The sequence below is a fragment of the Numida meleagris genome, chromosome 5 (genome assembly GCF_002078875.1).
Source record: "Numida meleagris isolate 19003 breed g44 Domestic line chromosome 5, NumMel1.0, whole genome shotgun sequence".
NCBI classification, from domain to species: domain Eukaryota; kingdom Metazoa; phylum Chordata; class Aves; order Galliformes; family Numididae; genus Numida; species Numida meleagris.
Window position 1 is genome coordinate 22,558,136 of NC_034413.1, and position 122,722 is coordinate 22,680,857.

Sequence of the window (122,722 nt, forward strand, 5' to 3'; positions counted from 1 at the left end):
AACAATATACTTAATTCAGTGGGAAAAATAACAATGAAAAGCAGCCGTTACTCCAACAGAGTCTGTGAATGAATTGCATTGTTTCAGATGAGAGACTATGCCAAGATACTTCCAAGCAGGTCACCCAATCTACGCATACTGAAGCCAGGCTTCACAGTGTTCAGATGGGAAATGATGCACTGGTGGTAGAGAAGTGAAAAAGAGTATTCTGCTAGATACGGTAGAAAGGAGTTGGGTTTCGGGACAGCAGCTTAGGATTTTTGATTCTGGCCTGTGGGATGAAATAAACTGGGCTCAACTACTGTTGCCTACAATGCAAAAGAGCAGAGGAGGAAAGGCAGACAACTCTATCTTATCTGCGACATGGTTAGAAACAGGTTTTTCCTCTTTGCAACCTCTCCCAATCAGAAAAGGGCTGTACGGAGATCCAGGGAAAACTGCAACACAGATAAATGTCACACTTACCAAGAACACTTACCATGCACCACCTGCGTTTGATACATGGAGTTCTTGACTCCATGCGCATTTCACTCTGATTCCTTTCTGAACTACATTTTTACTCAGTTTGTTATTTGAATTTAACAGAATAATCACAGAATGACACTTCAAAGAAAAAAGGCTTAGTTACAGATCCTCATGCTGATGAATAATGTCTTCAGATGTTGAAAAGGGCAGCAAGATGGGGTGGATTACAAGTGATTTTAGCACAACTCTCCAGCAAACATATATTTATATACACGCAGGACAGTTTTGCTCTGGTTTCTGTAGAAAACAGCAACTTCAGTCACTTTTATTGTAGTCTGGAAGCTTCCTATGGAAAAGAAGGGCAATGATGCAATTCAGACCACTAGTGACAACTTCCTCCATTTTGTTGGTTCTGCTGCTGCACTGCCTCTGAGCCTCACTCAGCCTCAAGCTGAGCTTTCGAAGATCCATTAGAAATTGCTGCAGAATAATTACCGCAGCACTTGGCTCCAGATCCGACTTGGAAAGTGCTAAGTCATCAGCTCTATGAGCCATAAATTGCCAGTTCTGGTCAGTCTCAGTGAAAAAAAATATGAAAGCCACAGCTTATTTGCTGACATCCAATCCAGTTAAGACAAAACCACATAATGAAAACATTGTGTAATAATCTCTCCAGTGGTTTGTCGTGCCTTTAATACAAATGGCAACAGGGACAAGGGTGGCTCTGAGACCAAGCAATGCTCACCCTGGACATGTTGGCAATGGTCTAATCCTGGCCTGAAAACCAGGGAAGACTCATAGTCAGACTTTTTAATATTAACTCAAAGATAATTGCCAACACTTTCCTTTTTGGAGCTCAATTCTCCCTTTCTTTGTACTTGACTACAAGGAAAAAGTAACAGTTAGACACAGGATTAACGGTCCAAGAGGTAAACACACTTAGAAAAAATATTTCGTTTATGAATTGCCATTGAACATTTTCCAATTTGCACATGTACTCTAAGTAATTTCTGCAATCAGTTTTTGGTCTAAGGATTCTGTGAACAATTTACTTTTTTTAATCCTAGCATTGCAAAGCTCTTGATAGATAGCCCATGTGAGCTATTTCCATTAGACTGACTGAAACCAGGCTCTTTTTACAAATAGTTGTAGTTTAGAGTTCAGTGTTTGCCTCTTTTAAACACTTCACTTTTATTTGTCTAAGATTAGTTGTTTCATAAACATTCTTCACCACAGATTTCTTTAAACCATTTTGCTAAAATACTCTGTTAAAGGTACTGGTCGCAGAAAAAAATAACTCTATCTTTTCTTCCACCTGAAAGTGTATTTTGACACTTGTAAAGACTCCAGTCCTGCTGCACTCCAGTGCCTCAGGATCCTATCCAGAGAATGTTTCTATGGGGAAAAAGATATACTGGTGCTCCTATACTACCTAGAGCAGGGACTGCGGAGGCCATACAGCCCCCTCAGGATGACCCAGAACTGATTCTGATCTTGATCAGAACTTGGACTCATCAGAGAACACAACCACAAACTACACTGCATTTCCACTAGAAAAACCTCTTTTTTCTGAGAAGGACAACAATATTTTATGGATTGATCCTTGCCAAGAAACACCACTTGCCTTTGTGCGTGTGTGTGTGTGTCGAAAAAACGTAACCACATAGAGTACCAACAGTAATTTACCAGTAGGCTGGTGTGATATTTCAAAAATCACAGGCTAACAGGAAATGTATAATTCAAATACTAAACAGGGATCCATCCAGATTAAAATCTTGGGTCAAAATAATCAAAACTGAAGTGGCTAAAACATCCAGATTTTTATGCCAAATTTTTGCTCTCCATACTTTAAAGTTGGGTCAAGTCTGTCAAACACAGGCTATCATTACATACATGCAATATGTATAAATACTTGAATGGAACAAAAGGAGGAGCGAGGAATGTTCTTCAACATGCTCTACAAATCTGATGACAAGATATAATAAGGCAAAGATGCTGCAGGCCTCTGGCTGGCAGCTGCTCAGAGCAGAAAACAAAACCTGGACCAAGCCACAACACTCTAGGAAAGGGAGATGCTTCACAAGGGGTGTTCAAACACCCCATGCATTGAGCAGGGAGCTGCTCTGTGAAACCTAGATCCTGAGGATTGGCGGTGGTGAGAGGATGGGGTCAAAGCTGCACCTCCATTCACTGGAAGGCTGGAGGATCACAGTTGGGAAGGGTCTGTAGGAAGGAATGGACAAACAAGCATTTACAATGGCAGTTTGACAGACAACTGATCTGAGCAGTGTATTTAAGGATTATTCCAGGCACAACTCTTTATTTTACTCTTTGACACTTTGTTTAGTTTCTGAATCCCCATGGTACTAAGGTAGGATGTACTTTGGCACACCATGAAAAGTCCCAAATTATTGTGAAAGATTTACTAAGATAACTTTCTGTAAAAATACACATGAGTCTGTACAAGTACCCCATTTACTTCTAACTTTGAAGGTAAAAAATGGCAAATGTTTTAACTAGCTAAATATTTATAATAGCTTCTCTCATGCATGCAATGCATGAAACCTTCCAACTACTTTAACAAGCTAGAAATAGCGAAACATTCAAAGCTGAAAGAGCCATATTTGGGGTGAAAAACTGAAATTGTTTAAAAACACCACCATCAGTGAGAAGACAAATGACATATTTTAATGTATGCGCTATTTTCAGTTAAGACTGTAAGGATTATAGCTAGAATTTGGCCAGGATATTACACTTGCAGAAGAAAAGAGCTGCCCGTAATGCAAGTAAACAAGCAATAGGAGTTCTCCAAAGAAAGAAATTTGTATCTATGTCCAACCCAGAGTCTGAGCTCCAGAGTGACCCATCTGCAAGGTTTTTGGTGTTCCATCCTAAAGCACCCTGAGTTTTCTTTTGATGGAATAACCCTCTATTGTCCAAAATTATACACAAGATGCCCAAAGCATGCAATGTAATTGAATTAATTTGTCTTACCAGGTTCTCATAATATGGATTGTCTGTCTTTACTGTCATTTTTTTCTAATTCAATACAAGCAGCAGTGCTCAGTTTATCACATGGATTTCTTCCTTAGCACTGCAGCTCTCTGACTGCCATAATCCTGTAGGCAAAGAGTCAGGACAACAGTGATGCCAACAGGTGAAAGTCCCAGGTTCTTTTCAGCACATCCCTGCATTTTCTGCAGATATAAGCCATCTTTGTGAGAAGTCATTATGCTGGCAGAAACAGCCAACATATATATATTCTAGAGATGTTATAGGTGTCACTGTAGTCAGTTGACAGTGGATGACAGAAAAGCCTAGCTCTGAAGGCTCAGTCTCAGTCTTCATTGTTTTGGGTACTGTTCAAAAATCAATTCCCACTTTCTCCCTTATCACAGAATGCTGTTTTCTTTACTGGGAAAGACCAAAGCAGTTCACACATGCTCTGCAATCAATACGTCTCTCTTTAGAGGCAAAACACTGGGTAGACAGACAGACAGCTAATTGCCCTACATTCTTGAAAATTTGAACTAAATATATTATATGTAAATTCCATTAGCCAATTTTCTGCAGCATAGCTACTGGAAATTGTTATGAGTTTCTGCAAGATGCAAACTTTTATTCCCTACAAAGCAGAAACTGCACTGTGGCACTTCTGTTCTTTGTTTACTCCTGCTTTTAAAGCCTGTCTGTCAAATGCAGTATTTCTCTTCTCTGAAATTTCATGACAGATGGTGGGTGCAGAATGATAGTAAGGCATTTTCAGAAGTGATAAAAACGCACTTGACCATTCTCACAAGCTCCCAAAGAACTCAAGCTCAGGGCAGGGAGGAAAGCAGAGGGAAGGGCTGCTTCGCATGTGTCTCTTGGCTGCTGGGACTCATTTGGGGTACATCCATGTATCCATGTACAACACTAGGACCAACACTTAACACTTATTTTATGTGTTAGTTGCAATTTTGGCAGCTCCAGACCACTCCCTTTCACCTGGTAGACACACTATCTGGAAGTCATCATGTGAACTTTTTCCTCCATGTTCACATTCTACACATTTGTCTGTTTGGGCTGCACAGGGGCTACAGATGAGGTAACAGCCTCTTTCTACAAGATGCTATATAAATTATATCTCAAAAGATATAACCTGCATTTAACAAAACTGGCAAAGAATAATAAATTGTATTATTTTTTACCCAAGTGATAAGAGAGAATAGTAACTACTTAGAATGCATGTACAAGATCTAGATAGCCTGGGAAAGAGATACATTAAGGAAAATAAAGATAATGTACACAACTTGGGAAAAAAATTTCAAGTTGGCAAAAATTTATGCCAGTTCTATAATGATTGTAATACTTTCCTCTCTTCCATTCAAGTATACTAGGATTTTCATGGCCTATCTACCAGACTGACCTACCTAGGATTCTACAAGAAATGGGAGACAACCTTCTCCAGACATGCTGCTAATAGCTTTATCATCACTTCCTTCCTTATTTCTGCATATTTCAACACCACTGTGAACTGAATGCAGCCTCTGCTTTGAATACAAATATATCAGTTACATTGAGAGGAAACAGTTTTTCTGTTTCCTGCTGGCCAAGGTATGCTACTGCCCTTCCAACAGTCACGATACACATCAAAAGCTTCAAAAATGGTATAAAAACTATCTGGCAGACAGGAGAAAATCTCCCATTATACAAATATGCTATACAAGCACAGCTATACATGAGAATTTTTTTAGAAGCAGATACCTGACATCCCACGTGATATTTATCTTAAGCTGTAGTGAAGCTTCAGATTTACTTGTTCATATGTGTCTCAGTACAATCGCTGAACCTCACTCGGTTAAAATAGAAAGGCAGTCACCGTGCCAAAAGGAGATGTCTTGTGAACTGCACTCAGATGGGAGTCTCATTTTATGCATCTTACACAAAGCATTCCGAAAAGCAGCGCATTAACACAAAACACAAACGATAACTGAACAGGATACAAAGAGACTGTTCTCACAAATGTCTCATCAATAAACATAATAAAAGACTTGCGTCAAGAAACAGGACTCCATCTACCAGCGCACACAAACCCTAGTAAATAATGAAAACATAAATAGCAGAGCAATAAGGAAGACAAGCAGGGAGTACAAATGATATCACTGAAACAAAAAGCAGCAAGGTTACTGGTGAAAATTGAGAGTATTTTCTTCTAGGGGAGTTGCGAATACCTTTCTGCTACAAGAGAGATTAGTACCAAGGTGAAGGGTAAAATGCATGGATTCATTCCTTTCTTGAGACACAGACTGTTTGCAAAGAGCCACTTGGGAAAAATAAGTTGAATTTATGTTCAGTGGAAGTAATTGCACATCTTAAATTGTGTCAGTGTGCTCATCAGAATTCAAGGAGCTTTTGTTTATGCAGCGTAACTCACTTCAAAACACCTCTGTTCTTGAATGAGTGTATCCATACTGCCCATTTTGGTTTGAGCAATCAGTGTTAAATTCACATGACTAGATCAACAATCTGAAGTGCCTCCATACAGACAGGCACTGAATGAGAAAAGAGAAAGGAGGTGTACCAAAAAAGAAAACAACAACAACAACAAAAGAGTAAGATAAGACTATAAAGCTCATTTTATGTTGTGCTGCAGGCAAGGTTTACCCTAAGGACATCAGTTAAGCACAAATGCAGTAGAGGACGATTCTTCAATTCATTCAACAAATGCACAGCTCACATTTGCATAAAAAAGCTAAAATACATGTGAAAAAAGAAAGCATTAAGAAACTGAGTTAAAGATAAAAATTGGAATCTATTTCTGCAGTGTTCCTCAAGCACACGCATTTTCTTTAATTAGAAGCAAGCATCCATATAAGAAATGCAGCCATGTAACTTATAATAACCGAAGCATAAGCATAATCAGTTCTGATGGAAACTCCAGATTACACGCTCTCATCTTGACCTTGGCATCAACGTGTTTCTCTCTAGCTGTAATTGATGCCCACATATTAGGAGAGCAATGACTTTGTAGGGAACGTCAGTAACTGTAGGCATTCTCACATCCTTGGTGCTGACGAGCGTCACAGGTCAAGGCTGCACTTAAGGCTATGAGACATCAGCAGCTGGGCAGTCAGCACCTCTTTCCTAGAGGCAAAGGATTGTGCACAGAAGTTCCATGCGGGCACCTCATTTTCAAGCAGTGAAAATGGCACTGTAATGTTGATTTTTTTCTGAATAAATCTTCCTTTTTCCACTTTAGAAAAGGCCCTGCAGTTTGTTCACATGTCAGAGTGCTATCAGCCCAACTGGCTGCAGAAGATGACGTTTCAGAAGGCTGTGCAAGCAAAGTGCACTTAGCTGGCAGCTGATGCTACCCTGCACTGCTGTGAAGCGAGTTTGCCCTTCTGTATCCTACAGGGTGCTGCAGACAGACTAGAGAGATGGATAGAAAGGGAGAAAACCATCTATAATGCACCTTGAGAAAGTTGGGAAGGTCTGTGCTGGAAACAGGGGCCACTTCAGATTGGCTTATCAGACTGCCAAAAGAGCAAGCAAATGCTTTGTAGGCACTCACATGCAAGCCTTAATAAACAAAGCAAACAAACAAAAAATAGAGAACTCCATTAATGTTTTATGTTTTATCTTCCAGAAGGTCAAGCCCAAACAACATGTAAAAGGGTCAGCCTTGGTGGAAGTCCATCTTTAGCAGCCATTCTAGGCCATGGTCTTTCAGAAAGCAGAGTAGTCATGACAGCTGAGAATAAAATAAATAAATGAAGCTGCATTTTTTTTACTGCACAATATTTCCCTAGTGCTGGCTTTTCAGAGGTGCTCAGGACTCCCTTTTGTCATTAATGAAAAGGGTGGCATATTGCTGCTTAGTACTTGATGGAAATCAAGGCTGTAATTTCACTATATTTCAGCTCTCCTGAAAAACTAGGGCTACCCAAGAGGCTGCATAACAATGACTAATCCTCTGGTATGAAACAGTGTTAGATTAGAACAAACTCCATTAAACTAAACACTAATGTGGTCCAGACCTCTATCCTTTAAATTTCTCTCTTGGCTCTACAAGCTTACAGAAGGAAATGCAACCAGCCAAACATGAAACCGAGCAACTGTTAGAGGGGATTTATGTCCATCTCTGGCCTTCATCACCTTAAAACTGACTGACTCTTCCTCCAACTCTGGCTGGTGTGCACAGCAATATCCATTACGTGGACTGGTATAAACTCAGCTTTGCTTCAAAAAGGGCCAAACTGATTTTCAACAGTCTGAACAATGCTAACAAGTAGCAACAAGCTTTGCCTTTGGGCTGCATTCAGTGCCACTAGAGCTCAAAGTCCTTACTGGAAGACCAGAAGAAATAGGAACAGAATGATGCAAGAAGAAAACCAGAGAAATGCTGATTGTGAGATCCTGAAACATTATTTCCTGAACTAATTATTTGTCTCAGTGAGTACAATGAAATTTGCACTCCTTACATAGTATTTCATAGTACACTTCTGTTCAGCTACATACCTACACTGACATACCTCACCCCTCTAAGGCATCATTTAGAGTACCACACTATTCCTTTACAAATTATCCAATTTCTTAAAAAATGGTCTCCATTTCTTTGCATCTCAGATTTCTACTTGTAGAAGAGGACAAAGATGTTGAGCTGCATAAAAAGGACTCCTCTTCTGGGACAGAGCACAGGAGCCAAAGGCACTGAAAAACCAGCACATGGCCAGCCCCAGCCATCAAACCTGGCAGAGCCTCTTGCAGACCACGTCACTGCTCAGGGGTTTGTTTTTGCCTTTTCCCTCCGGATAGCAGCAACTAACCACTCACTGACCCTCCTGCCCTGCTCTCTTTCTGTATTCCTAGGCTTTATCCAGCTGTAAAATCGAGGTTATCAAACAGTTTTACTGTATGTCTGTGGTGTCAAAGCAACTGTGAGGAGGGAAGGTTAGCAAAGGGGGACCCAGAGCCTCTGGCAGGGTGAGGAGTGATAAGCAAGAAACCCAGCCAGCGTCTCAGTCCCTGAAAAAACAGCAACTCAAAACATCCAGGGAAAACACACAGCAGGCAGTGCTGGACCACAGCCACGCTTCGCCTCGTGCCAGAGCAGGGCTGTGTTCCTCGTGCCCTTTGATGGTAGGGGCTAGCACTGGAAACAGGGCACAGTTCACATCAAAACCTGTACTCAGAGGTGTCTGTAACCTGAATAAAGAAATTTAGAAGCAAAAGGTCACGGCTCAATGCATAGAGCGCGGAAAGAAAGCCATGTAGCAACTTCTAGTTAGGCACTGGGATAATCTGCGTATGCTGCATACAAGACAGCAACACATGGCAGAGCAGTTAGCTGACAAGTTAATGACTGTACTGCTTACATCAGTACCTAAACAAAAAGTGCAAATCTCTATTTTTTCCAAGTAAAAGAAACAAGTTGATAATTCTGGAAACCGGAATCCAAAAATGAGCATCTGTCAAGGGAAAAAATAAGGTTATCATTGAATTCCAGACCTTTTAAATTTAAAGCTCGAAGTCAACATAACAGGGCATTGGTATTTCTCAAATGCCCGCATCTTAGAGAGCTTTCTCTATATATTTGTATGAATGTATCTTAGAGGATTGTAGAGAGCTTTGAATAAGTCCTAAAAGGAAAATGCTACTCAGGCTGCATATATGTTTCCATAACGAGACGTGTTGAATCCGTGAAGGCTTATACAACAGTGACTTCTGCTGTGAAAGCCTTGTCAAACAAGCATATAGGTTATTAAGGTTAAAGCTTCCTGGTATTGCTCTGATTACTCAAAATACTTAATATGCTTTAAATAGAACTTAACAATATGATTCTGGCAGGAGTGTTCATAACATGAAAAGCCTCGGTTCCTGTTCTTGTGCCTACAGCAAGGAGAAAAGTACCTTACTGTAGGGGGAAAAGAATAGAGGTGCCAAACAAAACAAGAATAATAAAACCATCCTTTATCAGGAAATTCTGAATGCTTCATTTTAAACACAGGTGGGTTAGAGAGGACTTCTGTCTGATTCCATCACACTTTACTGAGCTGAAAGCAAAGGCAGTTTTTAGGGAACTTAATAATGCATTTTAATTCTCTGAACGCTTCAGGGTATTTGCTTCCACATTTAACACTCCTTGCCTCTAAGGAAACAAACAAAATCCCATAGAATACAATGGAGTAATAACCACTGGAGTTTTTAAGAAGTCATTGTGGTGTTGTTTTTATTATTATTAAAAAATATATACACCAAGTGGTTTCAAGAAAGAGCTTACCTATGAGAAAAGAGCCAATGAACCCTCACAAATCCTACTACAGTTATATTCTGGAAAACGATTATTAAACAAGAAAAACCATCAGTTGCCCATAAATTACAGTTAAATGCCCATTGGAAAGTATTCATTTAACAACTAAACAAAAGAACCGCCTGCAGCCCACTGTGCTTATAGCCAGTTCTCTTGCTCATGTATTTTGAATAGCAGGAAAATAACTCTGTGCAGGCTGAGTGCATGGAGCTAGTCAGCACAAACCATCACAAAGGCTTTCCATTTTAAGTCATACCTTTTATAAGTATGACTTGACACCGAGCCAGTCAGCTTGATTCTCTCTCGTGCTTTTTGCATACTTTAGAGACTAGATTATTACTGTCCAGTCTCAACTAAAGGTCTATGGCCATACAAGGCTTAGTATGCCTTTGTTAATTCAGAGTGATTGTTACAAAGTAGCCCATATTAGGTGGTAAGAATTAACACACAAGCAATGCTACATTTACAAACAAGAAATACACAATGTTTTTCAATCTCTTCAGAACCCTCATTACTGTAGCCCTGATTAGCTGTGTATTACAGACTGCTGCATACACTATTTTGAGATTCCAGTGGTTTGTTTTTTATGCCGTGTGTGAAAGCTGTTGACAGAGTCATCACTAAGGTTGCAAATTCTCACCAGTTGCTAACATGTTCTGTCTTAAGCAAGGAATTTTCACAGAATGCACATTTTTTATTAAATCTAAATGTGACTGTCTGGTTTCATTTTGGATTATTAAAATTCTTCATGATTTGCAAAAAAAAAAAAAAAAAAAAACCACCAAAAAAATCCAACAATGAAAAACCAAGAGAAGACTGTTGTCATGCTTGTGACCTTGCAGATGACAGTTTAAAAGTCTGCCCCTCATCTTAGGAGAAAAAATACAAATGGCTGTAAAAAGAAGTGTTGTAACTATAAAAATAAATAGAATGTCAGACATGATGCTCGATGTGTCAGTCTGCACAAAGGGAGAGCTTTTCAAATTTGAAAATAAGATTTTATAAAAATGCAAGTCACCTCCCATGTATTATTTTTTCTGTTGAAGGAATACTTCTAGAAGTCTTTTTTCAGCTCTTGTATTTTTGGTGCTGGCTATATTAACACACTGGGAAAAGTAAGGTTTAGTCACACACACCAGATTTATTTTTTCGTAATCAACACATTCTGTCTACTACACAGACTAAATATCCCCAAACAAAACTTTTAATGATGAGTAATTATAAGGTATAGCCCAATTTTTGAATAGCTGGCTTGAGACAGCTTTTATATTGCGTCTGGCTTCTATCCCTGCCAACAGTGAAAAGCTGCAAGGCCTTTCCAGATGTTGCAAGTCCAGACGCTCCCAAATCACCAGCCAATACATTAGGTTGGGAAAAAAAAAAAAAAAAAAAAAAAAAAGAATTTTTGTTGGGAAGAGATCAAGAAAACTGAAAATGAGAAATTTAAATTTTTCTGTGAGAAAAGAATATTTTCCTGCAAAGAACACATACTGTGAAATAGATGAAATAGAACAAGTCATACCACTGCTGAAGTCAAATGCCTAACAAATCAAATGTTCCATTTTGAGCATCTTCAAAAATTTCATTTACATTTTCGAAATAGAACTTTTAGACTCAAAATAGCTTTTTAAGGTAGCTGCAGCAAAAAATCAAACACAAGGCTGAGAACCAGAATGCTGTATGTGTACATAATCCATCAGCCTCATCCTGAACAGTCGGGCAGTTTTCTGCTTCACTTTGACCACGAAACTATCAATCAACCACTTACCTCTCTGAAGTACCACTGATTTCCAGGAATTATACTTGTTGTCTACTATATTTGCAGAGTTAAAAAAAAAAAAAGGAGCATCCTTCATATATTCTAGCGGGAATCCCACAGGGGACAGGTTAGCTGACCTAACTTATACTTTTCCTGAGGTAAGGACACAGAACCACAACTTCGCAGCATCAAGCAGGCCAATTCAATGCATTATGTCAGAACACTTACTTAAACAAATACATCTGACAAGTAGCAGAAGGCAAAGGAAAGATGAGATAAATCCTCTAAACAGATTTGGTTTGCATCTGGTATCCCTGAGAAGTTGCCTCTGGATTAAAGACCTCCTTTAAGAATTCAACAGCAAAGTAACAGTCTGTTCCAAAGCTCAAGGTAAGACTGCGGCAGAGCTAGAAACTGTCTGTAAACAAAGCTTTCCTTGCTCCAATAAATTTCATTGCCTTGAGCCAGCAGCTCTGCTCCTTTAACAGTGTTGACTTTAATGCCTGGAAAGCAGCATTTCCATTTGTTCATGGGGTAGTAAACCTGTTATTCCATTCAACTTCGAAAAAGTGAAGAGATGAGCTAGCAGAAATTAAGAACCTATAAGGGACTTCAAGGTAAGCTTGCTTAGCTTAATAAACAAAAGCTGAAAGTGCTTGGCATCACTCTGAGGCTGAGAAATTAAACTAGAACAAGGACAAATAAGTATTAAGGTGCCACTGATGCATTTAGTTTGGACACCGGATTTCTTAACCTAAGGGAGTTTGAAAGTCTCACTACAAACTACTGAAAGAAAGAAAGAAAATGCCTTTCAGACTCTGATTTAATTGTTCACAAAGGGATTTCTGCTTCTGAGTGGACCTCACTGCAAGTAAGAGAACTAAAAAGGATCTTAAGAGCCCCCAACTTCTAACATCCAGCAATGGTTTGTTGTACTTTCTTTCCATCATATTGTGTACTACTGATTAAATCTGCAAAAGCGTTATCGTACAGAGGGATCACAATAAAAATTGGGCTTTAGCACAAGACCAGGATGGGAAAGAAATAAGATATGCAATTCTAGTGAATTCTAACATTTCATACCTCTTCTTATAAACTGTCCTCTTGTAACTTCAGTAGCAACTTAAATTATACCAAAAAGGTCAAAATTAGAATAACAACAGTTCATTTCTCCTGATGGTTGAGCACTATTTGTGAATCTCTAATTTGTAGCAAGCCATTTCAGCTATACTTCCGCACACCTTAATAGCACTGCTTTACTACAGAACAAGAACAGTGTAGAAGGAAATCCAAATTAATTCAAAACTTGCAGCTTCTGTAAGCCACCAGAGGTGACAAAATCCTAAGGCAGGTGCGTGGAGTTTCTCAAGTTGTCTTCTGTTGCTTACCAAGTCATTTCTCTTAAGAACATAGTGCTGACACTGGTGGAAACATAAGACATCACTTTCATGCTTGGAAGCCTTGCTAAAACATTATCCAAAATTGCAGGCTGCTGAATACTGAAGTGAATCAGCCACTGCTGTTCACAAGATCACAAACAGTGAGTATAATAAGTGCCTAGAACCAAATCAGTAATTAATACACAACCACAGAGCATGCTTTATGAAACAGACTTTACATAATGCCCTCAAATACTTTAGCATTAGATAAAACGGTGAGGAAGAGAGAGATTATGTTACATCAGCAGTGGAAAAAAAAAATCTGAGTTTAAATAAGCAAGTAGAGGAGCACTGCTAAAAGTGAAGCATGAAACATGGAAACGGTGCAAATGGAAAGGCTGCGCTGCATGGGAGACACACTTACATACTAACAGGAGAGAGACTAAAGCAAAGGTGAATACTCGTCCAGTCATAAAGGAGAGGTCTGGTTTTTGATTTACCCATAACAGTGTTCTCTGATAAACCAGACGTTCATTCCTATTCTGAGAAAAATTTCAAGGAGCACTTGCCAAAGTTATCTGGCTACATACACACACAGCAGTGAACAAATAAAGGATAAATACAGCAGCAATTACCAGTCAGAAATCTCATTTTACCAGCATTCTACTCTACTCAGTGCTCTCCTGGGAAGAGGAAAACTTTCTCATCAAAGTAACAAGGTTTTCCCTCAAACAAAAAATATCTGCATGCTCTTCTGAAGCACCAAGTGGCCTCAAGAAGGGCTTAGACAGCCAAGGAACAGCATGAAGCCCTGGAAGGCACAGAACTGCTGTCGTGTCCTTTAAATTATCCAAGCACACTGAAGCCAGGACTCAAAACATCTTGCTAGAGTTAGCTCACGCAAAAACTGAAGCATTAGGAAGTATCACATGGAGGAGTACAGCCGTGGATTGAAGCCAGTGCAGTCCATGCTTCCGAATTCAAGTGCCTCCTGGAGTCCAAATTCTGTGGCTCTGAGGGAAACTCTGCTATGTAAGGCGGGGGCAGAGGGGAGAAGACATGCAATGGATCTTACAACTTCATTTGAGTTATTCTGTAGCTGTAAAGTACTCATTCTGGCCCAAACTACATAGTAGAACCCTGAAAAATGTATTCTAAATAATTGAAAAGCGAATCAGTCACAGCAGGTCTCAAAAGATCAAACCATAATTGCAGCTGTTAAAGACACATTTTTTTACTGCAGCATAAGACAGAGAACAAAAGCTGCGGTATTCACTTCACATTTGTAGCCAGAAGCTGTGCAGGATCACACAGTTCAGCCAACCTGAGATACAAGCAATACACATTTGTAACTATGGGACCAACCTTAAGGGTTGCTGATGACTTGCAGTGTGTATCACCATTCTGGAATTCTGCACCATGTATTAGAGTTTTTCAGAAACTATACTACTTATTTTTGCATCACAAGCCTACCCGTTACTAAAACAACATAAGCAATTGCTAGCACTTTCAAAACACATCTTCACAGTGGAAAACAACTTTTTCTCTCACATGTGAGCCTGTAACTTACCTCGGCATCACCAATTCCACTGGAATCATCCTCTCAAACCTTTGGAAGTAACTGTCATCACAGAACTACAATATTCAAAATCATATTTAGAGCCCTTGCCCTTCTTAGAATGAAACAAGAGATTTCCAGTCTATCATCGCTTGTACTACCTAAACATCAGGCAAACTTCAAACTGAAACACTGAGGTTTGTCACAGGTTCACTATAAATACTGCCTTAACTGGGTTAACCACTGAAATGATTTGAAGAAAGTAATTTTACCACTTGTAGACAAATTTGGTTTATTAAGTTATGATGATTTTGATCAGTGTTAGTTCTGATGAGAGAAGATGAATCTGCAGCAAGATTAGAAGCAAAAGTTGTGGGAAAAGTGTTACTTTCTCTGCAGAGTAAAGTCACCATTTCAAGAAAGCTGACTGTCCCCAGCCTTCAGAGAAGGAGCATGGGGAAGATTACATAAGAAATGTCACTCACATTTGCACTGAAAAGACTTCAAAAGAAAAAAGACATTGCAAATAAGAGTCAAGTATTATCAGAGATATTTTAAAGTGTTCAGCACTGAACAACTTGGTTTCAATCTTATAGAATTCATACTTTTTGTTAAAAAATGCAGTACATACCTGGATTAAGTTCAGAGTTCATTGTACTTGTTTTCAGAACTTTTAAGAGATCTTTTGGAAGACGGGAAGGACTCACAATATTACAAAAGGCCAGTGCTGACATTTAGGAAGTGGGTTTTTTTGTTTTTGTTTTGGTGTTGTTTTTTATTTGCTTACCGGTGGTAGTATTCTAGTCCTTAGAGATTCCCTCTACACAGTGAATGACTGAAGGAAACAGTCATAAATCAAGACACAGTATCTCTGAGAATGTTCACCGCAACTGATGTTATTTCAAGATGCCAGACACAGAAAATAACTTACTCAACACACACAGAACTTAATGTTCTGGCAATAAAACACAGCAATGACAGATAATTCATCATAACGTGAAATGACCAGGCTACAAAGTATAAAGAAATTGGTGATTTGATTTTTAAAACAATGTGTAGATCTCTGTCTCTTTCCCTTCTACATTTTTTGGGGGAAATCTTTCATTTTAAAAAAGTTGTTTACATTAAAAAAAATCATCTGGAATTTCACACTTTACACATAGGAAAAAACCCACAAAACTTATTGCTCCTTTAAGAGGTGTGTGTTGTTAAGCAAAATTAATCACAAACTCATAACTGGATGAGATCCACTAAAATCAAAGAACCTTAAAAGTACCTTTCTTGCTGTTCTTAAACTAACTTACCATATGAAATGAATATAAAATATAAAAAAAATTCAAAACATTTTCAGTACTGAAAGAGCTACAAAATAACTTCCAGAATTTAAAATAGTTTGGTTTTTTTTATTTGCAATATGCTTTTTATGCATATTGTATCTAAAAAAAAAAACCCCAAAATCTAGACAGCATTTAAATTTCACCTTGCTAGGCTAACCTATAATTATTTATTAAGTAACTAACAAACAACCATTCTTAGGAAAGCTTGTAGGGAACTGTTGGTTAAAACAGTGCAGAACAATCCCAGTTTAAGCTAGTATGTTTACACCTATGTGACAGAATCCTCCATTCAGCCGGTTTTGGATTCAGGCTGTGCTAGTAAAAGCGCCTCTTTGAATACTTAAAGGAAAAGAATGTAACTTGAAGAGTTAAACATTTGCTATCAAATGTCCATCAGAAATGTACTTTTTTAGAGAAAAACACAGACATTTTCTAAGCAAATGACAGAGACCTAAGGCCGACAGACAAAAAATAAACCAAAACACCTCTTTTTAAAAGCAACCAAATGATTAAAAAAAACCCCAAACCTTATGCTGACACGTAACAAAATTTTCAGGAAGAGACCAAGCACCATTTATGTACTGCTGAGTTCCTGCTGTGGGCCTGGGACCTTCACAAGACATTCCACAACATGGAAGTCTGCCTTGCTGGACATTTCTATTTTTCACAGCAATCTCTTCAGTTTCCAAAGCAGTGCACATTTTTTCCAGTGTCAGAGTGTTTTAAAATAAACCGTCTATTGTGAAATGGAAGTGAAATCTTAGAGATAATATGCAGCTTCAAACATAACTCTGGAAAAGATCAGAAGATCAGAAGACCACAAATACATCCATCTGAGATGCATCTAGGAAAGCTGATCAAGACCGTTTAGCACAATGACTGGCATCTGCTGAAAAGGATCATGAAACAAATTTATCAGACACTGAAAAAGAACCCATGTCTGATGTAGAAGGGTTGGCAGCTGCTGGACTGTAAGTCTGTGTCTAGCAAACCCTTGCCCTACAATTCAGGTCATTGCAAACACAATGCAAAGGCTTGTAAGCACATAGATAAATACTTGTTGATATATTAACAACAGATCATACAGGTGAGATGCAGTATCTTCAGCCATCTTATGTCACAGTTTAGCTGTGGGAAATTAAGTAAAAAAGTTACAAGCAGAAGGGGGACATGTTGCAGATTTTCTCCTCTAACTACATTACCTTTAAAGCATTGTCAAAACAGTCACAGAGCTATATTCTTATTTAAACACCTGGATAAAGTTATTACTTTGAAAACAACAATCAAATCTAGGTCCACCATGTAGTATTATAAAATCAAATAGTGTGTCATGGAACTCAATTGGAGATAAAGGAATCTGACTCATGTTTAACCAAGCCTTCAACTCTACTTCCTTGTGATCAGTAGGCATGCATGGCATAGCTTTTACTGACAGATCTGCCAAAACCTGCCTATCCTCATTTAATTTGTCCTCTATTTGAAGGTGGTGCCATGGTTGTTTTGCTGGTGTTTTTTTGTTGTTCTTTTTTTTGGGAGGGAGTGTTGTTACTTTTTCGTTTGTTTCCTGAAGAAATGCAGATAAGGTGCATGTCTCGTCCTACAACCGAAGGCTATTTGTAGGTATTTGGGTTGCTGACCATCTTCCAGTTTTGCCTGCTCAAGTTGACCATTTAGCATTTGAGAATAAACCAACTGATGAAGCAGAAAAATTAATATACAGCAATAACTTTCCTAAACTTTAAGATAATTCAATTAACAGAACAGGTTGATCTATCTGAAGCATAAAAACTGACATACGAAATTCTACATACCTTTGAACTATTAATAAACATTTTGACCTTCCAGATTTTACATGAACTTTAGGTAGGAATTCTTAGGGATACAGTCTTGAAAATAACAGTGATAGATTTATTCTCCCATTAAATCCTGCATTTGCAGGAAACAAATAGGAAACAAAATTTCTGTATGAAATCTTTACATACCACTTGGCCACAGAAAGTTAAAAATACGATAACTTAAAATCTCCTTTCTTGCCTCCAGCATTTTTTTTTTTTTAAGTCTTTGGCATTTACGTACACAAGGCTGGGCAAAAACACAAAACCAAAATTTGTTTCTCTCAAGATGGACACTTGAACTCATATACAACTTTAGGCAAAAAATAAAGTGTATTTTGAGATTCAACTAAACAGTCAGGAAGAATGTTTACAAGCATCTTTTACACAGAATTCAAGTTATAGAAATTGACCTTTATTTAGTAATCAGTTTCTTTAACTTTTTTTTGATACAAAGTGACATTTTTATTTTAGTACAGAAAAATCATGTCAGAACAGTACCTGTCTGTTTCAGTTGTACCACTGAAGTCTACTCTGACCTCAAACTTTAAAAAACAAAGAAACAAAAATGAAGTAAATGAAAAATAACTGCTGTCCCTCACCATGACAAATACATGCATACCACCTTCTTTTTTTAATTTATATATATACAGTATTATAACAGTATGGTATAACAGTAAATAAAATAATACTGTATATATATTGTACTTATTACAGTTCAAAAATACTCTCTCTATATAGTATGTAACTATATATAGTACTTTGAACTATAAAACAGCATCTGTAAAATGGAATTTAAATTTAGGACCAAATCCTTCTTTGAAGACCTGTGCAAGAAGAATCCCTTTTTTACTTAAACAAGCTGCAAACAAACAAAACTGTAGGTTGTAGTGTAAAACTAGAAACCTCTACATAATGAAATGTTAGGAACAACAACTGAAAAGCAGTTCTACTCAAATTATATTTTAAAAACAATTAAAATACAGTACCCAAAAAGCATGGCACAAGAGACAGAAGAGACAGGTACAAAACCTGTGTTAGGAACACAGAGTCAGAAGTGCAAAAAACCAAAAAGGGAACTGATACAATGGAGTTTGGTACAATAAGTAAGTAAGTATTGCAACCAAAACTAGATGATCACTTACTTTTTACAGTGAAAACATTAACAATTCAGTACCTTTCTAAAGGCTTTTAATCGAAGCCCTAAGCCTGTGGCTGCTCTTAAATAAAAAACAATCTATGTGAATGCTACACACTGAAATACAAAGCTTCAGAATTACCCTGCAAAATTGCACCAACGTAAGCTTTCCATATTTACAGTATCTGAAAGTGACAGAACACAGCATGCTAGGCCTAGCTCATGACTCTTGCCCACCAGTATTTTATCCAGGCCCAACAACCAAAAATTGGTATTTCTCAACACACGTTAAGCTTGGATTGTTCAGTTATATTATGACGTTTAAACAGCAGATTCATGCATTAGACAAGAAACAGTATCTTTGACAGACAAGTGTTGACATAATACAAACAGTGGTCTGCCCTGTAGAGGAGTGTACTTCCTTCGGAACTTACTCCCAAGACGTACCGATAAAATCCCGCATTATCTGGCTGTCGAGTCAATGTGCTCAGAAATGGTAACAACTGTAGGTAAGAGTCACATGCATAAACCATTCACTCATATTCAGAATTTCACTCTGTTTTGGAGAGTTACCTCATTACGTGAAAGGACACAGAGTTATAAAACAAAACAAAACAGAAAAAAAAACAACAAAAAAAGACATTCAAGTAAACAGCAACAACCAAATACTTTGAAAAGGTTTTTGTAAACTTGTCATTCTACAGGGTTTTGCAGCATTGCTAAATTCATTATTTATGGACAAGTACACACAGGTTGTACCCCACGTGCCAACCTGTCACATGTACACGTACAGTGGAAGAGACAAGTGATCTATCCTTCCCGAATGCCTCGTTGGTTCTTCTGGTGCTCAGTGTTATCGTTCCCGTTCATGAAACAGAAATCACATACTTACATCTTTATAAAGACAGAAACGGACAGAGTCCATTGAATAGAAAGTTAGTTGGTTATTTACGCCTGCAAAGCAGTTTCACAGCAAAAATAAATCTACAGTGGGCCAGCTGGGATCCACAGGACTTTGTTTTGTTCTTGATCAACAGTTGTCATAATCTGAGTGCAAATGCTTGAAAGGGCTCCTCCCTGGACAATGCCTAGAGAAAAAGATTTCCCCCACCCAAAAAAAAAAATTAGGCTGAAAGAAAGTTATGACTAAGTACAAAGAGCAGTCTTGGGCATTTTTACAGTGTTTATCAACAGATCAGAATTAATTTACTCAATTCAATATTTTCCAGATGCATGAGTATTAAAACAGGGAGAAGAATAAACAGAGCAAGGAGGTCAAATGTCAATACACAGTCTCTTCTGCTAGCTGTTAAAACAGCCCAGGGAAGCAGGAGAATTAATGGCTATAATCAGGTAAGACAACTGTTTTGTTAGTCTTCCACGTACTATTTTCAGAGGCATCAGGTAGCAGTTTAAGTCTAAAAATGGTCAGAACATACTATGTAATAACCCTTCTCTGTTCAGCATGTGGTGCTACAAGTTTTGAATTTATGTGGTCATATACGTAGAGACTATAGCTGTAGCAACTAGACACTATTTGCAAATATTAGAAACACATTATGAGGCAGCTTACAGAAAGCAGAGCTAAATAAAACAGCTGTGATTGCTACCTCAACTCTTACTGACAATTATGTTCAAAGAACACAAGACCAACAGCAAGCAACTCCCTGAAGACTGACTCAAGAAGTAAACAAAGGACACCTTGCATTCTACCCTTGCTAAAGATACCAGTTATAAGAAGTAAAATGCCAATACTGACACAGGAGGGGAAAATGTGGAACCCTTAAGACTTAAAAAGTGAGGAACTTCATGACTTGAGAAATACATCAGTAAAACATCTGGCCTAACACTAATGCTGGAAGCATACAGACGTCTACAAAGCTTGAGGTGTCATTTCCAGTTTTGAGAAGACAGAATTTAATCTTATGTTAAGAAAAAATAATTGACTCTGCAGTATACACTGCAGGTATTGATGTCATATGATTTTGGATACAGAATGCAGCAAAACAGCCTATGAAAGGTGATGAATGGCATTTAGGAACAACTTAGATTACAAACTGTGCTTATAATTTGGTACAGAAAACAAAGCCAACTCAAATAATTCATTAGTAAAAAAAAAAAGCCAGCACTTAAAGTAATCACAGAGTTTAGGTTGGAGAGTATCTCACATAGCTTCGTGAGGAAGCTACTATACCCAATATGCTTAACTACAGCCTTATCTTATGCACCAAGTTATGATCTCAACAAGCCTACACATCAGTGCAGTTTGAACAGCAATCCTATCTGACTACCAGCATCTGGAAGAGCCAATGACAGCTGGAGCCCGCTATATTTGGCACTAACAGAGGGAGGCCCTTCCCACAGGCCATGTGAGAAGGCACATGAAGCACCTTGTTTAAGTGAGTCCACTTTCACAAGCAGGGTAAAATTAAAACACAACAAATAGCTTAACAATTAGCAGAAGATGATGTGTGATATCATTTAGATTAATATTTGTCTTACCATTATATATCAGGCAACTGACTGTTGAGTATGTGCAACTTCTCTCAGGATACACCATGATAGCTCTGTATTAAATGCATCCTCCCACCTTCCACTCCCCTGCACTTGGCAGGTATATTTCAAAATACTTCTGTAAGAATCCCATTATTTTGAGGGTGTGAGGTTGGGTTCTGTTTGGTTTGGGGGCTGTTGTTTTGTTTATTTTTTTCTTCTTTTTAAGTTGTGTTGCCACTCACATTAAAGATGGATAGGATTTCACCCTTACTCTTTTGAATGCATGTAGAACCACAGGGAAACATGCTCTGAAATAAGCACAGGCAATCTTTGAACACAGCAGCATTTCCCTGGTAAACAAAGTATTAGCTTCAATCCAAGATTCGAGTTATACATATTAAAGTGTTAAAAAGGCCTCTTAAGTTGAATTATTTCAAATCACAATGCACTTTTTGTTCATTAGTTTGTTTTTCTTTTAACACAACTACAGAGCAAATTATTCCTCATATGCAGTAAAACTAACAGCAGTGTCATCTGCCACTATCAAATTATCTTCACTGTACTTCTGGTAGCCTTGGCTTGTAATAAAATATTCTCACAATCTCCTTCAAATGCAAAATTCATAATTTCCTAAACTCAAAACATGTAAAAGCAAAGGATAGCACTTATCTTGAGATTTTTTTCTTCCTGTAAAATGAAACACCAGAGCATGAGGTTGCCAAATGTGGAAGTAGAATGAAAAAAAAAGCAACCAATCTTTTGAATCAAACAAGGTATTTCAAATTACAGCGTAAAGTGAATAAATTGCTGCTGCGTTCCTAGTGAAATGTTGATTAGATACTAACCTGTAAAGTATTTGCTGTACTCTTGTTCTATTTTTTGAGCTGTCTCAAACTGTTCTTTGGAATGTTTTTGTGTAACTTTGTCCCTCAGGAAGATTGGGTCTTTTTGCTCTCTGAAAAAGAAAAAAAAAAAAGAGAATAAAGAGAAAGATTTTTTTTTAAGTTCACTTGAAATACATAATTGCCTTTAGTTTGGTGAACATAAGAAACTAATTAATTTGCAACCATAATGCTGTGCACAGACTGCCATCTACTGTGGTTCAGCAGTATCAACATAGGCATGAGAATCATTTCTGTTCTATGAATTTTTATTTGCTATAAGAGCAAGAGTCTTCCTTACATCTCAGAAACTGGGTACAAGCTGAAGGAGAAAGAATGCTAGTGTACCCTACACAGAGTTAGACCACAGTGCCGCTCATTTAAAGGACCTAAAATACCAAGCACTGTGCAAATCAAAAATAAGAGAATACTCTTCTAGTTTATATCTATTTCTCTGTCACCTTATATAAGACACATTGATGAGGTCACTGTTATATAAACTGTTATGAATAAAATAAGAAAAAAAAATATGGAGAATTGGTAAAAATCTTCATTTAGACCAAAGCTTGTAGCACTCTCCTCTGAATCAGGCTTCAGTTTCCCAGTAGGGGATTCTGTTTAAAAGAGGGCAAAGTTTATAATCAACTAGTAAGCTCATATAGATACGTATTGGATGCAATATAGCCATAGTTTCTTACAGAAGTGAGAAATGAAGCACAATTTTATAAATTAAAATAATCACAACTCAGGTAGCATCAGTGCTGTGAGGGATTCTGAAATTATGCAATCTGGAGGTGGGGAGGAAAAAAAAACATACACAGCTTAAGAAAAAAAACATATTGCTGTCCAGAACAGTCCAGTTCATCTTACTCGATAGCTGTTAGAAAGCTTTCCTTCCTGTCACTGAAAAGAAAAAAAATAGCTTCAATGCTCACTATTCAGTTTTCAAACAGGCTCAAGATACCAGGACATGACACTTCCATTTATCATTCAGTGTATGATCCTATAATAATAACAAAATACACCACATAACTTTAGGTCTTGCTTATATTTGAAACTGGTGATACTTATCTCCTTTATTGAACAGTCCTCATATTTACCTAAAGATCAAGAATATTAGTCTTCAACTTTCAAAATGAAGACAGCCAAAGTAAAGCAAAACTGTTTCTTAATACTTATGTAGGGAGATTACATCACTTTTCCCACCTCTGTCAAAAGGAACAAACGCTTCCTAAAATATCAGGGGAAAGACTGGGGTTTCTAACTCCCATATCCTGTTCCTGCCTATACTTGAGAAAGAAATTCCCAATTACTTAAAGAGCGCTGCCTGACAAGACCACAGTACACTCACTCTATGACAAAGGGTGACTTCCATTGCTGTTTCTACTGGAGAATGAAGGTGGTAAAGTCAAGGTTAAGGATCAATTGTCCAAAATGTAGGAGAGGAAACTGTCAGTGCATCCTCACACTTGTCCCCAATGAGAAAAGGAAACTCTTCATTTAATACGCAATATTATCATGACTCACACTCATATCTATCTTACAGTTTACTGCAGCAGTGTGACTGAGGACCTGAATACCTCCCTGAGTACACACAGTTTGGTACATGTTGCTTGATTTCTTTGAATGATTCACTTAATTGTCATGCAATCAAAATAAAGTCAAGACCATGTGCTTCACAGGTGGCTTTTGTGAGGATTAATTTCTGCATTTGATATACATTTAAGATTAACAGTATGAAAGAAATTAACAAAGACACAAACGAATTTTAAGTTAAAATAAACATCACTGAATTACATCCCTAACAAACTTACTTGATTTGTTTGGCATTTTTGTAGCGAATAAAAATTACAATAGGGTAGATATGAACACTGTGGAGCCGTTCAATGGCATGAGGAGCGATGTCAAGCAGACAATGACAATCCTAAGATTAAATGTAAATGAAAAACACTCATTCAGTTAAAGAGTCCAAGCATATATATGACTGCATTAAATTGAACTGTTTAAAAAAAAAAAAAAAAAAAAACAACTAAGCTGTCATTTTATAGGGAGGCGAAACCTATGGATTCTAAAAAAAATTATTTCACTTTACATAACAATACTGCAAAAGAACATGAACATTCCCAGTCTCTACAAAGATGGGCTTATATGAAACTATCTTTAAGCAGTTATACATAACGACTTAATTTTATTTTCTTCAGCGGCCTGGGGAACAATTCACCGGACAATGCCAAGACAAAATTTCCACTTTCCCTGCTCTTTAGTATGACTATATAATGCACATTTTACCAAGAACTACAGCATTAATAGTGACTCACCTTTTCTGTTATCTCCTTTATTGAAGCAACAGTTGTCACATCAAAATGTCCACTCCTCCGTTTATAATCTATGAATAGGCAATCCTTCACACCTCTCTCAATGGCTTGTTGGGAAGCTTTCATAACCTCTGTTACATGGCATCAGAAGAGAGTCACTGCTCATTTTTTAGGCACAGGCTAAGACTAACAGACAGGCTAACAAGACTAACAGAGCAGTCTGTAAACCAAGATTCTTGCTGTTTTCTACCTTTGTGCTACCATTTAATTCACATACAGATGTTACCATCTAAGGCAGAAGATATTAGTTATATTCCCATACTTACCAAGAGGACATCTGCAAAATTTTCCTGGAGATTCTTTGACCAACATGTCTTTCACAGCATCAAGTAATGGTCCTAGAATAAGCACAGGTCTAGGAGAGGTACAGTCCACTTTCTGTACACGCTGATATGCCAGACTTGCAGAATCTACACACACAAAAGAATTATAAAAGTAGACATTATTCTCCCGGCATTCTTCAGACAATGTGGTAACTGTAATCGTGAAAACAACTTAATATCTGCTTTTCAGCAGAGAAGGGTCTTGAGAAATACAAAAATGCTCACTAACAATTATTGCAATTTTCCCAACCTGACAGCTTAAAAAAGACATTTTTTTAAAATAATTGAACCTCACATTTCCTTCTTTCACAACACATTTTTTTTTAATTAGACATAATCTAGCTTACTATTTAATACAGATATTTTTTTTTGCTACTATAAGAAGTGTACATTTGTCATTTATATGAATACCATCCAGAAAGGTAGACTATTTTTTAAATGTATTGCAGCAGTCATTTGAAAACAAAAAGATATCCTCTTGAATATAACAAAGGTACTTGCCATCCAAGAATGGAATTGAGTCTGTACTGATTGTATCAAGAGCCAGCAAATCCTTGCCATCTTTGGAACCACTTCGTTTGTGTTTATGCTTTCTCCTGAAGAATGACCTTCGTGCTGCTGCTGACAATGTCTTGGAAGAGCTGTTTTCATCTTTAGTCTCAGACATGCTGTGTCTCCTATAGAATTCCTGATCCATCCTATAGCAGAACAGAGTAAGTGGTTGGTATTTAGACATATCTTTTATTATTATTATTATTATTGACAATCAATACCACTGCTGCATCTGGAACACCCTGGAAATAACAGTCTCGAGCCTTAGTGTGAGCAGGAAATGGATCAGAAACATACGTTAACAATAATCAAATAATAAGCATCGGAAAATTCATCCTATCATCATTTCTTCATGATTCTTTTATTATAAATAGAGCACAGCAGATGACTGACTATTCTGACAATCAGGGCAAATTTTTTCCAGGCACAAAGAGCAGCATGCACCTACCAGCCCCACATACAACTGAAGAACCCATTCTTTCTGTGATGCCACATGTTATAGTAATCCTTACAAATGATCTGTTATCAATCCAAAAGAACATGCAGTTTTATTTACATATGCACAAATACTCTGGCCACATAACATATGTAAAATGTTGGTTTTACTATGCATCTTCTAGTACTAAGTTTATCAACGACATGTGTGTTCATATGTGTATAGAGAACTTTCACACATTCCACATCATGCCATTGTTCCCATGATCAGGATGAATTATGAGTTAAAACATGGAAAAAAGATTATTAGAAGAAAATATAAAGGAAAGCAGGGAGATGAACAAACAAAATATATAACTGAGTAATAATTCATGTGATTTTGGTAACAAATTGAAAATGTTAATTCCTGCATTCCCCTGAACTGTTCTACCAACATTACGCAATTGCGGTTGATGCAGTCTTATATTAACACCTCTGTTCACAGAAAAATAAAAACACTGGTACTTAGTGGCATTAAAACTGAGTTGGGAGAGAAATGTATTTAAATACATCACCCATAAAATGGCATCTGAGAATTAATATCTCCTAGAACTGAGAGAAGCAAACAAGTCTTACATCACATATCATGAGCCAGACACTTTTAAAGACCAAAGTAAGTAACATGTATGGTTATCACTCACATATATTTACTGGGAATCTGTCCTCTTTCCAGCTTCTGAGCATTCTCATCTAGCTGCCAAGCCATCCAACAACCGAAGTTTCCTTGTGGTAAAGTATCATCAACATACAAAATGTCATCCTTCTTAAAGCTTAAGTCCTGTTCCACCTCTGCCAGACGGTCATAAAGTGCTCTGGAAGGGAAGACATAAATACACTCTTCAGCTGATCCCCATCAACTCAAACACAGAACAGGTTTACTTTGAAAAAAATGGAATGGATTAGAGCACAGAAGTTTACAATGAAACATGCAGACTTAATATGTTACAGATTGTGTACTCGCTGTCAAGATACTAGCTGGGATATATTAGTAACTTTTAATTTCTAAAATGTGGTGAAATGGATGCACAATCTCTCTCGTGATAGCCAGCACATTATCCTAACTGCTTTACTTTGTCATTACCAGTCATGCTAAAATACCTGATAAAGAATCCATCTCCAGGAAGCTCTTTTATCCTATTAAATTCTTCAATTCTGTATTGAGTCTTTATTTTGATATTTTCTCCAGGTTTCAACATTTCGAGGTAAGCTTCCTCAGCTGTTTTAGTTCGCATATCAATGGATCCATACTACAAAAACACAAAACCTCTAAGCGTGATACAAATCTTAACCGACAACAGAATTAGGTGAGCTTCAAAAACATGCAAAGTGAGTCTGTTTTTCATAATGGAAGACTCTACATACAAGTGAATCTTGCCACTTAACTATAGCAGTTCGTACCTTAAAATGTCTAGCAGGGGTTGCTGTAGAAAACAAAATACAAACTGAATGCAGCAGGCATACACCATGAGAGACAGCTTACACTTCTTTTAAATAGTATTGAAAGTTAAGCTGAGAACTGTAGAATTCAAGCGGGAATTAATTTAATATTTTTAGGGGAAACAGGTTGCCTGAGGGAAGTCAGAAACACAATTTCAAAGCAAGATCTACATCTGAATACTAGAGGCACAACAGGAGAATCTCAGCACTCAGAGAGTATTAATGTTCAGCTGTATCTGAAAAGCTCATAAAAAAATACACAGCATCTTAACAGTCCTGCAAGTAGAGAAATATTCTCGTGTCAAATAAAGATAGTAGAATCAAAGACATTTCACAATTTCCCCCCAAAGACTCATTAGAATTTCACTGTGTTAAGTTCAATATTGTTCTGTTTCACAGTACGTTCCAAATTCCCAACTTTGTTGCTCATATAGCAATTGCATTCAAGGTTTTCCATTTAGATGAGAACAGTTATTTCTAATTCCAAGTAGAATACATTAGTCCTTCGAACTCATGCAACCTATGCTCTCAGTGGTAGTCCTCTAGGTCTGCATCATCAGATCTTCATATGTTTCAGCCAAAATAAAGGTTACGTATCATTCTCACAGTTCTCGTGTCAGACTCACAAAACATCTCCCATTGCAAGACAGCAAGATTCTTTGTACAACTCCCTCTGTGTACCATCCTAGACATTTTGTCTGCATGCATTAAAGTTTTGTTAACTTACCTCAAGTATCATGTCACCCAAAACTAGGCCATCAGGTCCTTTTGCTGGACTATCATCATCTACATCTGATACAAATATTCCATACAGATTTCCACCACATATTTGGATCCCAAGATCCACTTGGGATTTTTTAACAACAACAGTTCTTGGTTCAGGGGTCCTTTTGTTTGTGTCCACAGGGCCCCTTTTGATATGAAGAAATAATATATACTTCAATTTAAAAGCTTGCATGAAATCTGTACAATCAACTAGCCACCTGAACAATATATGAGGGCTGTTCTGAAAGTAATGCCTCCTACTTTATTATGTTGGTCCACGACAGAGGCAGACGTTGGTGGTCTGGCAGCAGAGGTTGAACCTTCTCACAATATTCTGTTACATTCTGTTTCTGTGAAACAGATGCCAGCAAAGGGGCACTCTGACAAAATGGCACCTGACATGGAAATGCGAATGAAGCAAAGGTGTGGAATTGAATTCCTCCATGCAGAAAAAAAGTTCCACCTACTGACATTCTTTGATGCTTGGTGAACGTTTATGGAGATGAAACAGAGGATGTGAGCACAGTGAGGTGGTGGGTGGTGTGTTTCAGCAGTGGTGACAGTGACGTGAAAGACAAGTCACGTTCCAGGCAGCCATGCAGATTTTTATGAGTATGGCATGCAGACTCTTGCTCATCACTAGCAAAAATGCAGAGCTAATGTTGGTGACTGTGTAGAAAAACACTGTTTTGTAGCAGACAATTTGCTCTATTGAATGATTTTATTGTGCTCTTTGTATTTGTTGTAGCTTCCATGGAAATAAATAGCAAGCATTACTTTCAAAGCAACCTATGCATACTTATTTAATTATTATTTAAAATAGGTTACCTACAGATATGTGAGACAAACTTCATGTTACTTACAGATCCTCTTAACCAGTCTCATCTTACAATTCCTCTACTCCTTGCTGATTCAATCTTTCAAATCCAGACTGAAATCATGCACTTCTACCTTGGGCCCAGTTACTTTGTCTGCTAACTTATTTCAACCAGGCCACAACATGTACAAAACTACTTTTTACATCTATTCTGACAATATTTATTTTCCTCATTAAGGCAAAAATTGTTCACTACCTTAAGGAATTTCGGGGACTTGTGGTTGGTGTGGTTTGTTTTGATGGGGGTGTCATTGTTCCTTCATCCTGTTCACTCACAGTATCGATTATGGAATGATTGTCAGGAGTTGCAGCTCCACTGCCTTGAGGGGTGGAATGATTACTGACAGGTTCTAGGCGAGAACTAATAGGAAAAAAAGAATGAAAGGCTAGTGGCTAGTGTTTTACCAACATCAAATATTTTCAATGCAAACACAAAGTTTTTAATATGTCAAATAACCTACATTCTCCATAAGCCTAAGAGAAAAACAAAGCTCAAACGTGAGATGTGATCATGTATCAAAATGAGGTAGATAATTTCACTAAATCATGCACTTTGTCTATCTAATTTTGGGAAACTTCCCAAACTTCTCAACTATTAAAAAAAAAAAAGGTTTGAAGTACCAGAATCTCCTAATCCTGAGAAGTCATTTTAAATTTTGGTTTAATTAATTATACTGAAATAAGAAAGAAAAATGTGTTATTTTGAAGTCTACCCATCCTTACCTTGATCGTGAATGATTGCCAAGCTGATACATGTGTGGGTTATACTGAGCCAAAATAGTAATGGTGTCACACTGTTGTCCAATGATTAATCGAGCCTGCTGCTCTGTAGCATTTCTCAAATTTATTCCATTAAACTACAGAACAAACAAACAAAAAGATGTCAAGTTTTCAAATGGAAACTAGCAAAATCATTCTTTCAGTCTCCTAATCAGTTCAATATTTAAATTCTGACTTATTTCAATGGGAGTAAATAAGAGGATGGAAGCGCTGCAATGATTCTCAGCGTTTGAACTCCTTGGAAGGAATCACTAATTTCATTATTAGGTATCCCAAGCATGAGTTAAAGATCCTTTTACTACTGAAAGACATAAATATTCTGTGCTGTTACGATTTGCTATGACTGATTACATGCAAGTTGGTTCAGATTGTTGATCGGAAAAAACTCTGGACTTAAAAATAAGTTTATATCCATAATCCATTCATGTCCATTTTCAGTCATCCACACACTGTGCTTCAACAAACACATGCATAAACACATACACAAAGCAACTCTGAACTTATAAAATCATCCTCCATATATCTATTTAGTGCTTCATGCCAGAATGTTAATGCAGCTAACCTAACTCCTGAGTATTTTTTAAACCAGCTATCCCAGGTATGGATATAGCCAAATAATATCAGCACAAAACTCAGTACAATCTGCATGAGTACTTACTCACCTTATCATGAAGAGCATTACTTTGGGACTATGTTGTTTTAAGTACCTAAACTAGCTAGTTTAAAATCTACGTGTATCTCCGTAAGATGCAAAGCAGACCTACCATCAAGACATTTTATAATAATGCCTGACAAACAGCCACTAACAATCACGCTTACTGGACTATCACAATACAGAATGACTGCTATTTCTCACAACACACAAGCTTTCACAAGATATTCTTTTGAGAAAGGTAGTTATTTCTGGATTCACATGAACAGATTAAAAGACATAAGAATAGTAAGCAAACAATTACCTCTAGTAACTGATCACCGTACTCAAGGCCAGCTTGATGTGCAATGCTCCCACCTGTTACTTTAGAGACAAATATTCCACCATTTTCTCCGCTCACAATGGAAATTCCTAATGGCTCAGAACCCTTCTGCACTTTAACATGACGTGGCTCTTCCATGTACGGCCTTTTAGAGGAGAAGGTTAAAACTGATTTGGACAAAATTGCACTTAAACCATAATAAAGTCAGATTTATATGAAATACTTCATGGCTGTCTAAGTCGCAATAAAAAAACAGCTACTTAAAAAAAATTACTGTCAACTGCTGTAAATGCATTCCTTTAACACCATGCAATGTATAGTGGCAGAATTAAATGTATACCGATTACACAATTGCTATAACGCGTTATAGTAAATACGAATTACAAATAGTATAGTGGGGAAGTTGGTAGGAAATAAACTTCCAGATCCATATTATATAAAAGTAATTTAGCTACTGTATATAATATGCAATTTACAAACCATATTCAAGAAAGGTATGTGACTATTATAAATGCTGGGAGTCTTTACTGTCCATGAAAATAAATATCATAAACGATGAGGCAATAAACCAAAGAAAAACAATGCACAATATCAGATTTCATATTTGTATGCAGGGAAACATAAATTAGTAATGAAAATTAAGCAGTTGCAAACTCAAGCCATTAAGACAGCAGTTTGCATGGTATCATTACAATTACCATGCAAATTCTCCTCAGGGCAATTATCCAAACGTAAAATAGCACAAAGTGCGCAATACTGCTTGCGAAGGACAACCTTATATCAGGCCAACCTCAAACTCCTTAGTGATGAGAACCTAGGCCTAGGAGCCACAGGGATTCTCAGAAAAGACCTATTACGGAACAGATATCTGAAAGATGGAGAAGATTTGAGAAGAAAAGAACACTTAGAAAAAGACACACAGTAATATAACACCAGTAAGTATAGCAAGAGAATGGATCATACGAAAGAAAACCCTGACATGTTCCCCTTTCCTCCCTCCACAGTTGGGATGTATTCACCCGTATAAACAGGGCTCATTCCTCCATGGTGTGTATAAACCAACAGGAGCATCCTGAAAATTGGTGGTTCATGTTATGATGAACTCAACAGTCTACACAGCAAAAGGCATCACCATGTGTTCAGAAAGGAACAGATTGGAACAGCAGTGTATTTAGGTCCCACTGTCAGTGACTGCAGGTCTTGGCAGCCCTTCTAGTACACAATTTTAATAGCATCATACTACTTATGATATGCATTAATTGGAATGTCTTCTTTCCTAACACTTGATTATACCAATTAGACATGCCCTAAGCAGTGCAGACTGATTCAACTAAAATCCTGCTGTTCAGAGATCAGATGAGTTAAATGAAGTTAACTGCTACTAACGTATGTGACAAATGAAGGGTGCCTTTGGAAACAGTAGGATTTGGGGCACATGTAAGGGGAGGGAAGAGGACACAAATTCATAAATTATGCTTAACATTATAGTCTTTGAAGGTAAGCATCTGGTAGCCTACTGCAGCAAGGACATAGTAACTTGTCAGCTTATTACTGTATAAAAGAAAAACTTTCAAAAAAGAATGCAACTCTGAGACATGATAATCTTACCACATCAACATCACTGTTAGAGGTAATACCCTTGGAGTTTGTCTATCAATGCAGTGAAGATAACAGCTATGAGTTATCCTGTGCGTTATCAAACACACAAGGCTAAAATCACTGACTTTGTTAGTGTTATATACCAAACATTTCTTACTACCAGCAAACTTGAACCAAAGCTGCCTCTCTGCTCTTTTTTCCTTTTTTAAATACATATAGCTTATCTGAATCGTGCTAACACCCAGAAAACTGGCACTTATAAACTACTTTTTAAACTCATTATGAATATGTAAATTATGATGTAATGTGAAGCCTTTTACTTAAAATCACAATGTGATTACTAATTGTACTAATGTACTGATTACATACTAATGGGCCAAAATAAAATTTCTAAAGGTCTAATAGCTCATTAAATACTAACATTACATCTTTGTCATCTACCATATCTTTATGCTTCCATCTACGACATGAATTTTTCATTTGTTTTGGATTGGAATGAGTAAGAATCAAACCCATACAAATTGCACAGGATTGTATCTTAAACTTCCAGTAAATACAAAATGAAAGGCAACTAGTAATGCATATAGTAGGGAAACAAGAATAAAGTAAAACAGAATGGTAGCACCAAAATGGTATCTTACTTGGTAAGCAGTGTTTTTAAAATCAAATGAAGCACACTCTTCTACAGTATTCAGACTGCCTGCCAGAATCACTAAATGCTGCTTAGAAAAAAGTTGTAATTGATCACATTTCTTTTCATTTAAATTGGTTTTCCTAAAAAAAAAAAAATGAACAGACCAGAAACACTTTTTTTTTTTTTCCATCTGTATTATATGATATGGGGAAAGGCCAAGCAAATTGCTTATATTTTGTGGGGAGGACAGGTGACAGAAAAAAACAAATAGCCATTTAAAGATGCTATCTAGGCATCATCCCACATCTGTTTAGGATACATTTAATTTAAAAGTATCTATTTTAATAACAGTTTTTGTATTTTTGGGGGTGTTTCTTTTTCCTGAACAAAATAACATTATTTTTTGACTGAGGGAGTCATCCAGACCACTACTTATACCTGGTGCACCAAGAATAAAAGGGTTGGAGCCTGACTGTACTTTGATCTTCAGATCAATATTAATAAAAATTGTTAATTCCCAGAAATTAGAATTTGCATTTTGTACTCACAGAGTAAGTGATAAGTGATAAGGGTATCAAAAAACTAGTTTTTGCCACTGAACGCTATACATAATCATTAGTCATATGAAAAAGATAATGAATTCTGTCTTGGAATTTGCAATTGACAAGTAGAAGAACATTTATATGAGAAAACAGAGTATAAAAGTCAAAAAGAAGTATAAAAGAAAGAAAACCCACAAAGATCTCTTCCATTCCCTTTCAAAGTAGCACTGTACACAGTATATAGTGTCACTGCAATAACTTAGTTACAGATTCTTTAAACTACACAAAAAAACATTTAATATAACATTTTATGAATAGCTTTTTATTACTACCAGCAAACTTGGAATACAGAATATCCTTATTCTTTCATTCATGTTCTTGTAGTCAGTCCTTTTACACAAGTCAGGCAATACAAAAGAGTCCTGAAGTCCACATAAATGTAATCTATTCCAACACATCATAGATCTCTTACACTGCCTGGAGGACATTTGATTGTTTCAGTGTAAATAAAAGCCTGAATCAGATTTGTTTCTTATTGTCCAATGTTTTGAGTTCACACAAACTGTTTTATATATTCAGACTAGCCAGATAATGATGTCTGAGACTGATACCATACGCAACAAATCTTGAATCCATTCATAATGAGATGAAAAGTCATTAACACACAAATTTCATGATCCTAAGAAAACAATAATATCAGGTTCAAACTGTGCTAGCAGCTATGCATATACTTAATGCTATTGCTAGTAGTGGTCCAGGTATAGCCAAAGGGATCACAGTTATAGTATAAAATAGATTCTGGACATATGGATATATTCTCGCACAGTAATCTTCTCATTTTTACGTATCTGGCTGAACTGAATCAAGGCACGGTAGTTAGAGCACATACTGTACAATACTAAGGCAGTTGATATTTAACTATCAAATATTACTAGATATTTTGTTTTTCTAGAGTACAGAACAAGCCTATAATAAATAAGCATCTGAGGTAGCTCAAGTGAATATATTTCAATTTTGACTCAATTTGGCGTGGCCATTAATTTAACATGAAAAAAAGGAAATCTTTATGAAGTTCCTTATATTTCTGAACTCAAGACTTAGGTTTAAAGAAGAAATTTACACAAAGATCTCTATGTACTTTGTAAAGAAAATAAAAACATTAAGTAACAGGAACTCAGATGCATCTCTGTGCCTTCATATTCATCATTTATATCAACTGTTCACATTCCTTCTAGTCTAATAAACGTACAAGATCTCCTTGGACACAGTCCTATAAAAAGCAAATAACATGGGGACCTTACCTATCTTTTCTACGTTCTCCAGCAGATACTGGGCTAATGGAAATTCTAGGTAAAGTAGAAAGAGAGTTCTGAGATTGGCTGCTGGCAAAGGAAGATGTTTCCAAGTTAAGAGGTGACTGTGGAGGAGTTATCAAGCTGGGACTGCTACATTCAGAGTGCGACAATGAGCCTACAAAACCAAATCAAAACAAAAACACAACAATCAGTTAGGTTTTAGTGTCCTGCATTTGTCATACTTCAGAGATCTACACAGATATATGGAATGATACCACAAATATCTGACCAAACCATTTGCTAGCAATCTGGTAGAGCTAAGGGATACCATCTTCTAACTCAGGTTACTAAATTTAGACTTTGCAAACTCACTGCCCTTAGTGTCTATATAGTAAATATGTCCTTGAGGCAAAAAGTAAATTTTGTAACATTCATAAAATTATTGTATTTAGATTTTTGAGCAACTTCATGCAGTAACTGGCAAGGCTTTCAACTGGAAATAGTGAAAATATTACAAATAAAATTACCTCTGTCAGAGCCCATGACGGACCTTGGATATCTTGGTGTTAAAGGGATCTTAATCCGTTCTGTTCTGTACTGCAAGTTACTTGAAGAACCTATTTTGACAACAACAAAATTATAACTTGCCAAATTTTGAAGGAATAACATGACAAAAAATACATTTATGCTTTACTTTTTCAGTAAGCAGTAAAATGGGCTCAATTTCTGTAGAAGCACTAATGATTACACTCATACATACTGCATCTATCATACTTCTGGTAAATAGTTACACTGTAAGTACAAACAACACAGTGCAGAAATACAGTGTATTCGTACAGTTTGTTCTTGATTGAAAAATATTTAAAATATTTTTGACACAACTGCAGTTTAACTGAAGTCTGAGCAAGAAACTAACACTTGAGGTTACTAAGAATCCATGGGACTTGACAAAAGGTATTTAAAATATTCTTATTATATTCTGCTTAGATGAAGACGTTATTCCTAGGCACTTTCCAAACTGCTGTGACTTTTTGTTGTTGTTGTAGCTACAAAGCTGCCATGCTATATTCAAATGCAATTGTAATCACTGACGGAACTCAAGAATACATGCATGCACAAAAAGAAAAGTAGTACGTAATTTAAAGTGAAAGAAATTCTACAATGTTAAAATGTTTAAACAAAGCACACGTTTCTTTGGTACTATTACGATACACATAAATGTCTTAAATGTCAATCAAGTAAATATAATTATAACTTATTTCCAACAAGATGATTTACAGCAGGTCATTACTTTTTTTGTTCTGCATGTTCTTTTCTTTTTCTCTCTTCACCTCAATGAACCTCAAAAATAATTTGGCTGGATCTCCCATCTTTATGAGGATACTTCCAAATAGTAATAGGATTGAAAGGAGAATTTTGCATCACTCACAAATAATACTTTAAAGAGACTGTAAAGAACAAATTAAACAAGGCTACTTCCAGGGAACACCAATGGACATAAAACTAGAATATTGAAGTGAAAGAAACCCAGGAAGCCTTTTAGGCTTTGCAAGCTTTGGCAATTCCATAAATCATGAAATTAAGGAATTTTCCATTTATTATTATTCTCCTTTATACAAGAGCCTCACACGAAATAAATCAGAAAAGCTAGTTACCAAGTCTTGCACTGGATGGCAATGAATTTGAGCCATGAGATGCTCTTGTACGTGGATTTTCAGAGTATTCATTGGAGTGTTTATGACTCAGGTCCAAACTCAAGCGACCTTGGTGCTGGGCACTACATCAAAGGAAAAAACAGGGCAATAATCAGAACTGGGCAAAGCATCTCAGCAAACAGTAAATTGGCCAACAGACAACTTTGATTATCTTTATCCTGCATAAAATGAATTCTCCCCTCCTTCCCACTTCCTAACTGCCCCATCATTTTACTAACTAAGGCAACTCAGAGGAAAGAGAGCCTATTGTGCTTTAAAAAAAGTGGAAAGACAATTTATTTTGTTCAGGAAGATTTAAAAAAAAACATTACAAAGTAGTTGATTAAAAAAAGTAACTTCTTTTTCAGCATTAGTCAGCAGAAGTGGAGGGAAATACAAACCACCAGTTTCTTGAAGACATGAAAGCAACTGGCAAATCATGGTAATAAGAAGTTTGAGTCAAACAGCACAACAGTGTTTCACTCCACACTGTATAAACCAGCTACTTGAAGCAATTTCATCCTAACATGAACAAAAACTTAAGGTGATATAAAGTTCAAAACACCTGGGATGCAGATGCTGATGGCATATTTGGCTGGCAACTGATGGGCAATTGTTGGTGTGTACTCTGTGGCTCCATGCAGTATAGATGGGATTTCGCATGACCGCAGTTACTGCAGGGCAAGGTGCTAAGCTTCTTGGTACAGTACCTGTTTAAGATGATAGAAATACATTCTTACCAATATTACTAGCATATAAATTAAAGGTAACAAGTATATTTAAATAGAAATCTTATTCGTCACCCCAATGCACAGGCTACACCTTGTTCACCACTAAGACATTCAAACTTCCTGTGCACCACAGAATCAGATGAAACAAATCCTTCAGATGGGAGCTGTTCGGTTTCCTTGATGATTCTTAAACAGATTTTATTTCTTTACAGTCCCAGAAACTGGAAAGATCATGTTCAGATTACAACAGAACAGGAAAATATGTTTCCTATTTCATATTTGTCTTGCGCTTATCCTGACTGATAGGGACAGATTCCTTGTGGCATGCCAAGAAAGTAAATGAGTTCTTACCTAATCCCAGGGTAGATATTTAGAATATAGTAGTGTAACTGAGCTTACTTCTGGAATAAAGTATTTAACGGGGAAATTTTACAGTTAGTATTCAGGATCTCAGAAAAGAAGTCCATGCTAGACATCTCTGTGACTTGAGCAAAAAGAGACACTTGCCATCCACGTTACCCACCTGATGACACGCCTCCAGTATATAATGCAGAAGATACAAAGCCATCACTATGCCTAGCAGAACGTTTCGGTGAATATGGTGCCCATTCCTGTAGCTCTGGAGATAGGTGTTCCTCACTAGCTGGAGTATATTTCTGCACCGACAAAACCAGAAAATTCAATTAAAGGCAGTTGGAGATACAGAAGTAAAATATGCTCAAACTCCACAGGCAGTAAGGAACTTCAAACTTATAGATAGATACTAGAATAGATACTAGAATCTATTCTAGAATATGCTTGCCACCACTTAACATAACAGTCCTTGTAACATCTTTACTTCATCTTCCACTGATATTATTCTGTTCTACCCCTTCTTCCTCCACCCTGTTGCTACTAGTAGTTTGTAAGTTTTTTAGGCCAATGTTTGAAACTTATCTGATATATTTTCCATCAGAACAGTACACCTTAGTTATATTTCTAGTTCAAAATATTGCTTTCACAGGACATTTAAAGCTTAGATCTCATTCTGTTACTTTAGCCACTACTGCAAGCGTTGCCAAATGAGAGCTGGCTAATAAGCCACAAAGTATTTTCCTCTAAGCCTGCCTTTTGAGATACATGTGGAGCAACATCTCCAACGTAACAATTCAGGTTGTGGAGCCATCGTAATTTCTGTTCTGTATGTAATAAACAGACACTGGTGTGTCAGCCACTCTCCCCAGCTTTGTACCATCAGCAAACTTGCTGAGGGTGCATTCTATACCTTCACCCAGGCCATCGATGAAGATGTTGAAGACCAGACCCAAACCTAATGTAGTTTAGTACACAAAGACCATTTCATAGAAGTCATTTTCAGAGTGAATGGTGTCCACTCTGAGGCACAATACCACCACTGTTCTCTAGTCACCCACTTTAAAGTTAAAGCTCTAATTATTTTCTTGGAGACTGGAGAGAAACTAGGTGACTGGAAAAAAAAAAAAAAAAAAACATACAACTCAGACTTAATTTAACCCTAGAGATGGAAATTGTGGTTACCTCAAGTAACCTTAAAAAAAATTATGAATTTTTAAATCCATAATATAATTTTATTCTTCTCCATAGACTAATAACTATATGATTATTCTGCCGTGACAAGGTACAGGGCAGGAAAGGTAAAGAAAATGACATACTAAGTCATTCTGATGTTGATTAGATGCAAGGAAAAATAACTCTTTAAAACCTGAGATTTCAGGTGGCAAATACAGGTAATATTTTTTTCAAACTGAACAAACCTGAGACGGTGGACCTGAAACTACATTACTGATTATGACACCTCATATAATGTGGTCAGCTAAATAGGCTAGTCATCCTAGACCACACAGAATTTTTTCTTCACTTTCTCTGGTAGGATGTTACCCAAAATCTCCACAGTTAAATGTATTAAAACAAATGACAGTTCTACTTTGAACAATGATGTTAATTCATATTGTCATAAACAGACCATCTTTATAGTGCAATGTGTCTAATGCCCTGTCAATTTCAGATTACATTCGCAGTTATGTAGACACATAAAAAGACTTATAAAAAACACCACTATGAATGGTACACCTTCCTCCCCTAATGTGTAGAGTAAGTCAATGTGATTTCTGTAAAGAAGCCCTAACAGAGCTCCTTCTTACAGGAAAGAGCCCTAATCCTCCATCAGAAAGCACTGAAAGTCAAAATGTGGTTACAAAACAGAATCCTATCATTCCTGAGCCAGGAGTAGCTTCTGAAGGGACTTGGATTTTGAGAATGGGCTTTGTTTCTCCTGTTAGGATATGTAGTTGGTACACAAAAATATGCTTCTGAAAATACACATATTGAAGCAAAAAACAAATTTTCATAGTAAAATTCTACCTGAAGTCCAGGATTAGGAATGGGCATAGGGGTCATTTTATGTCTCAGAGCAGGAGCAGATTTTGGCCTTGGTCTTTTTATCTCTGGCTCTTCAACCCTTTGAAAGCCAATGTCATCTTCACAGGATTTCCTTGAGGAGAGATGAGTACAGTCAATTCCCTCCTCACGATAATAATTCCCAGCATTCCTGCTGCGCCCCTTGAGAGTAGCAGAGTCTTGTTTAAGTGCCAAGGAAACTGGAGCTTGGGCAGTGGCTGGGCTGGTAGGTGGTGATCCAGTTGTTACTGTAGACTCTGATGCAGAGCTTGCCTGCTGTTTATGTTTAAATTTGATAGAGTCACTTCTCTTCGGAGGAGTTGGAGGAGTTGAAGCCACTTCAGCTTTTGATGGCTGAGGTGAATGGCCTGTCACCTGATTTGGAGAAAGGTACTCCAGCTTAGGAGGAGTTGGTGGCCTTTTGAAAGTATCAGGGTCAAAGATAGACTTCCTTTGTTTTGGCTTTTTGTATACAGAAAACTTTTCTGTTTCTGCTGCTGAGATATTAACCATGACTTTTGGCCAGGTACCACCACTATGCTTAGCACCATGTCCTTTGTCAAATCCAGTCTCAACCATCATGCAGTCAGTTTCTGTAGGTTCATAAGGCAGTCTCCTGTTGTCCAAGTCAACAACTCCGTAGCCTCGGTCCCCATATGTCTCTGGGTTGAAAGAGCTGAGACTATGTTCTGAATTACTGTGGCAACTGTGCACTGTGTTCCTGTGAGAATCTACTCGTAATGTGTTATTAGGGAAGGGTTTGTGATCACAAAATGAACGACTGCCCTGATCACTCTGGTCCTTCTTGACATCCATGACGTCTGGATTGAAAATATCAGTCTGTGTTGAGCTGTTGAGTTTCAGATTTCTTTTGTTTTGGGCTTGTATCTCTGACGCGTGAACCCTACAGTTTGATATTTTTTCTGAATCCTTCAGATTTTCAAATATATTTTGACCACTCCAAGATGAACTCTGAGGAAAAACCTAAAAAAAAAACCACAACAAAATTTTTAGAAAACAACAACAGAAATCCACCCCATAATAACCTCATTACGTTTGATTTCTATTTGATTTCTGTTTAGCATGAAGCATACTCTAGTCTCCTTTATTGACCTCAACCTGAAAGTAGACCTACATACGCATGGATACATTTGGGAAAAAATTGATAAAAATCTTGCAGATTCAAAGCAAAAGACAGATAAAATGAAGCCACATTTTTCTCTGAAACATTTTCAGAACAATTCCAAAAGAGCAACACTGCATGGTGGCAGAAGCACTGAACAAACAGCAAATGGAGCTCCATTCTACTTCTACCTCGGTTCAATGATACTAGTAATCATCTTTCATTGCCCGTTGCCTCTCAAACATTTCATCTTTCTTAGTTTCTTAAAAACTCAAGCTCTCAGAAGCTGGAATTATCACTGACTAAACCTATGTGACAGGTCCAGTGTAACAGGATTCTAACCCAAACAATATTTTTATAACACTAAGTCTGAAAAAGAACTAGTACTTATCCCTGATGATAGAGTTCAGTTTTCTGTGCAACTCCATCCTGGCTAAGAGTAAACTAAAGTCAGGAAGCAATTTATCTTTCATGAACAAAACTGCTGCAGCTCTGAAGCAGGAAGCAGTAAGAAAGAAGCAATTGTGCTGACAGTCATTTTGTGTGACCAGTGAACAAATGGGAAAAAAAATAAGAGCAATAAATAAATTTTATTTCCTACCAGAAGCCTCAATAACCTTTGGAAATAACTATTTAGTGTACCAACAGTGAAACATATCTAGATGGTCTTCCTATTAGCAGAGACTTTCCCATGGTGGTATATTCATTTTTAATACACTCTTTCCGTAACAACTAAGATGAGTCTGTTAAAGAAAATTCTGCAAGTTTAGCTTTTCCTACTCACCTTCAACAATGACAGGGTAAGAGAATCCCTGCAGTTTCGTAACAAAGCTTCACATTCATTAAGTGATTTATTATCTAGTGCAATCCCATTGATCTACATGAAAAAAAAAAAAACAAAAAAAAAACCACAACGAAGATCCATAAAATGAAAGCAGCAGATGGGGAGCACCTAAACGTACCATCACTCAGAGAGGGAAAACATGGTTTTATGTGTCATGTATAACTGAAGTCAGGTTGACCTTATCATGCATTTACCTGCTCTCCACTAGAAGCCTAGTCTCCTATATATCTTTCATCCCTTGTAAAGATACAATTTAATAACACTTGTTTGATTACATTAGACTTTATGCACTTGTACTTCCATAGTAATCACATTTTGCTTCACAGGAGCTCATAAATCAAAAATAAATAAATAAATAAAAACAAATCAGAAGAATATATTCAAGAATATATTCAGACTTACAGCAATTATTCTATCTCCCACAGTAAGGGAACCCTCTTTGGCAGCTGGGCTTCCAGGCACAACAGCAGCAACAAATACTCCATTTTCTAGGCTCACCCCACTGTCTGAAATTCACAAAATAAACACGAATTTACCCTGCAATTCAAACATCTTGCTCAATTAACCACAAACCCAACCTGCATGCAGGATAAAGAAATATAACTATCAAACCAAATGAGTTTCTCAATTTCTGTTAATCCTTCCAAAGAAAGGAGAAAACATGAAAATAGGGATTTTGGGTATCCCAGAATTTCATGTGATCATACAGAGTAGGACTGACTGATGGGTTTAGCTAAGTAGAACTAAGTATGAAAATAAAACTCAGTATATTTATGGAAAAAACTATCATCAATATGATCATTCTCAATTTGATGAAAACAACTCGTGAAAATCCCTATCTACTAGGTAGTAATAGTTGAAGTGAGCTTTAAATAGAAGCTCAGAACATGTACCTTAATTTCAAGACACTGCTGGATGGACAAATGAGTACCATTTACATCCAGCCTTTATATTCATTACCTTTATGCCCAGAAACATTGATGTGAAGTGGTGTTATCACTCGTCCACCCAAGGACTTCCTTCTTCGAACCACCATGTTAATAACCCCTCCTCCATTTAGAACAGCTTTTATAACTTGCTTTTTATCCTTATTAGTAAGATCCACATCATTTATCTTCAGCAACCAATCATTTACTCTGGCAGATAAATACAAATTGGGAGGCCATTGTTATAAGAATGCTTTGCTCCATGTAGCACATACATAATATTCAGGAAAGGGGATACAATGGAATTGATATCTTACCATGCTAATCCTCAATTATCTAAATATTTTAAGTACTGGTCTTGTCAGTGCCATTTCCTAATCAATATTAATAAGGTGGACATGACCAATGGTAAAAAAAAAGAAGTTCAAGAAGAGTCAAAACTGAAAAATTCATAATATGCTCAATATTTAGTTTACGATTAATAAAAGACATACCTTCCAAAGTAAAACCCTACCTTAATCGACCATCCACAATACTTCCTTTGTCTACTTTGGTAACAAAGATCCCACAGTCTCCAGGGAGGTATGGTTCATTCACACCTTCTGCCACATCAAAACCAAGTGCTTTCAAGTCCATATCATCCTAATAAATATTATTAAAAAGTGACTCAACAGCACTGTCAATTACACTGTGCCTCTGCCTATTAACAAGAGGCTTTGCTTCAAGCTTGTACTATGTCCTTATAGTTACAGGGTATCTATTACATGTAAATTGTTATATTTTGTACTTCAATTAGTTAGGCATTCAATTAGGCATTAGACTGTGGGGCATGAGGACAATCGTTCTCTCTCAGATTAAAACTAAGATAATGCATTAAAGGAACTTCACAGAAAAACATGTAAGAAAGCAAGTTCAGACATGCAAAAGGTGTTTTAAGGCATGATGCTGGACGTGTTGAGAGAACAAGGACATGTTTCCCTAGAACAGGCATCACTTGAGGAAGAAAGCAATTACAAAGGTAAGAAAACAGCATTTTATCTCAGCAATATATCCAGAAAAAAATGAGCTTCGATATGGGTAGAGACTAGAAGTGAGAGCAAAATTTTTAACATAATGTGAAACTGATTATAAACATAGATTAGAGGCGATATTCTACCAGCCCTGACCCTAAACAGGTAATCCTCAATGTGAAATGTTATAACTATCTTTGACAAATCAATCACTGAACTGAACTGGGAAATATTAATTTAATATTTTCTTAGGTAAATGGGTAGGTCACTGGAAAAAAAAAAAAGGTTAAAATATACTACAACCAAGCGATAAATTGCTATTTGCAATGTTAAATAATACCTTAAAAATTAGGAAATTCTACTTCAAATCAACTGGACAAAAAATATACTAAAATCCTTAAGATTCCTATGGTAGTTCTATGTAAGAAGTTCATATGGAAGCGAGCAGAGCTGCTGGAAAATAAAGATGGAGCAGAGATCATAGTATCACTGTGCTATCTCAGAGCTAAGTGAATATTATTTCTCCCATTTTTGAGCTGAGTGATTATGTAGAACACTGGTGTAAGCAGACAGGTCATGCTGAAGCAAAAATAAAAGGATTTAGACTTATTCAGTTCCACAATCTCCATCCAGGAATTCAAATGCTGGTAGGTCAGGAAGGATTTCCTCATATATCTTATCAAGGTTGACACAATATTATTACTATAATTTGATGTCTAGAAGCTATTGTAAGTGAAACAGCCTGGAAGATTGTGTGAATGTTCTACAGGGTCAAAAATGACCACTAGCAAACAATGAGCTGAATCTGTCAAAATTTTTAATAGAAAAGGATACACAACTTGAATAAAGAGCAGTGAAATATAAGCTCAATGAAATAATAAGCTCAGTCAAATAGAAGCTCAATATAAGCTACAATGAGAAAAAATAAAATTAAACGGTACTATTAGGATAATAAAATGATGTAGAAGTTTTCCTGACAGCGTAGCAGATTAGCATTCTTTCATCCCAGAAGTCTAAACAGAAGGGCAATGCTGCACTGATCAGAAACAAATATTTGTATTAAAATTTCTAACTGCCTTATCTGAGCAGGAAGAGGAGAAATAGTTTCATGTTAGTGCTTAACTATTCTATGCACAGATAATAAATGATGTTGCCTTTTACAGTAGATGCCAGTATTCCCACTGCATCTTAAGTTCATGCCATATTACTGCCATTTTTGTGATAAATCACCAATTTTAAGAATACAATATTTAACTTCACAAAACGGAGATCTATACTTATATTTAGTGTGAAAAAAGACAAAGTTTGTAGGTTAACAACTTGTGTTTGTCAACTTATTTCAACTAGATGTTACTAGAAATGTGTCTGGCTCCTATCACAATAGAGAAATAAAAAAAGCATTTTTTTGTCAAATACAGCATCAAGATATTATAGTGGACTTCAAAACTAATCAAAATACAAAATAATGCAGTTAGTGTCTTTGACTTACTCTGTCTTTTTCAAATTCTACTACTTCTGTTTCCCATTCCAGAGAATCTGTGTCTATGGCTGAGTCATGGGAACTATGGGCCATCAATTGACGGAATCTGGCCTCCTTTTCCAACTGATTCTCCATCTTCTCTCTAAGGAAATAAAATACTTATATACACAGACAAGCCTTTTAAACAAACTGATTCTTAACATTTTGATTGTGAGATGTTTTCTAACTAAAAAAAATCTAAGCTGTGCCAGAAAGCTGCCCTCTGCATCCGTTTTTTCCAATACCCTTTAGCTACTACTGAACACTTCCATTTTCTATACATCATGCTAACCTACTCTTACTTCTTTGTTGTTTGCATTGCTTTTATATGGCTGTCATGTACAACTAGAATTCCAACATGACTCTTCCAAGATGCATCTAATTTACCCTCAGATGAACTGCAACAGTATGCTTACAAGCGTGCACCATACCAAAAGCAAAATCTCTTCAGCAAATCATTGAGACGACATATAATGCATTTTTTTGTATTCATAAACTAATGTGATTACAGTTGAGAGGAAATAAACTGCAATTAATCCAACTTCAGTAAAAGTGTTCATTTATCTCCACAGTAAAAAGCTTAAAATCTTTGTCTCATTAATAAGATACAATAGTTAAAAATGTGGGACTTAGCATCTCATATTTCCACAGAAATAAAAACAGTTCTACTGACGTATTGCTCACTCAAAGACACAGCTAATGAAACAAAGTTTTTAACACAAAGATTCCACAGTTTAATATTTTCTGCAGCATACTTCAGTTCCTTCAGTTCACGCACGGCATCATTTTTCTGCTTCCTCATGTCATCCAGATTGCGAAGAGCTTCAGCCAAGTCACTCACAGCGCGGTCTCTCTCCCTCCGTAAGTTGTCACACAGAGTCCTTTAAAAGAAAAGAAAGTAGTTTCACAAGATCTCAGAAAAAAATTATGAGGTAGAAGAAATTACATACTCTAGGCTTTAAGGAAAAGTTTGTCAGGATAACTGAAGCTTTCTTCACCTCTCACAGAACTTTATTTCTACTGATCTTCCTTAGAACAGAAAAAAAATTCCAGTGAAAGTATTTTCCCTCAGCTACTTACATGTGCCTAGTAACACAGTAGGTGTTTGACATTTTTGTCAAATGTCCCCACAGGTAAAGAAATATTTGAAATACTATAGCTATAGCAGAGTAAAGTATATCAGGACTAAAACAAGCCATCATTTGCTGTTCTTATGTAGCAGTGCTGATAGGCTCTTCGGTATTTACTTAAGAGACATGTTACGGTGATAAAAGTACAAACAAAACAAAATGTCTGGTAACATGTCCTCAACTTCAAAACAAACAAATCCGCTGATAGTTAATGCAGAAGTTCCAGCAAGTTGAAAAATGTGCTAGCAAAATCCACTAAATCCTAGAATTTCATTAACTGCACACAAGGTGTTACAAAGATCAGTCATGTACCAGCTAACATTTATTTACCGTATACTTTCTCTTTCTGCAACAATCTTATCCCGCTCTTGAAAAGCCCAATCTCTCCTGCACTTGGCGACTTCTGCTTCCTGGACAGCTTCCTTCAGTTCTTGCGACATAGCCTCATATTGTTTCCGAAGCATTTCAATTTCTTTGTTTGCTCTTTCAATGTCAAGGGTAGCAGAATCTTGTATCTAGGAATTAAGAAACACAGGTAAGGATTTTAGGCACAACTTTTAGGTATGTACTCACATATTTATTGGGACGACAATATCCACAAATAAGAATCTCACTTCAAAATAACATCAAGGAACATCTTGTATTTCAGAGACAACATTCCATGCTTCTATCCTGTTCTGCTTAGTACACAAAATCCTTCAAGAATATATAAGGAATTTGATACACTATTATGAGCAACTATAATACAGATTTCCTGTACTGACGTCTGTTATTTACCCTGGGACTACTCTCGCTCTCTCCCTCCCCTACTTCTATAGAGAGAGATATAGATATATAGGCTTTATACTAAGAATGTGTACAGATTAAAACATTTACAATCATATTTCATTTAACTTCCTTTAATAAGTACTAAAATCAACTAACATTTTGAACAGGTCCGGCAGGTAATAAATTGCCAAGAAACCTGCTGGGTTACAACATTTTATTTCCTTTACTTATTATTTTTTTTTATTTAAAAAAGCAAAACCAAAACCAAAACCAAAACAAAACAAAAAAAGCCCTGAAACTTAACATGAAGTGTGACTGTATTTTCTTTTTTGCCAATACAAAGTTCCATCGCTATTTCTTAAAGAAGGTACATGCACTTATACAAAGATGTTCCACAGTGACTCCAGGCAAAAGGAAAGGACACCCCCTGTTCCGGGATCTTTATCAAGTCTCATGAAAATAACTGATCTTTAGTAGCTAAGAAGGAAAAGCCATCAGTGAAGAACTTCAGTACCTGACGGGCTTGATAGTATTCCCTTAGTAGATGGTCCCTCTGGATGATAGCTTCTGTTCTCTCTTTCCTGGCAACATCTCTTTCTTCCTTCACTGTCTCTATATCCTTGCAAGCCTGATCAAGTTCCTTCTGGGCCTCAGCTTTGTCCTTCACTTCATGACAGTATTTTTCCAGCAACTCATTCCTCTCACAAATTGCTCGATCTCTTTCCACTAAAGCTGAGTTTAGCTCCTAAAACAAGATCCATTGTTTGCAACAGTTTAAGTACAGAAGGAATTAGTTCAACTTTCAGTTGGATACACACTAACACCTTAAAATCCTAGAGAGTTTGCAACAAGCATTCTGAAAAAAGGGAGCAGAATAGGACTGCACTCACGTGACATACAAGTAAGTATTAGCAAAGAATATTAGGTGTGGTATTACTGGTTTCAAAACATCACCAGCATGTCTAGCAAACTGATACTACGGAACACAGAAGATATACATTAAGTGTGTCTCATGACTGACTTGGAGTACAGTTTCTTGGTTCAACTGTTGAGGACTAGAAACAAAAAATAGTTATTTTCATGTGTTTCTATAATGAGTGAGGCATTGAAACAGCTGAATTTCAGACTTTTATGTGGTCCAACTTTCTAGGAACATTCAGCAAGAGCTACAAAGAAGTACTTCTACATACAGACACTCTTTCTAGCTGGAAAGCATTTATATTTTGATTAAAAAAAATTATCAAAGATAGCTGATATCTGAAAAGCAAAGGCAGAAAAGGGTCCAATACTTTAAGACAGAAAGGCAAGAAAGGCATCATGTCGCGTTCTCTTCTACTTTACTCCGTGATTTTCATGGAATAAAAATGAGTATTTAAAGCAGAGAAGACAATTATTACGTAATTGTTTTTGTATTATGACATCTAATTAAGGCTATTCAAGTTGTTAAAACAGTACTGAAATTGTTTTTAAGCAGGTAATTTTGTGCTAGAGCAGCAGGTAAGTAGTAGAATTAATGGCTCAGCTTGTAAACTTTGAACACATCAGTGAATCTAAATTAACAAAGCACTCAAGTTTGGTTTTGGGGTTTTTTGTTGTGTTGTTTGTTTGTATGTTTTTGACTTAACATTAAGTAAAAGCTTCAGTTGCTCAGTAAATGAAGAGAGAAATTCCCAACCCATCTGGTCACACAAACAAATTTCAGTAATGGAAGTAACATTTTGAACAGTGTAACTATAGTGCATACAAGTATGTGTGTTAAACTCACACAAAAATATTAAGTCTTTTCTAGCATGCAGCAGAGAGGAAAACCACCACAGTATCAAGACAGAAAACCCTTAACTGAAGAAGAACCTACGGTACTTGAAAATGATTGGAAAAAAAGCCCAGAACATACTGCCATCGTTTACTCCAGTATGCTTGGTATAAACCATGTGAAGAAGAGTAGATGTTGCCCACCTCCCAGTGGTCAGTAGTAAAATTTCACTTCTGTCTTTACCTGTGACAACTGCACAAAACTACAACATGTCAGCATAAGTCATCTGCCATTTAGCACTTATCAGAACAGATACTGCTTTGAAAAATTATAGTGCTTTGATTTTAATAAAATTCTAAAATGGTAAATAAGTCTTGTCTTTGAAGCAAGTTCTTGCATTTGAAGACAGTACGATAACCTCATACAGGATAAAACACAACAGTTCCATTAAACAGAAGTGAAGGCTGACTGCCTATGCCTTAAATCACCACATTCTAAAGGATTTGGGGGAGCTAAAGATTATGCCAAATGAAGAACACAATTTGGAGTGAGGGGTGATGATGCTGGATTCTATAACGTCTGAGCTCTAGTTTTGAATTTAGATACTAGGAAACTGACTGACTTCATCAGTAACTGCTCACAATGAAATGCTTAAAATAATTCCTTCTCCATTTCAGCAGCTTTTACATTTCTTCTGGACAAAAGGCAAACTAGTATACAGAAGATTCACAGAAGAAACTACATTTAAAACCTAAATGTGCTACAGCAACCAGTTACTGAGTACGAGGTAATGGCATGTAAAGCTGCTATTCATCAGAAGGAGAGCACTGTACACAAGGGCACAATTTGGCAAGCACCAGGCCAACCAGTCACAGATAGAAAGATCCCGCGGGATACTATTTGAAGTGAATTTATCACGTGATCGATAACTTTTTTCGACCTTTCCAACACCTGCCTTGCCAGAGCTAGAAAATCCCTTATCCGCCGAATGCAGCTGCAGCAAGCCAATACAACGTTCCAATACAAGAACATAACCTGATCACAAGCACAAGAGTCACAGCTACAGGAAAGGAAAAACAATAATTAAAAGAAAATTCACAATAGGAGCATTTTATATAATTTAGCACACTACAGAAATAGTTATTTCTGCTTTCTGACGGGTCTGTTATGGGGAGTGAAGAAAAGCGCACATCTGCACCCTCTCAGCATCTCAGTCACCAGTCCTAAGCTCTTTCTGCTCTTTCTCAACCACCCATTCAAGACGGTCATCTGAGTAGGAGGGAACTGCCATATATTTTAAATTTTCCTCTCTTTTTTATGAAAGTACTTTGGAAAACTACCCACAGTGCCAGGACAAAATACTAGGACTATTTGGAGCAGGTGTGCAAGATAACTGCCACTGCTCAGGGAGGGTAGATTTAGATTAGATATAGGAAAAAATCTTTTACAGTGAGGGTGGTGAGGCACTGCAACAGGTTGCCTAGTGATGTGGTTGATGCCCTGTCCCTGGAGACTTTCAAGGCAAGGCTAGATAAGGCCTTGGGCAACCTGATCTAGCTGTAGCGCCCCTGTTCACTGCAAGAGAGTTGGACTACATGGCCTTCAGAGGTCCCTTCCAACTCTAAGGATTCTATGATTCTATTCCTTACTAGCTACCCTGATTCTACTGAAATTTTAATAAAAGACTCTCCTAATAGTTGACTAGCTTTGATTAAAGCAGAACAGGTACAAAACATGCACTAAAACCTCACTCACTACAAGTTAAAACGTGTAGATAGATAATTTTGAATTCTTAAACCCAGAAATCAGTTATTTTTAAAAACTCTGATGCCATGTGTCATAATCCACATTAAGTCCCGCAAGAAAAGTGTAATTTAAGAAAAAAGTTCCACGCCTTCAATTTTATAAAGAGCATTTTGTTCCACTGTAATGTTATGGGGGAAATTAAAAAAGGTAAAATGAGATCCACAGGCAATGGAATATATCCACTTGTATCTATTTCATGCTAAATGAAATATTTCTAATACAAACAGTGAAGTGATTACATCGCAGCCAAAATCAAACAGAGTAGCAAGCTGCGTTTCAGAAATTTTAGCAGCACTGTTATAATGTGGCTGTGATATAAACATTTCAAGAACACACTGCTGAAAGATAAGAAGTCCAGGTTTCACACACTTTAAGGTATACACCGGTTCAAGTGAAAACTACTATCTTCAAAATATCCTTTAAGCCCTTAACTTAAAGCAAAGCAGAAAGAGTGAAAATGAGGAAAACATGTCTATCAGTGAGGCTTTGCATAAATATTGAGACTATTTTATCACATAAGGTCTTAAGTCAGAGTAAAGAGTACCCAATGGTTCCTCTTGTGGTTAAAAGTTTAAAAGAATGAATATTGAGATATATATATATTTAATAGACAGTGTTACTTGTAAAGGTCTATAAGATGAACTTAATACAGGAGAGTTTTATAATGAGCAGAAGGAAGTTAAGCCAAGTAAAGAAAAAATGTCAACAGACAGTCTACTCAAACATGGAGCTTAGTAAGTTGATAGTAAAATAGACTGCTATAAGAGAACAGCTGTAGGAGAACAAATTCCTCTTTGTGGTGCATTTCTATTTTCCATCAATTGGTTACACGTTTCTAATTCTAGCATCAGTAATGCATACTTATTTCCCTTCCCCATCAAAACAGTAGCTTAGTACCTGTCTTAAAGCTTCCATCTCTTCACTAGCGACTCGTTTCTCAGAAGAAGTGTTCTTCAGTTTGGACTCTGCAAGCTCCAGCTCTGTTTGAAGCTTATCTACCTCTTTGATTACTTGATCTCTCTCACTCATTATGAGGCGGTATTCATTGAAAACTGAATCCCTTTCTTCCTTGTATTTTTCTGAATCCTTTGCTGCTTTCAGCTGCATTGTTTTGAACCTTGTCACCTCTGACTGTAATCGCTCCATCTCTCTCTGCAACTCTTTGTTTTGTGCTGTGGCGTTGCTTAGCTCCTGCTGTACTGACTCAAATCTAGGAACAAGTAGAAATGTCAGTAAGATACTTACACCTCACTTTCCCTTTTTCATATATTTAGGATTTTGTCAGATAATCAAATGTATCCATTGGTAAAACACAACTTCAGTGGACATCGTAGACAATACACAGTGCTGCAAAATATAATTCAGACTAATTATTGCTTTAGGAATATTAGTGTGGAAGGGAGAACCTGTATGAGGAACTGAAACAAAAATTTTTAGAAGTTAGAATTAGTTTTATTATTAAGAACAGATTTATAATATTTTTTTCAAAAAGGAATGCAAAACATCTCCATTATTTGATAGCACAAGCTTAACTTGATTTATTGCATTGATTTCTGATCATCTTCAAAGGAAATTCCTTCTCCAGCACACATTCCTAGGTATGTGGCAAGAAGTCAAACAAATGTAGAAACTAGGAAAAAAAAACAGAACAACTTCCACACGCCCAAAAATGCCATAAGGTTGGTATGGGACAGGTCAGAAGAAAACAAAAAAAATGGGTTATTGTAAAAATGTAGACAGTGCAGTTAAAACAGTAACTAAAACATTCCTAGCCATTTTCACCCATGATCATCCAACGACAACTGAAAGCATATGTACTTTATCACTTATCAAGTTTAATTTCTTTATAAGTAGTAGCTTTTGTGTTTATACTGACAAAGTGCTTCTAAAAGTGGAAAAGTAATTCCACATACCAGTTCACAAATAGGCTTAAAAAAGTAACTTCTCCTAAAAGCAACGTTCTACCATGATAGAACATTAGGGTTTTCTTGCATATTTTTTAACAGAAAACTCCAAGTAAAAGCCATTGGTGGAAAACCTCAGGGTCATCTATATTTGAAGTGTCCACAAACCTCTGGAATACTTTTTTCTCTGTCATACACACAACTCTACTAATTCAAGTGTGATTTCCTGTCTATTCCAGCATGTTACCTGACCTTTCCCAAGAGAGAGCTGTAAATTCAATTTCAAATATTTCCTCAAAAGTCTCAGTGGATTCAAAGGATTGCCACCGCATTACTGAGGCACCTGCCAGTAATTTCAAAACCGTCTCCCTGCTCCTTTTGGGAAATTCTTCTCTTCAAAGAGACCATCAGGACAGGAGCCCTAGTATTACAAACTATTTTTCTATTTTCTTTTCAGAACTGTGAACATGAAACATTCTTCTGTGAAAGAAGAATATACAATACTACAATAGATACAACAAGGATATAGCACAAATCTAAAATAGAAATTATGCCAAACAACTTCATTGCCATTGGAGAACCCACACATTTGAACAATATTTGGGGTCAAGCCAAGGACAACACAGAATACAGAAGAAAGGAGAAGGGAAAAGACTTAATGCAACATTTTTCAGACAAAGAAAATGCTATCAGTAAGAAAGAAAAAAACACGACAAGCATGCTGGTATCTGGAAAAATAGCATAGCCTTTATGAAAGAGGTTAGAGGGATGAGGGAAGGTCTCTGCCTCAGAATGCTATTCTATATTAATATATATATTATATATTAAATAGTGATAACTGAGAAAACTTGAAAACAAAATTCTAGCTGAAATACTGTTGTCTTACTTAACCTTGCAATGTCTCCTAAGGAGGAAATACAGGCAGCTGGATCAAATTTTCACAGATGCCTTCTGTAGGGAAAAGTCCAACTGTAACTAACTGGACTTTGTTACCTGAGTGGTTTGTAAGTATCAGGATTTTGTAGCAGTAAGCATACCTTTCTAAGTAGCAGCCAGGGTGACTTGCTATTTCTTAAACACAACTGCAAACTGTGGGCAGAACTGAGTACCACAGCTCTCATTCAAAATGAAGAAAGACATCAAAAGTGAGGTTTGGCATATAGGAACCAGCCAGTTCCAGCTGCAGTTTCATCTGCAAAACATTCATCAGATAAACTCACCAGGCAGAGCTTCTATGCTGTTATTGTGACAGTTTCACAGATGCAAGAAAAAAAAGGCTGAAACTGTCATGATATTCCTTAGGGCCAAAGACTCACTCAAAATGAGATTTGGGACATCATTTAAGTCTTGCTCTTCCTGCTCACTTTAAAAGAAATTGGTTTACAGTTGTTATCAATAAAAGAAAATGGTAGTACTTCAATTTATGATCCACTCATCTTTAAAATGAAAGCTGTTGAGTCTTATATTCTAAAAAGTACATACACCCGAAACACATATCAAAAATTTTTGCTCAGCCAAACACATACAGTTTTGGTTATGCAAGAACGGTGTAAAGAATAAGACAAATAAAGAATAGTTTCTGTAACTAGCAACCAGTAAAAAGAAGTCCAAATCCAAAGATAACTAAAACGTATAAATACTTTAAGTCTAATCTTATAAACTTAGTTGAATCATTGGTTCACAGGAATAAGGATATCAAGCCTGAAATTCCTAAAACTGACCTTTGCTCAACATCAGACTAACCTTTTTTCTCAAGAAAGAGACCTAAACCACAAATCATAACACAAATATGTTGGGCTTCACTATGTATTAGCATGGTTATGGTGTTTGTTGTAGTACCTACATAAGGCTTTTCCTCACTTTCCAGAATTCACACCAGTCTAAGTTACAAGACTTGTTCTCCTATTTTACAGTCTCTTCTAACTTAATAGAAAGATCAGAATTAAAAACATGCTATTCACGTGTATAGTATCTATGCTCAATTTAATATTTTTAAATACTATGCATCTATGAAAGTGTAAAGTAACACTTTTTTGGCTTTGGTCTGTTGGTGATTGGCAATGAAAACATTCTCAACACCTATAGATGTACTTCAGATTCCTTATGCCTGTTAGCATTCATCTTATCCAACACAGTTATCTGTGTAGGCCCAGTATCAAGCAGGAGCAGAGAGAAGTTAAGTACGGTGTGATATTATTCGTGCCTTTCTGCTCTGGCATTTGTGCTGCTCTCAGTCACAACACCTTCCCAGTGAGCCAAGACAAACAGATCTCTGCAGTGAACTCTGCTGCCAGCCTTAAGCTCTGTCTCAAGAGTCCCTCGTGGTCTAAAACTCTTGTGTCATAAAAAGTTAACTTAAGAATATATAAAAAGTTAACTTGAGAATATCTTCACTAGTTAAACATCTTTTGGAAATTATATATATTTTTTCCAAATAATATCCCCATCACACCTTCTGTGCTCTTCTGGAAATTCTTATACAGAAGCTTACACATCTCACCAAGAGAAAATATTAGGAATTCTTCCACAGAGAAAATAAGATACAATGTTAAGATTGTTACTGCCTCCACAGCATATCCAAATATCAAAACAAACTATACCTTCTGAGAGAGGATGAATATTGCTGTTGAAAATGTATTGCTGTGTCCCTTTGCTTCATTAGCATGTCAATCTGTTTCTGAAGACGTCTATTTTCCTCCTCAGCCTGCTCTAGGCGACTGAGATCCGTATTGTGACTTGCTATCTTCTCATTGTATCGCTTCCTTAAGGCATCATAATCCTTCTTCACACCCTCTAGCTTGTCCATTGCTGTATCGTAGAGCTTATTTAATATCTCTGATGACCCATTTTGCTTCATAACCTAAAAAAAAAAAAGAGAAACTTTGTTAAGTCTTGCATGTAGAGAGAAATGCATGTATTTTCACATCTCATCAAGGTATTTGAAAATCATCTGCTTTTACTTTGTGTTTACAATTACTGTCTCCACAACAAAAGAAGTCTTAATTTAAGCAGTACTTGGCCAACGTACTGATAAAATCTCTGTATTAAAATAACCTTAACTTCAGACTCTTAAAAACTGATAGTATCAGAAATAAGCCTTATTTTTAATCAGCCCAATACTTTTATCAAGAATAATAAAACGAAAATATACTCCCCAATTTTAATAACTGTTCTTTTCAGTGATTAAGAAAGAATAGAACCTCTTGGCATTACTGCTACTCTAAGCATCACTATATCTGCCTAATGTTAACTGGAAAAAATCTGATTTACCACAGGTTAGTGAATCTAATGGTAACTGCTACCAATGAATATTAAATCCACATTATTTTTGAACTATTTTTTAATTTAAAAAATAGTTTTTTTAGAAATAGCAAGAGGTTAACTGCTATTTGATGACCAAGACAATAGCTGCAATTTAGGAAATGACCAAGAGGTGGCACTCGCTGCAGACCATCTCTATGCTCCAAGAACAAATCACTTAAAACTTTAAGAAAATGAAATCTAACCTAGATACACATAGGCATTATTCTAATATTCATACAATATTTCATCTGAAAACTACCAAACATTAGTGCTTCAAAAGGTATTCACACAATATTAATAGGGACAGAAAATCCACTTCAACATGCAAATTCTGACCAGAACATTAGTTTTAAATTAATTTCCATTGACAAAATAATTAAGCTGTAAATGGCCACATTTATTATAAATGACTTGCAGCAACAACAAACCCTTAAAGAGCTTCAGAGAATCTTGTCTTTTCATCTCAAAAGGCAAAAAAAAGTGCACAAAATGAGGACATATATATATATATTTTAACATGCCATGCTGCTTTTCTCCTCTTTTTGCACTTTAAATTGAAATTTAGATTTGATGGAGCAGTGGGAAGAAACAGGATGGCTCAATACATAGAGGTGCCAGGAGTTTACATAATCCTAATATTAGCCCATAAAGCTGTGACCTTCAGTGTCTCAAAAAAAAAAAAAAAATTGGAATAAAAAAAGAAAGACAAAATATGAGCTCTAACAAAAGCTCAAACCAAACACATAGCAACCACTCCACACACAAAATCAAACACATTTCAAGTACTAGATTTGGTTTTTTAGCCATCTGCTCCAGAGTTGTGATAGCATAGTTTCACTACACAGTTGGAAAATACTTTCCCTGCCATCCACATAGACACCATGTCACTGACGCTTTCAGGTGTCTTTGGCTCTTCATCTTCTTCCTACATTCAGACCAAGGACCAGTGCCTGAACACACAGGGGCTGGGACATCTGCAGAGCAGAAACAGCTGCCACCATGCAGCCTGCCCACTTGGTGTGCCCTGCTCACTGCCCACAAGTTGCACAGACCAATTATTACTGTCAGAAAAACACTTCAGTGCACAGACAAGAGAAGAGGTAACATTCTTCAGCCTGACACTGGTCTCTTTTAACTAAGTATTCACAAAGCAGTCCAAGAACAAGGTTGAGCTTTGGGGAATCTCATCAGCATGGTGAATTCCACACACAGACATATTCTCATCAGCTTCGGTTGTGTAAGCCATACAGAGCTGGAGCCATCATTAGCTAGCATGAGTCAGTGAACCATTTTAGAAAAGATAAACATGCCGATGTTTCTTCTTCAAGAACATACTACTGTTCTGTATAATAAACTCTAAGCATATATAAAGTGTAAGTATATGTTGATGTATATGTATTCATGAGTACCCTTTTCCTGAAGATTACTTCCCAAAACAAGTTTGAGAATGGAGTTCTTGAGAATCCACACAGAAACAAGCCACTTCTCACTGCCTAAAGCATACATGCATTGTCTTTTTGTTGAAAGCACACTAAATAATTAAAGAAGGACAGCTATACTAGAAGTTTGATGGAATTTAGCATAAACTTGCTAACAGAGATTTCACAGAGGCAGAAAGAAATGCCATAAACAGGAAACAGAGCAATAAGGAAAGTCTCCCATTCAAAATCCCAGCATGAGAAAAAGTAAATAGTCCCAGCTAGACCAAGGAAGACAGTTACACGAAACAGTGTGAGCAGCAGAAACATAAGCTGGTCAGCTCCAAAACAGCAAATCAATGACAAACTAAGAGTAATTCGATCAAAAGTTTGTGCTCTCCAAGGCCACTGAGATGCTGTTTTGACACAGCCTGAAGATGAAGCAAGACGTCAAGAGTTATCAACAAAAATAGAATTAGACTAATACAGATGAGAAATGACACAGACAAGATAAGGATCTTGGCACCTCTTCAAGACAACATGATTCACTTTGACATGCTGAGAAATGGAGTTACACAACTCTCTCATTGAGAGTAACAAACATAGTCTTCTTTAAAGGTTTAACCATGATGTTGTTGACACGAGACTGAATTTCTTTAAATAAATATTTAAAACGATGCCTCAACCTCCCTTTGTGCTGACAGACAGTTTCAGATTAAGACAATCTCAAAACACAACAATCTTCTCTTGGAGGTTTCACACCTCTGCTTTGCAGCCTGACAAGCTGATGTGCAGAACAATTACGCTATTTGCCCAGGTTAATACAGCAAACTATTTCTGCTGCACAAAACATAACCCACGTTCTGAATCAAGTCACCAAACCACTTCACAACAGAACTCTCAAGATGAAAACTTTAGAGGATCAGGTCACAAGGAAATGCAAGTCTTCATTCCTTTTTGCACTAGCCCTCAAACACCTCCTAAGGCACCGCTCAGCACACAGAACTTGTTTTGACCTTCGCACTTCCTACCCTAGCAAATGATTATTTGTGTTTACATAGGTTTTACTTCTGAAGTCTAATGTTTGACCTGTTCTGTGAATCAGACTACACACAGTTAAATAGGATATTCTACTTAGCCATTTCAAATGTTACTGTAACTATTTTAACTGTTCTGGTTGTGAACCATGGACCTGATATCACCAGTCACTACTGACTATTCCTCTCGCCTTTCCTTCTACAGAATACACAAGCAACTTTGCTCTTGAGACTGCTATATACAGCTGTGAAATGCCTTCTTCCAGTCCTGAAAAGACTGCTTTTTTATTTCAAGTTCATAAACACTAATTGATCTACAGCTTCATTCTAACTCAATAGTGTCTGTGAACCTAAATAACCAAACTTAGTTCAATCATTCCTCTAAACTTTACGTTGTCACTGAAAGAAAGAAAAATGTCACTCATTTTTTTCTGTGACATTTGGCAAAAAAATAACAAAAAAATATAGCATGCAAGTTTAAAGCTAGCCCTGTTCCATAAAATACCCCAGTAAAATAGCCATTTTTCAATCACTTTGCAACTTCAAACTAGGTTTTTGATGCTTCCCCTATCCTCTTAAAAATACCACATCACATACGATCTTTATCATGTAAACTCTTTTCTTCTCTGCATCAAAATCTCTTCATGCTATTTAATATTCTACACTTCCTGGTCTTTCTCCAGCTAGATACAGAAAAAATCAATTCAAATTCACATTCTTCCCTTGTGCTGTACATGTAAGGCATTTTTTTTAGACTCAGAGAGACATAAAATGCAGCAATGCTACACGTTCATTTTTCTTGACTTATTTGTCAAAGAAAAAAACTCATGTCTTCTTCTAGTGCTTACATTATGAGCTGTAGCTTACCTGCTGCTGCTGGCTGCGTAGGTCAGTTATCTCCTTCTGATCCTCATCATGAAGCCTTTTCATTTCCTCACACGACTGCTGGAGATGGTTATGTTCTCGCACCAACTGTGTATTTTTCCTCTTCAAGGTATCCATGTCCTCCTTCAGCTGTGACTGGTCACTCAGCAGTCGACTGTGCAATGTGCTGTTGTGGCACAGAAAAATATGCTTGGGGTATAAATTTGCCCAGACTGTTCTAACTAGTTTCGAGTAAGAGCTCACTACCTAGAAAACAGATCAAACTAACTCAATTCTTCAAATTTGAGTATTATAGGAACCAGAAAAATCAGAGAAGAACATAACAATAACAAACTACATTCTCTCCAATTACCTTCTGTTCTCAAACCTGACTATTGGATTGTAATTGCAAGTCAGTAACCAGGCTTTCCTTGTCTATGTCCCATCAAGTTATCAGGGATTTCTACCTCAAGTTCTCCAAAATAAAACAGATAGTCCATACTTTTATCATTTCTAATAGTCCCAAATTATTTTTTTTTCATCTGATGCATGCAAACATTAATCTTGCAATTGGAGTGGAATAACAGAACAAGTAATCATTTGTTTACCACATTCTAATATGTTATGATCTAGCACTGATTGGTAAAGTACTTCTTACAGCTTTACTAATACTTACTGATAAAAATCGGCCTCTTTTGCTGCTTCTTCGCACCTTTTTAATGTCTTAGTATGTTGATTCTGCAGAGACTGTAGGTCTGACATGGCCTTCATGCACTGAATCTTCAGTCTTTCATAGTCATGATTAGGTTTTGGACTAGGTCTAGGAAGGAAAAAGAGTTTGAAGTCAAATATCGGCTATTCAATAAGTAAACATTATTATGCAGCTGAGGCTGTTGGACCTTTGATGCATTTTGAAATTTGTGTACTGTTTGAACCAACGTTTTCAAAGCAGTAACTGACACTTCTTGACTGAAATCATACTTCTCTGAGTTTTGTGATGCAGTTTAGCATTAACCTGTGGTGATCCTATCATAACAAGAGCCAACAACTACACAGTTTTAAATGGACTGCTTTGTTTATTGACTTCTGACCAGTGATAGAGTTCCCTTAGTGCATATGCCTCTTTTTCTTGCTAAGACATAGGCCCTTCGAACACCAGTGCAGAATAAACTGCCTTGGCAGTGCAGGCTTTTTGTTTCCTGTGGATGAGCTAGAGTACAGGAAGTCACTGGCAGCATTGTTGTTTGTTTCTCATTGTAGGCTGACTTCTATATTTACCCGCACGATACCCTTAGTTTATAAGAATTTTTTTTTTTAAGAGTTCAACAATATATGAAATATACATGTGATTCATGTCAGAGATGTCAAACAAGTTCTCACTATAGCTTTGAGGCTGACTCATCAGTTATTTCTCAGAGAAACTTCTTACACTGAAATATTTTGCAGGGAAGTGGATTTATGATTACAAACAGTATGAGCATGTGTTAATGGGACTCAGTAAGCTTAAAGCTGCAACTAAGAGTTAAATGTGCTTCACTTAATGTTCTCGTTTTAATGACTGTTGGACAGGTGGTGTCAACTTTCAATAATTTTACTCTAAAGTCTAATTTAAATCAATACTTGGATTTTTAGTGATTCTGTCAAAGGTGCGAACATCTCAAATGGAGTTTTACCACTGCCAATTCGAGTTATATTTTAAAAGGGAGATTAACACTGAAGTAGTTATGGTAATATATTTGTAAGATTGTATGAACAATTACCCACAAACAAATAGCGAATTAAAAAACAACAATATAATAGCAAAAAAAAGACATCCCTGAAGATTTGACTTGAACATTCAGTTTCTTTATATGAATTTGCCTTTTGATTGTTACTGCAGTCTGTCAGTCAAGGAAAGAATTGATGGGGGGTTTTTCCCCCTTTCGTCCTGGAGCAAGGAGCAGAAGAGGAATTACAATTTAAGACTTTACTACTCAGCAACTCAAATACAACTGAGTTTCTAAAAAGTACCTTCACACCTCGCAGGCGTATGCTAAGCACCTGTGAGTCAGATGTGACTGCTATGTATTTTCTTATGACTCTCAGCACTGCAGTCATGTAAAATCATTTTTACTTCGGTTCAGTTGCCAGATGAATTTCAGTTCCAGAATCCATGCTGCTGTTCTTGTATGAAGCTAAGAAAGTTCTGGTTACTTCTCAAACAAAGCTTCAAGACTAACCCTAGGCTAACCCTAACCATAACCCTAACCCTAACCCAAGCTTCCAAGACAGCCATCTTGGAGAGAGTATGGTGGCAAGAAAGGGACAAAGGGCGATCTGTGCAGCAGTGAAGTAAAACAAGACTGAACAAATTAGACACCAACTATTTTCTCCCCTTTTTTTTTTCTTTTTTTCAATTCCTTGTTACAGGTGTGAGACCCAGGAGAAGACATACAGACAGCTGTCAGAAGATCCATTTTGAAAGTAGAAAATACAGTGGTGAAAAACTGTTGTAACTAGAGGAAGAACAAACTTCAATTTAGAGTATCTTTAGAAGTTTAGTGCTTCCAAGCAAGAAGGCATAATCTCGCTAAATCCAGGTTTTAAACTTCATGGTTTATGATTTTATGAATTATTATTTTCTAATATAAATAAACGTGTCAAGTACATTGGATACACATTCTAGACATTATCTGCGTTGGTCAATTGCCAGACAGGATACAAGCGTTGCTCTGAAAGTCATGCCTCATTTTATTATGTTGGACCACAACATCGGAGGCGGATGGTGGTGATATGGCAGTAAAGGCTGAACCTTCCCACCAATATCCCTTTACATGTGTGACAGATGGCAGCAGATGGGCAGTCTGACAGAATGGTGTTTGTTGTGGAAGTGCGTATGAATCAAAGATGTGTCACTGAATACCTCCATGCAGAAAAAATGGCACCCTTTGACATTCATTGACACTTGCTGAATATTTCTGGAGACCAAACAATGGATGTGAGCACAGTGAGGCCATGAGTGGGTCACCTCCACTGGTGCAGATTTTTATGAGCACAACATGCAGGCTCTTGTTCATTGCCGGTGAAAATGTATAGCTAATAGTGGTGACTGTGTTGAAAAATAGTGTTTTGTAGCTGATAATTTGCTCTATAGTCTTATTGCGCTCGGTATCCATTGTAGTTTCCATGTATAGGAGGCATTACTTTCAAAGAGAAGTACATACACAGAGTGCACCTTGATCACAATAAGTAATTTGGTCATAGCTTTGCTTTATTACTACAACACATGTATGCATACAGTCACTCCCATGTGACTCAAACACAGCATGAGGAATCCTACTCCTGTCCAACAGAGCGACACGTGCTAATCTGATTTAGCTCATCATAATCCACTTCTGTGGCTCCTCTTCCATTACTCCAGGACTTAGTCACACTACATTTGAAAAACAGCTCTCAATTTTGCAACCACCTGCCTTCACAGCCAGCACAGCCCAGCCTACAAACATTTTGCCAGCTGCAGCTACTTCCAAGCATGCCACCATGATTTGTTGAGATTTGCCTCTACAGCACCTGTGTTTGATAGAGCCACTGTGCTAGTACAGTGTCTTTTAGGGCTGTAAAAGTCACCACCTAAATGGTGGTCTTTCAGGTTTCACAGTTCAGAGCGGCAGTTGGCAGTGTTGGTGCCCTGACTACAGGAAAGATGATGATGTTTTTTGTATGAGGAACGATTGCAGAACAAAGTGAAAAATACCATCAAGTTTTCATAAAGCAAAGAAGCATATTTAAATGAGTGTAATAATTTTATATTTTAGTAAGGGAAAAAAAAGTCCGCTATTAACCTTCATTCATTTTCCAGTCATCAAATATTTAATTTTTTGGAAGGCAGCACCCTCCATCTTATATAAACCATTCAAGCACTGTCCAAACACAATGTTTATTTTAATGAGTTTTCTTTAACTTTTGTATTTTCTGCAACATACAAATCCTACATTGGCAGAAGATTGATTTGACAATTAAAGAGAGAAAACTAGGGCACCCTAGAGCACAGCACATCAGAACTTTATTAATAGTATCCAGGATTATAGAGAACAATACTGTAAGCTGTAAAATCCTCAATGCCTAAGCTCTAGTGGCTTCAGACAATAAGAATCCCTGTGCGAGTAAGTAGCAAACCAAAGCTCTGTCAAAGATGTTGATACGTAACAACCTTTTTCTCTCCCATCACCACAACACTTACAGACCCTCAAGACAGAACACAAAGCTCCCCAATTCCTGAAGTAGCCTTTCCAGCATCCCCAGGGTACGGAGGCTGGAATAGCCAGCTAAGGAGTGAATAATAAAGCACACAGATTCTCTCATCTTCTGTTCACTCCCTCAAATCTTGAGACCTCTCCTATGGACGAAATTTCAATTAATCACCACTCCAAAATAGCAAACACTTCAGCCACTGGCTTCCACTTCTTAACTTAACCTAGGAAGCCTCATCAACTAGCTTGTTTTCTTCTCTCAAGATTGATTTGAGTCCTATTCCTCTCAATCCCACAGCAAAATTGCTGTAAAAAGTGGGAATACGCATTCCACATGCAGCTCTGAAACCTTGATGTGGTCATCCTACAAATACATCACCACAATGTATGTACCTTAAAAGCAACATAAATACATTGCAATATCATCACTGCTTTACAAGCAAACAAGAAACCAAGACACAAGATACTTGAAAGCTACAGAAGACTAAGTTGAAATGTCCACTTTTTTTTTTTTTTTTTTTTTTTTTTTTTTTTTTTTTTTTTTTTTTTTTACCTGCAGTCATCAAAAGTTGATCCAGGAGATGAAAGTGCAAGTCGCTTGCGCAGCTCATCCCTCTCCCGAGTTACCTGTCGGAGCTGAAATAATATTGTCTCCAGCTTCTCACTCATCTGTCTCGTGTCTGTTACAGGTGGTGGAGATGATGCTTTACCGGTTGTACCTGACCAAGAGACAATGAACTGACAGTCAGAGAACTCCTCAAAAGAACAATGCCACTTCACTGAAATAATTAATACCAATTTAAAAAAAACACTATAATTTTTTTTCACAGATTATTGTTCAAAAACAAACCATGCAAGTTTTCATCAGTGAGCTCACATAAGAAAAACTCAATTCAGTCAGACTTTACATTAGCAGAAGAGCCTTATGTGTGTTGCAAGTTAAGTTTGCATGAGTAGGTCCCTTGCTTCCTAATGTACTTAAAAACTACCATCTAAAAGGTGACAATTGATGTGCAAAGCAAGAGGAATTAGCCACATGGCTTGCCTTAAAAAAAGCAAGGCACCTTTGGAGTCATAACTGCAAAGACCTCAAACAACAGTGACGAAGAAGTCACAGATAGGTTGTTTCCAATGAAGTATCAGCCTCCATGCTTTAAGACAAAAAAATATGTATCTATATTATAAAGTAGAAAAAATACACTTACATTAACTTAGCTCAGTGACAGCAGACAGTTACAGCAGAAGGACTCTTCTCCTGCTCCCTTAGCCTCATAGACTTTTCCACAGATACAGTACTGCTTTCTTTTTTTTTTTTAAAGACAATTTTGTTTTCAAACATTACAGCTTATCAGTCCCGTATGTAAAGATTTGACTTGGCAGCAAATCATGAAAGACAGGCTTCACTTTTAACAACACTGGTTAAAGTGAGCACATCACAATCACTGCAACTGGACAGCACATCCAATTTCCTCTAAGGGGCAGTCATACATTAGAGAGTTTTGCAGGATCTCATCACTATCATTTTCATCAGAGATGAACAGTAATGCCCCACTGTCTTTTTGGTATCTCAGATACCAATACAAAGAGATCCCTCCACAGAATGCAGAAACTCCTTTCAGTGTTTAAGTAGAACTTCCTGTCCTCAAGTTTCCACAGCAAACTAACTTCAGGGTTACGCCTAGTATGGCACAGTATAATAGGATCCCTGTTCTTATTCCGTTCAGCTGTTAATGTAATTCCGTAACAAGGATTTCTGAGCATAGACTATTCTTTTATTCTAACTATTGCACAGTTAGAATAATGTATGCAAATTCTTTAATAGCAGATAAAGTTAAAAACTGCAGGAGCATCCCACATTCTGTAGAAAGATACAAGACACAGACTCACACTGCTCTAAAGAACTTTCAACGGAGCCTACATTTGGGTTTTTCTCCTACTACTCCCTCATTCAGAAGAAGTACCTTCTTCTATGAGTGCTAGGGATCTTACACTACTAAAACACAATTGTATTTTCTTTTTGCTACTTTTATTTCCTAAAATAAGAATTATTTACATAATTTTTAACAAAAGATTATTCAGAAATAGCACGCACTCTTCTAGGATCATGTTGTAATGAATAAACAGGAAATAATAAATGGAAATGTCAAAATGCATGTTCATTTGGAACAGTATGGACAGGTTAATGAGGAAGGCAATTTCATCAGCAAGTGAAAAAGCAGACAAACATACTTCCTAATTTAGGAACTGACAGGGTGCACGGTCTTGGGTAGATTCAGCCCCAAAGCTAGGCCAGACAAGGCAAGGCTGCTTTAAATAAAGCCAAACTATCTAGCCTTAGGAAAGAAGTTCCTGGACAAATGTGAAGTAGTTAATCTTAGTACCAGAAATGGTTATTTTTCATTAACCTGTCATTTTTTATATGTACATTAAAAAATATTTTTGCATGTCAAATGCAATGACGACATTGTCAATGTATAATACCAGTCAAGACTTAAGAGCTATGAAAACAATATTCCTTCTTATCCTTAAAAGAAGCCCCCCAAAAATGTATCTTTACTCAATATAATAACAATTTTACAATTTTAGTAATTGTATAATGTTAAATCAAACTTACAGACACTCCAAAAAGCTTCACTAAACTTCCCTTTCATCAGAAAAATTCAATACTCTCCATTTCCTTAAAGGGGTTTTTATAGCTGAATGCTAAAAGCTTTTTACTGCATCTGACATCCTGATGCAGTATAAGGAAAGTGACCTGTAAAGCTTCCAGCTTTATATTCTTTTTCCATCTGACTGCATATTTTACACAACAGTACTTCCTTTCTACACTTAAACCACTCAAACTGGTCTTAAAATGCACAAGCCTAAAGGCTAAATTTCCATTATCCAAATGACACCACCTTACAGCAACTTACTTGCTTTCTCAAATAATCTGGATTTGTTAAAATGGATCTACTGCACGCCTTGCCAAGTGCAACTCACCCATCTGCTTAGTAAGCCTCAGAACTCCTTTTCCATGTCAGCTTCCCTTTGGTGCTGACGACCCAGCAGTACCCAGCCACATGCTGCCAGCCTCCAGGTAGGCCGCACTCCACTGCCTCCTAAAACAGCCCCGCACTGGGGGGGCTATGGGCAAAATCAGTTCATGCAGTATATGCATGAAGTCCTGAGTACATATTAACTGAATCAAAACCAAGATATTGCCAAATTTCATGCATGCATTCAATAGAAGAAAAGCAGTTACAACAGAAGCTGAAGAAATTACACCTTCCTCAGTTCAAACACCTGACTTTATGAAAGTCACAAGGACATAGTAATCACCAAATACAACTTTACATTTTTTCTCTAATAATCAATGATTGAAGAGATAATACAGACACACAGACACCACTGCACAGTTAGCTTCATTTGCATGTTACCCCCATTACTTGGGGGTAGGGCAGCACACTTCTTGGAGTAAAAATAACATTTTAAGAGAAATGGGGTTGGGAAACTTGTTAAACTGACCAAGATGTACCATAACATTGAATCAATACAAAGTTGAGGTGGGAAAATGAATACCAATGGATGAGCAATTATTTTTAAGAAATAATATGAAAATATCTTAAGTTATAATAAACTCATTATTTTTTTTTGAGAAACACACTTATATGAGTATTAATCAATTCAAAAGGCAACCTGCCATCAGCTAACAGAATAACTGTAATTTTATTTTGATTTGTTCATTTTATAAATGTGTGCCAATTCTTGCTAGCTAACAATGAGACTACTCAATGTACAGCTGATCCTCCTCACTGCTTCTATTTAAAAAGAAATTAATATGGATGTCCTGAGTATCACTTCTTCAAGACCTTGTAAGTCATGAGAGAATACATTAAAAAAAAGACTTGAAAATAAGACAAAAGATGTGTTGCCAAGAATGACCATTAGGTTTTCTGCCCAAGTTCTGAAACACTTACTCTGGTTGTTGGAAAATCTGTGTTGAAATATTTACCTTCCTTCAGTAATTTATGAGGTCTAGAATGGAATTACATAACAGAACCTATCACTTGATGTATTTCTTCAGATGTGTATTTTGAAGTGGTCTCGAAATAATGGTGGAACAGGACTGCCTTGTAGGTGAAATAAAACACCAGTGAAAACAAGCAGCAGTACACGGAGGAATGGAAACTGAAAGGTACAATACTGAACTGTGGCAGAGCTTCATCAGACAGACAGAAAACCTAACAGGTTATGAAAGCAGTGAGGATCATGTAACATGCAAGGAAAAGAATGTGCAACACTTCAGTATTTGTTTTACTACAGAACATAATACCCTAAACAAACCCGCCAGCATGCAAAACAAACTTCCAACTCAGATAAACTTAAGACTTTAGAAAGAGCTGAGCAGTCCTTCTGGAAAGATCAACATGAATGAAAATCCGCAACCCAGTACTCAAAAATTGCAAGGAAAGGAAAAAAGCACCAGTTATGTCAGTTTGAAAAGTCCTTGCAGAACTTTTCTTAGCTAAAATACAACAGAGATTAAAACCTGTACCACAGCCAAGGAAATACAGCTGAAGCTTCTGCATGTGAATAGCCAGCAGCTCCCTGGTGGGAAGGATCAAACCTAATGTTTTTCAGGTTTATAACAGCACAGCAGAAGCATAACCTGGGCTCAGATACCCCATCCAAACAGAGCGGTACACCTGCTGGGCAGCTGCTGCATGCCAGCCTGAGGCTGAGGTTCCACTGATGCTCACTGCCACAGCTTCTCCTATGGGAAGCTCTGAGCATCATCTTGTCATTCTGTTCTACAGCCCAAAAAGAAAACTGCTGACACCAAAATGATTTCCTGAATGCACAGACTGATAAAGGGATGCAGGGAGTAGGGAAAGACACCATGTTCCAGACATGCTGTCTGGAGTGCAGGAGATGGGGATTCACACACACTGCATTCCCATTCAGACTACTACAGACTGAATCTTCAGGAATCCCACCAGTCTGCTGCCAAACACTGATACTGCAGCATGTGAAACGCTGCAGTCGGATCAGGGATTTTCAAGCCCAATTCATGCAGAACCATTATGAGATCAAGAACAAATTCAAACTGATTCTTTGGAGGCAATGTAAAAAAAAACAAACAAAAGCAAAAAAAGTGCAAACCCAGAACTCCCTCTTCCCCAGGACTATTCATTGGCAAAGTGAACTTGTTTGTTGCTACTGTTTTGGTTTTTGGGTTTTTTTGTTTGTTTTTTTTTTTTTAAATGAGGGCATCGCATCTACTGAGTAATTCTTGGGTGGCTCTGAAATGACAAAAAAACTGCACAACTACACTTAATCCCGTAGCTGCCAGGAATGCTACAAAAGTCAGTGAGAATACAATAAAGCAATTCAAAGTGCTAGCTACTTAAAAGAAGGCGGTTAATAACAAACACACCAAAAATTAGGCAAAGAGATTAAGGATTACCTATATGATTCATAAACCAAACTGAGAGAAAAAGGAGCGTGAAGTTATTCTAAGTTTGTGGAGGAGCATGGGTGTTTCATAACTTTTGTTTCCAGGAAACAAAACATGTACTACACAGATCAAAGGACAAGAAAATACATAGGATTTAGATCTATAAAAAGAGGTTTAACTCAACTGTTGAGTCTCAATTTTAGAGGAAAATGACTTTTGAATAGAGGTCAATCATCAAAGCCAATCACTAGGATACACAAAAAGATTCCTAAGTAATGTACTGGTAGAATTCCTGCTAAATTTTCTCCTCATTTGTGGCCCTTCAGCAGGTGTAATGCTGGCATATGCTGACAAAGGAACAAGTGACAGCTGCTACACTTATCAGTTGTAAACTTTGTTTGCTTTAGGAAAAAAAAAGATCAAAAATTAGTACTCTGGTATAGTTTTGAAGAATGGAAGACTATGCAACACCAATCTGTTAAGCACGCATCATAGAAAAGCATAATGCAGCTTCCTTCAGAGCCATTGCCTGATCCCTGAGTGTAACTGTGTTTTTTTATTAAACATTTCTTAAAAAAAAAAAATACTATGCAGCAAGGAGAGGAAGAAGAACTTTTTTTTTTTTTTTTTTTTTTTAAACATACTGAAAGAAAACTTTGATGCTTTGTAATAGTACTAAGGTAGGTTAAAAAAAATGTATCAGTTCCGGGAACTATAATCCTGTCGTGGCATCACGCTGCTAAGGTCAACAGTATTTTACCAGAGATTGTAAAAATATTGGAAATCTGAAACACTGAAACATACCCTTTAAGCCAATTCATAGAGACTTTTTCAAAGAACACGGACCAGAACAATGACTTACCTGGCTACTCTAAAAAGAGATAAAGGAGATTGACTTTGGAAGAAAAGGGAAGAGAAATTCAAAAATATGGGAAAAAAGAAGATAGAAAGTGAAGTAAATAATAAGATAGGAAATAAAAGATAGGAAATGAAGTAAATCAAGACAAGCACAGAAATTAACAAAGATATTATGTTAGTACACCCCATCGTAAACAAATTTGACAATTTCGTGCTGAAGCATAAGTAGAGTGGTATTCAGCTGATGTTCTATCATCTGCAGACAATATATCAGAACACAAGCCTTTCATCTTACCTTTCATGTTCAAAACAATATCTTCTGGGATACGCAAAGTGCAAAAATACTGAAAATATTTTAAGAGTATACTTCAAAAATATAACAATTTAGGTCTTGGCTCATTATTCAGTTTGATATGATATATGAAGGCAGACAAAATAACTCAAGATTCATTGTACTTATGGCATTTCTGTAAGTTGCCAGCAATTTAATATTCATATGAAGTACCCCACAATTCCTCCTGAAGTAGCTAGAAACAATTAGCATCTCTTTCTCTCTATAATATTACATTTACAGAGATTTCAGACAATGCTATACAGCCTGGTAGCTGATACTGTCTAGAATGCACACCGTACAGCAAGAAATACATAGAGACTGAAATTAAACTGCCATTCAAAACTTAAAGCTATACTACATTTAGAAAAAAAATGAAAGTCCAAGAGATGTATCTCTTTAATACTTCCACTATTTTGCCTATCTCTTTTAAGTCATATGCTCCCAGGCAACAACAAAAATACACAATTCCTCTCCTTGTGCCAGTTCAGCACTAGAGCTGACATCAGCATACCTTCTGCTGTCAAGGAGCCTCTAACATGTGAACTTTGAGAAAGAACAGCTCATTGAGTGACAACACCTGAGGCTGGAGGACAAAGAATCATAGAACAGCCTGGGTAGGAAGGAACCTTAAAGATCAGAGTTCCAACCCCTGCTGTGAGCAGGGTTGCCACTCACCAGATCAGGAGGCATTCAACACCAGATCAGGCTACTCACTGCCCCATCCAACCTGGTGTTGAACACCTCCAGGGATACAGCATCCACAGCTTCAGCAGGCAACCTACTACAGTGCCTCACCCTGAGGAAAAGATTTCCCCCAAACCTCTGACCTAAATCTCCCCTCTTTTAGTTTAAAACCATTCCCCCTTGTCCTATCACTATCATATCACATAAAAAGTCCATCTCTCTCCTGTTTGTAAGCTCCCTTTAAGTACTGGGAGACCACAAAGAGATGTCCCTGGAGCGTTCTCTTCTCCAGACTGACTGAACAAGTCCAACCCCCTCCGTCTTCTCTTGTAGGAGATGTGCTGCAGATCCCTAAGCACCTCCATGGCCCCCTTGGTCAGGTGAACACCAGATGTCCATTATTGGTCTGGTCCCTAATTTCAATCCACATACTCTCAACCTGATCATAGCTGTTTTTTAGAGGCAGCTCTTTGCAATCTATCCACTTCTTAACATAGAGGGCAACTTCCCCCACCCCTCCTGCCTGGCCTATCTCTTCTAAAGAGCTTGTAGCCCTCAATCATAGTATTCCAGTTGTGTAATTTATCCCACTGTGTTTCTGTGATAGCAATTAGGTCATAGTTTTCTAATTGCATCATGGCTTCCAACTCCTGCTTATTTCCTATGCTGTGTTCATTGGTGTTGAGGCACTTCAGCTGGGCTACAGGCAGGGTTACTTTTTTGAAGTTCTCCTGAGTTCCCTTAGGACAAATCAGAGGTTTTCCCCTGCTGTTTTATAAAGTGACAGTGTCTCCCAGCTATTCTCTGTCACTCAGCAGTACAACCCCCCTTCCTGCAGAGGACAGCTGGGCCACCTCCCTGCACCAGAAGACCACCTGGCACTGCATATCCAGAACCATGTTATACAAGTTCACTTCAGTGCTTGGTGAATATTTAACTTCAAAAATTACAAATGTTAAATGACTGAGTGTACTACACAAATTGACAAATTATTAAAAAGAATTACTCTGTGCTGTCTTCTCCTCCATTACAATTACTGGTCAACTGGGAGAGCAGCCAGTGCCTGTCACATTTAATGCTGTTGCTGGGCTCCACTTCATTCCTAAGTGAGGCTTGGTTTGTGCTTGGCACACAAGGCACTTCATAAATAATTATTCTGATGTCAGAGATGCAGGATTGTAGCTCCATTGAGAGAGTATGCTGGGCACAAAGAGTTGGCAGATGAAGGATGCTTCTGTTTACACACAGATATCTTTGTGACTAACAGAGAGAGATGAGAAACAAAGTACAGAGAGAATATGACAATTTAATGAGGATTTTTGATCCTTTGAGGGGAAAGAAGGTGGGGCTGAAGCACAATGGAGGGATGGAGGGATTGTGGCAGCTTATATCATATCCCTTCGGTGAATCAACAGTGATTTTTTTTCCCCTCCCCTCAGTACTCTCCCTATCCACACTGTTTCACATGCACAGCATGAACGTGATTCATACAGCAGGAAGAAAAGGAAGGAAATTTAAGGGAACAAAGAAAACACTGTCATCTAAAGAAGTTTTGAGTGGTAAGGAAGACAGAGAAGGAATAACTTGTATAGCACAAAGATCTGTTTCTCTGTACTTTTATTTATACATAGGCAAAAGAAAAAAAAGAAGGCAGATCCATCTATGAAGAGCTAGTTCCTTCTCCAGGTCTGCTACCCTAACTTCTACTCAATGGCTTCTTCTACCATATGCACATGGTACATCCACAGGTGGCTGGAAGTCCATTACTCCTGCACCCCTCATTTTCTGCAAGTCCATCTAGGCAAGGAAAGCGGATGACATGGCAGTACTTGAGACAGAGCAGTCCTGAACTCTTCTGCTGTGAGTCACATCAGTAACATTATACTTGTTACGTCATTTCTTGCTCTCTTCTCCTATCAAAATTATGACAACTACTTAAAAGGAAAAAATTAATTATGAATACATACAAAAACATGAAAGGGAGAACAATTCCGTGAGCTGATAGGATTTGATATCTACCTCTGTGCTTACCTATTTCTGGACAGTGAAAAGTGCATGAAACATTAAAACAATTGCTGTGGTCAATGAAAGGAAACCTGGCTCAGTTTCAAGAATCCTACCTAATAGCTAATCACATAATCATATTGCTATTTTATGGCATCCTTGACAGGAAAATCTTATTTCCCCCCCACCCTAAACACAAAAACCCCAGCTATGTAAGTGTTACCTAAGTCACTCTGTACCTTAGCTTACTGCAGGGAAATGAGTGCAAAGGGACTAGTTATTGCCATCTGGTGGACTGTAGAAAGAAAGGAAAAAAAAAGTACACTGTTTATTTACAAAACTACAAAGTCACCGGGGATCAGTCAAAGCCTTTTGCAAGATTTATTTTACAAGTGTCAAAACACCCCTGCCTTCCTACAGGACAAACATATACATTTCATGTTCACAACAACTAAGGCTATTATGGTAACAGAAAAGCTCATGGATCAATACAATGATTTTGTAAAATTAAAAAAGTCACTCTGTGTATTTACAGCTGTATCATTACAATTCATCTTTCTCACCTTGGAGCTAACTGCCAGACAATTTTTCTCTAATAGAAAGCCTTTGCCCCCAAAACAGACATTTTTCCTCTTTCACAATCAGTTCTCCATTCAGGTATGAATTGACAGATGAGGTCATTTTCTCATCTTTCTGTAGGAACTGCTGCTTCTCTGGTGAATGTTACCATAGACTTGTCCTACCATGGAGGGTCCAAGTTCCTGCCTGGCTGCTGAGAGCCCACAGGCACAGAGTATGCAACAGGATAAACAGAAATAGAGTCCAACACACAAGCTGGAGCAAGAGAAAACAACTGTGAGGAACCTGCAGCGCTGCATTACATCGTGCATCAAATGCCCTCCCTATATTCATCTGTTACCTCCATTACCAAAACTCTTGAAACTAGCTATGTCTTTTTCTCCTGACTGAAAGAAACAAATAACAGATAACTAGCTAAAAACAGCTAAAAAACAGAAAAGATTTATACTATTACACAAGAAAAAATATTTCAATGAGGAAGCATCTGAGACGGACGTAATTAAGTTAACATGAAGCAACTGTAGGTAAACAATGTTCACCTTTTTATGACTTTTTTTTTTTTCTCGAAGTCCCATTAAAAAAAAATCAGCTAGCAAGAATTTACTCCTGAATTCATAAAACTATGGAGAAAGGTCTTTGGCACCACAACAGACCACAAAGCTAACAAGACTGATGTACCAAAAATAATGTTATACTTCAGCATCACATTTGCCAGCCTCACACAAAATACTACCTGCTGATCAAGTATGCTCACGCATACACACATCAGTTCATTTGTCATATTACTGTAATTATTAATATTCATACTTTCTGGGGATCAAGATTCTGAGCTATTTACTCCATTAAATATGCACAAAAGGTAGAGGTCTTGTCAGACAGTTTGTGGACGGCATTTATACCACTTCCAGCAACGACATCAGTGATAAAGTAGATACAGCAATTTTACAGTACAAACTTTCCTACTGGGATCCTACCCATCTCTAAGAATGATTTCTAAAACAAAACAACAAAAAAATATTACCCCAAATTGTCTACCACTACCACTACTACCTAGCGACTGTTAACTCAGGAAGTTACCTGAGCCAGAGGTTTCACCTCCTTGAACATGTTCACTTGTTTGTCAGGTCTATATCATATTTAAATACCTGGAATATTCTCTAGCATGAATTGCTAGAGCACAGTTGATAGAATCATCTCAATTGTACAACATCCTGCTTACCTGGAACTATTTCAGAAAAAAGGTAATTCAATTGAGAATGCTAACAGCAGAAACTACCTCAAACAATGGCTAGGATGATTAAGAATAGGAAGAAAAGATGAAACACAGGGACATCCTCTTCTCTAGTTGCTTTATGAACTATGGAGCAAAAAGACAATGAATGGAAGTTTCTATTACCTCTCCTAGTTGGAAGACACTAAGATGTACTATCAGCTCCTTTAACTGGGCTTAATTAGTACCCCTTCTCATTTTCTCTGAAAGGTCAAACGTGTTTCCATGCTATTTGATGAACAGAAGCAAAGCACATCAGAAACAAAAATGTGTTTAATATTAATGGTAAGTATACTGAACTCAGGAAAAATAAAATATCGTCGTTCTCTGCCCCATAGAGAAGATACATGTGACTGGAAAAAATAAAATATTCCTTTATATGCATGTGCATAACTATCAATGCCAAACAATATATTCCAAAGCTTACACTGACCCTAAACTATGAGCTATTCACCTTCTTCCACTGATGCATTCATTTCACAAGAAAAACTTTATTTCCACTGCCCTACACAGCCCTTGAAAATATATTCCAGTGATCTGGGTGGCGGTGGAAGGAAGATGCTTTTAAATACATGGAACACTGAAGAAACTCAGTTTTCATTGGGATTGCATTCAAATAAGTCATAAGCCTTCAGAGAGTTGGCATGCAAACACCTTCCATTACGATGGCTTGTCACTCAACAAATCTGTCAGTATTAAAATAATCTAACGGCAGCTTTGAAGTGACTTGCAAGCATGTCTATTAGGACATGCTGGTTATTAAGTACAGAGAATTTGCTACTGATATTAGATCACATGAAAAATATCTCATCTTGTAGAGCAAGATTGAGATAGAGAAAATGATTTGGAGAAAAAATGATATTTGTGAATAACAAGTCTGTAACCAGACTATAACATAAACACATCAGTTTCAAACAAGGAACTCCCCTGGCTGTTAATGTAGTTAATATTAGCACTCAATTCACATTAACCATCTGGAAAAAAAAAATACCCAGAACTATGGAGAACACTAGGAACACAAATTTTATTTCATAATGGTTATTTTCTTTTTAGGTTATAAATAACTTGGATCACTGCACACACAATACTCTTCAAAGGATAACTCTTGAAGAAAAAACACACAGGACAGTGTTTAGTATAAATTTCAATATTTTAAAACGTCAGGTGAACAAAACAGTTTGGAAAGAGTTCAGTTCTGACTGATATATGGGAATGAAGGATGCCTCAGAAGCAAAATACCAAATCCTAAATAGGTGTTCAGAAACAGGAATCCCACACTTGCGTAAGAGACTATTCCACAAAAAAAAATTGATAAAACAGAGAATACATGCTACATATATACAGCCTCTAAGTGGTAACTGTTCAAGCAAAAGTTCTCTTCATTATGGTAAACAATAGTTGCTAATCCTGTTAAATACCAGTTATTAACATTTACTTCCAAAATTATGAAATATCAGGTACAAAGAATCAAGTATATGCACCCACAAAGTTATAAAAATTGAAAAAAGTGTAAGTATTCTTTCTTAAAATTGGGAATATAGGGCCAGAAAGAACCACCTGCACTCATTTCTCAAGCACCACTTCACTTTGTTGTTCAACCAACTTATTGTATTTCACATTAGAAGAACTTCCTTCTCTGGAAGTCCTTTTGCAAGCCTGGTTATTCTAAAATTTCTCCTTCCTATCTTCAGCTCCAATTTCTTCATAACAAAACAAATCACACCCTTCTTTCAAGTAATAACATACAATTGTGAACTGGATAAAAATAAGACTAACATGTCACAACTTTCCATACGTTCAGTCAACCTTAAAACCTTGTTTCTGCACGTTGGAGTTAAAAGCTCATCTCGATAACTGCAACAGATGTCTACACACATCCTTAAACGGACAACTGACTTGCCTGTTGCTGTCAAGGAACTCTACAGATGCCTGACACTAAATTGGAACTTAAAAAATGTGAAAGCCTGCATTCCCTATCCACAGGGAATTATTTTTACATGGATTTCACAATAAAAGTATTTCTCTAAGAACAGGAAAACTGACAGTGATCACGGCTATTCTGAGATATCTTGTTGTTAAAGGGCTGCTGTCCACATTTTTTTTCCTCTAATCTTTTTTTTCTTCCCCAAATAATTTGTTTCCCAATGGCTTTAAAACTACAGAAAATGAAGCAACTTATTACACTCAGGGAAAAAAAAAAAAGAGTTAAAGCTTGCACTCACTTCCAAAAGTTTTAAAATATTATTAGCCAAGTTCATAGCCTTCTAATATCTACCATGCTTTAACTGACTACAATTTTAATATCTACATAAATATATACATATATATGTTTGTAAATATGTATGTGTACATATAGATACCTAAGACTCGTAGAAGCCTAACACTGACATTTTCACATTATTTTACTCAGTAATTTGCAGCAGTTATGTCATTTGATGTAACAGATCTTATTGGCAACAACTACGTGAAGCTACAAAAATTCTGAACTTGCACTACACAAAAGGGGTATACTTATTCCTTGTAAAGATGCATGGCTATATAATACAGTTTAACTTCTCTGCTGGAACAACTTGAATCCTTCTACCCTCGACAAAGACAACTATAAGACCACATTATCCCAGCACCCAAAAGATTTGTCCATCAAGTTCTTAAATTAATCCTTTACTCACCAATGCTACTCAGAGAACTGCTGCTCTCAGAATCAGAAGGCATTATGGACAGCACACTGTAAGTAGATCCTAAAATTAGAAAAAGACAGAGTATTATTTTTTTCTTTATAAAATCAAGCTAACCATTTGGTTTTTTTGACTCTGCAAAAGCCAAACCCACTGCACATTATCAAAATGCATAAATGTTATTAAAGCGTAAAAAACTAGTAGGAACTGGATAACTTGTAAATGAATGTAACACTATGCTCTGAGTAGGAAATAATTCCAGCTTAAATGGTAAAAATGAATGCAGCAAAAATACAATGGTTAATTCTGATGCACTGAAAACACCAAGTTTCTTCTTTAAGTATGAAGACTGAGTGATGTCTGTGACGATCATCAGAATCCACTTTGGCTTCTTGTCTTCTCTGATGTACCAGTTCCTGCTTCATTTGCCTTACTGATTTGTATTTCTTTCCTCTAACTTTTCAGACTTTGAAACATAATTGCACCAGTAAACACATTTTGCTTGCATTCATTTCAGCTTTCAGCATCTGACCTTTTTAAGGAGCTATCTGCTGTCATTGACGGTACTGACAGCATGTTTTTCCATATACACAGATAGATGGGGTGCCTTTTCTTTTAGTTTGTTTAGAAATGCACCAGAAGAACTAGAAAAACAGGCCCTGATTCAAAACCTTATGAACTAAGCAGCTCCACCTTTCCTCAACAAACAAGATTAACATCCCACTGCAAAGAAAGGGAGAGATTATGTGGGCAAGTGATTTGAAATCTGATTCATTTTCAGCAGCAACCAGAACATGAGCTCAAAGATAAATTCAATATTTTCAGGAGCTGTCTTTTTCCTACGATCTTCCTTCCTACGTTTCGCTATGTGTTTCTTCCAATCTCTTAGAAATTAAGAAATGAAAGCTAAGAAGCATGAGATTAAACACATGGACGTACTTTTCAAATGAATTAAAGAAATACTAATTTTTGCTCATCTCCTGCACTTCCTTAGGAAAAGGCACAACACCTGTTACCACAATATTAGATGAAAGAAAGACTTGATTAAGTAAGAAATTAGCTGACAACACAAGCAGTAACAGCAAAATGAACTGGAAAAAAAAATAACAATTGAGGGCATGATCTCCAGCCAGACTGAAAGGGGAGGATTAGAAATAAGTGGAAAGTTGAAAAAAGCAGATCAATATATTAAACAAATTAGAATATCTTTTTGACAATGTATATCAAGATCACATAAAAACTGCATGGGTCTCCAGCTCAATGAAATCTGCATGACAAGACATGGCACTTCATTGCACTTGGCAACGTAAAATCACCCAGTTCCTCTAAAAACTTACATATGAGCCCCACACAGAAACAAAGTTCGGGTGACCTTAAACTGCTGCAGCTTCTTTTTTCAAGTGGAAAAATAAAATGATTTCATCATAGAAACACTGAATGAGTTTTTTCCCCCCTTCTACAGAATTGCTGAAAAAGACCAAATTGCAACAATCGTAATAAAAATGATGGAAAACACTGAAGCTTTGTAAATCCTAATTTACAAAGAGTTAATTTACTATTTTGTGAGTGATCAGGGTATCTTTAGGCATGCAAACAGACACCCAGGATACTCTTTTAATTAGGGTAGATCAAGCTTGTATAATCTGGATCTTGCTTCTAGTTCTTTCTGGGCAATCCTTACTAAATAATTTATTTGTTATAGTTTCCCAACTGTATTTGAGGGGAGGGAGGGTTAGCTGATCCAGTTGGAAAGCTCTAAAGATGGCCTGCTACATGTGTTGTACAAAGTCCAAAGCAAAACAGAAATACGCACAGGCTTTTCTACCTGACACCTCAGTCATCTTCTCAACACACAGATATAAGAATCAGTATGAAAAATTTAACAGATGCTTAAGACATTCTGATGCTCAACATACATCATCTTCAATTTTATAAATGGATCACATTAGATTAAGACAGATTCGTAACACTACTTTGAAGTAGTTACTACCATAAATCTGAATATAAGGAACAGCTACAGATCGTCTTCATGTAACACAGTAACTCTTATGAGAGCAGTTGACATGAAAAGACAACTATACTATCTCATAGCAACAACAGAAAGAAAGAAAACTTACAAATGTACACACAGAGGCTGAAGGAAAGAAATCAGCAAGGTGACATTTCATAGCTGCCATACTGACTGTACTTGTTAACAAGACCAAAACTTAAATTTTCACAGTATTTGGGTTGACAACAATTTTTCCAGAATACTACCCTATTTTCTACTAAGTTCTAATCTATGTCAGCATTCTTTTTCACATGCATGCTTTCAAGTGATGCTTAACTGATTTCCAGAATTTAACAGATATGTCATAAGTTACACTTGACTAGACTTATTTTAATCCACGGATTGATGACCTGACATTTACAGATCCACATTTGTAAAGAGGGGAAGAAAAGCGTAAGCACGCTCTCCCTTTGTATGGCAGATTTGCTTTGGGGCATTTCTTTTTTGCTCATCTGAATTCAAACTTCAGATCAGTTCCATGCTATATTAAGCAGAACAGAGATTTAGAAGCAGCTACCATCTATAATTCAGGATTTTAATAATCTCATTTCCTTTTACTTAAAACAATTAAAGCAAGTCAACTTCCTGCATGTTATTACTGTCCTTATTAGTTTGATGGCAGGAAGGCCAGTTAAAAATTTTCAAATTGAGGAAGAGAACTAAGAATTAGTTGCTTAGCTGTCCAAGTCACCTATGAAGACAGAAATAGGAACCCATTTTTTCACCATTTCTCAACACATGGTCTACACAGTGACATACCTTTTCCTTGTTAAAAAAAGAAAGAATGGTGCAGGAAAAAAAGTTGCGTATCCTAGGAAGACACCAGTTGTTTAATCAAGGCAGTTCCTCATCAGTGGTGCCAAGTCTAGACTGATGGGATTACCAGATTGATGGGATTAAATTATGAGTTCCATACTACAGAGTGTTTCTCCATCCTTCCTAACTGCTAAACTGTGAAATACCACATAACACTGGTATCGTCTATACTTTAAGGAGAGACTAAAAAAGACAAGCCAACTATCCCAAAGGAGAGCCTCAAAGCAAGACTGCACTTGCGCCTTCTAGAAGAAAGCAGCACAAAGGATCAAATTCAATTTCTTCCAGCACTAAATCATAAATTATTGCATGAATTCTAAGGAAATAAAAACAGTGCCTTCAGATTTCATTATGACGTAACCCGAACATCTCCTCCAGAAAGATACACTGACAAAACACCAGCTCTGCTCATGACCCTAAAGAACACTGTACAGAAGGGGACTGCAGTGGCAAAATAAGATACGTGGGACTCAGGTTTTCAAAATTCATTATCTGTGTCTTTTGAACACTTTTTTTTCCAGAACATGTATTTTTCTCTCAAATACTTAAAACTTAAAAATATGATTCAGCTTGGCAAGTCTGAAGGCTATTTTATTTTCCAAAATTTGCTACACCAACTAAATAAATGCGTAGGAAGAAAAAATGATCACTCCTCCAATACACACCTTAAGCACAAGAGGCTGGTCTACCAAACATGCTTCAGTGCGTGAAGAACCAGGGTGTAATTCACAGTACATTAAGTGCTTCATCACACAAGACAGAGAGCGTGCTGGCCTTAGCTACACAGCCCATGGCATGTCACCCATCTATGAAGGGCTGTATTTCAGATCTTCAGTACTGATGGCTCTAAATTAAGCATGTTTCCTAACTAGGACACAGCACTGCAGGACTGAGCCTAGGAAGAGTGCTTTCCCCACACAAGTTTCCTCTGTTATACCTGAGCTTACAGATGATATTAAACAACTCCCAACACTCCCCTCCTGTGAATTTCCACTGTTAATTAAACTCTGCTTCTCCTCCCAACTCCTTTCTGTGCCATGGCTGCAGCTGATCCGGCTCCTGGGCAGCAGAGGTCCATCCTAAGGGAGGCCCAGAGCACTGGACGTGAGAGCACAGCGTGACAGTTGTTGACCCGTGCCTCATCACACCAAACCAAACTGCCTTTGGCAGGACTCCTACGTGCTGTGGGGGAGCAAACAAGTTTGATTAAAACTGGAAGTGACCCAGATTACAGCGTTCCCATTGCCTTTCACATCACAACAACCAGAACTGCCCAAGGAGCAGAAGACCACATGGATCTGCCACGTTCCATCTCCAAGGCTATTCCTTTCTTGGAAGCCTGCACAGCCAGGTTTGTCAGAAAACATAAAACGCAGTCATGTCTTGCCAGCTGTGTGACATTCAGACCTCTAATCCTGACTTTGCACAATACCTTCAATAGAGTATTTGCTCCTGTCCATGTCATCTTCATTTTTGATACCTGACAATCATTTGCCTTTAAGGATATGAGCAACTGAAAACATAAGCAGCAGAGCAGTAGCAGAGGTCACATCAGCAAAAACTTGCTCTCTTCACCCATCTCCTTTTAAAAGCAGTATTATTGCTTATTCACCATACTCACAGTTCCTTAATACTATGCCCTGAAGCATAAAATGCTCTTTTATTTTCAGGACGGCGTGAAAGCTGCATGAACATTAAACAGCTTTCCAAAGCATCAAGCAACTTATCATTTTGATTTTCCAAATACCTCACAGAATTTCATAAAGAGACTGAGGGTTAAAATATTTATTTTCCTTTTACAATTGTGAAGATATTTTAAAACAACATACTTAAGAAGACACAGATGTTAAAGGTATGGTTTTGGAGAATACATATTTCAGAGCTTAAGCCACCCTTTAATTAGAAGAGATTAAGAATAAACTCTTCTTGAGGACAGAACAGTTCAGACATGCAAAAATCAGCACTGGTGACAGAGTAACAGGTCAGGCTGATTCTAATGTAATACGACAATTTTTGTGCAGCTTTAGATTCAGGAAAGTTAAGTAACATGCTTCAGGCCAGAGACATCAGTAAAGCTGCCCTGAGTTCAAACGCTCAAGTTCCAAGCTATCAGACATATAATTAAGTACAACATCTGATCTTCAGGTGTTAAAAACAATACTAAACATTGGTATCTGGAAAATTCCTATTTTCACAGCAACATTCTGTTCAAAACACTTCACAGTAAATGCATGGCTTTGATCTATATCTAAACACGCATTCTTGAATATGCCCTCCCTAGTAATGAATACATTCATTGGCATAGATAATTTGTTGCTAGCCAGCAAGCAATGCAGTGAGTTACACCCAAAACAATTCACAATGTATCTTTACGAAGTCTAAATCACTGGACAATTGTTGGGCATCCCACTACAGTCTGAATTATGAAACAAAGCCAAAGTTGGCATTTTCAATTAAAAAAAAAGAAAAAAAGGAGAATGGAAAAAGAAAGAAGAGATGAGAAGAAGAGATTGTTTTTATATATTATAATTTTATCATGAGCATACACTTGCTGCTAGCCACGTAGTTTATTAGCATTATTTGTTCTTCTGTATTCCACTGCGAACATTGGGTCAAACCATCCTTTTTCACAAAAAGACGGACAGAAAAGATTAAACAGCCTTACAAATCTAAATTTGCATAGTTCTGCTCACAAAAATGTACAGAGCTTCAGTTGACAGCATTCAAGCCGTTTTACCATACACTAATAATGCCTAAGAAAGTTGCAACAAATGCAATTTTCAAGAGCCAAGTTACCCTGATGTTTTATCAGCTTATATATCTATTACCAGCTGGTAACTGTAAGCAAAGACATACAAAAACTTATGACTGCTTTAAAAACGAACAACAAGACGACATCCAAGTATATCAGTTCAACTGGAAATAATATACCCCTTGATACCTTCCACTCTTTCACTTATTTCTTCAGAATTTTAAAGAGTGACTAATTTAATGTTTTGCGCTTTGAAACATTAAAAGGAGTTATTTACGAGAACAGTAATAATGTATCTGTTGGAGCAGCAGGACCAAAGATGCAATTACAATTACTACTGCTATTACTTATTTGAAATGTCCTGAAGCAATTCAGGTTCTGAACCAGAAACAACAGCTTTAACCTCTGCCTTCTGCTTTTTGACTGGGATGGCTTTTAACTCCGCTTTACTTGGTGTATATTTTCTTGACAAGTCACTCATCTCCAACACTCAGCTTCAACAGCACACAGCCAGGGACTACGCCCATCTCTTACAGCCCTGAATACTCTGTAGGTAGGTAGTGCATCAGATGGGTGATGATTTTTCAGCAGTTCTGTTAAGACTAACAGCTACATACTATAAAAATATGCTAACTTATATTACATTGAGATCCTGGCAAAAGAACTATTTCCCATTTGAAGAACTGCACGCACAGCCTTCAACAGTAACCTTCTTTAAAAAGAAATATCGATTTTTGTAGGTTCACGTTCAAAAAGGGAAAGAATAACAACTAGCTGCAGATTCTTTAACCTCTGCATTTAGTATGGACAGGAAAAAGTTGCATTTAAAGTCTTAGCAATGTGGGCAGGTGAAACAAATTTTCACATATTCCAGCTCGTAGATTTTAAAGCTGGCCCTTACGTTACGGCCAATTTCCTTATCTTATGCTACTTGGTGTCAATCTAAGACAAAGTCCAAATGATCCCTCGCTTTCTGTGGATAAGCAACTCCATTTTTTGAAGAAAGGTTTCACTGGCTTCTTATGGTCAGAGGACGTACTGTTTTGTAAATACAGCTTTTCCAACAAATCCGCAAGCAACATCACTTCTAAAAACATTAACAAACCTACAGGTAGTATAAATCCTTTAAATAACAGCAAACAAACAAAAAAAATGCATGCGCACACAAGCTGCAACAAGTCTCCAGGCTGCAACTACCATCTGAAGCTTGACATAAACGAAATAAAATCAACTCTTCAGCTACCATAGTCAGAGCACACTTCCCACACGTGAAATAATGAAAGATTTTATCATATCTGTACTTCATAGATTTGGAAGTATATATTGTATTGGCTCACCTATCTCATTCAAGGTTAACTTTAAAGCCCAATGGCAGTTATCAACTGACCGTTATAAATATCCAATTTCAACATTACCTATGGACCAACCTAGTGTGGGACTCTGTCCTAGGAATAAACAGTTCAAGGAACTTCCAAACAGTGCTTACACTCCACAAGAACCTGAAGCATTTTATACCTGCTGTAGCAACAAGTGGTCTGACAAAAGAGTCAGAGTATGGTAATGAGAGCTGCTCAAATGAAAAGCAGACAGAGAAAGCAAAAACCGGGAAAGGCAATAAGGAAGGAATGATAATAAATCAAAAGAAGGAAATGACTGCAGTAGCAATAGTGAGCACAATCTGTCACACTGTGCAGTGCCACGAAGTTTTTTTTTTTTTTTTTATAATGTGCACAGCAGCTGAGGCTCTGGAAAACAAATGTGTAACAGTTTATATATATATCCTTAAACTTCACTTGGCAAACATGAAGGCTGGACATGGAGAAAACACCTGGTCACTGTTTCCCAATACCTTCCAACACACATGGCAGAGTTGTTCTTCCCAACCCTCCTAATGCTGGGGTAGTACAGCTTTTTAACTTCATCAAGATGAGAACCTGGCAACAATTCTTAAAAATAGGAAGATTATACATTTGTTTTTATTCTGGAGGAAAAAAAGGACAGATGAAAGATGCATCAAGTCACATAACACATCATTATTTGGGCTGGGAATAGACACCTCTTAGAACACCCCTTCCTGTCATTAAACTTTGGCAGAAATAGTATTTCTGAGTACCTTCAGATCTCCTTGCTAACTTCTTTAAACCCAGACAGTAATAGATTCACACCTATTTTTCTTAGCGTATGCTAACCAAATCTTAAGGTTTGAAGACAGACTTGTTGCTGGTCAGTAGACCAGCAAAGTACTGCTACGCAGCAGCCTTTTCAGAGAAAGCTCACTTCACAAAGTTATTTCCATCTCAGGAGGCAATGGTTTTTATTTATTTATTTTATGTCAAGCTATATTCCAGAAGCTTCACAAGTAACATGGCTAAGACTTCTAAAGGATGATGCAGTCTGCCTGTCACAACTGACCCTAAAAGATTCAGATGAAAGGAAACTACATATACTCAAAATGCTTACGCACATGCTTATGCAGTCAGAAGGAAAAAATTGGTTGTGAGATGTAGGTGGAAAATATTGCATTCCTACAAAAAAAAAAAATGTGTCCTCAATCTATAACAGTAAGCCTACAAAATTGGCAATGGTAAAAATTAAGAAATTCAAGCTTCATTTAATTTGCAACAATATAAACACAGCTTTGCAATATTTTTTTCATCAAATAGTTGTACAATCAGGTAATATGAACAGCAAAATAAAATAAAACTCTAGAACAAAATGCTATATTTAAAATTTAATTTTTATTTTGGAATTAAATCAAAGTAACTACTTAATTATGTTTGTAGAGAGATCATACTATAATTAAACCTATGTGGAAGAAAAAAGAAAAAAGGAACTAAAGTTGCTTAAAGTTGTAGACACTGACATTCAAAAGGCCAAAAATCTACCAGGTAACAAGGAAAGCAAGCACTGATTTTAAGATAATAGCCACTTACTGCATCCAGTTCTTCCAGCAACTCACTGTCTTGTAACCGGGTATTTCCAGGGCAGAACACGCTGAGAGCACACCGGGTACTGCAGGCAATGGCTGTGTCCGTCACATGCTTCACTTGAACTTTTTCTAGCAATTCAAGAACAGAGTCCAAGGCTCTGCTACAAGAAGGGTACGAGTGCCTGCTACCTACAGACTTGAGGCCTAAGCCCTCTTGACAACACGTCCAATTACTGGAAGCTCATCAGAACTGCAAAAATGCAGCAGGAACATGACAAGTGCTGCAAAGACAAACTCTGAATGAATAGCAAAGCAACAGAGATCTCTCTAATATTGGTCAAATTGGAGTAAATATTCTAAGCATCTGTACAAGACCTTGCCAGACATGAACAAGTTTTCACAAAGGTAATAGCTTAACCAAACATCATTATGGAAATGAATATCACAGAATCATGAGTTGCAAGGGACCCATAAAGGTCATCTAGTCCAACTCCCCTGCAATGAACACTGACACCTACAGCTCAATAAGGTTGCTCAGAGCCCTGTCCAGCCCGACCTTGGATGTCTTCAAGGATGGGGCATCCACCACCTCTCTGGACATCCTGTTTCAGTGCCTCATCACTCTTACGGTAAAAAAAAAACTTCTTCCTTATATCCAATCTAAATCTCTCCTCTTTTAGATTGAAACAATTTGCCCTTGTCAATCATGATAGACCTTGCTATTGAGCCTGTCCCTTTCTTTTTTGTAGCCCCTCTTTAGATATTGAAAGGCTGCTATCAGGTACTCCTGGAATCTCCGCCGAGTTGACCAGCCTCAGCTCTTGCAGCCTATCAAATATGCCAATTACTGATACAAAGAACCTCAGACGAAGGGATGGAAAAGGTAATATCAATTAAGATGCGTTTAAAGCACAGACTATATTTTTTCCAGAAGATAAACATGCAAGTACAAAAAGAAACTGCACTTATGCCTCCATTTAAACAATGCAGTTAAGTATGTTCTGAAGTGCTATGCTATACTGGGTGATTATTACAGAAGCCTACTATCTATGAACTATTTACAGAAATAATTTGCTGCAGAAATCCCCACGGTGAGCTTCATGCCTCTTCTGGTTCAGCTGAGGACCCACTGGCACAACTGTGCCCTCACCAGAGTCAGTGGGCTGTGAGGGCAGCAGCAGACAGGTACCTACTCAGCTGGCATGAACACCATGAGCCACAGCCAAAAGGCACAATACTTACCCTTCCTAACAGGAAGGGCAACACGTCTAATGACAAGTGACAAAAGCCTTCTTTCCCCAAGTACCATGGTACCCAAGACCAGCAATGCTCACTCTCTCCTACCTGCAGCTACAAGCAAAGAATGCTGGAAACAAGACATTTGTCTGGATGTAATTATGGCACACATTCCTCTCCCTCTTTTCCCATTCTCTTTGCAGGATATCGGTGCTGCTACTGATCCATCTGTCACAGTCATGGCAAGGGGAGGAGACAGTGCTGAAATGTGCTGTCCTTAGCCACCGCCCAGGCCCTTCCTACCAGCCTGGGAGTCTGCTGGCTTCAACATCAGTATGACAAGAGCTCACTCACCCAGAGTCACAGAATGGCTTAGGCTGGAAGAGACCTTAAAGATCATCTAGTTCCAAACTCCTGCTATGGGCATGGTTGCCACTCACCAGATCAGGTTGCCCAGGGCCCCATCCAACCTGGCCTCAAACACCTCCAGGGATGGGTCATCCACAGCTTCTCTGGGCTGCCTGTTCCAGTGCCTCACCACTCTCTGTAATTCCTTAGTGACAGATTCCATTCAAAGACTAAATCAGCTGTAGAGTCTAGAGAGCACTTCTCATACACAGCAAGGTTAACAACTTACTAGCTGGGCCTATTAGCCTGAGATTTTTGGAGAGAAAAAATGACTAGAACTGCCACAACTCTAGCATGTGAGAGAGTAGCTGATAACTTGAAAATGCTGGCTTCTTAAGCCAGTAGATCTGGGTAACTAAGGAAGCAACTGCAGTGAGTGTACAAATAACTGAGAACTCGAGACATCAGTGACAGTGAGGCAGATCTGTGATAGGAAGATTTCTGAGGTAAATATTTGCCATTTGATCAATTACAAGGAGAAAAAAATATCTGCAATATTGGCAGTTAAATGCTACCCACTTCATCAATTCCAGAAAATGCTTTAAAGCTTAGTGTACAGACAGTGCATCTACAAAAGGATGAAATTACACTCCAAGCAGGAAGTAGCAGCACCATCAACATCACATGACAGAGCACACTGAGCTTAATGGAGTGAAACAGGCCTCCCTGGAAGAGGCACAGGCTACAAAACTGCACTCATCAAAACGCAATTCCAAAGGCAAATGCAATCAGTGCCTCAGTCCAACCCCTAGACGGCAACACACAAGAAGACAAAAGAAAATGAGATCACAACACTGATGAAGTGGAACATGGCATACTGACAGCACGAGTCAGAGCTGCTGAGAACAGAAAGAGTAACCTCCCACCTAAGAGGGGTAAGCAAGCCAGCCAACAGGCCAGGAGCCAACCTGCTTGGAAAGTAAGCTGCCTCCCTGCAGCACAGCTGTGGTTCCCTCAGCCTCCTCTCACCTGCACTTCTTGGAGTGGAAGAACAGAGGAGGAGGATGCCTCCCCACCAGCACAGCACCACTTGTCAGGCGAAGGCTGACTAAGGACTGCTTTCACACTCATGTTGAGGTTTACAGTGTGCTGGGACCGCTGGCGCCAGCACAGATATGTCTTAAATAAGCACACCAGGTGGCTGGAGTAACAAACATTGTACGTAACACTTTGTTGCCTCTTCATTTAACCATATAAACACGCACACATTTCACAGTTCCCATACCAACAACAGAAGAGGCATTAAAAATTGTGCCTCCAGAGGCAGTCTTGAAACGGACTATGCCATTTTTGCTCCACTTTAAATCTCTGGTGAGACAGCTTTCTTTACATCTGCCTCCCTGAACAGACTCTGCAGATCCTGGGGATGTTTCTAATGAAGATGGTGTCAGAGCAGCTGCCAGCAGACTCAATAGTTTCATTTTGTTTCCCATTTCCCCATGGCAGTGAGGCATAGCATGCAGAGGAACAGAAACAGCAGGAAGAGAATGCCAGTGGGTTTAAAAAAAAAAAAGCATCCACTGTTTCACTCGTACAAAGTGCTTGCAGTATGAAACACCAACATAAGTTCTGATTAAATTGTAACCAGAAATACATATCTTTCTATGCAATAAGAAAAGGTTTCTCTCCCCCCACTATATGCAAAAGAAAACAAATAGACACATTAGCATGCTATTATACCCATCAAAATGTTTGAAACAGGTAACAATGAAGAACAAATTCAACCAGTCTAATGTGAAACGGGGCTTAGGAGATGACTATATAAACATCAGTTGAGACTGTTTGGAAGCGCAGGATTAAACTCTATCCCGCTGTGATTTATTGCCACCATCTCTGATATAGCAGGTCCTTCCTGTAAGGCCTTTTCACTTGGGGGGGGGAGGGGGGAAGAAAAAAATCTTATTCTTGCATCTTATGGCATAATTTCCTGTTGTTATAGAAAGTATTTTTATTCTTCATTTCCATTACAAAACCAAAGAATATTCAAGATGTTTAAATTACAAATAACTAGGTTACATTCAATTACAATTTTTCCACATCTATCTGCTTTTATGTTGGCTCAGGGACTTAACATTAGGAGTACATGGTTGAAAGAAAAAAAATTCGAAGTTTCATTGTAGTAAGTGAACTATATGAAAAGAAACAGATGATCTGATCTCAGGTCAACAGTTACACTTCACTAATGGTGCTGTAAACCAAGGTTCTCTAAGAGAAATACTCTATCTTCTCTCCCCATGGATAACTCCTTCCATAAGACGACGTTTCAAGCACATTGCAAGATTTGCCAGAAAAAAGCGTGAATATTAGCTTTGATCCATTAGGAAGTGATTCACATTTCAAAATCCACAACACAACCAATTTGAAGTGTTTTAGTATGCACAAAAGCATATATTTCCCCCCCCCCCCAATCCAAAACTAAGATCAGTGGAAAACCAGAGGAAACTTTCCAACAACTTAAATTACTCCACTGAAAAGGTTGATAGTAAGTAGCTCTTTGAAAAATCATTGCTTTCCCTTCCTGTGCTACACCTTATCCCACAGGGAAAAGAGATATTGCAACTTTTCATTTGGAAGGAGTTATTTGATGTATATTTAGTGATGGTTATTCTGATTCTGTTTTACTTCAAATGAAATGCAGAAAACCTTCCAGAAAGATGTAATACACTGCTAATTAAAAATGCACAGTATATAAGTAAATGGGGGGGGGAAGGGAAAAGAAATCCAAGCTACTGTAGATATATTTGAAGGCAAAAAAGTAAAACAATAAAACCTTGTTTCCAACCAGAGAAAAATTAAAATCTCTGTAGACTTTCAGAAGAGTCCAAACTTCTTTTCCAATCAAGGGCAAAGTCAGATAACCTACATGCTAATATCCTTGCTACGAAGATAATGGGATAAAGCAGTGAGATTTAACCTGAGAGCACTCTTGTTTTTCAGAACATTCTCTGTATGCATTTAGTAATGCGCCCTGACAGATGCGAGCTTGGAGGCTGGTCATAGTTATTTATTTTTCAGTTTCATTAAGCATGTTTTTCTCTATTCCCTGGGAAAATTATCAGTACAATGGGTCTCAACTTACAAATGCAATTCAAATGAGAAAAATGTAAAAGAAGGGCGTAAACTGAAAGAGAGTTGCTGAAGTACCTGTCTTGCCTATGCAAACTCCCTGTATTACCCAAGCACTCGACAAGAAAGCTAAGCTGATGACTTGCCCCCAGCTCCACGTATGAAACACGGGAGCTGATTGTTCCATCTCTGCAATTGAGCAGAAGCATCCTCTCCAAGGCATACAGGAGAAGCTTTACAGTTCAAAAGACAGCTCAAGTTACATCCAAAAAGATTTGGACCTGTTTGCTTTTAAAAAACACTGGAAGTTTCTACATAAAAAAAAAGTACTGCCTCAAGTGCTTTTTAGTGATGCTGTCCGGAAGCAATTACAACATGGAAAGGAGAGCCAGCAGTGGAGCTTTGACAAATGAAACTCAGTATCTGATCTACTGTAGCACTTCAGATAGGCAAGCAACATCCCTATCCTGGAAATCTGTACTAGATAAATATGCTTTACTGAACAAGGATGTGTCTTGCCTGGTTACAGCACTTAGCTCCCCTGCTAAGTATGTCTATGCTGCGCCTTTGTGAGCATCTGGGGAAGTGCAAATACTACCCACTGCCATTAATCCTCTCATGTTTGGGCACAGTAGATATGCATCATTATACTTAACTCTGCACAGACAATTATACAGCATGGATGACCTGTTTCTCAAGATGACAGGCTTCTAGTCACAATTTACATACTTTATAAAAGTAACCTCCCTGGTTCCTCAGCTCACTGTAAGCAAGAATATTTCCACAGATTAGTCAATCAGCCACCGATACTTGTCTGTGCAGTACACATGCTGCTTCTGGCCAGAGAGGTCCCGAATCCACCAGAAAGAACATACTGGCAGAAGCAGACCTGGAATGATTTCTCTTCCTCCATGCATGTTTATCGTCTACACAAAGTTAGTAGTAAATAAAAGCAACATTCAACAAAAGGATATCAGTGGTCATGGCAGCTGAAGAGGACTGAAGACTAAATAATTCAAAGAAATACTGAAGATTAACACTCAAACAGAAAGAGTCCTGATCAAACAACTAGGCCACCACGTTTTACTGGAACGCATACAGAGGCATTAAAATTTGCTTTGTGTTTTCTGAAGTACAGTGGATCTTACTAACCATTCCCTCTCCCATCAGATACAGAAGAAAACCAACTAGTATAACTAGTAGAAACAGGATAAGGAAATCCACACTGGTGATTGTACTCCTTCCTTTTCCTCACAAATAGAAAAGTGACAGCTTTGCATCACTCCAGCTCTTTTTCTCATCCCACATAAGTGGAGGCGGCTCCTTTCTCCTACTTGTATCCCATTGCAGAAACACATGAAGTCCTGGCTCTTCATCAGTCTTCTACCTGGCTTTGGGGCACTGCTTATCTTCTTACTGAAGGAAATCTCTTTTCCTTCTTTTTGTCTGCCTTAGCAAGAAAAAGATATTGATTGTATCACACAGGGAAAGGGATGTTCTTATGACTAGTATTTTAGAAGGAGAAAAAGAAAAGCTGCTGCCTGAAAGCAAAACAGCCCAGTTTTTGTAGGACTGAAAATTCCCTACTGTGATGTCTGACTCCTAACAAATACATGACAATTTCTCAGAACACGCACCATTCCATAATTTGTCTCCTACTCAGAAACTAATATCCTATTTCCAAAACTGAAGACCGTACCTGTATCTTCCACTTGTCAAGAAAGGTTGGGGGGATGGGGAGGGTTAGGGGGGGAAAAGAGAGGAAATTATTAGGTCCTGAAGTAACCAGAGGTTAGGAACATTTTAAACTGAAGTAAGACTAAAACTGTATCACTCAACAATGACAAGACACCTTGTTAACAACCTGAAAACACTTGACCTGCTTTAAAATGTCTTTGTATTTACTAAATCAATGGTGGATTCTCAGTTAAATTCTCTGGGGAAGTACAGCTTGGAGTTTTCTGTTTTGTTGTTGCTTTTGTTTTTTTTAAGTGTAATACTGTATCTGGAGAATATAGGTTTGCAAAGTAGAAAAACTGAAGACTTAAATGATAACATCCAGTGATAATACAATGAGCTGCCTATTTGATCTCTTTTATCAAGACAAATTTTCTGTCATAATTAAACCAACAGATATCATTTGTTCCAAACGACATTTTTCTGTTTCAAGTCTTAGTACAAAACAGTAACAGTGGCTGGACTCACTTCTTTGAAAGAAAAACAAAAATCAAGCATCACTGCTGCCATACAGAAGCAAGATCATTGTGAGACTAATCTTCTCAGAACTTGAAACCGATAGAAGACAATTATTTCCCTATTCCCAACCTCCATGGTGGCAAGATCAATATTTTATGCCAAATGCAGTAGCCTGCATTTGTAAGAGAAAGATGAAAGTGTCTAGTGACAACTGAAAGCATTATTACTATTCTTGAAATTTCAGATTAAGACTTCTAAAATAAATGTCTTTTAGAACACAGTATATCTATTGAATGTACTCTATACATCTATTGTTCTTATCACAAACAACAAAAATAAAGATAATTGATGTTTTCAGACAGTCAGAAGCATTCAGTAAGAAAAAGTATAAGCCTTCAGAATTTTTAGATTACTGAGCATTTTCCTCAAAGTTAATGGGCAGCAGAAGGTTTTCTGGGAAGCTGCCAGCATAGTAACACCACTCAGTGGTTAGCAGTCTGTTCTCAAGCAGTAAAGCTTTGAAAGACTAGAAACATATATAAAACATAGCCTCACTGTAAGCGATGTGAGCATGGAAGAAGCTGGTAAAGAAGAATGGGGAACAGACTACTTGCAGCATAGTACACTTCATAACATCAGCAACAGGACAGGAGAAAATTAAGAGGTATGATATGCAGTGTTCACCTATGAAGCAGCAACATCAAGAGGAACACATTCTTGCTCCCCATGCCAAACCTGAAATACTTTCATCCACGACCCATTCAACACACAGCGTGCAAAACTAACATGAGAATGAATCAACTTCTCGCAGAAAAGCTACACATTAACATCCCTACCTCCATCCAAAATATAGGCCGGGGCATATGTAAAACACAACAATTTCCTTTCAGTTCCTAGTTTGGGCTAAAAAAGGGTGCTACAGCTGCAAACTCAAAACACAGTTACAAACAACACTGCCAATACAAACTCTCCCACGGAATTTCCAGGACAAGCTCTGTTCAAGAGAGACCTGAACAACAAAAACGTGTGCAGGGGGGTGGGGTGTTACAGAAATTAAAACACCTTATGTCTGATGATGGTGACTAGCAAGAGCTCCCTCTACAAAAAAGTCACTTGCACAAAGTCCTAGCTGTCAAAATCCAGGTTTGTAATGCCTTGGTTTTACAGTCTCAGCTGCTAGTGAGATGATTTCCTCCACACATAGTTAAGAAAGAGAGGCAGGTTAGTTGTGAAGTATAAATTCAGACATCACACTTAAGTGTTCATAACTTCAACATCATACATAGAGGGATATTTCTTTTCTATTAAACTATGCTTTCGGTAAGAGACACAAGCAGACCAGTAGTAGGTGGCCCAATACTTTTGATGTTTTTTTTTTCAGAAAGCCATTTTACCTATTACCAATCTGCTACCAGAAATCACTGAACAGCTCATCTATGGAAAACCTGACAACGTAGGAATCAACATAATGAAAAGAAGTATAGTGCAGGACTGCCTGCTGCAGGTTCTGTAGAAAGCTAAAAGGGTCATACAGCTCACAAAGAAGTTATTCCAGGGCATATACAGCAATATCACATACAACATCCTAGGTGGGGGTAAAAATATTTTAAGGAAAAAAAAAAGAATTATAATCTTCCCTCGTGTGTGGTTTTTAATCAGTCTCAAAACAACCACAGGAAACCACAGTGGTTGGGACTTAAGCTGAAGAACTCCATATACTACTGAGCACTGTAAAAGGGAAGTGGGTTGTGACACTATCAAAACTAAACCACAAGAAAAGTTTGATTTTACTCTCAGAATACTACACTTTTTCCACACAGTAGATTTCTTAACAAGAATCACATAAAATAATGTCTGTACCGGACATCAGACTACTTCATTTGCCAATAAAAACATTTTTCCTTCTGTAAAGGAATTTCGGCAATTCCATTATTTTTTGCTTGTAAACAGCAACATTCTGTACTACTGCAAAGAATGGCCAAAGCACATGAATACCCTCATCAAGATGCAGATCTACGTCATAATCAAATCCCTCAGAAAGAGAGAAGCAAAAGAGTGAAAATAGAAACATTAACCCAGAAATTTTCATGTCTTGTCCCCATTTCCTTTCCAAAGGAAAGCAGAAAGGCAAAAGAATTGTCGAAGAGCCCACAAAGCCACCCTACACAGATGCAATCACTCAATTTCCCAGTACCTTTTAGAGTAGCTTTACAGTAAGATATTTCAGCTTCTGCTCTCTTCCAACTCATCTTCCACCTCAAGTCCTAAGATGGCAAGTTGATCGCACAGATGGGATAGCAGACAGTGCTCCCCAAGTCCTCCCAACACAACAAAGCTTTGTTATTATCACTCTGCTGTTGTCCTCCTCATCATGCCTGCATTCCACAACCAAGTCTCTGATTTAAACCAGACAGGTTGCTTAATAATCAGTAATTATCATGTAGTTTCAGGTGCTCTCTGCATAACATTTTATTTTCATTATTTGTACTACGTCTTAGCATGTTATAATCTTCAGCATTGCTCCTGGGATGAACAAGACCAGCAAGCATGAGCTCAGAGACTTAAATAAAACTGATACCTGAGTTAATGCAAGCTTGAAAGAATAAACTATGACAAAAAGCATAAGGGAAGCACGCACACGTTTCAAGAGGAAAAGAAAAAGAAACAACCTGTTCAGCTTAGTCCTTGTGATTAAAAAAATGTAAGGTAACGCTGAGGGGGAAAAACAGCAGAAATTATAGTTGTGTACACTCAACAACCACATAGTACCGGTACTCCATTAGTCAAGCTGCAGAATGCATTTGTATTAAAATGGCAAGAAGATATAAAAAACAGATGTAACACTCCTAGCAGCAGTGCCTGAATAAATGTGACACAAATTCGTAAGAACTCCAGGCAAATCAGTTCAGAAACAGTTTCAGAATACTTAAAGAAAAACTGCCACATCGGATAGCATATAAAGCAACAACTCCAGGTAAGGAGAGAGGAGAAAGCAGATTATCGCGTTTCCAAATTAAGTCAGTTTCCGTGTATTAACATGTGCACTTTTTAAAACTTTACTTCAAAACCACAGCATCTATCTACACAGGTTTGGAGAATGGAATTTAAATTAAGTTTTAACACTAAATAAAGTCTTTGTCTCATAGCTGCTAAAGAGAAAAAGCAGCTGAAGAAAAACCCACTACACAACTCATTCTCCTAGTACGCTTTTAGAAGTAATTTCACTTGTTATGAGCTAAACCGTAACTAGTCTACTTGTGAGAAGGCAGATGGAAGAGTCCAAGCCAACACCGTCTGCTAACCCACTCAGAAAATCTCATCACATGTACAGCATTGCAAGCTGGGCTACAGTACAGGCAGGAAACACAAAATGAAGCAAAACAACAACTCACAGCCAGAACCCAGCAACACTCCAATAGCCTCCGGACTTTACGCTGCCACTGGCATGATTTACTAGCGCAAGCCACCATTAGGCTGACTGGCAGGTCCTGTGGCCTACAGGCCGAGCAACCTGCTGCTGCGGCACAAGGGCCTCAACAAAGGCTGCTTGTTGTCAGCCAGCGCTAGAGCAGCAACCTGACCAGTACAGCTCTGGGCTGTGGCTCAGCAGGACTTGCAGCGAACTCGGCAGACAATTAGTGTGTTGGTGTAGAGTTGCACAGTTCTGGGAAGTCATTTGCTGACAGATTTTACTACTGCAGTATAACTAACCCTTTTCAAAGCAGCATTATTGGTTCATTTGTTTGCTTTCAAAAGCTAGCTTTCAGATTGCTCCCAAACCTAGAACACTAACTACAACACTGTTCCCTGTATGATACTAAAATATTCAAGAGCTATTCCACAGATGAGCTAAATAGCTTTAACAAGCATGTACTGATTTTAGTTTGTATAAGTTCTTTCTCTTATAAATCCCAATGAACACGTTAATTGAGAAGCTGATGAGGAAGGATAAGCAGCTGTGGAGAAATTAGCAGACAAAAAAGCACCCTATTGCCAAAGACACGAAAGCTGCCCCATTAAAGCACAGTATTCCTGTCAGAAACTTTAATCAGCACAATCTTCTCCAGAGGAGAAAAAAAAGCGATGACAACTTAAGTAAAGCTTTTCAGTTTTGTACATACACTATAAAAACCAACTCAAGATGTACCTCCTCAGGATGAACACTAACTGATCTTTCTTCTCCATCCAAGACACCATTAGTGCTAACACCATCTATCCCACCAGACAGCACTGACCTTCTCATTAGCTTGGATCCCCGCAGTGCTGGCCTAGGAGGATAACTTCCTTTCTTAGTAATAACACTCCAAAAGACAAAAATTCCCATTTTAACCAGCTTTGCCTAAGGTAACATGCAAAGCTATACTAAAGAAAGACACAGGCAAAAAGATGGCCAAGATATCAGGGCATCCCAATACCACACCGCAGTCTTTTAATCAAATACAGAGGAATAACAGGTTTTAGTTCTTAGATGATCCAGTAGTAGAACCCTGCTCCAGTTTCTTACTTCACTGATGACACTAGTATGGCTCCAATAAAGCTAAACCTCTCTTTAACAATTGATCTTAACTCCAGTCAACTACTCTGAACAGTCACATAACTGAGTTTTATGGCAGGCCTTCCTGCAATCCTGTACTGAAAGACTCAGAGACTACCTCTGACCAGCTCCAAAATATCATAAACAAAGGAATTACTTGGCTTTGTTTTCCTTTTGTGGGAGACAACAGACTTTAGGTAGATTACTGCCAAGAGAAGAAATGCAAGAGATCTTGGTGTGATGAATGGCATAAAAACAGACTGGAAAACAAAGCTGTTAATATTTACAGTCTCTATATAAGTTGCATGATTTCCCATTTTCAAAATGTACCTTTTGTCATAGATAAAAAGCAACTTCATTTTTCTAATTTTTAAGGGAACTTTAAGAAGGTGTATTATGCCCTGAGTCACTTAATTAATACAAAGGTTCAAATAAACATGCAGAGGTCTGAAAAAGGTTTTTCGTGTTCTTTCTTCAGTTCAGCATTTGCTTTGACATTAAGACCATTCTCCTGTATGAGATAGAGTGATGAAGTCAGGGCATTTGATTTCCAAATGTTACTAAAAAAACTGGAATGAAAGCAACACTACAAGAAAGCAAATTTTATTTGCAAATCATCACATGAGTAAGTCAGGCCCTGGTTTGACAAGATTATTAAGTATGACCCTAACATTAACTCAGACAAGCAGGAAAACCATTATAAATTCCAAGAGAAATCATTCTCTTGCTTATAAGCAGCATACGCTTATGCACCTTGCTGTACCACATTGAACCTTTAATGTGCAGTCATTTAAGGAAGGGCTTTAGGACTTTCTCCCTCCTACTTTTTAAAGTTATCTTACTCAAATCTGCTTCTCCCGAAGAAAACCTCTGGGGTCCAAAGTATTTTATTCCAGCATAAAAAACAAAACAGTTTGGAAGTTATATTGTAGCACTCCAGATTAAACAAACTACAATAAAAATAGAATGTGCATTTTCCTCTTTGTTTTCCTCTTAGCTAAATCACTGGAACAGATAGAATATCTCTATCACCCTTCTCGTTCTTCGCAAGACAGTACCCTAAGAGTTCTCAAAATGTAGTAAGTAATAATTCAACTAAATACCTCCAAATCCTAGCTTTTAGAAGCTGACTAATTTCAGCCAGGGCACCATCAGAATCTGAAACTTGAAAAAATGATCTTACAATCATAGTTAAGCCTTCAAACATCTTATTTCTGGAAAAAAAAAAAAAAAGGATACTTTCCAGAAAAGTGTTGGTTACCAACATAAGCTGTTCTGCATTCAATTCTAAGGCACTGATTATACTCATGTCAGTAGTACAGTTATATTCAACAGCAGCAAACTTCAAAACTAAGAGAAGCAGTATTTTTTCATAGCATTCAGTAATCTTTGAAATGTCAAGCCACTTCTACTCGCTCTCTCCTTCCAATTATAAAGGCAAATAAGAGTAAGCAAGACGATGGAAGCAGAGAACAAGATGAAAAGAAAAAACCCAATGGCATGGGAATATATTTATATATATTTAAGATATTCCTAAATTATGAGAAAAGAGAGATCAAAACATTTTCATTTGCCCTATAATCAGTGTTCTTTCAGGAAAGAGTTTTAAGATTTTTTTTTTAATGTAAAGTGGATTCTGAGTTCTAATTAAGATATAGCTGTAAGCCAGGATCCTCTGTCATACAATTAATCTTAAATCCAATCTCTAGCAGAGCAGGCTGCAGATTAGTTAGATTCAAGTAATTACCAAGTCCATCAGCAGTAAGCCAGTGGGAGAGGCTGCAGGCTTTCTTCTATTTCTCCTTTGTACTGGGGAGGAGGCTATTTCTGTGGAAATATACTAGGAATATAGAGCTGCTGTGATACAGTCACAACACTTAAATATTAGCTTTAGTTTACAACATGTATTCTAAGGCAGCAGTTTTGAAAACAGAGTCATATTTCTGTGGACTGCACTGCCTAATAGAGCACTGGAGCAGATCTTCTAGCCCTGCTTATGCCCTTCAGGGTCAACCTTCTCCCTTTGCTGCCTCCTCAACTGTGAAACCCCATTTTACCACAATTCTGAACCTGTGAACTGAGATTAGGTGTTGAAAAATACATTTTTAAGAAATACAGTGCAACTTGACAATCCATTTACATCTTTTTAAGGCACGATCCGCTCTGCCACAGGGCTTCATACTCAAATAGAAGTATCCTCTGAATGACAGAAACCCTCTTCAAACACCTTGAAGAAACCTATTGGTTTTTCAAGCAGGCATTTGTAAAAAAATGGTCATCTTTGTCAGTTTTTGTTCCACCTAAGAATAAACCTTTCTCATGAAAGTGAAATGACACTGTTACACTCAGTCTCGAGTATATTTGTAATCTAATGTCTAAACACAATACAGCAACTGTAACTGGAACTATACTATAACTTCCCATTTTCTTACAGCATGAGCATTGAAAAGCAATATCTAATAACAAGAGACATGACATCAAGTTTGACCTTTTCCATTAACTGCAAGACCATGAACACCTTTTGGTTAGTGTCTGAAAACAGACAGCATATTGAAGATTTTAACACCTTTCCACTTCATTTGTAAATAGCATCTGAACACAGCAGAAGATACTTCATTAACGATATATTATTTACATCTTGCTCTGAATGCACATCATCCCTCAACTTCCCTCCATTTCCTACTTCTGAAGATGGGAAGAGAGGCAGAGAAGTTAGCATCAGTAATGCTGGTTGTTCTGTTTCAACACACCATAGGGTGAAAGGGGAAAACAATCTGTATGAAACAGCACAACAGGAAACCTTGTGCAAAAAGCTCAGTGTAACAGAGCCTGGTACTGCAGGTGGCCAATGAACCAAGTGAGCACAGCCCTGCTAAAGGCTTCTTCTGCTGCAAGGTTACTCTTTTTCCTCCATCCACAAAACAGCTGAAACAAAATTATAAGAAAGGCAGTCAGCAAAGAAAAACTCTCCCTAAAAAGCTATTTTTAGGATCATCATTTGAGGTTGAAATTGTTTTTCGTACTACCATGAAATGAGCATTCTTAGCTGAAGCACTATCAGGTTCATCTTCAATGACGCTCTTAATGAACACAGAGCTATCTAGAAGACAGAGTTAACAGCTCTTCCCTGCGATGATATTTCTAGTAAAAAAAATGCAGATATGCACTGTATCTAATGGAAACAGAATGAAATTGCCAAGGACACAAAGTTGATTTATTTAAACTCTATTCTTTACCTGAGAAAAATACTGGAAAAATTATATATATTTAATTATTTTCATAATGCAAATTAATCCATACTTAATGAAAACTAGTCTTAGATAATTCCTGTTTCCAAAGAATCATGAGAATTTATCCAACCTGATATAAAACAAAGATTAATGATAATAAAGAAACCACAATACAAAGCTCTTCCTTTGAAGTGAGTTTAAAAAGAGAAAGAAGCTTCTAAGTAAGACCTGTAATACTAACAGGTTTTCCAACAAGCCAGAGCATTATGTCCCAAAGGCTGTAGATATACGCTTATTTACCAAAAAAGAAACTGCTGGAGCTGAAAAATTATTTCTGTCCCACATAGCAGAAGAAATCAGAGAACAAGATCACTACTCAAAAAACTTTCGGAAATCCTTCCCAGAAAAGCCTGGTCACTGACATATCTTGCATTTCAAATGCAAGAGGCACAGATGCTCTATCTTCCTAATGTGCCACATTTTTTTTTTTTAACCTTTATTTACAAATACTCAGAACAACAGTTTTACACTGAATGCTAATATTATACAACATCTGATATTAATAAAAATTAAATCCAAAGGCCACAGTCTCACAACCTTATCTACAGGGTTGGGAATCTTAAAGTCCCTATGATCCAAAGTCTCCCCCTCTGACTAACATAAAGACCAGGGAATTATTTTCTAAAATTTTAAAGCTCTAACCACGGCAAACCTATTCTCTCGCAAACTGTAATTTCACCCAACCCCTCCTTCCAGCTCTCTTTTGTTAACTATCTACAATCAAAATAAAACAGGTGAACATGACACAATTTTATCAGATGCACAACTGAAAAGAACGCAAGTGTTTGTGAAATACGTTCTCATAAGCTGGGATACTGATGTGATCATCTCTGATTCTGAACAAAGTCTGCAAAAGAAACAATGGAAACAAAATGTATGTGTTCTTGTATAAACAAATACAGACAGGATACATAATGAAATCTTTCTGCCTCTCCTATATTTGGCAATAAAAATGTTACCCATTTTCTAATTACTTTCTGAGGTCCTATCTTATAATGGACTGATGCCATGAGCTCATGAGTAATATCCTCAGTATGTATTACGTCTTCAAGTTTGTAACAGACTTCATCAATATTTGACTGCATTAAAAGTGTTTTTAGCTGGACTACATGAACACACTACCAAAAATAGAGGTTGTACAGTACACCAGAACAGTGACCATGTCATAATGAAAGCATCAAATTGATGCTTTTCTGAACAGATGGAAAATACAAGAAAATCATTTACAGGTAACTGAATTGGAAGTCCTTTCAAGTTTTAAGAACAATCTGCATGTATTAACAGCTGACAATAAAACAAGTCTAACAATAAGATGTAGAAAACAGTACAAGAATTGGTATACATCATAACATGCTCTGATGAAAGCACATTATGTAACTTCATCAAATGAAAACTGTTGCTTTTCATTGTGATTTACAGCTTTGATTAACATTTTAAGTACTAGTCTTAGTGCTTGCATGCTATAAATAAGTTTCCAAAAGTACAAGTACAGCTTGTAGTTAACAGCTAAGCAGAGAACTCTTACACACAGTAGCTAGACAGTACACACACACAAAAAATACATATAAGCCATACCAACAATCTGCCTTTGGGCAGCACTTAAAGAATTTGTTGTAGTTGGATTTAAACTTAAGTTGATGTTTGACATCCCAGGCAATATAGTGGAACACTCCCTGAGAAATACATGCCATGTATGCACAATGTACCAACCAAAGGTCAACTCAGCCAGAGACAGAAAAAATGGCCTCAACTTTACACAAGGTTTTCTCCCAGTTCTAGCACAAATTGCACACAGGTTTTGGCCTAACAGAACAGGGCTGTCAAGACTTGCCAGATTCATTTTCATATTAACACCAATACTCTTGATATTCTACCAAGATCTAAAAAATCAGAGGCAGGAAGCATCTCTGAAAGCATTAGAAACTGCTTCTCAGCGTTACCAAGGAGCATTCTGCTCAGCCAAAGCACTGCTCTGCCACATGCAGCCCACTGCCTTCTTCAGACTACACAGTAAAAAATGCCAGAAGAACAAATGAGGCTCATAACCCAGGGTAACAACAGATGAATACATTTGTACAGTGAGCTCATGCAGTGTATCCCAAAACACTGGCCTACACTTTTCAAGGTGTTTTAGAAAAATAACTCACTAAATATCTCAAAGGTCGTGTTCTGCACTCTATGCCTAAGCCAGCCTCGTGATGTTCAACAGGCTTGTGGATTTCTTCCCCATTGAGTCTGACTAATCTGACCCTTAACCTAAAGAAGTAGTCAACACACCAAGAGAAAGCACCCACTCCTAACATACCCTAGTGGCAACCAGGAGCCTTCGAAACTTTCCTCCAGCAAAGAAAAAAAAAAAAGCAAAATCTGCCTGTGCACAGAGCTGCAAACGAAAGCTGCTGCAGCATATCTAAATAAACAAGAAACAAAACAGACTGGCTGAGCTACCCAAGGACCACTACCACAGGTGCATCAATTGCTGAACAATAAATAGGTTTTTGTTTTTTAAATACTCATTTCTGTTAGAAAGAAAACCTACCAAAAAAAACATTTGAAGGTAAACTCATTTTAAAGCGAAGTGAATTCTCTCTTCAAAAGAAGTATTTTGTAATTCTGAGTGGATTTAGAGTTTTGTTTTTAAAAACAATCATTTCCAAAATTCAGGTTGCACCTACAGAGCTCACTTAGAGCCTAGCATAACTGAAGAACTATGTGATGAAGCAGCTCGTGAAGCAACTGATAAGAACAAGTCAGTTAATCAATTACAAGTAGAAGCCTACTATTAAGACTTGATTGTTTTTGCTTACGAGTCAAGCATTTTATTCTTTTTTTAAACACACCTACATAAGCCAAATGCCCTTAAAGAAACTGAAAAAACAAATCTGTTAAAAATACACGAGACCCCACGTTCAACAAGAGTTTAAGCAAGCTCTCAAATAACATAACTTTCTCATAAAAGCATTCAAAAGGGAAAAGTCAACTCGGAAAATCATTTATGATTTTGAAGACTAAGAATTGAAGTTAATATCCAAATGTTCTCATTGCAGTGTTACACACAGACTCAAAAGAAAACCTTCAGATCGTCTGATTTCACTGTGCTCACTCCCGCACCACTTGAAAGACAGACCATTGTGATCTAAATAGGAAGACAACCTTAAAAATCATTCCAAGCACTCACAAGATCATTCATGAAGCATTAAAGAGTACTTAAACTACACAAATAACCTTTCCTCAGAGAAAGGAGTCACTCACACCACATCCATCTCCTGCTGACTTCTGGTTGAAGAGCTATTGACATCTCAACCAATGCTGCTTTCAGCAAGAGGATCAGGAGGAAGATCTAAAGTTAAGTCCTTGAAAAGAGCAAGATCACATGGTGCAACTAATAGCCTCAGATCTCTTCTCACTTATTTTTCATGAAAGCATGAAAAACGAGAAAGCCACCCACAAAAAAAATGAAATAAACATAACCTCATGCTTATTAAAATAACACACAAACAATTTAGCAGCTCTATTTGGTATTTTTGATATTTACTGCATCAGTTTTGTCTCCCTCATTCCGTAAGTTCTTAAGCTTTTACAGAAAACTGTACACACACACCTGCCAGCCTGCCTGCTTAACAGTGAAAGAATACACTCAAAAAGCAAAGGTTTTGGTGCAGACATCAACAGGACACGGTTTGCCTGCAACAGAGCATGTCCAGAATTTCAACTACAGAATAAACCTCAAGAAAAGTTTTGAAAAGTTTTCCAGCTCCTGACCCCAGTCATAACACATCCAATTAAAACTAATTTTTCAGTTCAAAAATATTAAGATTCTTCTAAAATACAAACAACAGCAATCCAGAACAAGCTAATTAATGCTGTGAGCAACTCAGCTCAGGAATTGTGAAACTGGAGAATTCAGAAGCTGATGGAGAAGGTGACTGCCAGCTCTTAGCTTCCTCTGACATCAGCTAGGTAAGAAGGGCCTTTGAGTCGAAGTGAATTACTCTTTATTGCCCAACAGCCACTCACTGTCACGAAAAATATCCTTATATATTCAGCCCAAGTGGCAGAGTACTTCTGTCAGATTCTGCAAAACCCAGGGACCCGGGTCTACCAGCATGTTTCTCAAGTCTGCAAACATTGTCCTGTACAGACTGAATTCCACTTGCCCAGCAGCTTACAAAAGGAGTTCTGAAGCTTTATTTTACTAGTTAGTTACAACAACAGTAGAAGCTGCTGTACCACCTGTCACCATCAGGACAACTGTTGATGCAACACAACCCATGGTAAGCATACAAACACACCCATAGCACAGCAAACACTGCACACCAGGTATTTTGAACTGGTTTCTGAGCTGTAGCGCTGTGAGCCTCCTTCAACATACTACCAACTCCACCATACGCTGGCAAGAACTAGTAGTATGCCAGAGTAACACTGAGAGCCTCTAAACATGTCCCTTGTGGAATAGTAGGGCTCTAAAGTTGAGGATGCAGTAAAAACTTTAGGCTCCCCAGGGGACAGCACCATTCTTTTACGCTTCCACGAGAGAAGTGCTGGATAACCTCAAGTCAAAGCTCAGACAGCACAATGTTTCCAGGATGATTAAGTTCTAAATCAATACTGCTTACTAAAAGACAGCTAATGACCTGTATCTTGAGGGTCATAAATAATGTTTCAGCAGCAATTACACAATATAATGTGGAAAGTCAGTGAAACCTAGATATATACGTAATAAAGCCTCAACTTTTTTATTACAGCTCTATTCATACAAAGTTATTTGCACCAACACGCTTTGCTATCTAGAACAATTTTATTATATATACAGCATTTCAAGATTGCTCATATATTAAAAAAAACAAAAACAGATTGCCTCACACTGAGACATCTAAAACGTGCAGGGCACTGAACAGCTCTGAAAAATGTCTTTCCCGAGATTTTATAGTAGAAGAGGTTCTGGTGTAAAGTATAAAATAGAACAAAGGAATTCACCACAACATAATATACAGGCATCTTTTTAATGATGCAAATTTTCAATAAGGAACAGTGCTATAAAATAATAATGGAAATCTTAATTAGGACTGAATGGAAAGAGGTAAGAGTTTATAGGAGTAAGGAAAGCTAAGAAGCAAATTGAAGGAAATAAAGGTGGGATGGGAAGAGGAAAAAGGAAACAAAGTAATAAGAGCATGCAAAAAAGGAAAAAAAAAGAAAACTCAAATTGCAGACTGTTTAAATCCAAAAAGCCCAGTCTCTGCCATGTGGTGGCTGTGGTCCTTGCTATCTAGACCAGAGGTCTAAAAAAAAACTCACAGCAACAGTAAGACAGTTAAGTGCCATGTATGTTCAAAACAGCTCTATAACTGTAGGCACCGACATCCCCCAAATTGTTATTCACTTTACACAGCTGAAAAAAAGCAACCACATGAGTTTACTGTGACTAGCTTTCTTTTCCTTCTCTGAGCACAGCAAAAATATAATTGAGAACCATCACTCTCAGGAACTGTGAACAACTAAATACACATTTCCTTCTTTGAGAGGAAGAAATCACTTCCAACCACCATATTTCATTGGGAATTACCCTCCAAACACTTGCTGGAAGCTTGCATTTGTTAGCCTGATATTTGGCAGAGATACTGTGTAATTGAGGTCATCAGAAGACACATGTACTGTGAAACAAGCACTGGGTATTTTTGCAAGTTTAATTACTGCTTATCGCTGTCAGAGACCTGTACTTCTCCTAATGTAAGTGACTTCTGAACACCACCCGCTTTTTATCTGCACAACTAAAAAAAAAAAAAACAAGTCCTGTAACAGGGCTTAAGAGGAGACCATAAGAACTAACAACAGGTCTGACATAACCAGGCACACTGTATGCTCTACTCCTCCCACTCCTCAATTTGCAGCACTGGAAGAGAGTATAAATTGAGCTTAATTGCAAAATTGCCAGTTCAGTCCTTGAGTCAGTAAACTACACTTTTACAGTTTCTCTTTATTCTCATTTTCCCTCTTTCCCAGATAATGTATACTTCCTGCATTACTTCTCATCTTCTCCAAACACTTCTACGATCATGTTCCTCCACCCCAGACCCTACTCTCCCAAGCTTCCCTCTTCTCACTCACTCATACAGAACAACACCGCCTGTCTCCATACCTGAGAGCCTCTTGGCTGCTGACCGGCTCCTCTGTCAAAGGGCAACATTTTGGGGGATCAGGGAAGGGGCAAAACAAAGAGAGCCCAGAACCAGCTACCAGCTGCTCTGCTCCCAGCATCTTGGGCACAGTCCCATTTCTTGTATGCTTCTCACCTCCGAGCTGCCCGTATGAGAGCCAGGTCTCAGCCTTCCATCTCCTAGCTGCTAACACACAGAGGCAGCCGGTCTTTTCTTTATACATGCACTCAAAGACTGCTGCAATATTTAAAAGTCATCCGTGACTTCAAATTAATTCTGTCTGAAACAACGCACTTAAAAAAAAAAACACAACCAGGAGAGGCAGTTCCTGGCCCTTTTCCTACTCCTACAGAATGCCCACATTTATTTTCTGGATTGGAAATGAACATTCAATCCCTGGCAAGAGTTAGAAAAAAAAAAATAAGCCTCATAAAACAATAGAAGGAAACTATTCAAAGTCAATTTTCAACCATCTCCCTTTTTTCTGCCTCCTCCCCCCCATGTCCTTTTCAAGACCTTTCTTTAAAAAAACAGCAATCCATTTAGAATTTTAAATTTTGAAATTTTAAAACTTGAATTCTTATATTGAATTAGATAAATAAAGTACCATAAAAGGCTGGTGTAGTGTGCTTTTGAAATCTAAAATGGTGCTGAATGCTTAGAGTAAAATCAAAGCACTATGTTTTTATAAAGCTTATGGATACCCACACACAATGACTGCAACTGGATGGCTGCAGAAATGTAGGAGACCAACTGCTAATACAGAGGAGATGGTCAACCTACAAGTTTTGAAACGTGCAGCAAAGATTTTTCAGTTTAACAATGTGCCCAGCTGAGAATGCAGAGCTGGGAGTGCCTTTGCAGCCACTCCTCAAGCTCATCTCAGGAATAAATTTTAACCTTGACAACTGGAACAGCTTGCTTTTTAAATTTTTTAGTATCACAAAAAAAAGTACAAAGCCTTGACAATTATTTTCAGTAGTCTAAAGTCCATTTAGCCTGAACAGATTTCTTTTTTGACCCTTTAGTAATACCAATCGTAAAGAAATATCTTCCATTATATTCTTGGACATGTTTTAATTTAGAAAATGTTCTTTACATCATTGTCAAAGATGACTGGTCTAGTAAGAGATCTAAGAAGTAAGAAACTTATGGAAGTCATTAAACTCCACGTCAGGAAGGATATATTCGACTGTCAGAATACAGGATTTCTCATATGGGATAGGGATAGTCTGCCCAACCAGGTATTTAATAATAATCCACTAGTAAACCAAAATAAACAAGAAAAAGCAATTGGCATGCTACTTAAAAGAAATAACTAGTTCCCGTGCAAAGCACTGGGAGATTTTACATCAGGAAAACAGTCACTTTCACATGGACAGAGACAATTTCTCATAGAAACATTTACACAGGAACACATGGTTATAACCAAAGGTATCACTCAAGGAAGGACTGAATGCCATCTCTAGTCATGACTAAGGAGAACAGAGCAAATGGTGCCTTCTGTACTTTTTGCTTTGACAGAAGGCAGCTTTCTCATCCATTTTGTTTACAAACACTGTTAAGTAGAGTATTCTCAAATTAGAAACAAAACAAGCTTGGAAAGATACATTTAACAGAAGCATATAGGAACTACTCAGAAGGACAAACGTATTTAAATGGAGACTGAATCAGGGAAAATTCTACTAAGAAAGCTCCTTGAAGCATAAGCAGTTATCCACGCTAGAAGGCTCGCAGCACCTACTAGGACTCCAGTTCTCTCCCTGTAGCAATCTGAACAGCTGCTGACTTCCTTTCTGTTGTGCAGATAAATACCTATAAAAGTGTCAGTACTACAATGTCCAGTCAGCCACAAGAACTGCTGGTGTAAACAACAGCCTGCACTTCCAGCACAGTTTACATATTACCACTGAAATTCAAAAGGTTATATTTAAAATGAGACAGAAGAAAATGCAAAGTTACTTTGCAAATGAAAAATACAAGGAGAAGGCAAGCGGAGAGGTCACATACACTGAAATGGAAGGAGAACCGCTCTTTCACCGTGGTCGTGAGCAGTCTGTCTGTGAGACTGTGAACTCTACAACCTCAAACAAAAGGACCCTGATGACTGCCTTACCACTTCTCTCACTACATCAGATTGGAAGCACCAAATAACGCTGTAAGAAGTTGCTGACTGCTTATCATTTTCACCTACAACAAACATTCAGGAGATGTCCTTCATGCAGGAGTATGAACCTGCCTAGGTGTGCCACTGTAACTTGGCATTTTTCAGATACTAATGGTAATTCTGTAAGTTGGATAGGTTAAAGGAGCTACTTTATTAAAGGAGCTAAAGGGGTTTCTTTGGTGTGTTTTTTTTCCCCTTGTAGATAATATATTCTGAAGACTGTTTCTCTTAAGTATTTTAGACACAGAATCCCTGCTTTCACGCATACAGCTGGCTACAACACCCAAAGAGCAAAAAAGCAGCTGGGCTCATCTGCCTTCAGCATCCACAGTGAAAGGGAGCGAAAGCCCTGTGCGGTCAGCGAAAGGCAGCCGGGCAGTCAGACTTCCTACGGAAGACAGGAGGATAGGCCCAGCTACACCGGCATGCAGGTTCAAACAGGAACCTTTCCACTGCAGCTACCCTCACACATTAACCCTTTGCATAACACACTCAGGACAAACTCAGCAAAGGCTGGGATTTTTCAGAGGCGTTCAGCGGGCACGTGAGTAGTCCTGTGACCTGTTACCACGAGACCTGCTCAGAGCAGCACAGCTGGAACGTGCAGAAGAGCCTCAGAGGGCTCAGGTTCTCCATCTCCATACGTGGGGACAGCTCACTACTAGCAGCCTCCCATGCGCTCATTTGTAGACATGTTCATCGCAAGGCAAACAAAAACTTAACACTCTGAGTTGGCTCTTTTTGCTTTCATTTACCAGTAGTAATGAAAACCATCATGTCAGGGGAACACACAGATATTAATGGAACACAGATGAGCCTCAGGATCATGTTCAGACAAGGAGGATACAGTCCACTTTGCCAAATAGGCTACATTTTTCTTGTTTACTCAGTGTTGTGAGACATTCTGTAATTCTCTCATTTTAAAAATGAGTATTATTACACACAACACGTGCTGCATTTTTATGCCATTCATGTTTTACACCTTTGCGTTTAAGGCTGAGGAATACTGGTAGTCCAGTGCCATTAATATGTGTTCCCCACAAGACAGGGCTGAGCCTAATCATACAGAAACACCATAGATGCCATTTCCAAAAGCAAGCAGCATGCCCACCACCCACTGATGTCAGACCACATAACGCTGGAAGTACTGAGACCTATTGTTCCATCCATTTTCCCCTGTCCTGTGAGGTCCTGGCATTATTCATTAGAAACAGCTGTACAACATAACAGGGATATGCAACAAAACATAAGACCCTTACACACACATTTTGTTTTTTCACAAAGTATTAGCATCAGCAGCACAACTCCAGTTAAGGGTAGAGCACGCAGTGCATGTGCAAGCACTGCTTTCCAGGCAGAAGCAGCTCTTCAGAGCTCTATTCCTCAAAAATCTTTTATTCCATAAAAATTGTGGCAGTCAGAAGTGATCCCCGGAGACTGGAAAAAGGGAAACGTCGCTCCCATATTCCAGAAAGGGAGAAAGGAAGACCCAGGGAACTACAAGCCAGTGAGCCTCTTCCTATGCCTGGGAAGATCATGGAGCAGATCCTCCTCAAAGCTATGTTATACACACATGAGATGAGGTGATGATCAGAGACAGCCTGCAAGCCTTCACAAAGGGCAGATCAGGCATGAACAATCAGGTGGCCTTCTACGGTGGAGTGATGGCATCAATGGACAAAGGAAGGGACACTGATATTCTCTACCTGAACTTGTGCAAGGCCTTCAACTTGGTCCCACACCACATCCGTATCTCTAAATTGGAGAGATATGGATTTGAAGGCTGGACTACTAAGTGGATAAAGAAGTGGTTGGATGGTCCTAGCCAGAGGGTTGTTATCAACGGCTCTATGTCCAGGTGGAGGCAGGTCACAAGTGGTGTCCCCTCAGGGGTCCATCTTGGCACCGGTGCTTTTCAACACCTTTATCAACACCGCAGACAGTGGGATTGAGTGTACCCTCAGCAGGTTTGCTGATGACATTAAGCTGAGTGTAGCTGATACAACAAAAGGAAGGAATGCCATCCAGAGGGACCTGGACATGCTTCAAAAGTGGGCACACAAGAAGCTAATGAGATTTAACAAGGTATTGCACTTGGGTTGAGGCAATCCCAGATACAAGTACAGACTGGGAAAAGAACTCATTAAGAGCAGCCCTGAGGAGAAGGACTTGGGGTCCTGATGGATGAAAACCTGGACATAAGCCAGCGTGCTCTTGCAGCCCAGAAGGCCAACAGTATCCTTGGGCTGCATCAAAAGATGGGTGCCAACAGGGAGAGGGAGGGAACTGCCTCCCTCTACCCTGCCCTTGTAAGGCCCCATCTAGAGTACTATGTCCTAGCCTGGGGTCCCCAGCACAAGAAGGATGCAGAGCTGTTGAAGCGAGTTCAGAGTAGGGCCATGAGGAAGATCCAAGGACCTCTCCTATGAAGAAAGGCTGAGAGAGTTGATTTGCTTAGCTTGGAGAAAAGAATGCTCTGGGGAAACCTCACTGGGGCCTTCCAGTACTTGAAGGGTGCTTACAAAAAGGAGGGTCTTTTTACAAGGTCTGGTAGTGATAGTACAAGGGGGAAGGGCTTTGAACTAAAAGAATTAGATGTTAGGAAGAAATTTTTTACTCAGAGTGGTGAAGCGCTGGAACAAGTTCCCCAGAGAGGCTATGAGTGCCCTATCTCTGAAGGCATTCAAGGCCAGGTTGGATAGGATCCTGAGCAGCCTGATCAAGTGACTGGCAGCCTTGCCCATGACAAGGAGGTTGGAACTAGATGATCTTCCAACCTAAGCCATTCTATGATTCTCCTGAGAAAGAGGTATAGTCAGTAAGAGTCAGGAAGTTATGTAAACGGGGACTTATCCTGCAATTCCCAAACTCCGCAGCAGCACCACCACCACCACATTCTTCATCAGTCAGCTTGATGTAGGCAAGAAGAGAATGCTTACATACCACTTGCACAACTGCATGTTCTTTACCTACATTTATTCCAACTGAACTATTTCTTATCTAGGAACACAGCTGCACTTACAAGGCCTCAAGGATTACCACTATTTTTTTTTCTTTTTGAAGTAGATTCTGGCTTCGAAAGGAGGGAGAAGCGAACACCTCTGGGTCAAAGACAAACTTCAGAAGGTCTGGACTGCAATTCTCATCATGATTTGCAGCTGTAACAATTGCTTTTCTGTTCTAACCGCAGCCGAGCGCTACAACAGCGCAGCCCGAAACAAGCCCACATTCATGTGAAGAAAAGCAGTTAGAACACTTATCCGAGGGCTGAGCACGCGCCTCCCCGAGTTCTCCCGCAGGAGCGCGGCCGCGGGGCCGGCAGAGTGGCGGCCCGGGCGGGTGCTGGGGCTCGGCTCCGTCCCGTCCCAGCGGCTACCGGGGTCTGGCAGGGACCGAGACGCTACCCGGGTAAAAGGGCTTGAAGTACAGCATCCGCCGTACTTCGGGGAACAAGCGGCAGCGCTCTACCCAGAAGAGAAAGAAGGAAGGGAGCAGAAAACAAACACCGAGAGCCCGAACGCGAACGCGGCAGCCTCGTTTCCCCAGGAAAAGCCGGCGGGCTGCGGCGGAGCCAGGACCCCCGCGCTTGTCCCGCTCCGCCCCGCCCCGGGGAAGGCAGCCCAGGGGGCCCGCGCCGCGCGGCCGTTCCCTGCCCGGCGGGGCTGGGCGGGTGCAGCCGCTCCCCTCCGCCCTCCCCCCGCCTCCGCCCCGCGCCCCCCGCCCCGCTCACCGGCCGTCTCCTCCGCCGCCGCCGGCGCCCCCGCCACGCCGTTCAGGTAGAGGATGGAGAGCAGGTGGGGCTGCGTCTTCTCCAGGGCCACCCGCAGGTCCTGGAAGTGGTCCCGCTCCTTGGCCAGCAGCAGGGCGATCAGCACCTCGGCCTTGCCGCCGCCCGCCGCCTCCAGGTCGCGCAGGTCGCGGGGACCGAGGGCGCCGGCGGCCTCCAGCAGCTCCACCACCTTGTCCACCTCGGTCATGGCCTGCGCCAGGCTCTGCCGGCACTGCGCGAGCAGCTCCTTGTGCTTCGGCTCCATGGCCGCCGACTGCCAAACTTCGGCCCCCGGCCCCACCGTTCGACCGCCGCCCCCGGGGAAGCGCGGGCCGAGGGGGAGGCGCCGCCGCCGGCCGCCCCGCTCCGATAGGGGCAGCGCCGGGCGGCCGCCGCGAGGCTCCGACCCGGGGCCGGGCCGCCCTCTGCCTCCTCCTCCTCCTGTCGCGGTCTACCGACCGCCGCTCTCCCCTGGGGCGCTCGGCGGGGAGAGCCCGCTACGGGGCTGCTCCTCGTCCTCCTCCAGCCGGCGCCGCTCTCTCCTTTCCGCCTTCCCGGCGGCCAAACAACTTCTCCTCCTCCTCTTTGCTGCTGCCGCCGCCTCCTCCGCCGCCCCCAGCAGCCGGCGCCCCCCACCCCGCGGGGCGGCTCAGCCAACTTCTCTCCTGGGCTCACTGCAGGCCGCGGGGCGAGGAGGAGGGGTGGGGGGGGAGACGGCCTCAGCTCCAGGCGCCTCCTTTCATTCGCGGCAGCGCGCAGCCATATTGGTCGCACACGGCGGCTGCCTGCGCCCAGACGGTGCCGCGGCGGCGCATGGCCCGGCTCGGCCCGCCTGCTCCGTGCCTCCCGCCGCCGGCAGCGAAACACGATGGCCTCTACCCCGGCCGCCCTTCGCCCGTCACTTAGCGGCTCCCGCCGGGGGAGGGGAGCAAGGAGGCGGGGCGCGGGAGGGGCGGCCCGGGGAAGGGCCCGAGCCTCGGCGCCGGGAGGGCTGCGGTGGGGGCGGCCGGCGGGCCGCGGACAGCGTTTAAGGCGCGGGGGTGATCAAGTCACTTAAGGAGCCGGCATTCCGCCAGCTCCGCTCGTCCCGCACCGAGCCTGGGCCCCCGAACGGCGGCGGCGAGACAAAGGCCCCGCGGGGCGGTGCTGCTCGACGGCGGGGCGCGTACCGCCATCTCCCGGAGGCGCGGCCCTGGGAGCGGGGCCTGGCGGCGGCGCGGCCCACGCCGAATAGGGCTGGCGGGCTCCGGGCTGGGACCGTCCCGGGCTGCGAGAGATCAGTGTGCCAACAAGCACATCGAGACTCGTCTGATCTGACAGAAATGCCGCAATACTGGCAGACTGCTGGGAGTTTTGTCCGCTAGGAGTTACAGAAATGAGAGTTTCAAATAAAAGATGCACATATTAGAAACGGGTGTTGGCTCATCTTCCCCTAAATGTCATTTTGGGTGTTCAGTGAACAACTGGACACCTAGTAACTTACCAGTGGAACACAAATGGCTCTGTTCTCAGCAGCTGCAGGATGCAGTAACACCGTGTGCCTGAGGGCAAGCAGCCTGCCCGCATTCCCATCCTGAACAGCAGCTAAACCCCCAACAACCGGGGAGTAGGCTGCAAAGCAACTATAGTCACTTAAAGCTGAATTTCACATTTTATCTGAAAGACCTTCACTGAGTAGGCACGCAAAGATAACAGCGGCACTCATGGCACAGCAGGAGTGCAACCAATGGTTGTATCATCTCCATCACATCCAGTAGCGGTTGAGTGACCTGAAGGTGCCCTGGGCCAACACTTATATGTGCTGTGTATAGTCCCCGTAGAGCCACAGTCAGGGAGCTCATTCAGTTTTCTGGGAGCACACTGACCTCGGAGCATCTAGGTTTCATGTGTGTTTCAAGTCACATTATACAGTTCAACAGATGAGGATGATGTCTCTTTATGTGTAAACAGCCTTGGTTTATGTGCATAACCATAATACCAGTGCCAGCACCATTCTTAGTGGGAATACTCTGTGAAAGCATTTGGGGATTTTTCTCTGTCTGGAAGGTCATTATTCAAAGCAATGCCTCTCAATATTTGCTAGTGTGCTATGGGTTTGCAACAAGATTTTTTTTTTCTATCATGTTTTATCTCTTGTTGCTTATGTTTTTGTAGATTCCCTTTTTCTAATTCTGTATCTGTAGTTTTCTTAGTGAGACTTTTATACGCGACATGCAGAGATCAGCACTGCTGGCTAACAGCTGGTGTTGTAACACCTGCAAACTGCATTATTCCCGGGCTATTTGATTTTATCTGAAAACATGCCTGTTTCTCTCTAACAAACTAGGCAAACCTTAGTCAGCAAAGCAACGGTACATTCTGGGTTTACTAGTTAATACTGGTGTACACGGCTTGTTTTCAGCTCCTCAAAAAGAAACTGAAGCCATCCAGAGTGGAACCACCAGGGAGGTGAACGCAGTGCATGGCTGAGGCTAGTGCAGGCACAGGCCTTGTCTTATTCTAGCAGTTGGCAACCCTGCCTGTGGCAGGGAGCTTGAAACTAGGTTTTCTTTGAGCTCCCTTCCAGCCCTAGGCATTCTATGATCTAAGATTACTGTAAAAACTTTTTTTCTTATATCCATTCTAAATCTCCTCTCTTTTAGTTTAAAAACATTTCCCCTTGTCCTGTCTCAACAGATACATCTAAAAAGTCTTTGTTCTTTCTTACAACCTCCCTTTAGATGCTGAAAGGCCACTATCAAGACTCCTTGAAGTCTTCTCCAGGCTGAACAGCCCCAGCTCTCGCAGCCTGTCCTGATAGGGGAGGTGTTACATCCCTTGATGGAATAGGCTGTGTGTTATATTTGAAGGCTCAAACTGTGAAACATGAAGTGACCAAGATTTGGATTGTTACAATACCCCAGAATGTACAACTCTACTGCCAGGATAAGAAAGAAGCAAAATCAATTTTCAAGGAAACCTCCTCCAAACTCCTCCAAAATAAAAATAAGACAGGGAGGGAAAACCTCTCCGGTTTCCCTGCCAAATTTTCTGGGATAAATTGTGGAAGAAATTTTCAAACTTAAATCTAAGTTAACCACAGATCTTTCACAAAAACTCAAAGTCTCTGACTTGCACAGAATATTCAAGAATTTTCTAAGATTTGGTGACACAAGCAGGGTTTTTTGTTTGTTTGTTTTGTTGTTTAAAACAAGAGAAAGCGAAGTTTTAAAAAAAAATAATTAAAATATGCTCTGTAATAAAACTCTCTGCCACAAGACATCCTGTGTGTTTGTATAAAATTGGATTCAAAAAAACTTGACAAATTAACAGGAAAGGATCAGTACATTTTCTAAGATGTGTCTTTGGAAGCCAGGCTACTGGGGATGTGTGCTTTGGCCATCAGAAAAAAAAGCTGGGACCTTCAGAGATGATGTTAGGGTAGCAGCACTTTTAGTCAGAACTAGAAGCATGATTATTTTGAAATCATTAAGTTAAGCTGAAAGATAAGGTGTAGAAACAGTGTCTTGTAGTAGGCAATCCAACAACTAGTCGTACCAGCCACATGTGCAACACTTGCAGGTTTTTATTTATTCTTGAGTTGCCTATGCAGTTTGAGAAACATTTAGAGGGCAGGATATCATATAGAAGCAGAAATGGGGTTAATATTATAACTCAATTTTTTATCTTCTTTTCAGAAGTGGAATAATACTAGTGTTGCCCCACAGAAACAAAGTACTCAAATACAGAGTTTGAGAAAACAAAATGGGTGTCCACTTGGTAAATCAGCCCCATAAAACCTCACTCTGTAGATATACAATGGGGACAGCAAAGTCCTTCTCTTGCAGAATTTTCTGTTGGGAGGACAGCATCGTCCTCAACACAAGCATTGGGTTTCAGCAATTCACAGTCCAGCAGCTGAGGACAACTTTTGTTTTTATTCCATTTAACTCTGTGCAGTATATGGAATCCCAGCAAACTCACAAAATTAATGGAAGTATAATATATTATATTTATATATTGTATTTATATTTACTGTATAGTGTATATATATGTAGGTATATATACACGCACATATAAAGGAAGCCTTCAAAAATATTATGCTCAGAGTAAAGAACAGCAGGAGCAGGATTCAACGTTTAGGACAAGAAGAGTTTGTTCCTGTAATTGCCAGTACACCTTTGTTATGCAATCATTATCATGGTTGCATATGCAAACTCAGCATGTTTCCTGAAATGAACTGTTGGTCATACGTTTGAATTAGAATCTGAAAAGAGACTGAAGCTCCTGCAACATAGCACAGCTCTCACTGCAAAAGTGTATCCTCCATACAGATCAGACAATCTAGAATGAAACTGGGGTGGTTCTGAGCATCATGACAACCATACGGAAAATGGATAGAGGAGAACAGAAGCAGACGAGATTTAAAACAGCAGAAAATCCTACCTGTTTTCAAGACAGATTTCAGTGCAATCATATAAAATATTGCACCTGCAGTGGCAGAGACTGTACCAGTGAGCGTTCTGTCTTGCCATTTCTCTGCTTCCCAAAGCCATTAGGCAATGAGATTTATATTCTTTGTCACTGATCCACACACTGAGTGACACTATTGTGCTATTTTAGCTTGGGATTTTCTGATAAGACACCCTCTAGAAACATCTGGGCTTTAAAACAGATTTCTTATACTCATTTTAATCGGCCTTATGATAGTCTTCAGTGCAAAAAGTACCTGTCACTCAGTCTCAGGTACTTTATCCTTCTCTGCAGCTGCCTGCATCCCAGCAGCAGCCCTGCTGCTATAATTTCACTGGCAAATCACCTTCTCAGTAGCTTCAGCGTGAACTGTCAAAAAGTCTAATGCCCCAAAGGAGACAATTTTCCTTAAGACTAGAATTTTTTTATTATATTTAAATACACAGGAAACATTTTATTTCCTTTCTGTTTTCAGAGCCCTTAGGATTCAGGTCTTCAAGCTTTATTGGGAGCCACGTAAGCTAGAGGCATAGTTTTGCAATGAAAGCTAAGCTTCTCACTTAGCCATGTGACTCAAGCACACAGGGCTTAGAGAAAAATACTGAGAGCTACAGTCTGTTAATGGAAGCTGACAACACTGTGTGGAGCCTGGGAAGGAAGATACTAGATATTCTCCAAGCAGGAGAAATACAAGTCGTTATCAAGGTGAGATTAGAGCAGACAGAGCAAAGTAAACAAAGAGTTTGTAATAGGTACTATATGGAACAAGAGCAGCCGAGCAGATCTCAATGGAATTGTATTGTTTTGGACCGATACAATTTAGAGACAATAAATTAGTGCTCTGAGAATAGGAAGGTGCAGATCTACTGGTCCAGCAGATCAGAAGGTCTCACTGACCCATAAAAAGGCAAAGATGTTGAGGTGCAGATGTAGTGCGAGCAATGCCCAGCATGTCAGCAGCACTGAGGGCAGCGTGCTGCTCACAGACATCATGCTCCGGCCCCAGGGAGCAGCTGGGGGCTCACATGTCTTCCTAAACATGTGTGGTCATGGGCTACAGGAAACGGTTTGGCACTTCTTCGGAGAGCTGCTGTGGAGTAAAGCATGAGGGGAAGCAGACCAAAGGATGGCATTGCTTTTTCTGTAGCCTTAACAATCTGTCAGTGGTTTCATCCTGCACTGCCTAGGACAGCATGCTTTGGCTTATTCCCAGTCTGGGCAAGGATTGAACTGGTAACTCAGATTAAAATGAAGATCAGAGAGCTTCCTCAGACAGCTTCCATAGAAACAAACCACTCTGTCTGCTGAAGGCATTTAATATTTCTGAGGCTAGTGAAAAAGCAGAAGCAAATCAAAATCATGTTTTACTTCAGCAACTAAAATTTCCCATTTAAAACCTGAAACACTGCAGATCCACATTACAGTCCTCCAGGGCTGTAAGAATTTCATCTAGCTTTGGGTAGGATGCACCAGAATGTACCTCTCAAGTACCACTCTGCCCAGAACAGAACTGAGAACAACTGGATTTTCTTTAGGAGCCTGGGCTAACTTTCACATGCTTAACTTCATCTTTAAGCCAGCAGATCTCAAACAGTCCTTTTTAAAGGCTGTTTCTTGCAATTTGATGATAGTTTCATTTCTAAGTCAAATTTCAGCTGAAATCAATACTGTTTCAAGATCTTTGTTGTTCTTCTGTCAAATCTTCCTGGCTATTAGAGCAACGAATGTTTTCACAGTGGTTCTGAAACTAAAAGAGATCTTCCCATTGATTTTGAAGGGCTTTGGTTCAGTTATCCCACTCATTATCCACCAAAATATACACATTTCTTTCTATCAGTAAAAAATGTAATAAAATGTTAAAAAAAGCTGCAAGAGAGAAATAGAAGTTGTTGTGATAGGATATAATTCCTGTCAGACATTAGCCTGATGGGTATAGAAGGAAAAAACATTGTGCCTAGCAGGCAGAATTGACAAAGCAGAGGTTTAGGAGGATTTATAGGCAGAACGCTTGCAGAGCCACATCGGAAGCATTGCCTGAGAAGCAGGATGATGCTGGGGAATGGGGAATGTAGGGCAGCACTTCAGTTGTGGGTTGGCTGGGGTCAAAGCTAGGCTTGAAGGAAAAGGTTCCTGCTGCTGATTAGAAGCCAGTAATTCTTGAAAGCACCAGGATGTTCGAGGAGTCGCTAGCCCAAGCCCAAAGAGGTACCTGTGGAAATGGAGGCAGCTATGCCTGCAACTTTTTTTTCTCCAGGGCTCTCTGGATTCTGTGCAACAGCTGAATTTGCACAGGATTTATCTAGGTAATCACTGTAGAAATTCCACAGACTTGCAATTTGAAAATAAAGTTTTACTTTTAGCATTGCAGGATATTCTTTGTGGGGCTAAGAATTAAGTTGAAGTTGTACAACTTCCTACAGTCATCCTTGCTCAGACAAAGCAGGCTGTGGTCACAGCTGAAGACTAAGGAGTATTCCATGCTATAAAAATGCTGGACTTTAGGAAAATAAGTTCTGAAAACAGTAACTCATGAAACCAAGTAACTCCCATGTCACGCTCCCATTTTGAAGGGAAAAGGAGTAGAGACTGAGCCAGTCTCCATGCCTTGGCAGGGATGGGAAAGCCATCAGCCATTTCCAGAATGGCATCACGTCTCTGCTTGGCACAGTGGCAGCTCTGTTACCAGCTTCATGAGGTTTGGTCATTCAGTTTAAAGTGAGGAACATATCTCCAGCACAACTGTATTCCCCCACCCAAGACAAATCTAAAAAATTATAAATAGAACATTTCAAGTTCACAAATATTTTTCAAAGAAAAGTGCCATAAAAGTAGTAAATTATTATAAATTATTAAATTAATATAAATGCCAAGTTTTGTCTGATTTGAACAATAGTTATGTCCAATTCCCTATTTTTAGAGGGGATTCAACATGTTGAGCTGGAAGCCAGAGCATCTGCCATTGCAAATGTATCATTGGGTAGCTGGTAAAATGCAACAACAAGATATCCTTGTTTAATACCATTCCATTAAAAAAACAAAACAAAAAAATCACACACCTCAATACTAAATGGAAAAGAACATGTAGACATAGTCCCAAGATAAGCAGAAGCATCTGAGACAAAGTCCTGAGCTGCACGTGAAGCTTTAAGAAGGATTTGGATTAAAATGCTCCTTCCCAGATCAAGTCCACAGCAATGTTGTTTAGAAAAATGTTGTGCGACTGTTTGAAATGTAGAGAGGTGCATTAACCAGAAGGGGACTGATGGATATACATTTATAAAGCATATATCAAAGCTCATCCAGTGCTGCTGAGCTAGAGAGAGTTCTTTAATTGGTTTCCAGGGGACTCAGATTAAGCTCCAACTTGGTAATGAAAATACTGTGCAAAAGAATAACTGAAATGAGAAGCCTCCAGCTCTGCTAGGGATATTCTGCAAAGGATAAATACACCTTGCCAGCAAGGCAACCCAAATATTATCCTTTTAACCATGGGTTATTTGTACTGTTAGAACTTCTTCCCCTCACTCACCTCCCAAGCTGCCATAGAGATAGAATCTTCACACCAATATTCCGCTCCATTTTGTTGCAGCAGAGGGGCAGTCTGACACAATGGCGTCTGACGTGGAAGTGAGTATGAAGCAAAGGTGTGGAACTGAAATCTTCCATGCAGAAAAAATGGCACCCTTAGACATTCATCAATGCTTGCTGAATGTTTCTGGAGACCAAACTCTGGATGTGAGCACAGTGAGGTGGTGGGTGGTGCGTTTCAGCAGTGGTGACAATGACAGTAGCTCACCACCACTGGTGCAGACTTTTACAAGTGCAGCATGCAGGCTTTTGCTCATCACTGATGAATACACATTGCTAATGGTAGTGGCTGTGTTGAAAAATGGTATTTTGTAGCTGAGAATTTGCTTTATCAAATAGTGTTATTGTGCTCTTTCTGTCTGTTGTAGTTTCCATGAAAATAAATAGGAAGCATTCCTTTCAGACCAACCTGTGTACAGAGAGCCTATGGATTTCCCAAGGTCACACAAGCATACAGCAGGAGCAGCTGATCCTACACATGCCTGTCACCACGCTCCTGCACTGAGCATCTCTTCTTATTCTCAACAGAACACATGCAAACACAGCAAGTGAAACATCTGTGCTGGGTACACGGGAAGGAACAAAAGCAGGCCAGAGAGAAAAGTGGAAAATTAAGCAGATGAAGAGTTTTCAGTGGTGACACAAACCACATCTAGCAGGGATGCCCTGCATTTCAGTTCAGAGCACAAACACATTCCCTTACGTAACAAGGTCATCAGCTCAGAAGTTATTTGACCATAATGATAATGTTGATGGCAGTACATTTCCACATCCAGATGTGCTGAGGAAGTGTTTTTTCCTCGAGTGGTTTAATTATCCTCCAGGCAAAGGTTCACAGCAACCTCGCATGGCTGAGCTGAAGCCAGCCAGTGGCACACTATGGCTGACATAGCGCTGCTGCAGGGAAGCAGTGTCACCAGCAGTGACAGTCACTGATGCCCAGAAGGGAGAAACAAGGACAGGAAGAAAAGGAATAAATGTAAAAGGAAACTAGAAAATGCACTGCAGTGGCATAAGTCAGAAGAATTAAGTATCTTCTTTAAACTGAAGTATAAAGGAAGCCTCTGATGGAACTGGAAAATATTTGTATGAGCTGAAAACCTGTAAGATTTGCTTATGGCAAAGCAAAAAAGACTTGTGGACTTTTCAAGGTACCTCTATGTATATACAGCAAATACTTTAACATCATTGCACTGGCAAAGTGCCGGCATCATGTAGCAAGCAGAGAGGCATGTCCTTCCTTCAGGGTGTGCATGAAGAAGGTTCTCTGCCCTCTGTACCCTTCACCATCTCACTGCAGAGCTATGACCAAGGCCGTTCCCACCATACAAAGACCAGCAAGAGTTTCCAGCAGTAACACATGAATCATCCTGAGTCAAAGGATTCCTTACCTGCGACTGCAGGTTGCTCAGGCTGAAGAACTTCATTCTTCAGATAATGACTTGAGGAAACAACTCCTCTATGAAATAACAGAAAAAGGCAGTATTATAGGAATAGAAACAGGGATGAATCACACCGTGCTGCTAACCAGTACTTCTGAGAAGTGAGCACAACACCAAATAACAAATCAATGAATTTTGAAGTTTCACAGATGCCTAATGCTGGCACTTTCTGGGACCACTAAAGTTTACCTCAGTGCAGTCTCACTATTTTGCATTCCTTAGCAATTAATTTTCTCTATATTACTTTTAAAACTTGCACAATATTACATTTAAAAAAGGGTGTAAGCAGATAAAATTGCCATAAGTATGGGAATATTAGCCAACCAACACCCACTTTTACAGGAAGGAGAAAAAAAACATATCTGCAGTAAATAATTCAGCTACTTGCTGCTTTTACAACAGCTTCATTTCTGGTTGCCAGTGTCTCCAGTTGACAAAACATGGGCAGCATGGAGCTGAAATTAACCGGGTCCAGCGGTGTACTCCAACTTTCAGCAGCAAATGGAAGCCACTCAGAGAGGCTGCACACGCTCCAGTCTTTTATCCATGTACTAGGACTCGTTAACACTCTTCAATGGTGGTAAACATTAATTACAAATATCACAGAATCACAGAATCAGTTGGATTGGAAGGGACCCTTAAAGGCCATCTGGTCCAACTCCCCTGCAACAAACAGGGACGCCTACAGCTCAGTCAGGTTGCTCAGAGCCCTGTCCAGATTGACCTTGAATGTGTCCAAGGTCAGGGCATCCACCACCTATCTGGACAATCTGTTCTAGGGCCT

The 122,722-nt window shown here is 38.6% G+C and overlaps 1 protein-coding gene across 2 annotated transcripts; it reads right to left on the reverse strand.

The window, feature by feature from the left end:
- DLG5 (discs large MAGUK scaffold protein 5) lies at window positions 18,019-113,390 on the reverse strand. Of its 2 annotated transcripts, XR_002439377.1 has the most exons (34): window positions 112,418-113,390; window positions 77,080-77,148; window positions 63,795-63,960; window positions 59,689-59,832; window positions 59,016-59,199; window positions 54,991-55,250; window positions 51,384-51,696; window positions 47,442-47,672; window positions 46,490-46,674; window positions 45,785-45,910; window positions 45,000-45,132; window positions 43,015-43,142; window positions 42,535-42,710; window positions 41,977-42,080; window positions 41,515-41,607; window positions 39,572-40,591; window positions 37,716-37,848; window positions 37,027-37,171; window positions 36,423-36,544; window positions 35,295-35,384; window positions 34,774-34,942; window positions 30,680-30,842; window positions 29,667-29,800; window positions 29,140-29,304; window positions 28,029-28,212; window positions 26,963-27,111; window positions 26,506-26,676; window positions 25,340-25,536; window positions 24,782-24,925; window positions 24,459-24,586; window positions 23,955-24,064; window positions 22,105-22,214; window positions 21,266-21,567; window positions 18,019-19,851 (listed from the first exon to the last, which is right to left on the reverse strand). XR_002439377.1 is itself a non-coding variant. In XM_021398878.1 (33 exons), exons 1-33 carry the CDS (start codon window positions 112,719-112,721, stop codon window positions 19,748-19,750), a joined length of 6,054 nt encoding a protein of 2,017 aa, XP_021254553.1. In that variant the 5' UTR covers window positions 112,722-113,389; the 3' UTR covers window positions 18,019-19,747. The 2 variants fall into 2 exon arrangements, 1 of the variants encoding a protein (XP_021254553.1); XM_021398878.1 differs by lacking the exon at window positions 21,266-21,567 and having other exon boundaries at window positions 112,418-113,389.

Bases quoted from the DNA above. Each gene is read 5' to 3' on its own strand.
- DLG5 (XM_021398878.1), bottom strand. From the start codon at position 112,721: ATGGAGCCGAAGCACAAGGAGCTGCTCGCGCAGTGCCGGCAGAGCCTG. The intron at 40,592-41,514 runs GTGAGTAGGAAA...TTTTTTTTTTAG, and splicing joins TTACCCTGTCATTGTTGAAG to GTTTTTCCTCAGAGTTCATC. The intron at 29,801-30,679 runs GTAATTGTTTGC...TTTGTTCTGTAG, and splicing joins ACGGTGATCAGTTACTAGAG to TTTAATGGAATAAATTTGAG.